The following is a 144,179-nucleotide window of genomic DNA, read 5'->3' as shown; positions in this document are numbered from 1 at the left end:
CAAGGTCACTGTGTGACTATGAGCAGGTTACTTGATACTGCTGTGCCTGTTTCCCCATTTGTAAACTGAAAGGATTAGAATACATGTTTTCTAAAATTTATACTGTACATGTGTTATTACTCTATGTATGTATTTTTGTGTGTGTATTATGTATATAGGGAAATTTGGGTAGTATACTCACTATATTTTAATATATCCTTCAACCTCATCTTTAAATGCTTTAGTATGATTTTTAGGCATCTGTCTCAGACCAACAAAATTTGTCTACATTTTTTCTTTTATTTTAAATAGAATCAAAGAAGAAAATATCAATATTTTTATTTTCAGCAGCATCAAGAATATAGCCCATTGAGAAATTTATAAAATACAAATTAGGTCTATTTTGTCTCTCTTTCATCCTTCACTCAACTGGCTCCTGAAACTACCTTTCATAACGGTGAATGTAACTAATATAAGTGACTAATGAGAAGATGCAATCATTTCCCCTTGGTCATCCTTATTGTACCAGGTACTTCCCATGACAATCTCTTGATTCACCAACCACAACAGATTTTGCATTTAGAGGATAGTAATGTACTATTATTGTTATTACTACTATTATTTGCCAAGAGTCTCCAGGGCTTGAGCTGTTATCTGATTCTCTTTGGTTATCTGTGCCAGACCCATTTGACTCCTATAGAATTTGAAGGAATCAGAGAATGTATGTGGACAATTCTCTTCAAAGTATCATGTGGAAATCATGATTTGACAAATGATTTTTCTTGATTGCTATGGTATGATTAATTTCATGTTTCATTTTAGGCACTTTTTTGTCTATCAGTTTTTATTAGAAAAGTATCAGGCACCTTTGCCTTCTTCTAATAATTTCCCCTATAATGTAGTCTATTATCAGAATTATCTTCCTAGTGTCAGGTTCTTGCTCTCTATTGCCCTTAATTAGTCTTCTGGAATTATAGTTGGTCATTTTATTGATTAAAGATCTTAAGTCTCTCAAAGTTGTTTTTAATAATGTTGCTATTATACAAATGGTTTTTCTGGCTTTGTTCAATTTACTCTGCATCAATTCATTGTTTCTTACGGAGCTATAACATTTTTACACCATCTCATCCATTCCTCAATTGATGGACACCCCAATAATTTCCAGTCACTTGCCACAACAAAAAAGAACTACTATAAAGATTTATTTTTTTACAAATGGATCCTTTCCCTCCCTTTTTTGATCTCTTTAGCGTATAGGTTTAATAGTGGCATCCCTCATTCAAAGAGTATATAAAGTTAAGTAATTTTTTGCTTTCCACAATATTTCTATCAATTTATACCTGCATCAAATAGTGTAGCTGTTTTAATTACTTTTTGGTCAACTCTCCAGTATTCTCTCATTTTATAATCTGTTTTCCTGCAATCCCTCCAACATTTGTCATTTTCCTTTTATATCAACTTTGCCAATATGAAAGGAATGAGATAAAACCTTAGAGTTACTTTAATTTGTATTTCTCTAATTATCAATTATTTAGAGCATTTTCTCACATGGATATTGATAGTATGGATTTTTCCTTTGAAAACTTTCTATTTATATTATTTGACCGTTTATCTATTAGGGAATGGTTTTTTCTCGATTATTTGCTCCTTTTCTAATTTTAACTGCATTGATTTTCTTTATGCAAAATCTTAGCTTTATATAATCAGAATTAACCATTTTAACTTCTGTAATTTCTATTCCTTGTTTGGTTAGAACTATTCCTCTTTCTGTAGATCTGAAAAGAAATTTATTCCTTTATGATGTCACCCTCTATCTAAGTACTTTTGATACTTGTCTTAGTATAAGGTGTAGGATGTTGGTCTATACCTAGTTTCTATAAAACTGTTTTTCAATTCCCCCCTGCTCCCCCCATATTTTATCTTGAATAGGGAATGCTTATATTAGTAACTGGAGTAGTAACACAAAGCATTGTGTTTCCTTTTTGCCTATGCCTATTCTTTCAATTTTTTTTTCTTTGTTTATTACTTTGGCTAGTATATCTAGTTCTCCATCAAATAGTAGTAATGATAATGGATATCTTTGCTTTACCCTTGATTTTATTGGAAAGGCTTTTAGTTTATTCCCATAATAATTCTCAAAGTAGCTAGGTGGTGCAATGGATAGAGTGCCAAACCTCTCAATGCATATGTGTTAATTATTGATTCATTGTCTGTAATACCTTTTAATATAATGAAGTTCTTCTTCATCTTGTATGCATTTTTTTTGCCTTTGCTTTGTCTGAGACTGTGATTTCTATTCCACCTTTTTAAAATTTCAGCTAAAACATAATAGATTTTGTTCTAGTCTCTTATTTTAACTCAATGTGGAATCTTTATGTTTCAAGCATGTTACTTGTAAACAACCTATTGCTGAATTGTGCTTTCTAATCCATTCTGCTATTTTCTCTCATTTTATGGGTGAATTCATCCCATTCACATTCACTGTTATATTGCTGATTGGATTCCCCTTTATTTTGTGTTGTTTTTCCCCCTCATCTCTTTCATGTAAGTTTTTCCAAGCCTCTCTGTATTCATTCTGCTGGTCATTTCTTACAGAACAATAATATTCCATAACATTCACGTACCAACAATTTACCCAACCATTCTCCAATTGATGGGCATACATTCATTTTCCAGTTTCTGACCACTACAAAGAGAGCTGCCACAAACATTTTGGCACATACAGGTCCCTTTCCCTTCTTTAAAATCTCTTTGGGATATAAGCCCAGTAGTAACACTGCTGGATCAAAGGGTATGCATAGTCTGAATTTACATTTGTAGATTAAAAAAAAAACTGTTAGAGAAAAATGTTCTCAGCACCAACTGTCAAGGCTTGAGAACTGCTTCAGCTTCTTTTCCCCTCTTCTCTTTCCCTTGTTATGACCCCAGTCACAAGTTCTTGACATTTTTTCATTTCCTTCTAAATACTTCTTATAACATTTCTTCCCTTAATTTATTCTCCTTTCTCCCTCTTCCAGTTCCCTTCTGTTTCTGTAAGTTGGATACAAGTCTACACCAAATCTCCATATGTGTATCATTTAACTAGTTCACATGACAATGAGGTTCAAATGTTAGTTTTCTTCCCCTTCTCTCCTTGTTTGCATAATCTTCTATATGTCTACACAGATTATGTGAATTTGTACTTACATTCTGATTTAAATTTTATCCCAAACTGAACTTCATTCTATGTGATTCAGTATGTTTGCTCTGGATAATTTGAGATTTCTATTTTATATGATGTTGGTTATTGTTATTGCTTTGGCATTTTAGTATTATTAGTTATAAACACCTGGTGATCACAATTTTCATTTTATCATCTTAATAATTTAACAATAATCAATGTCATCAATCAAAGCTTTTCCCAGTGGAATTCCATTTAATTATGGCAATCTTTCTGCCACTGAAAACTATCCAGGAAAGAGTATATTCACATAGTTACAGAATCATTTTCAAATCTATTCCATGTGCTATGAAAATAAATGGAGGTAAGCATCTCCTCTCGGTTTACTTTCCCAACCCCAATTCATACTGTCAGGTTAAGTTCCTAGACATCAATGAATATATCTCTCTTCAGGATACTGGGGATAATCTTGAGGGATTATTGATTTTTTAATACTATTGCCCTAATTCAATGTGTTTCCCCCCTATTATTTATATTATAACATTATCTAATTATATATACTATGTAATAAAAATATATAATAATAATTATATGATTAATTAATATGCACTAACTTCCTCAAAGGGCTATTTACTGAGATGGTATAGCAAAACAGAAGTTATAAAAGCATCCCCAAAACTATTTCCCCTCTGCACACATTGTCTTTGGAGAAAGTGGGCTCTTATGTAAAATATAAAAGTATTCAGGCACATATGTAGAGAACACATAATACCAGGATATGTAATGACTTTGAGCTCTGGAAATTCTTTTCTTTCTTTTGTGGAGTTATTGACAGATTTGCTTTTTGGTGTGGGATCACTAATGGATGAGTCACTTTTCATCCTTTTCTGGACTAGTTCTTTGTCAGACTTGGAGCCTTAGCTGATGATATAGGCCTTCAGGTTTGGTTCCAGCTCCTTTATCATCCAGAAAACTCCTCATCACCCCACTGCACCATCCTTCTAGTCACTGATAGTTGGAATGAGGATTGCCATGCCTCCACGTGTTATTTTGGAGCTCAGAGAGCAATATTGTAATATTGTAATTGTAATATTGTAAATACCTGTAATATTGGTGTCCCTGATCCACATAGAATGAGATGGCTCCACACTAAGTGGAAGGTAAAGCTGATCCACTTTAGAGAGCTGAGCCAGAAAAGACAGTGTATTGTCAACTTCAACCCACGTTTTTGGTTGTTCTCTAGCAATGGTCAATAGGAAATTGTCTTTTCTAGCTTCTTTATCTGTGCCTCTGCATTCTTCTAGCTTTCCTTCTAAGAAGGGCAGCATCTCTCAAGCAATGAATATTTTTCTCTCCTGTTAAATTGGGAAATGGAGTAGTGGAGGAATTCTTGACAAGTGAAAAATTGGCAAATAAATATATGTATATATATTTTTTATTTCACACTCTCTTAGACTTATAGGCAATTAGATCTGGAAGGGACCTGATGATCTAGTATATCACCTTCATTTTACAAGTAAAGAAACTGAAGTCCATACATAGACTTGTTCAAAGCCCCATTTTTATGGAGGACTACTTAACCAATATGAGAAGGGTTTCTTGTGCCATTTTTCTCTCCCCAAAGTGAATTCCATGCCTGCTTTAGGTTCTGATTATATTATTCCCTGTTTTCTAATAGTTCAAAATGAAAGTGGCCTAAGGGAAGTAAAAGAACATTGGGTATTAAGTTTCTTTGTTACCTTTACTATATCAAGAACTACCTTTTGCTTAAGGCTTTTCCTGATTTCTCTTAGCTACTAGCTAGCTTTGCTTTGTATTTTGTATATAGTTTGAATTAACTTATCTATGTACATTTCATTTCTCCATTGAGAATAGGGGCTGTTTCATTTTTGTCTTTGAAAGCTTAACATCCAGTTCAGGACTGGCTATATAATAGGTATTTAATAAATACTTATGAATTCACATGAATTCCTGACTTTAAGTAAAAGCCACTATGCCTTTCAAGCTACATACAATTGAGAAACTCAAATCTAGGTTAGTCCTGATATTTAATGATGTGCTGGTGAGTCTGTCTGCCTTCAGAACACAGTGTTATCAGAAAGATGCACTGCGACTGGAGGAAGTTCAGAGAAGAGCTATAAAAATAATTAAGTGTCTGCAAACTTTGATTTATAAGGTGATACCTAGAGAGAATTAAATACTTTAGTTTGGCTCAGTTACAGATCTACACATCTCTGAAACAGTACAGATTAGAAAACTGGGGGAGAGTCAAGGGTAAGGAGTAATGAAGGCAAGAGAAACTATAGATAAGTATCATAAACTTCTGGGTATCTACAAAGCCTTTTAGATTGTGAAAAGCTCTTCAGAGAAGTGCAAAATCCTGGACAACATTTGTTGGATTAAGTATGAGCCAGTCTGAAATCTCTTTCATTTATTGCAATTATATGCCCAATTGTACATCCCAAATATAGTACCTAAAACACAATAGATTTTTAATAAATGCTTGTTAATTGATTTATCCCCAATGCCTAGCTTATAGTAGGTGCTTCATAAATATTGGATTATTTGGGAATAGTGGTACAGCTGTCAAGTGCCCAGTGAGCTAGAAAACTGTCTATGATTTAAATGTAGAAATGGAGTTATAAGTAGTAGCAAGAGTTTAAGATCCTATAAAATTTTGATTTATTATTTAATCTGACTATTCAATCATTTTCTGGAGAACAATAACCATTGGCTATATCCAGAGCCCTAAGGATTCTCTTGAACTCCTGAAAAAAAGACTTCAGTAATATCATTATAACCATAGAACCATAGATCTAGCCTTGGAAGGAATTTCAGAGGCCATGTAGTTCAACCTTCAATTTACAATTAAGGAAAAGGGAAATTAAGTGACTTGTTCAGACTCAATCAGGCAATAATCATGGGAGATGGGATTTAAACCCACTCTTATCACATCAACACACAGAGAGATAAAACCATCAAGATGTAAAATTTTTATTTTCTCTCTTCCTGGCCACATTGGTTTTTAAATGTTTATAATGGCAAAACCTTGCCTTTCTTTTATCCTCTTCACACCTTCATCCCACAAAGTAGGCACACAATGAGTATTTGGTGAATAAATAAATGAATTAATGAATGAAAGAACACCCAAAGAGTAGGATTAATTGCAGCCATCTTTAAAAAGTGAACTTCTTTTTAGTAATGTGGGAATGTTTTTGTGTATCTTTCTTTTTCCTGTTTTATATGACACAATAAAAAGGGGATAAGTCGTTGAAGGATTTTTTTTAAAAGATGCTTCACATTGACTAAATTCCCCTGGAGACTACTTCCTCCTTAATTGCTCCTGGAGGTTACACAGCTAGCCCTGTATGAGGGGTTATTTTTTTCAAAACTCTGGCTGACTTCAAGGAGAAATAGTTAATCCTCTTGTAGCACTTTAAAATTGTTCTCTGTTTAATATGAAGGCCTGGAGGGGAGCTCCAATCCTAGGGATGCTACAAGGCATTTTGATGCTCTGCTTTTTATCTGTGATTTCTATTTCCTTGCAACTCAGGTGAGAAAAGAGGGTTACTTTCTTTAGTAGACAGCAGGATCTTCTTCTCAATGGACTGTGGACTCATTGATGGAGCAGCTCTATCCAACGGAACTTTTACCATCCCAACCATGTGCCTTCTCATCCCTGTCAGTTTTGTCTATGGCATTCCCTAAGGCACCAGCTTACATTCAAGGATCTTTCCTTTGTTTATTTTCTCTGGGTACTAGTGGTATACTTGGATCATTCACCTGCTGCCTCTTACTTTCATTACATGGTCAGTCTAGCTACTTTACCAGTTTTACATTTCATGGATGATAAAGTTTTTATTGCTTCTTGCTCGCAGGTCATTATTAGTAATACACTGTAATCTACTTCCATTTACAATATCTCTCTTTCTCTCTCTCTCTCTCTCTCTCTCTCTCTCTCTCTCTCTCTCTCTCTCTCTCTGTCTCTCTCTGTCTCTGTCTCTGTCTCTCTGTCTCTCTGTCTCTCTGTCTCTCTGTCTCTCTCTCTGTCTCTCTCTCTGTCTCTCTCTCTCTGTCTCTCTGTCTCTCTCTCTGTCTCTCTGTCTCTCTGTCTCTCTGTCTCTCTCTCTCTCTCTCTCTCTCTCTCTCTCTCTCTGTCTCTCTCTCTCTCTCCTTGGGTCAACCACAATTTTGATTCTTTAAATATTGTAGTATTCTAGATTGTATAGCCTTATACCTTCACCAAGAGAATGTGAGTAACAAAATGATGGAAATTTTTTGATTGCTGTAGTAAACAGGGAGAAGACTGGATTCATTGACTTTACAATTTCCCAAATGCATTCTAGTTCACTCTTTTCAACCTATTCAGTCCTAATTCTAGGACTGAATTATTTATCTTATTTTTTATTTGCTTATTATTATTTATCTGCAGTGCCTATCCAACACACACACACACACACACACACACACACACACACACACACACACACACACACTAAATCAATAGATTACTTATCCAACTGTGTGGATTGTTAAACCAATCTCTCTCTCTCTCTATTTCTCTCTGTCTCTTTCTCTCTCCCCCCTCACTCTGTCTCTCCCTCTTTCTCTCTCTCCCCCCTTCTCTCTGTTTTTCTGTCTCTCTGTTTCTCTCTCTGTCTCCCTGTTTCTGTCTCTCTGTTTCTCTTTGTCTCTGTCTCTGTTTCTTTCTCTCTGTCTGTCTGTCTGTCTGTCTGTCTCTCTCTCTCTCTCTCTCTCTCTCTCACACACACACACACACACACACACACACACACACACACACATCTCACTGAAAACACTCAAGAGTAACCCAAGGCTTGCTACAATCAGCATATTGTCCACAAACAGAGGCATTTGAATGGCCTCACTACCTTTAAGGAAGTTCTCTTTCATTTAAGGCATCCTTCTTTACAGTGGGAAGTATCATTAATAAACCATTTTTCTGTTTTACAACTTATTTGATGATAGCTAAAGAATAATTGATAATGGATTATTTTGTTTTTTAGTGTATAATAGAGAGACACCTAGTGTAGTGGATATAGGAAGATCTGAGTTGAATCTTGCCAAACATTTTCTATCTGTGTGACTTGGTCAATCATTTAACCTTTATGGGCTTCAGTTTCCTTAAATGAAAAATGAGGGAGTTGGACTCAATGACCCTTCAGGTCCCTTTCAACTCTAAATCAATGATACTATTGATGAGGTTAGTGGCAGTGCAGAGAGTTGTGGGAATCCCCTTCTGGTAGGCTTCGTGAAAGAATTCGTGAACCAAAAATATTGAATGGTATAAGGGAAGTTTATTGTTGGATGAGAAGTCAGCTTTGCTAGGAGACTGACTTCCAAGTGGCAAAGTCCTGTTAGGGAAATGGAGGCTGGCACTGAGAAGAGAATGTCTTCACAGCAGGCAAGAGTCCTGGCAGCTATGCCAAAGAGGCAAAGCAGGCTATTTTGGACATTCTGCAAAGAGATGAGTTTAGAAATATCCTTTATATAAATCTGAGGCTCAGGTTTCAGGTTGAGAAGAAAGCCAAAGTCACCAGGCCTAGATGTTTATCAATATAAGGCCCAGAAATCTAATTGAATGGAAATCACTTTTAAGGCTTCCTGAATGAGGATCTGGCTACCAGTGTGTGTGTGCGTGCGTGCGTGTGTGTGTGTGTGTGTGTGTGTGTGTGTGTGTGTGTGTGTGTGTGTGATTTGCCTTAGAAAAGGCCCAGCCAGGAGGATATGCTCTCTCTCTCTCAAAGACTCTTTGGAATCTGGGAGGCCAGGAATCAAAGGGTACAGAATTTCAGAGATTTAATTTTACAGATCAAAAGGGGCTAGTTTTTTTAGAGTATACCCACATCACTATGAACAATTTTAAACATATGTAGATAATTTTTAAAAATCAGTGCATTCTCATAATCTTCTCTTTTTCTCCCTGATCATCATGGCATGTTGGAGCTGGTATTTCTAAGAATAAATAAGATCTATATTCTGTTACTGGGACTGCCCAGGTTTTAACTAAATACCTTACAATCTCTAAATAAGAATCTGTTCCGATATTCCCATACAATAGTTATAGGATAGTCCTATGGACAATTGTTTTTCTTCAATGACTTATGCACATACAGGTTTCCTTGATGAATGGGGGCTATGCTTATTATGTATACACTCCACTCAGATGCATACTGCCTACTTTGAGATCATTGTTCGGAAATCAAAATGGAAATCTATGAAAATTACTTCTAGTGTAATGGATTCCCTTGGTAGTTTGTTAAGCCGATGATTTCTTTCTTAAAATAATGTTTTTAAATTCATAAAGTAAAATACATAGGATTACAAAGAAAATCAGGTATGTTGAAATAAGAGTTCACTGACCCAAAGCTAAGAATTTTTGCAATAATAAAATTTAGCTTTTATTAAACAGCCTTGAAAATACAGCCTATACTTTACTCTGTAGGAAGGGGTTAGACTCTACTTTTCTGAAAAAAGCTCAAGTTTTGAAGTTTTTGGGGGGCAGCTATATGGTAGAGTGGATAGGTTGCCAGCCCCGAAGTCAGGAGGATCTGAGTTCTTAGCTGTGTGATCTTGGGCAAGTCACTTAACCCCAATTACCTCAGGGTAAAAAGAAATTTTTGGACCTTCTTAAATATTAGCTGTAATATTACCTCATATTACTCTTTTGTTCCAACTAGAAACTGTGGTTATTTAGAAACTGTAGTTATTGAATTGATTATAAACAACATCAATACAACATTAATCCTATTTTGTAATTGTGGTAAAATAATAGTTACATTTAAGAATGGCATTTTGCCAATAATTATTTGTATCAAGTAAAGAAGAAAATTAAATTAATCCACATCCCAGAAAGTGGGAGGACAATGGAAACAATAAATGTGGGTGGGGGGGGGTGGAATCTTTCAAGACTTTCATTACAAAAAAATCAAAGGAGAGGCAGCTAGGTGGTGCAGTGGCATCTTGAATCCAGGAGGACCCGAGTTCAAATTTGATCGCAGACACTTACCACTTCCTAGCTGTGTGACCCTGGGCAAGTCACTTAACCCCCCAGCCTCCTCCCCCCAAAAAAAAATCAAAGGAGAAAAGAGCAGCTGTGGTCAATCAAGTATGCATAAAGGATATCTTGCTGGAAGCATCACAATTTTAATAGAATTGAGGGACAAATTCTTAAGATATCTGAAAGGAAAGAGAGTGGTGAATATTGGAGAAAAAAAATCTCAGCTGTGAGTGATCTGAGAGGAGATAGAATAGTCCAATGAAAAGGATTTGAAAACAGGGGACCTACGTTCAAATATTGTTTAGGTCACTACCACGTGCAAATTACTTAGTCTTCTTGGGATTGTTTTCTTATCTGTAAAATGAGATCTTATTATCTCTTTCATCATTATTCATCATGATATTCATCATCACTATTAGTAGTATTGCTGGATCAAAGGATATGCAGGAAACTCTTGGTTAGAATGTCTCTCCCATTGACGCTACATTCTTCTATTATTTATCAGGCATTGTGCTAAGCACAAAGGATACAACTATGAAAAAGAAATATAGTCCTAGTCTTCAAAGAGTATTTTCCTCCAATTACATGTCAAGATCATTTTTACATTTTTCCCCCCTGAGGCAATGGGGTTAAGTGACTTTCCCAGGGTCACACAGCTAGGAAGTGTTAAGTATCATATCACATTTGAACTCAGGTCCTCCTGATTCAGGGCTGGTGTTCTATCCACTGCACCAACTAGCTACTCCTTAGCATCCATTTTTACAAGATGTTGAGTTCCACATTTTTATTCCTTCCTCCCTCCCTTCCTCCCTTCATCCTCTCCTCTTCTAAAAATTGGAGGCAATTTGATAGAGATTATACATGTAAAACACACTTCCATATTAGTCACAGTTGTGAAAAGAGAAACAGAACAAAAGGAAAAAAACACAAAAGAGAACAAAGTAAATTATGCTCCCATCTGCAATGAGTCCATTAATTCTTTATCTGGATGTAGATAAAATTTTTTTTGTGAGTTCTTTGTACTTGTTTTGGATCATTGTGTTGCTGAAAAGAGCTGAGTTATTCAGTTGGTCATCACATAATGTTGCTGCTACTGTCTATGATGTTTTTCTAGTTCTGCTCATTTTACTTAGCATGAGTTCGTACAAATCTTTTCAGGTTTTTCTGAAATCTGCCTGTTTATCATTTCTTATTGCACAATAGTATTCCATTACATTCCACAGCTTGTTCAGTTTTCCCCCAATTGATGAGCATCCCCTTCAGTTTTCAATATTTTGCCACCCTAAAAAAGGGTCACTATAAATATTTTTGTACATGTAGATTCCTTTCCCCTTTTAAAATACAGACCTATTAGTAGTATTACTGGATCAAAGGATATGCAGTTTCATTGCCCTTTGGGCATAGTTCCCAGAATGATTGGGTCAGTTCACAGTTTCATGCATTAGTGTCCCAATTTTCCCCTATCCTCTCCAACATTTATAATTTTCCTTTTTTTAATATTAGCCAATCTGATAGAGTTAGATAGTATCTCAGAATTATTTTAATTTGCACTTTTTAATCAAAAGTGATTTAGATTTTCATATGCACTTTTTTCATATGCCTATAAATAGCTTTGATTTCTTCATCTAAAAACTATTTGTTCACATACTTTGACTATTAATCATTTAGGGAAATGGTTTATATTCTTTGACTCAGCTTTATTTGACTCAGTTCTCTATATATTTGAGAAATAAAACCTTTATCAGATATATTTGCTATAAAGATTGTTTTTCAGCTTTTTGCTTTCCTTCTAATCTTGGTTGCATTGGTTTTGTTTGTACAAAGGCTTTTTATGTTAATATAATCAAATTATCTATTTTACATTTTAGAATGCCTATAACTCACTTAGCTACTCCTTTAAGAATTTGGATCTGTATACCTTTTGCTATCTATAGGTACAATATTAATATTGTTTCTGTTTTATGGGAGAGTTTATCCCATTCACATTCAGTTATGATTACTATATATTCCCTCCATTCTATTTTTCCTCCTGTTTGTTCTTTCTCTCCTTCCACTTTTTCTCCCTTGATAATATTGCTTCTGTTTACCATCTCACCTGATCTTCCCTCTCTTCTTTTAATCCTCCCACCTTTTTTCTTAATCTCTTCCCCTCCTACTTTCCTGTTGGCTAAGATATTTCTACATTCAACTGATTGTATATATTATTCCTTTTTTGAGCCAATACAGATGAGAGTAAAGGTAAAGCAGTACTTATCACTTACCTTCCCATCTTCCCCTCTACTATAATAGGTCTTTATGAAAAACAAGTTATCCCATTCTACCTCTTCCTTCCTTCTGCATCTAGTGTACATCTTTTTCTCTTCTCTTAATTATTAAAATTATTAAAATAATTAAAAATTAATGTTATTTCCTCAAATTATACCTACCCTGTCTATGTATATTCCTTCTAACTGTACCTATTAGTGATACACTTTAAAAATATTTATCATTTTTATTTTTCCCAGTTACATATAAAACAACTTTTTAATGTTATTCATGTACATTAATTTTTTAAAAAATATCTTTCCAAGTTGGGAGAGAAAAATCAGAACAAAAGGAAAAATCATGAGAAAAAAAAAACAGAAGGAAAAAAAAAGTGAAAATAGTATGTGTTGATCTACATTCAGTCTCCATAGTTCTCTCTCTCTGGATGTGCATGGTGATTTCCATCCAAAGTTTATTGGGATTGCTTTGGATCATTGAACCACTGAGAAGAACCAAGTCTATCATAGTTGATCATTGCACAATCTTGCTATTGTGCTGTCTCTCTTTCTCTTTCTTTCTCTGTTTTCCTGAGTCTACTTGTTTCACTCAGCATCAGTTCATGTAAGTCTTTCCAAGCCTTTTTAAAACAGCCTGATCATTATTTTTTTTTCTTTTTTCTTTTTTTTTTTTAATTTTTTATTTTATTTTATAATTATAACATTTTTTGACAGTACATATGCATGGGTAATTTTTTACAACATTATCCCTTGCACTTATTTCTATTCAGATTTTTTCCCTTCCTCCCCCAAACCCCTCCCCCAGATGGCAAGCAGTCTTATATATGTTAAATATATTACAGTATAATTTAGATACAATATATGTGTGTAGAACCGAATTTTTTGTTGCACAGGAACAATTGGATTCAGAAGGTTTACATTCATTTCCCAGTGTTCCTTTTCTGGATGTAGCTGGTTCTGTCCATCATTAATCAATTGGAATTGGATTAGCTCTTCTCTATGTTGAAAATATCCACTTCCATCAGCATACATCATCGTACAGTATCATTGTTAAAGTGTATAATGATCTTCTGGTTCTGCTCGTTTCACTCAGCATCAGTTGATGTAAGTCTCTCCAAGCCTCTCTGTATTCCTCCTGTTGGTCATTTCTTACAGAACAATAATATTCCATAACATTCATATACCATAGTTTACCCAACCATTCTCCAATTGATGGACATCCATTCATCTTCCAGCTTCTAGCCACTATGAAAAGGGCTGCCACAAACATTTTGGCACATACAGGACCCTTTCCCTTCTCTAGTAGTTCCTTGGGGTATAAGCCCAGTAGTAGTATGGCTGGGTCAAAGGGTATGCACATTTTGATAACTTTTTGGGCATAATTCCAGATTGCTCTCCAGAATGGTTGGATTTTTTCACAACTCCACCAACAATGCATGTGTCCCAGTTTTCCCACAGCCCCTCCAACATTCATCGTTATTTGTTCCTGTCATCTTAGCCAATCTGACAGGTGTGTAATGATACCTCAGAGTTGTCTTAATTTGCATTTCTCTGATCAATAGTGATTTGGAACACTCTTTCATATGAGTGGAAATAGTTTTAATTTCATCATCTGAAAATTGTCTGTTCATATCCTTTGACCATTTATCAATTGGAGAATGGCTTGATTTCTTATAAATTAAAGTCAATTCTCTGTATATTTTGGAGATGAGGCCTTTATCAGAATCTTTAACTGTAAAAATTTTTTCCCAATTTGTTACTTCCCTTCTAATCTTGTTTGCATTAGTTTTGTTTGTGCAGAAACTTTTTAATTTGGTGTAATCAAAATGTTCTATTTTGTGATCAATAATGGTCTCTAGTTCTCCCTTGGACACAAACTCCTTCCTCCTCCACAAGTCTGAGAGGTAAACCATCCCATGTTCCTCCAATTTATTTATGATTTCGTTCTTTATGCCTAAATCTATGGACCCATTTTGATCTAATCTTAGTATGTGGTGTTAAATGTGGGTCCATGCCTATTTTCTGCCATACTAATTTCCAGTTTTCCCAGCAGTTTTTGTCAAATAATGAATTCTTATCCCAAAATTTGGGATCTTTGGGTTTGTCAAAGATTAGATTGCTATTTTTATTCACTATCTTGCCCTGTGAACCTAATCTATGCCACTGATCAACTAGTCTATTTCTTAGCCAATACCAAATGGTTTTGGTGACTGTTGCTTTATAATATAGCTTTAAATCAGGTACACTTAGACCACCTTCCTCTGACTTTTTTTTCATTAGTTCCCTTGCAATTCTCGACCTTTTATTCTTCCATATGAATTTTGTTGTTATTTTTCCTAGGTCATTAAAATAGTTTCTTGGGAGTCTGATTGGTATAGCACTAAATAAATAGATTAGTTTGGGGAGTATTGTCATCTTTATTATATTCGCTCGGCCTATCCAAGAACACTGAATGTCTTTCCAATTATTTAAATCTGACTTTATTTTTGTGGCAAGTGTTTTGTAATTTTGCTCATATAATTCCTGACTCTCCTTTGGTAGATATATTCCCAAATATTTGATACTATCGACTGTTATTTTAAATGGAATTTCTCTTTGTATCTCTTGCTATTGGATTGTGTTGGTAATGTATAAAAATCCTGAGGATTTATGTGGATTTATTTTGTATCCTGCGACTTTGCTAAAATTCTGAATTATTTCTAATGATCATTATTTTTTAATAGAATAATAATATTCCGTTACTTTCATATATCATAATTTATTCAGCTATTCCCCAATTAATGGGCATATACTTATTTTCCAATTCTTTGTCACCACAAAAAATGAGCTGCTACAAACAGTTTTTGCACATGTGGGTCCTTTTTCCTCTTTTATGATTTCTTTGGGATACAGATCCAATAATGGCAGAGCTGGATCAAAGGGTATGCACAGTTTTATAGTTTTATGGGTATAGTTTCAAATTACTCTTAAGAATGGTTGTATTAATTCACAAGTTCACCAATAATGCATTAGTGTCACAGTTTTCTCACATCTCCTTCAACATTTATTATTGACATACAATTTTAAAGAATTACAAGTATCATCTCCTCATGTAGGGATATATATTTCTTTTCCCTATTGTTTATGTTTCTCTTGAGTTTTGATATTGAACATCACATTTTTTGTTTAATTCTGTTTTTTTTTCCTTATGAAAACCTGAAGTCCTTCTATTTCATTGAGTGAGCATTCCCCCCCTCCTTGATGTATTATGCTCCTTTACATTTTGGAAAATTATGTTCCATGACTTTTGACCTTTTAACATAGTAGTTCCTCAGTTCTGTGTAATTCTGATTATGCTCCCCAATAATTTGAATTGTTTCTTTCTGGCCACTTGCAGTATTTTTTCCTTGACCTGAGAGTTCTGAAATTTAGCTATAATGTTCTTTAGAGTTTTTATTTTGGGATCTCTTTCCTGAAGTGATCAGTGGTTTCTTTCAATATCTGTTTTGCCTTCTGGTTCCAGGATATCAGGGCAGTTTTTCTTGATAATTTTCTGAAAGATGTCCTCCATATACTCCTTTTGATTATGGTCATCCAGTGATTCTGATATTGTCTCTTTTGAATCTATTTTTCAAGTCATTTGTTTTTCCAATGAAGTACTTTACATTTTTTCATTCTTTTGAATTTGTTTGATTGAGTCATAATGTCTTTTTTAAAATCAATTTTATAATTATAACATTTTTGACAGCACATATGCATAGGTACTTTTTTACAACATTATCCCTTGTACTTCCTTCTGTTCTGAAATTTCCCCTCCTTCCCTCCACCCCCTCCCCTAGATGGCAGGCATTCCCATACATATTAAATATGCTATAGTATATCCTAGATACCATATATATATATGTGTGTGCAGAACCGAATTTTGTTGTTGTTGTTGCAAAGGAAGAATTGGATTCAGAAGGTAAAAATAACTTGGGAAGAAAAATAAAAAATGCAAACAGTTTACACTCATTTCCCAGTGTTCCTTCTCTGGGTGTAGCTGATTCTTTCCATCATTGATCAATTGGAATTGGATTAGATCTTCTCTAAGTTGAAAACATCCACTTCCATCAGAATACATCCTCATACAGTATTGTTGTTGAAGTGTATAACGATCTCCTAATTCTGCTCATTTCACTCAGCATCAGTTGATGTAAGTCTCTCCAAGCCTCTCTGTATTCCTCCTGCTGGTCATTTCTTACAGAGCAATAATATTCCATAACATTCGTATACCATAACTTACCCAACCATTCTCCAATTGATGAGCATCCATTCATTTTCCAGTTTACAAACATTTTGGCACATACAAGTACCTTTCCCTTCTTTAGTATTTCCTTGGGATATAAGGCCAGTAGTAGCACTGCTGGATCAAAGGGTATGCACAGTTTGATAACTTTTTGGGCATAATTCCAGATTGCTCTCCAGAATGGTTGGATTCTTTCACAGCTCCACCAACAATGCATCAGTGTCCCAGTTTTCCCACATCCCCTCCAACATTCATCATTATTTGTTCCTGTCATCTTCGCCAATCTGACGGGTGGGTAGTGGTATCTCAGAGTTGTCTTAATTTGCATTTCTCTGGTCAATAGTGATTTGAAACATTTTCATATGAGTGGAAATAATTTCAATTTCATCATCTGAGAATTGTCTGTTCACATCCTTTGACCATTTATCAATTGGAGAATGGCTTGACTTCTTGTAAATTAGGGTCAGTTCTCTATATATTTTCGAGATGAGTCCTTTATCAGAACCTTTAACTGTAAAAATATTTTCCCAATTTGTTACTTCCCTTCTAATCTTGTTTGCATTAGTTTTGTTTGTACAAAAGCTTTTTAATTTGATGTAATCAAAATTTTCTATTTTGTGATCAATAAAGATCTCTAGTTCTCCTTTGGTCACAAATTCCTTCCTCCTCCACAAGTCTAAGAGGTAAACTATCCTATGTTCTTCTAATTTATTTATGATCTTTATGCCTAAATTATGGACCCATTTTGATCTTATCTTAGTATGTGGTGTTAAGTGTGGGTCCATGCCTAGTTTCTGCCATACTAATTTCCAGTTTTCCCAGCAGTTTTTGTCAAATAATGAATTCTTATCCCAAAAGTTGGGATCTTTGGGTTTGTCAAATACTAGATTGCTATTTTTATTCACTATCTTGTCCTGTGAACCTAACCTATTCCACTGATCAACTAGTCCATTTCTTAGCCAATACCAAATGTTTTTGGTGACTGCTGCTTTATAATATAGTTCTAGATCGGTACAGCTAGGCCACTTTCATTTAATTTTTTTTTTCATTAATTCCCTTGAAATTCTCGACCTTTTGTTCTTCCATATGAATTTTGTTGTAATTTTTTCCTAGATCATTAAAATAGTTTCTTGGGAGTCTGATTGGTATAGCACTAAATAAATAGATTAGTTTAGGGAGTATTGTCATCTTGATTATATTCGCTTGGCCTATCTAAGAGCACTTAATGTCTTTCCAATTATTTGAATCTGACTTTATTTTTGTGGCAAGTGTTTTTTTTTAATAATTTTTTATTATATATATTTTTATAATATTATCCATTGTATTCATTTTTCCAAATTATCTTCCCCCTCCCTCTACTCCCTCCCCCCGATTACAGGCAATCCCATTCATTTTACTTGTGTTACAATATAACCTAGATACAATACATGTGTGTAAATACCATTTTCTTGTTGCACAATAAGCATTAGATTTCGAAGGTACTTGTAACCTGGGCAGACAGATATTAGTGCTAACAATTTACATTCATTTCCCAGTGTTTCTTCTCTGGGTGTAGCTACCTCTGTCCATCATTGATCAACTGGAAGTGAGTTAGCTCTTCTTTATGTTGAAGATTTCCACTACCATCAGAATATATCCTCATACAGTATTGTTGTTGAAGTGTACAGTGATCTTCTGGTTCTGCTCATTTCACTCAGCATCAGTTGATGTAAGTCTCTCCAAGCCTCTCTGTATTCATCCTGCTGGTCATTTCTTACAGAGCAATAATATTCCATAACCTTCATATACCATAATTTACCCAACCATTCTCCAACTGATGGACATCCATTCATCTTCCAGTTTCTAGCTACAACAAAAAGAGCTGTGTGGCAAGTGTTTTGTAATTTTGCTTATATAATTCCTGACTTTCCTTTGGTAGATATATTCCTAAATATTTTATACTATCGACAGTTATTTTGAATGGAATGTCTCTTTGTATCTCTTGCTGTTGGATTGTGTTGGTAATGTATAAAAATGCTGAGGATTTATGTGGATTTATTTTGTATCCTGCAACTTTGCTAAAGTTATGAATTATTTCTAATAGCTTTTTAGCAGAGTATTTGGGGTTCTCTAAGTATACCATCATATCATCTGTAAAGGAGTCATAATGTCTTAATAGAGTCATGAGCTTCTATTTTCCCAGTTCTAATTTTTAAGGAGATGTTTTCCTTAATTAGCTTTTTACTTTCTTTTCTATTTGGCCAGTTACTTTTTTTAATCTCTTTTTTCATTTGGTCAATTCTACTTTTTAAGCAGTTGTTTTCTTTTTCCAATCTGTTGACTCCTTTTTCATAATTCCCCTGTATAACTCTTATGTATTTTCCCAAGTTTTTTTCTACCTTTCTTATATGATTTTTCCATGAGTTCATTCTGGGCTTGAGACCACTTCCCGTTTTTCTTTAGGGTTTTGCACATAGGTGTTTTGACATTGTTGCCCTTTTTTGTTTTGATATTGTTATCCTCTTCTGAATTTGTGTATTGATCTTCTCTGTCATTATAATAACTTTCTATGGTCAGATTCTTCTTTTTTTGTTTTTGCTCAGTTATTTTGATCTTTTTCCTTTCTTTTAAATTTGACCTTTGATCCTAGGATGGAAGGGGCACTGTCTCAGACTACTTGTGCAAACCCTGATTGCTTACCCACAAGGGAGTCTCATGTCTGGTGTTATGCTGAGGGGGCTGGGGTGGGAGTCTTTAGTGATGCTGGAGGCCTGAGACTGGTTGGATATTTCCATGTTTCCCCCAGTCTACACAAAAGCACATGGAGGTTGCCTATTTTCCAGGAGCTACACTGAAATTTGGCAACAATATAATATCAAGAGGTCTAAAACAGGGGTGGCCAAGCTTTTTTGCATCATGTACCTCCCTGGCAGTTTGAGGAAACCTATAAACTCCTTCTCAGAGTAATGTTCTTTAAATGTATGAAATGGAATACATAGAATTACAAAGAAAACAAAAAGTGTGTTAAAAGAAAGATACACTTCTTTTTCTATTTAAGTTAATAGACCTCTTGAAATCTATTGACAGACCCTTAAGATTCTGTCAAATTAATATTAAGACTCGAGGAAGGTTTGTAGAATATTAGGTAGTCTCCTTCTCCTGTGAGAAATATTGGAATGCATAGACAAGAAATGCATAGGATGAGAAAGCATGGATGGGTTGTAATATGCCCATTTGGAATGAATACCCACATGAATGAGATCACAAATTCCTTGAAATATCAAAATTCTAATTCTGAAGTTATGTATTAATCCCCCATTGCCTTTGAGGCTATCTCTTTTAAAGTAAAGAATTAAAAAAAATACCCCCCCAAAATAAGAATCTTGCCTGAAGAATCCATCTGAGCTTTAATCAAAAGAATCCAAGCATAGATTGCCACCTATTTAGTCATGGCAATGAGCCTTAAGAGGTCTTGGACACTACCCAAATACCATCCCCCCCCCCAAGAAGAAGATAAAGAATATGGTTCCATGGACATAGAAGAGGAATTCCATAGAAATGTTGGCTTTGTTTTAACCTGGTAAGAACAATATAGTATGCCTACCATTGCATTTGATATCCAATGCAGTATAGGGATTCTGCCAAGATTTGATTGTACAATGAGATTCTGCAAAAAATATTGCCCTATTCTGTGCCATGGCATCATTTATAAAATGAGACTATTTCCTGAAATCCTTATACCAGGTACACAATTATCTTTTAGGGTTCTCAAAGGCAAACAAGCTTATTCTGAAATCTGTTTTACAGTAAAAATGTTATGACTTCATTCTAGGATATGAACAGGACTCCAGATATTCAAGCAAGTACTACAGTACAAAAAACCTCCTGAGGTTACTAACATGTAGCATCCTATACACATTACCTATAATGACTTTTAGAAGTTGTGACTTTTCAGTTTTAATTCTGATGTTAGTGTTCATGTCTTGATCATAAAATAAATAACAGGCCATGTTATATATTATATTAGATTGAGAGTTCTTATCTTGAGGTCTATGAAATAAAAAATTTTTTTTCATCACTATATTTCAATATGATTGGTTTTCATTGTAGTTTTATGTATTTTATTTTATGCATTTAAAAGCATTCAAATAAAAGATTCATAGCTTTAAATAGATAGCCAAAAAGGGCCCATGGCACACAAAAATTAAGAACCCTATATCAGAAGAATGTTATAGAAAATGATGACCTACCTCAATAAGACATGTATATCTATATCTATATCTATATCTATATCTATATCTATATCTATATCTATATCTATATCTATATCTATCTATCTATCTATCTATCTATCTATATATATATAGAGAGAGAGAGACAGACAAACAGACACACACACACACATATAAACTTTCCATATGAAGAATATGCTTCTTCCCCAATGAATAACCTAAAAATGTAACAGGATTAATTCCTTTTATTCCAGAAATAATATGTGGCAGAAATCATCCAATGTAAATAACACATCCTATCTGTAATTTTTTTCTGAAACAAAATAAAAAAGAAGCAAAAAAAGAGAACATTCATCTGGAACCATCAGGGATTTTTGAGATGCTACAGAGAAAAATAGTAACATAAGAAAGATTTAGAACAGGTTTGTAAAATTTTTGCTTTTACCATATCTGTGAATTTACTGGCATAATAAACTCCCAATGGGAAAAACTTGCTAATCAAATGCAAATCTTATGTGCTTTATTATTAGTCTTAAAGAATTGCCTAGGGCATAAAAAACTTAAGTGAGATGTCCAGTGTCAAATAGGCAGTATATGTCAAAGAGAGACCTGGGCCCTGGCTTACTCTGATTGTAAGTCAAACTCACTATATCCCCATGCTATGGAATTCCTTTTTTTTTCTTTTAAAAAAAGTATTAAATTTTCTTCCCCCCTCTTTGTAGGGTCCAGAAACTGGAAACTAAGTGGACCCATCAATTGGAGAATGGCTGAATAAATTGTAGTATATTAATATTATGGAATATTATTGTTCTGTAAGAAATGACCAGCAGGATGATTTCAGAAAGGCCTGGAGAGACTTACATGAACTGATGCTTAGTGAAATGAGCAGGACCAGGAGATCGTTGTATACTTCAACAGCAATACTATATTATGATTAATTCTGAAGGATGTGGCCATCTTCAACAATGAGATGAACCAAATAAGTTCCAATAGAGCAGTAATGAACTGAACCAGCTACATCCAGTGAAAGAACTCTGGGAGATGACTATGAACCACTACATAGAATTCCCAATCCCTCTATTTTTGTCTGCCTGCATTTTGGATTTCCTTCACAGGCTAATTGTACACTATTTCAAAGTCTGATTCTTTTTGTACAGCAAAACAACTGTTTGGACATGTATACATATATTGTATTTAATTTATATTTTAACATATTTAACATGTATTGGTCAATCTGCCATCTGGGGGGGGGAGGAGGGGGAAATTGGAACAAAAGGTTTGGCAATTGTCAATGCTGTAAAATTACCCATGCATATATCTGGTAAATAAAAACTATAATTAATAAAAAAAAGAAGAAAAAAAATTTCTTCCCATTACACACACACACACACACACACACACACACACACACACACACACAAAACAATATACACAATACAATTTCAACATTCTTTTTTTTTCAGATTTGAATTTCAAACTCCCTCCCCTCTTCACTTCAATGACATAGTCATGCAAAACATATTTCCATGTAAGTCATGCTGTGGAAAAAATAAAGACCAAAAAAAAAAAACCTATCGAAATATTTTCAAGCAAATATTTTCAACTTTTCCATTCTTCTCCTTGTCTCATTGTTACCATAACAAGATATCAGATTTATGAGAAATTGAAGGTGCCAACCCAGAGATTCCTAACCTGTGCCTTTGGAAAGAGTTTTCTGAAAACTTTTTCAGTGTAATAAATTATTTAAAGACATTGGTAGATTTTCACAGAATTGTTCAATCTTTATGATGGAAGAAATTTTATAAGTTATCCAATCTTCGGCAACATCCTCATATATTTTTGTCATTATATTACAGAACCCTGTCTGGGATCACTGAACATCAGGAAGACCTATCAATCCTCCCCCTTTTTTTTCCTTTGTCCTCTCCCCTGGCCTAAGCCTCTCAGAGCTCATTCAGCTTATAGTAATAGGCTACTCACAAGGCTTGGATAAGTTGAGTTATTGACTATTCCATCCAGGAAAATGGAAAACCATCAGATCTTACTGTTGATTCTATGTTTCCCTGGCACTATCATTTGACCTATTAAGGCAACCTAAAGATCCTTGGACCTTGTCGTCTGTCCTGTTAGTACATCTTTAACATTTTTAGACCTTTCTATTTGACTTTTAAATTATTTTTTTCTTTTAGATATTGCCTTTCCTGATTAGGGTGTGAGTTCCCTGAGATCAAGGACTTTCTTCTTTCTGGTATTGCTTAGCCTAATGCTTGGTACATTGTGAGCACTAATAAATGTGCTTCCTCCCTTCTTGCCTCCTTTCCTCCCTCTTTCCCTTTCTCTTCTTCCTCCTCCTCCTCCTTCTTCTTTTTCTTCTCTCTCTCTCTCTCTCTCTCTCTCTCTCTCTCTCTCTCTCTCTCTCTCTCTCTCTCTCTCTCTCATCTCTGTCTCTATCTCTTTCTTCCCCCTCCCTCCCTTCTTTCTTCTCTTCCTTCCTTCCTTCCTGATTTCTTTCCTTCTTCCCTTTCTTCATCCAATCTTTGCTTAGAAATTTCTGCATGGTGCATCAGTGGAATAGATTAGGTACATAAGACCATAGTAGTAAATGACCATAATAATCTAGTGTTTGATAAATTCAAAGACCCCCAGATTCTGAAATAGGAACTCAATATTTGACAAAAACTGCTGGGAATACTGGAAAATAATGTGGCAAAATTAGGTGTAAACCAATATTTTACACTATATACCAAGATAAGGCCAAAATGGGTACATGCTTTAGACATAAAGGATAATGCTACAAGTAAATTTGAACAAGGAATAGTTTACCTGGCAGATCTAAGAAGGAGAAAATTTATGATCAAATAAGAGAATAGAGAGCATTACAAAATGTAAAATGGATTATTTTGATCATTTTAAACTAAGAAGGTTTTGCACAAACAAAACCAATACCAAGATTAAAAGGGAACCACAAAGCTAGGGGGAAAAAATTACATCCGTTGTTTCTGATAAAGGCCTCATTTCTCAAATATATAGAGAACTGAGTCAAATTTATAAGACTACCCATTGATAAATGCTCAAAGGATATGAAGAAGCAATTTTCAGACAAAGAAATCAAAGTTATTTATGTCATAAAAATGCTGTGAATCACTATGGATTAAAGAAATGCAAATTAAAATAACTGACAACTTCACACTTATCAGATTGGTTAATACAACAGAAAAGAAAATGACAAAAATTGGAGAGAATGTGGGAAAATTGAGACATTAATGCATTGTTGATGAAGTTGTGAACTGCTATAAATATTTTTGTATATGTAGATTCTTATCAAAGAGAATACACAAGGGGGCAGCTAGGTGGTGCAGTGGACAGAACACCAGCCCTGAAGTTAGGAGGACCTGAGTTCAAATGTGGTCTCAGACACTTACCACTTTCTAGTTGTGTGACCCTGGGCAAGTCACTTAACCCCAACTGCCTCAGCAAAAACAAACAAACAAACAAACAAATAAAGAGTATGCACAGTTTTATAGCTCCTTGGGCCTTTGTTTTCCTGAATAATTGGGCCCAAAGGGCTATAAAACTGTAAATATGCTCTTTGATCTAGCAATACCACTGTTAGGTCTATATCCCAAAGAAATCATAAAAAGAGGAAAAGCATCTACATATACAAAAATATTTATAGCAGTTTTTTTTGTATTGGCAAAAAATTGGAAATTGGAAGAATGCTCAGTCAATTTGGGAATGGCTGAACAAGTTGTGGTATATGAATGTAATGGACTATTACTGTGCTTTAAGAAATAATGAGCAGGAAGATTAAAAAAAAACTTGGAATGACTTGCATGAACTGATGCAAAATGAAGTAAGCAGAACTAGGAGAACATTGTGCAATGATCAACTATGAACAACTTAGTTCTTTCCAGCAATACAATGATTCAAGACAATTCCAAAAGACTCATAATGGAAAATGCAAATCCACATCTGGAGAAAGAACTCATGGAATTTGATTGCAGATAGATGTATACTATTTTCACTTTCTTGGTTTTTTCCCATGGTTCTTTTTCTTTGACCTCTTTCTTCTTTTACAATATGACTAATATGGAAATACATTTTACATGATTATACATACATAAGTTCCCCTTAGAGAGGGAGTAGTGAGGGAGGAGGATAATTCAGAACTCAAAATTAAAAAAAAAAAAGTTAAAAAAAATAAAAAGCAAATAAAAAGAAAAAAACCGAATGTTCAAAATTGTCTTTACATGTAATTGGAAGAAAAACCCTAATATTTAAAATATACTTTAAAAGCAACAACAACAAAACCAAGAAGGCCCACTCTGTTTTGGAAACTAGCCTTTTTTTTTTTTTTTTTTTTTTTTTGTAGGAACAGGAACTAGAATCGTGATTTCACTGTATAAGGAAATCCAATACCAATTAAAATGGGCATTTTCTCTGTAATATAGTTTTACGTAGGTATCTTGAGTACTTACAAGATTATGACTTGCCAGGGTTATCTCTAGCCAGAATGTGTCAGACGCAGAATTTGTACCCAGATCTTTTAGGATTTGAGACCAACTCTCTATCTACTAGACCCAAGATGTCTTTTTAAAGACAGCCGAAGAATTGTCAGTTTGCCTGCCTATGGTTCTCTCCCCCCCTCCCCCGCCTTATACTGAATTAAAAGCCTGTCTCTATCTTCTTTCTTTTGGGGGGGAAGGAGGTGAGAATGGAGAGGCAGTTAGGATTAAGTGACTTGCCCAAGGTCACACAGCTAGTAAATATTTGAGGTTGGATTTGAACTCAGATCCTTCTGTCTCCAAGGCTGGTGCTCCATCCATGTGCCACCTTGCTAACTGCTCCTCTTTCTTTCCACACCTGCCAAGGTTTCTGTTACAGGCAAAATAAGTTAATTCACTAGCAAACATGAGCAATGTCTTTAAAAATACCACTGGATGATTTCAGTTTTGAAATAGAACTCACCAAATCACTCAAACAAAAAATAGGTTTTGGATAAGAGAGTGGCCACACTCACAATCCCATACAGGTTTGCATTTGGGATGAGGTTATCCTTGTCCCGGGGGGAAAAGGCAGGGTAGGGTTCATTTGTTGGCTTTGGGAACCCTTTGACTAGGACATTTCACAAGTGGCTCAGTTCATTTTTCTTCCTATATAACCATTTGGAAATTCACCCTTGAATTCTCCCTAGAATTTCCACTGGGAAGCTGGCCCACTACTTGTTTTGCATTTTATAAATGTGATAAAATAAATCCAGCTGGAAAGTGTGCTGGTGACAGAGTTCTGCCCTGAAAGTTATATTGCCTTGTTATGTTTCACAATCCATTTCCAATCTACCCCCATAAGTCATGGCAACTTGGCAAAGGATGCACCACATGGTTGCCTCAATGATATTTCAATAACCCATTCTTTGGAGCAAATGACCCCCAAATAGTGAACTGAGAACAAATAACATTTGGTGCTCATAGCTCTACATTCAGAAGATCATAGATTTGGGGCTGCACTGTAGCCCCAGCAGGAGCTGAAGTTCAAACCCAGCTCTCCTGATTCCAGATCCACAGCTTTTCCCACCATACCATCCTGCCTCCCAGTATTCCATGCCTGAGAAGGATTTTTTTCATATTAAAAGAGACCATATTTAATGCTTTTTATTAGCTTATTTATGTATTTAGATTGTACAATATAATAAGTTATATATACAGAGTCAGACAAAATTATTAGCAATTAAGACTTCACGGACACAAGCATATCTTAGTTTGGTTTTCTCTCCTCTCTCTCTCTCTTTTTTTTGTCCAAAACTACAATTTCTTCAGTGTTGGGAGTTCCCAGTATGGAAACTCCTTGCACTAATACAGACTGGCAACTTCTATAATGTATAGTCTTCCAAGAATTGCCTGGGATTACTGAGAGGTTAAAGGATTTGCCCACAGCTAGGGTGTCAGAGGCAGGTCTTAAACCTAGTTCTTACTTCATCCACTCTTTCTCCACCATGCTGTGCTTCCTCTTCTGTATGTTTTAGCAATAATAAAATGATGGTTGTTTCCCTGGAAATTGACAAGGTTAGCCAAAGGTACACTCATCCTGGTAGCCCAGTGTATCCTTCAAAGCTTCATCAATATACACTATTTAAAGTGTTTCTACCTTCCCTCAAGTCAATGGTCTGTGGCCACAAGATGGAAGATGGCAAGACTCAGGCCATGCCTAATGTGATCAATGGATTTGGCCAAATGTCTGAAGACAGAAATAGCAGTTTTGCCTTCTCTTCTCTATTGAAATTAATTTTTAAAAGAAGCAAACAACAAACTGCTCTTGGAGAAGAGAGTGCTCATCACATATGGCATTTACCATCTAATTAAGGAAGAGGCTTTCATCATCATTAGCACAAAGCAGGGGGAAGAAGGTGAAGAGGGTGCAAGATAGGATTTCAAAGAGGAATTAAAAGGATAATTAAGCTTCACCTCAGAGTATGTAGCTCACAGGATATACAAAATAGGTTCTGAAAACAGCAGCAAACAGAGACTGTAAATGGTGATATTAAATATTCAGGACCTAATTATGATCCTATCACAGTATGTTCTACTTTTACAACAGTAGAAAATTAGTTGTGAGCTTCAAGCAGACAACTGATTTCCTTCCCCCCCCATGCCCAACCTCCCCCACCCCGAAGCAATTGCTCAGTCATGCAACTTGTAATTTAAAAAAATATTACTTTGTAAGCTATGGAATTTGTTTTAATTTAGGAATAGCTCTAGTGAAACCTGTCATTACAGCATCTCAGCAATGAATTGTAAATTAACCCACTGGGGTGATAACTGGGACTGGCTGCCACTCTCTTTGCAATTATAGTTTTGGGAAAATCACCCTGCCAAGAACAATGTCACTTTGCTAACTTTATCTTTAAATGTTATGGCAGACAGTTGCCGTGGAAAACTTCAAATCTAAGACTTTATGGCTTTGGTTCCTATTTTGTATTTCAAATCCATATGGTTTCCATGTGCAGCTTTTTCAATACTGTTGTTTTCCTAAATCTCCATTTTCATTGGATTCTACTTTGTTGATGATAGAATCACAGAATTCCAGAGCTGGAAGTGAGCACAACCCTGTTATGGAGGGGGAAATTGAGTCTCAGAGAGGTAACTATCACTAGACTGATGGATAGGCTCCTGATTCAGCACTTGGACTGGCTACCGTCCAATCTTTGCCTTTTCCTGATTGGTTCTAAAGAGATGGAGTACTGGAGAATGAAGGTCTCCAAACGTGATGTTCCTTCATGAAATATTCCATGGTCCTTATGTCTGACTGAACTCTCCTCAATCAGTAAACCATCATCTCTTCCCTATTAAAGAGAAACACCAGAGGCTTGCTGGCCCTTGGATATTTTTCTGCCCCAAGTAAAATTCAGCTGGAAAGAGATGGGCATGGAGGTACATGAAGAGGCTGGTGGAGGTCTAGTGGTGGGAACTTCCAAGCCATCAGCTGGGTGTGCCTAGGAAGCAGGGGGCAGCAGGTTCCCCAGTGAGGGCCAAACTGGACCAGATTGTAAAAAAAGCCAAAGACAGGAGCTCCTGCTCATCAGGTCTGTAAGTAACCTGCATTTGGGTAAAGAGACCTAGCCTTAGACTCTTAACTAGCTGTGTAACCTTGTAGATTACTTAACCTCTCTAGCCCTCAGTTTTCATATCTACGACATAAACTAGGTCACATTTAATGTCTCTTAATTTGGGCTACTAATGAAAATACTAAGTAATTAATCTGCGGTGAGATGCTCTGATAAATCAACAGATCTGTGATACAGGGGAGCAATGAGACTAGCGGCCGCTTACATCGGTTTTGTGTATCAGTTTTGCACGGTAAGTCACAGAGAGAACTGTTCAGTTATTGATGGGAGAGAGGCCCAAGTGGAATTACATTGTTTCCCTGCAAAACCAGATAGAATAGTAACTAACAGACCACTCTGAACTGACACTAGGAAAGATGAGAAGTGTGGATTCATTGTGACCATTTGGCGGAACTTCCCATAAGCAGCCCCTCTGCTGCGCAGCCTTCCTTGATGACTCCCATCAGAAGTACTTTCTCCTCTAGCTCCAGCAGCACAAATAACTGAACCTTGGGGGGCGGCTGATCCATGGATCTCACCTCTCCTACTAGACTGTGAGCTCGTGCAGAGCCAGCCACCTTCGCATCTTCCCCTAGTGCCCAGCGCAGTGCTGTACGAGACAGAGTGGGTGCTACATGGAAATGGCTGTTGAATGACTGTGTCCATTCTTCATGAGGTACGGTGTTTGGCGTGGTATTCTTCAGCCGGCACGTCGCCGGCTTTGACTTTGGCTTTCCTGGCTCCTCAGGTAAGACCTGGTGACGCGGGAGAAAAGCCTTAGTTTTTGGGAAGCCTGGGAGCAGGCCCGTTGCTGGTTCCGGGTTTCCCAGCTCAGTCACCCCCGCGGTGCGCTCAGGTGAAGGAAGGGAGGTCACATCCCGGGAGAGAGGGAGGCAGTTCCCCGGGGGCTCATCAGGTGGTGACGGGCGGCTGCGGCGCGGGCGGCATGACCTGGGCCCACTCCAAGATGTCGGCGCACAGAGACTCGACGGCATCCAGCCGCTCGATCTGCACGAGTTTTGTGAGCAGCTCTGGGATGCTGTAGCCCGCCGTGCTGATCCGGTCAAAGAGCTGCATGCCGTCCGTCATCCCCCCGATCTCGTCCCTCTTCAAGCCAAAGCTCTCGGCCAGGTGGCGCCAGGTCTTCACGATGGCCTTCTCCGTGTTGTAGGTGGAGCTGAGCATCCTGCTTGTCTTCTCCAGGCAGTCAAACGGTAATTCCGTGGGGCTCAGACCTGAAAGAGCCGAGAGTCCGGGTCAGAAATCACACATGTTTGGCAAAAGGAGCACAGAACAATTTTTTAAAAGTGTACTCCTTGGCTCTTCAATTCAGGCAATTATTCATTATTATTTTAATATTATTTTATATTTTCAAATACATGCAGAGACAGTTTTCAACATTCATCTTTGCAAAACCGTGTCTTCCAAATTTTCTCCCTTCCTCCTCCTCCCTCCCCCTGCCCAAGACAACAAATGATCCAATACGGGTTAAACATGTGAAATCTTCTAAACGTATTTCCATATTCATTATATTGCACAAGAAAAATCAGATCAATAGGGAAAAAAAAAAAAACCGAAAGAAAGAAAAAAAAAAAAAGCAAACAATAGCAACAAAAGATGAAAGTACTATGCTTTGATCCACGTTCATTGACACAATAATTACTAATAATGATAATGGTGCAATAACATTAACTAATAATCTCCCAGACCTGGGTCTGGGAAGTGGGGTAATTTCCAAAGCTAGCAGCTGTTTTGGGGGAAGGGAAGCCTTGTTCTGCCCTGTCACCATATTTGGAGTTGGGGGTGGGATCAAGGAAATGCTGCTGAGGCACAGTGGATTGAGTGTTAGGCACGAGGTCAGGAAGACTTATCTTCCTGAGTTCAACTTTGGCTTCAGACATTTACTATAGACACTAAACTCTATTGACTTCAGTTCCTCATCTGTAAATGAGTTGGAGAAGAAAATGGCTAATCACTCCAATATCTTTGCCCAGAAAACCCCAGATAGGATCATGAAGACTCAGACAGAACTCAATTAACTACAACTTATGGAATAAAGGGACCTGGGTTCAAATATCTCTGTCTGCTATTTACTGTAATTAAATGAAGATTATATGGGTAAATTTTTGTAAGTTGTAATGTACTCTATTACCATCATCTTTACTATCAGTACCAACTAGATACAGCTACACCCTTCCATGCCATTTCAAGTAGTCAAAAAGGCTGGTTTCCTTTAGTTATTGCTTTAGCTGCCACTGGCAGTTAACCTGGTCATTTAGTTGGACCCAGAATGATCCAATTTTGAAATTATGGTGTGGAAAAAACAAACTGAAAGTGTGTTTATAATGACCAAGACTGGCCCCAGAAAAGACTTGAGAAGATATATATACCTCTCTCCTTTCTTTGCAGAGGGAGGAATTCTAGGTGTGTAATATCGCATATACTGTCATTTGTAGTCTGTGTGTTCATTTGTTTTGTTGAACTGTTTTCCCCCTTTTTAATCTGTTCTCAAGAGGCACTGTGGTATATTGGGAAGAGCTTTGGACCTGTGTCTGAATCCTGACTGAGATGCTTACTGGCTATGTGATTTGGAACAAATCACTTAACCTCCTCTGGATCTTAGTTTCTCACCTGCAAAATGAGGGCTTATTTGTCCCTTCCATCTATGAAGGTATATTCATATCTGAAATGACTCATGGGATATAAGGAGAGGGCAGGAAAATGAAAGTAATATAAGAAGAAAAGATAGAAAAAATAAAATTAAAAAAATAAGAAAGTTTAAAAAAGAATTGGCATGTGAATTTCCATTGAAACTTTCATAGAAAGCTATTGGCAGCATTCCTCATACATCTGAATCCAGGAACCCCTTCACTTGTAGTGAGTAATAACTGTTACTTTCCATTAAGCCAAAGGTTCAATCTGTTGGTACTTTAGTCACATGGGAAAATAGATTTCTAAGCTAAATTTTAGATAGAAGGGAAAGAAGTCAGAAAAGGACAACCTGGAGACAGAAAAGGACAACCAACTTTAGTGGTGCATTTGCTCAAAATAATCAAGCCTATTCTCAAGCTTTTGGGTATGCAATGATATAAGGTAAAAGCTGCAGACAGGCAGCCAAGAGCAGCTGTGTCTAGCTGTATGGATCACAGGTGTTTCATTGAGCAACTTCCAAGTCAGCCAGCAGTAGCAGTCAACCTTCCAGTGGCCTGATCTGGAACAATTCGTTTCCAGGGATTTGATGGCAGCACAATTTCTGTCACAACAACTTTAGTTCTCTATCTAGCCTGTGCAATTGGTTTTCCCTTTGCCCAAGTACTCAGGCTTAACCAGACTCTCTGTTCAAGATAAATCCTCATTATCTCATGGGTCAGTAGCTGTCAATGAAGCGGTAGTCAGAGATAGTGGGAAGAAGAGATAGTGGGACCAGCTAGCTGGAGGTAAATAGAGGAAAGGATGGATCTTGAGCCCTGTTTCTGATTCACAGCATTGAAAAGGAAGCTACCCACAACTTTCTCTCTCTGCAAAAGGGATATGTCTCCAATCCTTGTTTGTTAAGTGCTAGCTCCCTAGATGAAAGAAGCAAGGGAAGGTAGAAGGACAAATAGCTGTGCAAACTGGGAAGAGGCTATAAAAGAAACAAAGCTGTCCTTAGAGGGTCTTTTGTAAAATAGATCCAGAAACATTGCTTTTACACAACTTGCTTTAAAAAACCCTCCATAGTTCTGGAGTTTGAGGATAAGACTTAAATACAAAAATCTCTGGTGAGTGAGTGAGTCTCCTAGACATACCTAGCTCCCTTATGGTTTTAGAAGGAAGAAGTATCATTTCTAGCAGCCTGAGGATCCCTAATTATTTTTCCTTTAGAAATATAAAAAAATGCTAGAAATAAGACATTGCTACTATTATTCCTTTCCTTAAGGGATTTAAAGTTTTATATTTTTTTCAACCCTTGGAGAAAAAATTCTAGAGTGATAGTGACCTCTGAAAATGGTTGCATTTATACCATAATAAAGTGAGGAATAAAAGATTTGGGACTACAACAAGATTCTGGAGCCATCTAGTCCAACCTCTCATTTTAAAATATGAGGGAAGTTAAATGATAGGTATCAAAGATCACACAGGAAGTCAGAGGCAGGAATAGGATTCAAATCTAAGACTTGACCTCAAGACTAGAAGCCATCTTTGGGGCAGCTAGGTGGTGCAGTGGATAGAGTATCATCCCTGCAGTCAAAAGGACTTGAGTTCAAATCTGATTTCAGACACTTAACACTTCCTGGCTGTGTGACCCTGGTCAAGCCACTTAACCCCGATTGCCTCAGCCAAAATAAATAAATAAACAAAAAGAAAAGACTAGCAGCCATCCAGTCAAGTAGCATGTATTTAGTATGTGACAGGCAGGGTGCTAAGTGCTAGGAGTACCTTGAAAGGGGAAAAAATGGGATTAAGAACTCACTGTTTTCTAATTGGCGGTCTTTGGATGAACAGAACAAAGTGAAGGCTGAATCAGTTCTCTATATTTTTCTGGTCTTGTTTAATCTTGTTTAAATTCAAGGCAAGTTTTTCCTGTGTCTGTTTGTCCATTTTCCATATAGGGAGAAGGGGATCTGTACGAGTTGGATGACTGTCATTTAAACTTTGGAAACTTTGAGAATGCTTTCATTAATTTACAGTTGGATGGAGGGTTTTTTGTTTAGTTTGATGATCAAATAGCTAGCTGGTGTTTAAGTGTTATGTCTGAGGTTGGATTTGAATCAGGTCATCCTGACTTCAGAGCCAGTGCTCTATCCACAGCAGTATCTAGCTGTCCCTGGATGGAGGTTTTTTTTTTTTTTTTAAAATTAATTTTTGGTCTTTTGTTAAGTCTAGATTTGCACTGTGAGCTAAGGTAAAGATGACAGATTAAATGGCTGTGGTAAGCCATACTCACCCATGTGTATAGGGTAGACACATAATAATAATAATAGCTAACACTTATATAGTACTTACTATACTTAGTATATGCCTGTGCCTCAGTTGATCTTTAACAACACTGGGAAGTAACTGTTACTATTATCCTCAATTTGCAGATGAGGAATTGAGGTAAACCAAGGCTAAATGACTTATCCAGGCTCACACAGTTAGGAAATAGCTGAAACTGGATTTAAACTCGGATCCTCCTGACTCCAAGCCTGATGGTATTGTCCAAGGGAAATGGAAAAATCTGGATTCAGGAGTCAGAGCTACCTCTTGCACTAAGAGCAGGGCTCAGAAGAACAGGTTGGACAGTCTTGCCGAACTGCTGTTGCAGAGAAAAATCAATCCATTTGATGGCATGATATTTTCGGGGGATTTCTGAGGAGTAAGGAGTGTGGTTTATTACTTATATACAAATCCTGACCTTTTCTCATCTGGCTTCCTTCTCACTGGGAGTTCCTAACCTGCGGCTGCCCATTAGAGAATAAAACCAAATTTGGTTATTAATATAGGATGCAGGCAGCAGAGTCCAGCTTCCTTTACCCATCCATTTATTTTACAAGTTTCTGGAGATCAGGAACCATGTTGTGATTTCATATATGGATTACTCCCAAACAAGGAAACTCCCTTTACTAATGAGGATCAATATGTTCTCAGCAACTTTTTGTCTTAGAAACTACCTAAAGCCCAGAGAGGTTGAACCAATATTTTTGATCACAATGATAGTGCCAACTTGGATTTAGTTACAAGGGCACTGCATCCCAAATAAAGCCCCTTTGCATTTATACATGGGCATTTGCTTGCCCATATATAAGTTAATAAATGGTTACTGAATTGACCCTCCCTACCTGTGCTGGTTATGGGATCATAGATTTAGGATTTAGACATAGATTGGATTGGTCACATTCAGTCCCTTGCCCTCCCCTTACTCCTGAGGTTGGTTGGGCTAGCTAATGTGATACTTTAGTGTAGCTATTTTGCTTAGCTTGCTTCCAAAGAACACTAGAAATCTTTTTTTCTTTTTTTGCTGAAGCAATTGGGGTTAAGTGACTTGCCCAGGGTCACACATCTAGGAAGTGTTAAGTGTCTGAGACCAGATTTGAACTCGGGTCCTCCTGACTTCAGGCTGGTGCGCTAACCACTACACCACCTAGCTGCCCTGAACACTGGAAATCTTGAGCCAAACTCCCTTGCTGTTGATATGAGGGTAAAAGAACCTAGGATACATCCAGATTTCCGATCCCAAAGTTAAGACTGACTTGACTTGTGTCGTTAGGGAGCTCTTGAGAAGCAAGATCCTTTTACCCAAGCAGACTAACAACTGCTTTACAACTTAAAATCTAGAGCATTTCCTGAAGCCCCCAAGAAATTTGTCAGATGTAGGATTTGAACTCTGTCTTCCTGACCTTGGAGTTTCTTTTTCTTCCTGCCATTTTGCTTCACAATTAGATGGAATATGTATGTATATCATGTGAGTGAGAATTGACATTTAATTTGGTTTTGATTCTACAAGCATTTTTAAGAGCCTGCTGTTTGCCAGCCACTCTGTCGGGACCTAGGGAAACAGACAAAAACAAACAAACAAAAAAAAAACCCAGTGCTTACTTACCTTCTGCCACCCCACACACATTAGCATACACGTCAAGGATCTTCTTTCTTCTACTCTGAATCTTCAAGTAAAAATGGAAACAGAAAAAAATATGATTTAATGCCATGGAGACAGCCTAAACAGTTCTTGCTGGGGACCTCTCCCAGAAGCCCCCTTGAGCCATTCCAGGCTTGCTTTTCCAAAGTGGAGCTGAATATGAGAAAATTATGTGTAGTAGATTTGGGAGTCACAGAAAGCTGAATTAGGCCTTCATCAAAAGTCTAGTCCACCATCCACTTAAAAACTTTATATCCCGCAAAATGGCCCATTGATGGCCCTATCACCAAAAGCAATTCAATACAGAGGAATTAGTTTTCAGAGTGCTCACCATCCATGGCTTCACGGAGGAACGTTTTGGCACCAGAAGGCATTGCTGAAAGTAAGTTTCTTGCCCATAAATCCCCATCAATCAGGGGAATCTCCATTATAGATGCAGAGCATCGTTTAGTGTGGCCATAAAATGTGGATATTTGTAAAAGAATGGGGTGTGTGTGTGTTGCAGACTCACCCCAGTTGATTTGTTGTTTGTGGAAGATTTATCCCTTGTCAAATGGACTAATGATAACAAGCACAGCTCTGGAGACCCTTGCTTGTCAACTGCGGCTTCTTCATCACTGTCCATGCTGCGACTGAGGAGCTGTTCATTCTCAGAGGAGGCATCATTCTCACTGGGGAAAGACCAAGGGAATGTTAATGGCGTCTTGCAAAGTGCACCCTAAAACTCAGCTCCTACCTGTTTATTGCCCAAGATTCTGATCAGAATGCAAATTAAAGTATGTTTGCAAATGGACTAAGAGAGTTCATTAAAGAGAACTCTTTTTTCCAACAGGTATATATTGGTTAGAATGTGTGTATCATGTAAGTAAGGATTGATATTGCATTTAATTTAATTTAACAAGCATTTATGAAGAGCCTTGAAGGTGCTCTTCAAGGAACTAGGGATACAAACCTTACTTTCTAGAGATAACATGTAAAATAGATGAATATAACAATAATTATAACTAAATATTTGTATAACATTCACTATATATGCCAGGCACTGTGTTAAGCACTTTACAATTATGATCTCATTTGATGCTCAATCCCAAAATGTAATTGTTATTATCATCTCCATTTTACAGATGAAGAAACCGAGGTAAAGCGAGATTAAATGACTTGCCCAGTCACATAGTGGCTGAGGCTGAATTTGAACGTTGAGTCCAGCACTCTGTCCACTATGTCAGAAAGCAATTTAAGGAGGAAGAAATGACTTAATATGACTTTTAAAAGATCACACTAATAGTAAATATCACTATCTAGATTTGAACATCTCACTGAAATCTTTCCATTGTGCCAAAAATCTTTAGAGGCAAGAATGAGGTGTCAGATCTTATAAAATGATCTTTAATAGGACTAAAGATAAAGTCTTATATTTGGGTTAAAAATAATCAACTATATCATGAAGATGATGAAAGGATGCAAAAGCTCTGAACTAGATAGCAGTCAATGTGATAAAAGACAGATTTTTGTTATTGTTTTAATGAACTCACAAAGTCAATAAGAATAAACAAGATAACACAGAGTAACCAAAAAGTCAATGCAATCTCTGTCTGCACTAAGAGAGAGAGAACAAGAGAGTGGGAATCACACTGTGTTCTTTCCGAAATAGACAAAATTTGTATTATATGTCAGTCAATAAGCACTTATTAAGCAGAGTATGCCAGATAATGGCAGTACAGTATTGTCCTAGGGATACAATGAAAACTTCTGTACTTGTCTTACAAAATGTGTATTTTAATGTAAACAACTAAATAGAACCAAAATATATTAGAAGAGGTGGTAATCTTAAAGGGGAAGGCATTAGGCATATTTGATGGACCAGGAAAGCTCTCTTGCAGGTAAACTTTGAACTGAGTCTTCAAGGAAGCCAAGGAAGCTAAGAGGCAGAAAAAACAATATCCTGGTCAATGTTTAACTACCAGCTCCCCAGAGGGAAAAAATCCAGTTACAACACACTCTCAAATTTGTTCTGCACTATTCGCATGTTGGCCATTTCTGAAGTCTAGACAGTCAATAAAACAATAAATCAAACTCTGATTTGTAGTATTTGCTGATTTCTGAGGAATAAGCTTAACAACTGAGTCACACCCCTGGGCAGAGGAGAGAATTCCAGTTCTTCCCCTCCGCAAAGTGCAAAGATGGCGAGAAGAGAGCCAAGAAGTCATATTCTAGGAAATGCATGTACAAGCTGGATGGGGAGAGTGTGTGGAGCTGAGTGAGATGTAGGAATGGAAAAAGGTTACAAAGAACCATAAATACCAAACAGAGGACTTTATATTTGACACTCAATGAACAAAGGGGGTTGAGGGTGGGGGAAGGATATGGTCAGACTTAATGCTTTAGATTTTCTAGATGCTACTTTTTAAAGAAGGACTCTAACAAACTAGAACCTGTCCAGAAAAAGGCAACTCACACAGTGAGAGAACTAGAAACGTCAGTTGGAGGAACTTGGGAGGTTTAATTAAGAGAACAGAAAATTCAGGACAGACATGGTAGCTTTCTCTTAGTATTTGAGGAATACAGGAAGAGGAGTTAAACTTTTTCTATTAACCTCAGGAGAAAGACTTAAAATAAATAAATCAAAAAATGGGTAGAAGTTACTGAAAGGAAGATTTTGTCTATTGGTAGATCAGAGATGTCCATTTTTTAAATTAATAGTTTTTATTTACCAGATATATGCCTGGGTAATTTTACGACATTGACAATTGCCAAACCTTTTGTTCTAATTTTCCCCTCCTCCCCCCCCCAGATGGCAGGTTGACCAATACATGTTAAATATGTATAAGAGATGTCCATTTTTTTTGATAAGTATCACTTCTACCTATCCAGCTCAAGAAATCCTTGCCACAGGGAAGGGAGAGATAGACCATATCTCCCATGAGGAAAGATTTGTCTTCTGCACCTAGGAGTCTCCCTGCCAGACTCCAAAGGAGTTACCTGAGTAGAATTTCTAAGCCCTAAGCACGTGTGCATGGGGCTTTAAGCTAGCAAGAGTCAATGTTCAGAAAAGGCTTTTCCACAGCTCATTAAAATCATTCAAAATATATGAAAACAATATTCTTTCATAAGGATTCTGTTCTTCTTTTGTGGTTTGGCTGAAGTCTTAAGAAAAGGATTATATTTGTGGGTAACTGGGTTATAGCAATAAAGCCCACACTCAAGAACAACCCTGGAGGCACAGCGATAAAAACAAAATAAAAGGAATGGATGATGTGCCCACTTTCTAATTTGATCTCAAACTCTCGTGGGGAGTCGGCTCAGATGCTCATCCATTGTCTGCCCTTGACAGAAGGCAATGGTGAAAGAAGTTAACAGGCAAGTCCGCTCCCGTGTCCTTTACTCAGATCCAATTACCTACGGACTTCAGAGCAGGCAGTAAAGGATGAAACCAGGGTTTTGGTGTAGCTTTTACAATCCTATTTCCAAATTTCTGCTTTTCCTAGAACATATGCTTTCAAAGGTTTCCCTGCACATTCATGTCCCACTAAGCTCCTTAATGGCCAGAATTATTTATTTAGTTATTTTCCCTCTCTTTTCTCCTCCCCTCCATCCTTTTCTCTCCCCATCCCTTTTCTATCTCTTCCTTCCCCTTTGCTTCCTCCTCTCTTCTCTCTCCTTTCTCCTCCTTCCTTTCCCCTCCTTTCCCTTTCCCCTCTTCTCTTCCCTCCTTTTCTCTCTCCTTTCTTTCTCTTTTCTCTCCCCTTCCCAACTCTCATCTCCTCTCCTTTCCCTTTCTCTCTTCCCTCTTCTTCTCTCTCCTCCCTTCCCCTCCCCTTTTTCTCTCCCCTTTCCTCCCTCTCCGTCTCTTCTTCACTAAGTTATCACTTTGTTTTCTAACTCTATAATGAACTCCAGGGCCTACAATCTCATGCATTATAGCTATTTATGCTCATGTTTTATTCCCCCATTAGACTGTAAGATCTTTCAGGGCCGGGGCCATCTGTAAATTTTGTGTCTCCCCTGACACCACGTACAGTGCTCTGCACACAGTAGTTGCCTAATAAATCTTTGTTATATGTCAATTCGGATTATGTCATACTACTTCAGAGCTACAGCACTGTCAGGTCCCCAAAGGGTAGAGAATTTGATTTATTATATCAGATAAAAATGTGTTCAATCAATTCATTCATTATCAGAATATTGAGCCAACCTTGTGGCTTTCCCCATTACAGACAACAAATGAATCTTCTCTTAGACTCTTCTCATTTCCACATAGAAATGGCATACCTGAGATTAGAAGATGTAGTTGATTGACAAGGAAATGGATCTCTGTCCTCCCTAATTCTGAGCCCTAAATCTTCCTTTATGCATTAGCATAACTTAAGTTTTTATGTAGGCTTGAATACTAAATTATGTAGGTTTGGCTACCCAAAACAAACAAGCAGAAATTAGTTTCCCCTGCCCTAAACCAGCCTGGAATAAAAAGCTAGAAGGAACAAAAAGGGAATCTAGGGAAGGCTAGAATTTGATGACTTAATCCACAGAAATCCCACCAAGCAGCCCTGTTCACTGTGTGTCCTTCCTCAGTCCAGGCCCAATCGTCTACAAACCATTCTCGTCCTCTGAGCCCCTCAGCAGACGCCTGGGGAAGTGAGCTGGATAGACAGCTTGGTGTGGTTAACGTGTGAGCTCTCTAAGTGGCTGGCTTCCTCGGCTGCCTCCTTTCTCCCCTGCCAGAAGCCGTCTGTAAGCCCTGACACTTAGCATCACTTGTAGCATCCCTACCACCCAGGCTGACCTTACCTCTTGGCAGCCTTTGCTGGCGTTGCCGTCAGCTTCTCGAACTCATCCTTCTCAGCAAAAATCACCACGTTCTCTGCAGGTGAATAAGAGGATTTATGGAGGGATGAATTGAAAGTGATGCTGGAGCTCTGGGAGAGTAAGCTACCTCTTTGACAGTGTGTTGCGCCAGGTAAATCCCCCTGAATGATGCTATTCTTTTAATTATACCCCAGGATTAAATAAAATTTGGGTGCTCCAGATACCACTTCCCCTAGTCTCTCTTCTAAATGGTATGAGAGCTTAAGCAATTAGGAGTAAAGGCTGTTCAAAGGGGGCTGATAAAAGGGAAATTTAATCTCTACTGGTCTCCAGGAGAAAACTAAAAAGAGCAGTAAAACGGTTGGTTTGTTCAGACCTTGCACTTCTTTTTTCTCTTCTTGCTTGCTGACTTGAGCTTCCACAGTTTTCACAGAGTGGCTGGTGCAGCAGGCTGGAACATGAATGAGAAGTTCATGAATGGACATCCTTATGGCCTGCATTGAGTGGACAGGTGTAGTTATTCATGAAGATGACATGAGTTGGGGATGGGGTATGCTACCTGGGGCAGAAGGCTTTGTCTTCATGATGTAAAACATGATGATGAGGACGATGGCAATAGCCATGATGAAGATGGTGGACATGGCGATAATCAAGGCAGTGGCTAGATGCCCTTGTCCTGAAAGATCTGCTAAAGTCAGAAAAATAAAGGAGGAAATAAATATCATCGCATGGCTATAAAGAAATCCTTGCTGAAAACTGAACTGTTGATTTAGTGAACCTGGAAAGCCAGGACTAAAATTGCATTGATTTCTCTATTTTTATTCATAAGAACTTAAGAAATTGATGTGCTCCTGAGACCAGCTTTGACCATGACTTCATATATTGCTATTGGGTTATTCTTCCCCAGTTGAATACAGCTTTTATAGGCTTTAACAGGAGACTCATGATTCATGCCCAGTTCCTGGCCCCTTTTCTTGGCTTGATTGCTTTGGGGACCTGGGACTGAGCACAGGAAAGTAGACACATGAAGCAGTAAACTAGCCAAAATTCAACCCAGGTTTCTGGGCTTCTAACAAGATGCTGTGTTTGAGTTCCTCTAAGAGTTTGAGTTCTTCTAAGACTTTGAGAATGTTCCTTCAGTTCTGCAAAGTAGGATAGAAATACAACCTTCACTACCATGAGGATTTAGAATTCCTGGACGGGAGAGGTCAAAAGACCATCATGGGAAACCTAAAATCAGTGTTTCTCAGTTGGTCCTAGCTGCTCTTGCTTATAATCTTGCATATGCTGTGGCTCATTAGTCTACACAATGAGATCAGTGTGGCAATAGTCGTCTCACAGAATGACTTATACTTCGGTTTTACCATATTTCTATGGCAACTGTACCTCCATAGGGTGTTCCCCTTCTCCCACCACCTCCTTAGGAAGTTATAGGACCAATGTATTGATGAGTTCCTTCCTTTGTTGGGGATACACATTTATTACAGGAGCTAGTTTTATAGCTTTCTATAGTTTTATAGAACTATAGTTTCTTAAATATTAATATTAATTATTACAGAAGTTAATTTTAATTTTGTGAAGGAAATCTTGGCAGAAGTCATCAAAAGCCAGGATGTTACTTATTCTGCCCACCAAGAGGCAAGTTCACCCAAGTGGACATACTGAAAACACATGTGGTTCAAGTTGATGGAAGAGCTCCAACCTTATGTCCAGAACTGGGTACCCCCTCTGGCAACCAAAGCTTATACTTTTGCCTTTGGATTAATGCACCATTGGGAGCAGTTCTGTCGATGAGAATACTTGCATGTGGGGTAATTGGTCTCAGTATGTGAGTTTAAGAGCATGTGTAACAGTTTTGGTTGCCAGGTATGGATGATATAATCTTTTTAATATTCTCAGCATTGTACATTACCTCCCCTGAGTCCTGATGAAAATGAGATTCATATATCTCCACAAGGTTTCCTGGCTTAAACCTCTACAAAAATCCATGGTGGGTCAGATTTTAAAGGCTGAGAAGGGGGTTGTCTAGTGAAAGACACTAAACTACTTAGATATTATGTTTTTAAAATGTTGAAATAATGGAATGTAGTAAGACTGAGTTCAGCAGCAAAGCAGCACCAGGGTCTTGCTTGAGAGAAATATTAGGCTTTAAGGTCCATGAGAATTTGTTCCTGCTCAACTATTTCAAACCTAAGTATTAGTGGTAGCAGCTCTTTTTATTTGATTGAATATTCAAGGACTAAGGTGAAGCAATTCACATGAAAGCATGCTGTAGAGTTAAGATAGTGGCAGAGCACAGAAATTCCCTCTATCCTTCCATACTAAATTAGGACAGAATTAGAAGTTTATGAAGACTTGAGTTCAAATTTCACTTCTGGTAGTTACTAGCTGGGTACTTATAATCAAGTTACTCAACCTTTCCAAATTCTAGCCTCCTCATCTGAAGAATGGGGAGCAGAATATTTTAAAATACTTAGCATAAGATAAACGTTAAGTATGCATTTTGCAAACATGAAAGCCCCACAAAGAGAGCAACTGTGCTCATTAATTCAAGACTTTTCTATCAGTCACATCACCTTTGTGCTGCAACCACACATTTCAAAGAGGAAGAGGAAGATGGAGAAGGAATGGCTTCCTGTTAATCAATATCTTTAGGAAACGGTTAAGACCCTGAAAAAAAATTTGTACTTTAGAATACAGGCTAATGGCCACAGGACACACACAGAGTGATCAATTCTTTGCTATGCTGGGATAATTATTAACTTCCAGCAACCCAGCCCAGCTTAGTGGATTAACTCATGTGAGAAAAGTGATTTGAGGTGGGGAAAACTCTTCAGGAGCATTACTAATAATTATTTCCTCTCTTCCTCTTAACTTTCATCCAACCTACCCCAGATTTCTGAGGATGTTAAATCCAGAAGATCAATACCTGAGCACTTTCCTTACCTTTATGGGCATGCTGGAAAGGAGAGCTGGTGCTGGTGCCAGAGGTACCTGGGAGACTGGCGGAAACTCCAGAGGTAGCTCCCACACCTGCCAGGGGAACAAAGGTGCCATGAGTTCTTCTGAAGTTCCTTGGGAATGATCCCACCCTTGAGTGATTAGTAAAGGAGAGACTGCAGTGTGGGGGTGCAGGGGAGCCTCGGTTTTTTGAAGTGTCATCTGCTTCTGAGGAAATTTCACAGTTCTAGATGCTTCTTTTTTTCCCTAAACTAACCAATCAACCAACCAACCAAACCAAAACCAAAACATTTAATTGCCCCCTCAAACCAAACCCCAGCTTTCACAAACAAATGAAAGAAAGGGACTTTTCTTGTAAATGGGAATAAAGCATTGTAAAATCTATAAACAATTGTAAAACCATGGAGCTAACAGGAGATATTGGCTTGATTCCCATGTAGTGACAAGTGACTAATTCTTTTGGTTGCTGAGAGCCAAAATGTATTTTGCAGTTGTACAGAAAAATGATTTATTGAACACCCTTGTAATGGAGGTGAAGAGGGTTGTGGTGAGGAGGAGAATGGAAACTGATACTGTAGTAAGATGGAACACTGGGAATTTTGTTCTTTGAAAAAATTAATAAGTACAGATCTACCAAGCAGAGGCAAGAACTGGACAAGCAATGTGGTTTGTTGGGGATTTTTTTTTGTTTGTTCTTTGGTTGTTATGATCAATAAAAATACTCATGTCTATAAATTTCTTTCTTCTTTCCCCTTTTGTCTTCCTAGATATACATTAATTCAGTTAGTGTGATGAGGCCATGGAAAAGCAAGTTACAGATTAAGGGTAAAACCACAACAATCTCTGACAAATCATTTTATCACAGAATTTGACATTTGGAAGGAAATTCAGGAGCCATCTAGTCCAACCTCTGCAGAAACAGAATCTCTATCATAACATTATCAACAAGAAGGGGGCTTCTGCTTGAAGAGTTCCAATGAGGGGAAGCCCACTGTCTCTCATGACATGGCATTTTACTTTTAAACAATTCCTAATTATTGGGAAATTTTTCCTGACATCAAACTTAAATACGCTTCTTTGTAACTTCCACCCATTGCTCTTGGGGGAGGGGGAAAAGAGGGTCCTCTGGGGCTAAACAGATCAAGTATGACCCCCTCTTCCACATGATGGCCTGTCAGATAATTTTCCTCCCTCCCTTCCTTCCTTCCTTCCTTCCTTCCTTCCTTCCTTCCTTCCTTCCTTCCTTCCTTCCTTCCTTCCTTCCTTCCTTCCTTCCTTCCTTCCTTCCTTCCTTCCTTCTTTCCTTCCTTCCTTCCGTTCCTCTAGCCCAGTTTAGGAAAGATACTAAGATAGTGTTGGTTCACTTTAGGTCAGTCATTTTCAGTGCCAGTTGAATTATAGACACTTAAGGAATGTTTCCTGATTGATTGACACTTAAAATGAACATTTTTCAAAGAAAAAAAAATCTGGAATAGGGAAGTTTCTTTAAATATTCAGTGTTTAAACATCTTAGTGAAAACGTAGAAATTGTCCTCTTTCCCCTTCTAAATTACCCTGAAAGCATCATTTTATTTAATTTTTTGAAAGCATCATTTTAAAAGCAACAAAGAAATCTTCAAGGGGGATATTAAAGGAAATAATACAATAACTTTCAGATAATTATCTTGGACACAGGTTTTTTCACCCTTCTTATGTTGTGGACCATTGTGGCTGGTAAAGTTTATATACCCCTTTTCAGAAAAATGTTTTTTAAAGATAGGGCTCAGTTCACCAGCACACATACTAGAATTGGAACAACACAGAGGAGATTAACATGGCCCCTGTGCAAGGACATGCAAATTCATAAAGCATTCTGCATTTTTCAAAAAAGTTGCTAAATAATTGAAGGAATTGCTAAATTTCAATTAGAGGTTAATGAAAACAAATATTTTTTCCCATCCAAATTCACAGATTTCCCCCACACACTCTGAAATCCATTCTTGGAATCCTAAGTGATTCAAGGGTGCAAGTTAAGAACCCCTATTTTGGACACTAATCACAGGAAACCACAGAGAAAAAAAGTCTGCTTAATTCACCTGTCTAGTAAGCATAAGGGAAGGCATGCCTGGGGAGGTGATGTCAGGACATTTTGAATAATAGCTGCTTTTAGCACAAATGCAAACTGTACAAAATGCTTTAAGAGGAGTAGGCAAAAGAGCGGCAAGCTGGCTTATTTGGGCAGGTCCATGTCACAACTGAAAAATGGCAAATGCTATAATATTCTGCTGTTCTGCTAAGTACCATAAAGTCTCTCAGGCCCCAGCCCATCACTCAGGTTGGACAGGAAATTAAACTGTCTGCTAGTATATGAAAAATGTCATACAGCTTGCTAAGAAGCAAAATATACATGCTCTTTAAATAACGAACCTTAATGTTATGAAACATTGCATAGCATGAAACAGTGCTCTATCAAGGAGATGATATATGCACTTTCAAGCTAATAACTTTGCAACCAAAATGAGTTTCAAAGGACGTTACTTCTAAAAATGGGGATTTTAAAAAGAGTCAGAGAATCAAACTTGCCCAGAATGTCAAGGGAAGGGATATGGTTTTCTACTTTGTCATCTGTTAAATCCAGACCCAGATTTGAATTTTATAAAAGTCTCAAACAGAGTAATTTATTAAAGCTGAGTCCTTTCAAAATCAAATGGAAAAGACCTTTTGAGAGATTTATATAGGCTTAAAACAAATCTTCAGGGTCTGTTCTTGAGTCCATAGATTCTTCATAGATTCCTGCTCTTTGCCCCTTTATCTCCTGATGGGAGACTTTCTTAAATATTCCACCTAGCTGTCCTATTCCTTGAAATCTTATTGAAACAAGGGATCCATCACGGAAACTTGCTCTACCTCAACTTTACCCATTTCTTTGAAAAGATTCTTTCAACCTGACATTAACAATCCTATTGTCATCCCGTATTGTTTCTAAATTTCTTATTAATTTTCCCCCTTTCCTTCCTTATTCTTGACTTTGAGAATTTTTATTGATTTTCTATCAGCAATGGGAATAAAAGGGTAATTTAAGCAGATTAAAAGTCAGACAGGCTTCCTTCCCTTCCCCCAAGGAAATCATAGCCAGAATGTAGGAGAAGATAATACAACTGGTTATAGGAGTAGAATTGGTTAATCCATCCATCCTCCCTTGGTTATCTTCCATTATGCCCAAAGAAAAATATTTTCAAAATGTCTGGCTGAGGTGAATAAAGGACTTAGCCTGGCCATGATAAAAAAAAATGAGTCTATCTATCCTAAAAATTCACTGAATCACAATAATAGTTTGACAAAAGGTTGAGTGAGGAGGAAAGCTAAAGCTCAAATGCAGTGTGTAGATTTCATTTATTTGTTTTTCTCCTTGGTCTCTATTTCCATAGGGTCACACATTTAGAGCTGGCAAGAATCTTAGAGGTTGCTGAATCCAACTTCAACATAACTTGAAGTAAGTGTTAGAGACAAGATTTGGTTCTGGTATTCCTGACTCCAAATCCTTTTCTTTATCCATTGTACTACGTAATTTATTTGGTGTTGAGGTTACTACTTTTGTCCCTATGGAGGAGGAGAGGGAACACTTTGTTGGAGAGCCACCTTTGGAGTGAAAAAAGAGAAAAGTGTTGTCTACTGCTTTCCACATTGATTATCCCTTTATCTTGAGTGTTCTTAGGAGTCTCTTTGGAAGAAAAGTGAATTTGTCAGTAACTGAGTTCCAAGCATACACCAACCTCCAACTCCCCTGCCAAGATGGGTCACGGATTTACTGTTGAGAAGCAAACACTAGTGGCTAGAATACTCAGCTCAATTATTTCAGGTTGACATGAGTCAGATCAGCTGACATTTATTAAATATCTACTATGTGCCAGGCATTGTGTTAAATACTAGAGATACAAGAAAAGCAAAAAAGACAAGTCCCTGATTTCAAAGAACTCATAAGTCTAACTGGAGACAATTTACAAACTAGGAAAAAACATAATATGTGCATGTGTGTGTGTGTGTGTGTGTGTGTGTGTGTGTGTGTATATATATATATATAGAGAGAGAGAGAGAGAGAGAGAAAAGACATTCACAAATATATATGTATATATATATGTATATGTCTCAGAATGAAGACATTAAGATTGAGAAAGGCTTTTTTCAGAAGAGAGCACTATAGCTGGAACTTGAAGGAAGCCTTGAAAGGCAGGAGGCAGAGAAAGGAAGAATAACATTCAAGGCCTGGGGGGGACAGTCAGTGAAAGTGCCTAAAGTTGGGAGATGTGTGCAAGCAAGAAGACCAGCTAAAATCCATGCTATTAAGACAACTGCCTAACTCCCAACAATTGCTTTATTCTTCAGAAAGTCTAAATACAAAGCAGTGACTGTGACTAATCAAGCAAAATTTCACTTTCAATTGAAAGTCCCCTCCCGTGATTAAGGAGATTTGTTCATATAAAACAGTTCAAAGGATCATTGCTAAATGGAACTTTGTGGTTGTTTAGTTGTGTTCAGTTCTTCATAACCTCATCTGGGTTCCTTGGCAAAGACACTGGAGCGAGTGCTTTACCACTTCCTTCTTTAGCTCATTTTACAGATGAGGAAACGGAGACCACTAAGTGACTTGCCCAGGACCCCACAGCTAGTAAATGTCTGAGGCTGGATGTGAACTCGGGAAGATGAATTTTCCTAATTCCAAACTCACTAGTCTGTCCACTGCACCCCCTAGCTTGCCTTTGGAAGAGACCTTAAAGTCTATCTAATTTAATTACCTCATCTGCAGATAGTAAACTGACAAATTTAACTACCTCATTTGCAGATAGTTAAACTTAGTATCAAGACTGAATGACTTGACTAACATTACACAAAATAATGAGTAACAGAATCTGGATTTGAACTCTCGTCCTCTGACTCCAAGTCCAAAGCCAGTGAATATGCTAACACGTGTTTTATGCAACATTTGTGTAGCATCAGGCCACACCCTATCCAAGTTTAACTGATATCACGCAGGAACAAAAGTGATCCTGAGAACTAGCTTCAGCCAAGCCCAAACTTCCTTTTCAAAGCAAACAAGTCATTAAAAAAAAAAAAAAAAAATCATCCACTAATGTTTTGGTAAGATAATCAATAAAGGCCCTCAGGATCCTGGGCAGCATAGGAAGGGGCTTCTCTCTGTGTCCTGTCCTTTCTTTCTGGCCAAGGGTTGTAGGCTGAGGGAGTATGGAAAGAGAACCGCTCAGAAGTCCAAGCCTGTAGTTCGGGGAGGGGGCTGAGACCTTGGCCCACTATGAACTTTCTTAGCGTCCTCTGGCAAAAGTTGATTAAACAATTATTGTGCCAAACAATTCTTGCAGGCTGCAACAAGTCAACAATAGTTTTTCTTAGCCTGAACCAAACAGTCATAGACTCTATGAAGCTTTGTCTGCCCTTTGGATTAAGTGACAGGTTGGGGCACGCCAGCTCCCTAGTTGAATCCACATTTTTCCCCCTTTTCCCCTTTCTACAGCTGAACTCTAGCTTATGTTAATTGAACAATTCTTGCTCTGTTCTTTTGGGCTCAGTCGAAGTTATCAGACACACTCCAGTGGCTCATTTATCCCTCAATTCTAATGAAGAAATGTTGCATTCTGAGTGGAAGACAGAAAGATGGGTGGGAGAGAGCAAATGGTCAGATTGTGGGAAGGAAAGGTCTCTTTCCTTATTAATCTAAATGGTATTTTTAAACTTCTGACCTTGAATTAAATAAGCAACTCTTCACCTCCTGATCATATATATCTTTGCTTTCCTCCTATATAAGAACCTTTCAGACTGTTTTCCATCCCTCCACCTGAAAAGTGTTACAGTCACGCAAAAATCTCCTAACAGCTCTTGGAATGGGGTTAGATGCTCCCCAATGCATTTTAACCAGCGTGATGCAGGTGTTGAGAATGGCTTCCCGGTCCAAAGGAGGGGAAACTGAATGGTACTAACATCCTTACCTCCTTCCATCGGCAACTGAGAAAAGGGCTGAGAGCTATTTCCACATAAATGGCCTCTTTTCATGATAGCTAAGTAGCCAAGAATGGAATTAACCTCACAGTGGAAGAGGTCAGGGATGGGGTGAAGAGGCAATTCTAAGGGAAAATATGTTACAGTTCCTCAAAAACTTGTGTATGTAGTTTATTAAAGTGCCTGATGTTCTGAAGAAGGGATTGAAGGACAGTGGGGAAAACGAAAAGCAAGGGATGGATTTTAGGCAATTTAGTATGTAGCAAAAATAAAAGTACAGGTAAAAGCAATGGTTTGGAAAGAACTGAGACTGGTGTCTGAGGATTTGAGTTCAAATTCTATCTCCAATGATTACTCCTTTGAAAGATATTGGGCAATTGCTGAACCTTCTTAGACCTCAGTTTCCTCATGTGTAAAATCAGGGGTTGGATTAAATGGCTTTTGAGGTCCTTTTCTGTGCGAGATGAGTCATAGGTCAAAATCACTGACTAGTTGTGAGACTTTAGATAAATCACTTAACCTCCCTTGCCCAGGGTTTTATAGCTAAAATATAGGTGGTAGGATTTGAAGCCAGATTTTCCTGACAAGGTCAAATGTCCTGTCTTCTGCATCACATTGCCTTTCCTCCAGGACATAACTAGGGACCTCAGAGAGTGTTCAGAGGCTAAATTTTGTGAAAAATCACCTTAGGATTGAGTCTGACGGAGCTCTGAGCAAGGTATAATGGTTTGACAAATAGCTAATTGTCCAAGGAGATGAATCATTCATGCCATGTACAGATGAATAAGTAATAGAGAATTAATTTATTTTAATACTTCATTTATTTTAATAACAACATACTTTTCTGAGAGGCCATTAAACTGGCAAAAATCAAAAGTCCCCAGTGGCAATTTTTGGATATTGTGCTTATTTTCAAACTTGCTGTGGAAAATTCTTTAAATAAACTTTGCTTTATTAGTTGACATTGAGAACTTGCCCCTATCTTTTTTTTTTTCTCTCCTTTGCTCCTTTTGTAATTAATAATATTACATTTTCTGGTGCCCTGTAAGCACTATTGGGTTTTCCCATCTGAACTGCCACTGAAACCTCCTCTATGTATGTTCCCCCCTCCATTAGAAAACATGAGCCTTAAGAGAAGGGATTGATTTGTTTTTTGATTCATATCTCCAACATTTTGCATAACATAAGCATTTAATAAATGTTTTCACATACATCCATTCATCCATCTATCCATTCATCCATTTATCCATTTATAGATAAAGCAACTGGACAGCCTGAATGTTTCACCAGCAGCCAAGAAATGTTAAAATACCCAGATGAAGAGCTCTAACAGGTGTTTGGAGCATCTATGGGAAGACAAGGATAGGAATCTCCTGGGAGGAGAAAGAATGATCAGAACCACTACAATATCTGTCCCCCAGCAGTAAGAACACCGAGCCAATGAGGTATTGAAGCCTGTTCTCTGCAACATTGATATCCACTAGTTCCCAAAAGACATATAATGCACCTACTTATTTCCCAAAACACGTGAATCTTATCTAAGGCCAGAGTTGGGGATGGGCAGAGTAAAGAGGGGTTAGAATCTCTTGCTATGAAAGGCTCAGAGAAACAGGTCATGTGACTGAGTGTTATTTCCTCTCAGAGGGCATATTTGTGTTGAAAGAACCCCAAAGAGGAGAATATGAAGGTTCTAAAACACCAGAGTGTGGGGCAGTATGTTTTAAAGGCATTTATTGCTATTCCCTCCCATTTGAACCTGGAAAAGTACATCCCCTCAGCCCTTAGCCCAACGTGATCCTCTGATGTGTGGGCCCTAGAGAAGGCCTGGATAACTTACAGTACAGAAGATGAGTTAATTTTGTAGAATTAGGGAGTTCACTTTTTTCTCCTTTTGCCAACTCTGTGACTTCAGACTGCCAGGTAAACCCAAGCTCTGTTCCTATCTGGTCCTTTGATTTTTAGCAACGGCACAGTTTGCAAAAATCAAGAACTAGACATTTTTGCTGGGCTAGAAAATGCATAAAAAAGGAAAAAAAGACTTTTTTGATGGCATTAGGAAGCTGTCCAGCTAGGACCTTCTCCCTACTTGCCCCTATTTACCAGTATAGGATGTCGATACTCTTGACGCCATGGATCTCCCTACCCCTAGAACACCAGCATCTTTCACCTTTTCATAAGTAGGTGTTACAGTTTTTACATGTGTGCTAAGCCTATTATCAATGAGAATAATTGGGCAGATTTTGTCAAAAAAGTGCCAACTTTGGGCCTTGGATGTGGTTTTAAAGAGCGTGCCAATGAATGCACCTGCAGTATAAGGTGAATCGAAAAGAGCCAGTTTCTCTAGATCTTTTGTTAATTATACGTGAAAGTTTTGGGGGAGCAGGGGAAAAATCCCCAAAGGAGGCAAGCACCTGCCCCTCCTGCTCCTCCTCCTCTTATTCCATGCACCGCTTTGGGGTTAAGAACACACTTCAATATTCCAAAGCACGCTTGACGTCCGACTCTTGTCCATGTACTCCTGGAAGTTTGACAGTGGGACTCCATCCGATGTGCTAATGGCCCTCCTTGACTTTTCTTGATATCACAAGGATATCAATAGAGCACAAGGATGTCCATAAGTTATCTCAGCACATATGAGCAGCCCATCTTTTTTATACTTAAATTTCTTTGATGACATCCTTTTTTTTCTCTGTAGTTCCTTATTTGTGAATTGGAATTTTAAAAGCACTTTAAAAAAATCTTGTAAGACTGCTCAGTTTAGATAAAAAAACCACAACTGGTAACAAGCATGGTGGCAGACACTGTAATACTTCTTTTGGGGGGGGGGCTAAACTGGTGGATTGTTTAAACCTAAGAATTCTGAGCTGCAGTTGGGCTAAAGTCAATCAGGTCTTCTCACTAAATCTAAAAGTTGATATGGTAAGCTCCAGGAACAGGCCTAGGGGCACCAAGCTGCCTCAGGAGAGGTAAACTGAAAATAGTGGGTCAATTTCTATGATGCTCAGTGGGGGGGGTAGGCCCCACTATATATATGTATATGTATATATACATTTATGTAATATATATGTTATATATATGTGTAAAACTTTAATAGCTAAAAATTACATTAATACTTTAGGACACCCTGTGTGTATGTATATGTGCATGCACACACGTGTGTTTGTGCATGTGTATGTGTATCTATATACTAACAAATAGAAAAATATGCAATGAGGGGGAAAGGACTGGATAATTACTATATACAGATTCTTCTATAATGTATCATGGAACAGAGACAATCCCTGAGGCAAGGGCATGATCTTGGAGGTTACCTAAGAGCTTCTAAGATTAGGCTGGCTTTGGCAGCTGGACAGCATCTTTCTGGACATGGAAAAGAGTAGTTGAGGTAACTGGAGAGAGGATCTGGAATCTACGCTGCTTTGTTTCAAGCCTCATGAAAATGACTATTTTTAAATAGAGATCTATAAGCCAACTTGGCTTCTCCATTTGATTTATGTGGCAGCTTTCCCTCACCTACTACCTACACATATCAGGGATGTACAATTATAATTCTTTGGAGACTGTAGTGTTCCAAGACTGGTAGCCATCAGTAACCCCTTGGTAATTTCCCTCAAATTTCCTGGTATTCTTAGGGTTCTTTTGGTAACTTTGATGGGTTTGAATTACAAAGAGTTAGTTTAAGGCTTTTCATATGATTGTACTTACAAAAGTTCTTGATCCTTCAGAAAAAGTCCTATTTAGGAGTATAGATTTATACCCAGATAGACAGAGAAGCTTATGAACCTCATTGATAGGCAGAGAACAGTAACTTCAGCTTCAGGTGCACATAACAAGTTTTCATTATGTCTTTGGAGGGGAGGAGGACTGAACTCAGGTTTCATGATTTAGTCTAGTGTTCTGTTCTATATGTTCTACTCTGAAATTCTATTTACTCCAAATCTCCTCATTTTAGGGATGAGTAGAGAAGTAAAATAACTTCCTCAAAGATCACTGCTGGTAGCAGAATGAGATTGAGTTCTGGGCGTCTGTATCCATGTCAGTATGAATCTCTAGCATAGTGTCTAGCACAATAGGTCCTTAATAAATGTTCACTGATTGATTTCCATCAGTCATGCTGCACTACTTTCTTTCTGTAACTTTAATAATAATATGTTATTGCATGTTTAACACATGTTTTAAAAGGTGCAAATGTTAAGGTTTTATTTCATTATTTTACTGAGGACATGCCTAACAAAATTAGTCATCAAATGAACAAGTCTAAATTCCCTGGAACTCAGTGAATTCAGTCTTCTTTTCCACTGTAACTTCTTACTGAAACTAAACCTTGTTTTCAGGGCTAATGTCAAACACTTATGACTTGCCTCAAAGATACACAAGTGCAGAAGTTGGGTAAACCTGAAAAGAATTCTCCCCAGGAAAAAAACAACCACAAAATATTTTTCTTATTTTCTAAATAGGAAGAAATGATTTTTAAATAGAGAGTGAGTTTGTACAACACTGTCAAATTATGAATTTATTGGTAACATATTTGGGTTTGAATTATATTGGCTTTCTCATTTGAGAACTAGTTGGTGGTGGTAGCCAGTTTCACTATTAGTCATTATGATAACCTGCTGGGAAGCCCACAAGTTTCCCTTAATTTGTGGAATCATTTACATATCGAGGTGTAGACAAACTCAGATTTAAAAAGCAAGCAAATCCATCATCACCATGTTTGTCTACTTTAATGCTTTTGAAGACCTGCCAACAGGGAGAGGGAGATTGCTCTATCCCACTCTTCAGATACTCCTGCCTCAATTCACAAGTCACTTTGAGCTGCTGAAAAATGCTGCCAATAGAGCTTCACAATATTGAAAGTAGAGGGAGAGAGGAGATATTTTTCTATATTCCCCCTTTTCTCTTCTTCCTTTTCTGAACTTTTCTACTATACCACTACTAAGTCAAAGTCACAAAAAAAGAAAGAGGAAAAGGATCTATATGTATAATATATTTATAATTTCTCTTTTCTTGGTATCTAAAGATCAGAAACTACAGGAGTGTTTTCTTCCTGGGAAACTGGTTAATAAATTTTTATATAAATGTAATGGAATATCATTGGACCATAAGAAATGATGAAATGGAGAATTTTAGAGGGAAAGTGGGAAAGTCTTTACAAAACACATGCAGAGCAAGGCGAACAGATTCATAAGTTTCTACAATGTAACTTTGCAAGAATTTTAGAATTTAGAAATCAGAATGTGAAATGATGAATACTAAGGAAGGAAGACAAAATATACCACTCACCTCCACACAGAGAGGTGATGGAATTAAAATAAGGAAAGAAACATAACATTTTAAGACAGGGCTAATATGGGAATTTTTTTCTTTTTTGCTAGACAAAGCAGCTCTGAATAATTTCTTTCAATTTACTCAATTGGTAGGGTTGTAGGAGGAACAGACTAAAATATTTTTTGCATAAAAATAAAAAATAATAGACTATTATCAAAAAAGTTGTTCATTATCTTATTCTCTATCTGTCATAAGGCAGTATCCTGTGAAAAAAGGAATGGTAAAAGGTTGTTTCATTCTTTTATGCACTAGAAGTCTTGCAGGTTTCTAAACACCTCAATTCCTAAAACTTCAGAAAGAGGACACATTGAATGTGCATCAGGCTCATTTCTCTTGGAAAGAATGCAAGTGATACTTACTTATATTATGATTATGATTATCATTGTAATATAATGATATAATTAATATTATTAGTTTTATTTATTTAAATATGCAAAATGAACCCAAAAGAGCAACTTACATTCTTTGGTGTTAGGGGGTGCCAGTAAGCAGGAGTAGCAAACCATTCCATAGATATTCCTTGGTCTGTTTTCCAGCATGTAGTAACTGCACCAAAGGCCAAAACAAGACAAAACAAATAATGTAGGTGAGAGAGCATAAAGACATAAATAGCTGAGCAGTGACCAATTACAGTAAGAGATAAAATCTCTATGATTTAGCAGGCTCTTTATTGCCATTTGATGACCCTATCAATTTTGACTGATTATTTCCAGCTTTGATCTTTCCAACCAGTTCCACGACAAAAGCAGTTAATCCCACATATGCAATACGAATCAGGAATGTTGCTTAACTAACCACTTTCTGGCCAAAGCGTTCCAACTGGGGCTTTTTGGCTTACCCTTAAGTGGAACTTCTCCTCATGAACAGGGCATATGTAATGTCCTTGAGATACTGGTTACTTCAAATTTGTTTTTGAATCCCCAGCTCCTAGTACTGCCCATCTGGGGGGGAACCAGACCCATGATTTCATTGGTTCAAGAATTACTTTTATTTTCTCCATACAGACTGGCACCTACTTTTTGACTTAATGAAGTAATCTTTGAGAGTCTTTTCAGCTCTGACAGAGCATGACATGCTCAGGTTCATATAGTCAGTATGTAGCAGAGCCAACATCCAGGGTTGGTTCTCTGTCCATTATATAAAGCTGCAGTGCACATAGTAGGTGCTTAATATAGATTCTCTGAACTGAAATGAACTTCCTCCAACTATGTATGAAAATCTTCTTTTTGAATTCTTCTTGCTGTTGATTTGTTTGGCATTGTGTATGTGGATCTGATGGGTTCACCCTAATTTTCCTCAGTTTCCTTATCTGCAAAATGAGCTGGAGAAGGAAATGGCAAACCACTCCAGATCTTTGACAAAAAAACCCCAAATGGCATCAAGAAGAGTCGGACATGATTGAAATGACTGAACACTATGTAGCTCTTATTATCACCATCAAAAATAAACACTTATTAAGTGCTTATTATGTTCAGAGTCCTTTGACTAGTGTTGCTTCAGTTCCAACCTGGGAAGAAAAACCCTTTGGAAGAAAGATAATCCAGTTTATCTGAGTTGTCAATAATGGTGGCAGGAATTAGAAACACTGCTATTTGATTGTTTCATGTACATCTCCGGGGGTCAGTTTTTTAAAGAAGCATGAAAATCAATCTAAATTTAGCCTTTCCTCCTCAGAGGGCAGTTTCTAGTCTTAAACAATTATATAATTATAAAACTTTAATTGGAATATGGAAAGGAGATGACATAGACCTCAACAATTTATCACAGTGCTAGGCTAAAACTTTTTGCATTCTATATCCCAAAGTGACATTTGCTCTGCCATACATCCATGGGACTTAATCTTAAAAGATGGACCCAATAATAAGAGTAAATGGCTAAAGGATCTATTCCTTCTAGTACAATCAGTGGTAAAACTATCCCTGCTGTTCTTGTTCCCCTCTGTAATGTTTAGTACATAGTAAGTGCTTAATAAATGCTTTTTTCATTCATTTATTCTTTGTCAAAGCAGGTGGTTTTCGTCTTTTAGAGCCTGAATTTGTTTCTAACCACTGGCTTTGGCTCCTGTCTCAGTGTGCGCAAGTTTTCCAGAAACATAAACATTCAGCAGAAGATCATGAATGTTATTTATCACAATCTGAAAAGTATATTAAATAAAGAGAATGAGTGCCAACATTTCCCTTTATTACAATTCAAGAAATGAAAAATCTTTCCCTGCTATTGGATTTTTCCATTGTTGTTGTTTAATCATTTCTTTTACTCCCCCTTTTTCCCTATCGGCTTTATAAAGAGACAGACATCCAGCTGACAGCAGTTATTACTGACAGCTTGATCTCTGCAGTGGTGGTTGTGTAGGAATCTAAACTCCAGACCTTAATAAATTTGGAACATTACCAGTAACATTATTATAATAATTGTTTTGCCTTTCTCCAATGGGTTTTTTTTTTTAAATCTTAGGATCCTTTTGTTTCTCATAAACATTAATTAATCAGTATGCAAAACATTTCTCTATGACACACAACTACTAGTCTTGTTGTCTGCATTTAACCCTTTCTGGAAAGAGACCAGCTAGGAGCTGTTCTCCAGTTCTCAAACACTCTACCCTAAAAGAATGTCCATCCTTTTTCCTATGAGGCAGGAAGCAATATAGACAAAATTATGAATATTCACACAGAATTACAGAATTGAGAATTGAAAGGCACTTCAGTAGCCACCCAGTCCAATCCATACCCAAAATGAAGCCATACAATTACAAATGTCTATCCAGATTCTGCTTGAAGGCCATAATGAAATAAATTATCTTTGGAAACAGTTCATTTTACTTTAGGATAGTACTGTTAGAAAGTTTTTCCAGATATCAACCCAATGCTCCTAATTAATCCCTCTGAGGTCAAAAAAGAAAAAGTTCAATTTTTGTTCCTCATGATAGTCCTTTAAATACACGAAGACAGCTGTCATGTCTTCCAATCATCTCTTTGTCAGGTTAACTAGGTCTAATTCCTCCAGCTAATCCATATTTGAAAACATTCAAGACCCTTAGTTATCTTTTTTTTAATTAAATTTTTTTCTTAGTCATTTTGATGAATTATCTACTTTGTTTTTGGAATAGATTTCCCTAATAGGAACAAGAAGTTTTGCCCTGTAGGAGAATGGTCATACTAGGTAAGTTTTAAATTTACTTAACAAGTACTGATCAACTACTGAATCACTGAGCTGAAAAAGGAGCTCACTTCTCATTTAGTGTACTTCATCTGCCCTTGGACAAAAACCACACCTAAAGCATCTTAAGCATATAAAGATCTATGCCATTTAAAAATAACTCCCAGGAAGGATAGTCTATATATCTCTTGTTTAACTATGTTAGTGTTTAAGTTTTTATTGTTGAGAATGCTTTACTATTTATATTTAATGGAACTAGTATTTCTATTTTTCTTGACCTGTTTTTGATGGAAATGGAAAAGTTTTAAATAATACTCTATAATAGTCCACCAAAGAATTTGACAGTTATTAATGAGGCTAGTCATATCTTCTTTATGCTAAACAATCTCAGCAATTATATAGTAGAGAGAGCTCTGGAATTAGGGTCAGAGAATCTAGGTTCAAATCTCAGCTCTATTTGCTCCCCTCTGTATGTTAGTTTCCTTATTTGTAAAATTAGGCATTTGGACTAGATGATTTTTCAGGAACCTTCCAAATTAAAATCTACAATCCTTTGAACCTCTCTGTATAGTCTAACTTCCAATTTATTATTATTAGGCTATGTCTAGAGAAGACATTCTCTAAGTTTTCTCTTTTTTGGGGGTGTAGAGGAATAAGAAAACATTTATTAAGCCTTTATTATGCACAAAGGGTTGTATGTAGGGGTGGAAAGAAATAGGGGCTACCTTTAGGCAGAATGGTGGCTGGTAAAGAGATGGCTAGAAAGTGAGGTTAAACTTGACTAAAGCTAGGTTTCTATATAATAAGTGACTGAGGCAACTATCAAAGGTGAGCTGAGTGGGGGAGATAGAACAGGAGTCCCAGATACAAAAGGGTTCTAAGGCTTGACATTTTGATCTGATGGCATGAGAGTTAAATTACTAAGTATTCAGACTCTCTCTTGAGGCATACAGCTCAGAAATGAATAGTTTAAATATGGTCCCTTGGCTCCCTTTTATTTAGGTGACCAATTTTCCCTTAAGTCAAAAAGGCACAGATAGGTTTTTCCTTTCACTTGACATACTTGGTTGGAAATATGACTTATAATGGGCACCCCTGGGGTCTTGCTACATCTCTCTAAAAATGTTGAAGCATAGAAATGACCAGTTGGTTCATTTCCATTTTTCTCATATTGATGCATTCAAGGGCAGAGGGGTAAAATATGTCAAATCAGAAAACTGAGCATCTTTAGTACATAAGCAGATGCCTGAGAAGTGGTTTTGAAATCTGACCTCTCCTCCTTTTCTTTTCTTTTCCTTTTTTCTTGTACTTTCAACCCCTGGTCCACCCACTGAGTCCTTCTAGGTAGGAAAGCCCCATATACTGGCTATTGTTCAAGAGAGAGCCACTGACACATATTGATGCACAGCAAAGCCTGTAGTGAATGAGGAAAGAGACTTTTGCCAAACCACAATCAAGAATGGAAGGCCAAAGATACTTCTGGAGTTATAAAAATAAATAAAAGGTAATATAGATCCATAGCTTAATGGCCACAGTGGATTGAGGAAAGATAAACATCCTTTCATAAATCTAATTAAACTAACCTGCCAATTCTTTTTCTCAATTCTTCCTAGTAAAATATCATGGAAGATTAAGTTTTGTTCTCTAAAGTGAGAGCACAAAATAAGGAAATGGGATGCCCTTATCATCTTTCATCATTATTTAGTTTAAACAGCATTTATTAAGTGTCTACTATGAACAAGGCACTATATTAGGTACTTGGAATGTTGATAAAAATCACCAAAGATGGAATTTCAAGAGGGGAGAGAAGGGAAGTAGTTATTTATAATGTGCCTTGAATTCAAAAGGATGGCTTAGGGAATATTGGAAAACATAAAGACATAAGACATAAAACTTAGTACTAAGGAAGAAGCTGGAACTAAATGACATTATTTTAGATTTGGGTTGCCATGGGTAGCAATGGCTCAGAACTAACCTGGAAACTGAATATTTTTTTCCTCTTCCTCCCTCCCCTATTTCCTTTAAGAGAGAAGAATGTAATCAGCTAGAAAAAATGAGAAAGAATGGGATTAGGTCCATATACAAAGGGATTAACTTTAGCAAAGAGAAGGGCCACTTTTCTGTCAGAGATTAAGGGAAATGAGGAAAGAGTGGGCAATGATGTCAAAAGGTTTTTAGATTAAGAGAATGGGAGAAGAGAGAAGTCATATTAAATGGCCACTTTTTATTGGGTCTACTTTTACAGGTAAGGGTATTTCTCTCACTGACATAGATTGCAGCCTTTCTTTGCCTTTACATCCTGTGTAATTTTCCCATAATTCTCCATAAAGGTACTCAATATACTGAAAGTCTCCTTTTTGATCTTCTTAAATGAGAATATTCCAAAATAAAACTCAGTTTGCCCAACTTTTGCAATGACATAATTCTTTTTCCTTGTTCTTTTTTTCCTTCTGAAGTGCAAACTGCTACTGGAAATGGATAGCAGTCTGCCCATACTTATGGCTTGAGCTTCTTCCCATTGATGTTAATTACTTGTAATGTTAATTTTTCTGAGACCTTGGTGCTTTATGATTTCAGCCACATAAAACTTGGCTGGAAATTTCTAGATAAACTTATGTCAGTACAAGTTTACCACTTTACTTATATGCTCATTGCACCATCTGTATTGCCTAGTTGCACCAGATGGTAGAATTATACGCTGGTAAAACAACCAGAAAAATGGATTGATATGATGGTCAGCATCTGGACCAACAATGTCTGAAAGAAAATCTATTTGTTGGTTGATGTGCATTTCTGGCTTATAAAGAAATCTTCTGGAATTTTGCCTCTGACTAGTTCTTATTCCTAATTTTCAGCCATGGAGAGGGGGGAAAGGGGCTGTCATAACTCATAAAGGGAAGTCTTTCATACACTATATAGTTATTATTTTCTTTCATATGCCCATTTGTGGCTGAGAGGGTCCTTTTTCTGTTGGCACGAATGCAATCAATCCATGATAGAAATATGGCTAAGTATATCTACCAGTAAAGGCAATGGAAAGAATATTCAAAAAATATCTTGGGAGAAAATATAAACACATTTAAAAATAATTAGAATAAAGTTTATTCCATTCCACTGCTCTCCAATTTCTTCTCATATTCTTATAAGGACATTATTTTGTCAAAGTGGCTTTTATTGTATCACATAGGCTAATGCTTGTATAATTTTTCCAGACACCTCCACACCTGCTTTTCAAAAGTAAATTTTTATTTAAAGAATGGTTCTCTATTGCCCAGGCTGGAAATGTAGGATCTACTCATGGACCAGCTCCCTTTATTGATTGGCATAGAACTTTGACTTGGACCATTTGGCCCTTCGTAAGCCACACTGCTCCCATGGGCTCACCATATCAATGCCAAATTTGCTGCAGACACCCTCTTGGCATAGCTAGCTGCAGCTCAAAACTCCCAAGTTTAAGAGATTTGCCAACATCAGCTTCCCTCATAGATTTACTTGCAGGAGTGTACCACCATGCCTGGTTTTTTTTTCCAATTTTCAAAAGCAGACTGAAGGACAGACTTTCTGCATCTCAGAAGCCAAACCAAACCAGGGCAATTTTCCAGTTTTATCATGTAGTAGTCACCCAGAAATGTTGAATTGAACTGAATTGAATTAATAATATGGATTGTATTATTTTTCTTATTGATCTTGTTGCTTTTGAAAGGTAATAGTCCAGAGTTCTGGTACAATTTTATTCTACTCATTCTCTTTTTTATTCTAATTTTCCTCTCCCCTTCTGTTAATGAAGTACCAAACTATGCTCCCTATTTCTAAGTGTAAGCACACATAGATATGTGTATAATACATATTTGTATATACACACGGATACATAAACATACATATCAATTGAATGATTTTATATATTTCTATTATAGAGATAGCAGAATTATTCACTTCTCTCTCTCTCTCTCTCTCTCTCTCTCTCTCTCTCTCTCTCTCTCTCTCTCTCTCTCTCTCTCTCTCTCTCTCTCTTTCTCTCTCTCTCTCTTTCTCTCTCTCTCTCTGTCTCTGTCTCTGTCTCTCTCTTTTTCTCTCTCTTTCTCTCTCTCTCTCTCTCTTTCTCTCTCTCTCTCTCTCTCTCTCTCTCTCTTTCTCTCTCTCTCTCTCCTTCTTTCGCTCTCTCTCTCCTATCTCATTTTTCTTTCTTTCTTTTTTTTTGAAGAGCAAACTTTTCAAGCATATTTATACCTTTTCCTTTAACCCATTCCACAGTAATGAATTACTGTGGAATGATAGCCCTTACTTTATTTTCAAACTGTTATCTGAACATTTCAGGATACATGATCTGGAGCTTTTAAAGGACTTTAGGGATCATTTAGTTTCGTTTCCTCATTTTTGCAGTGAAGAAACTGAGGCTTAAGGAGGCAGAGTGATAAGCATCAGAAGTAGAATTTGAAGCTAGATCCTTAAACTCCATAGTCAGAGTTTTTACAACTGTCTTCAATAAAATATGAATAATAATCTCTTGAATTCATATAATTATTTCATTTTCCAAATCATCCTCCAATGTGGTTCTCATGATAATTCTCTGAAGGGTTAACAGGGGCACGTAGCATTAGTTAAGTTTTACAAATAAGGAAACATACCCAGAATGATTAAGTTATTTGACTAGCTAAATGATTGTAGCAGAGTTGTCCTTTGTAGAATCCATATTTCCTAAATCCCAGATTGGAATGTTAATATTAGAATTGTCTCTCAAATAATACTCTAAATGACTGAATTATCCATTATAAAAATTGTATTTTCATCAGGGAAAGTCCACAGATGTCTCATCTCATTCTGGAGGGCTTCCCTTATATAGAATTCAAGATTTTCTCTGGAAAAAGAAAGTATATTCAACAATATTTGGTTCTTACCCAGGGAGGCAAGGTCCACATTCTGCATCATTCTCCATGTCACCAGGAGTTAAAACAGTGGCTCGAAAGAAGCCTTCACAGTCCCTGTGACGCCTACATATCTGGTAGCCTCCTTTGGAGAACTTTTCCGAAGGGCAGGGAACACAGCCATAGTCGTCATCTTTGGTACCATAGCCACAGGTCTGTAACAGAAAGAAAATCCAGGAATTCCTCAAGGTTCAATGCTTTATTTGTAACAGTACCAAAGAAGTCCTATTGTTTGCCTCTGTGGCTTTACTTCTGGCATCAATGGCAGGCCGCATACATCCCACCACTTAGTCTGCCTGCTGCCATGCTCTGGGGCATGACCTCAGGTTTTGCATTTCATGCATCCTTGCTTCCTTTGCCCCATCTACTTGTTCATGGATCTCTCCATCTTCTAGCCTTAGCCACAATCCCTCCAAAGAGCCCTAGAGATTTCTCTGGCTCCTAATTTCGGAGATAGATCCTTTTGTTCAAATCTCTACTTAAAGATTTATATACATGTTAGAAAACATCTTTTACTATTCTGAAGGATTTATGAAGAAAAATGCTATCCATACCCAGAGAAAGAACTGATTGTGTTTGAATACAATTTGAAGGATACCTCCCTCCTTTTTTAACTTTATTTTTCTTGAGGGTCTTTTTGGAAGGAGTATCTATATTTTCTTTTACAACATGATTTTTATAGAAATGTTTTGCATAATTTCGCATGTGCCTTCTTAATGTGGAGATGGGGAAGGAAGAAAGGAGAAAAATCTGGAACTCAAAGATTTAAAAATAAATGTAAAACATTGCTTTACATGTAGGTTGGAATAAATAAAACATTTTTCGAAAATAAAATGTCTTTTATAGATATAGGTTTTTTGGTTTTTTTGTTTGTACTGTGATTTCATTATATAGGGAATTGCTACTGTATAAACCCCCTCTCCCAATATGGGTAGGCAGTTACTTTATACCTTGTAGTCTTGGAGAGCTCCTTGTGTCACCAAAAGGTCAAGCCCCTGGTTCTATAGATGGATACATGCCTTAAAAGGACTAGGATCCAGGCCTTCCTGACTTCAAAACTGGCTTTCTTTCTACTTTGTCACAATACTTGTCATTGCTGTATAGTTTTTAGCTAAGTAAACTGGTGTTTTCTTGGTTATTTTTGTTATTTGCACTATTTTTTTCTATAGAAAGATCAGAGTGAGCTTGTATTATAGAATTTATATCACTTTTTCCATAAGCATTAATAAGTTTAAAGACTTCATATATTGTTTGTTTTTGGTCAAGTGAAGGAGGGGAGCAATGGGAAAAAACAAGGAACTGAATTAAACCTGACAATCTGGTTACCTTTATCACTGAATCTCTAGGTTAGCTCTGCTTTGGATTATTCATTACTAATAATTACACTATTAATTATTATTACCAATACCAACAACGTCAATTGTATTAATAACAATAACTAGCATTTATATAGTTTTAATAGTTTATTTATATAATGTTTTAAAATATTTTCCTCTTTAAGCCTTACAACAACCTTGAGTTCAAAAACCATGAAGCACTAATATTATTATCTTCATTTTACAAAATTTTGCTATTTTCAGTCCAAAATACAAATGAAGTCTATTTGAGTCTCTGAGCTATTCTTTGTGAATACGATTAACAGGTTGTTCCTCTAGGTTCACTATTGGCAGTCAGCATATTTGATTTGGCTATGGGACACTGATGTGGGCTGTTGGTTGCTCTCTCTCTTCATCATTGCCTTGGAACATTATTCCTCATAATGTCATATAATGCAACTTTTCAATAGCCAAATAATTAGGCTTAGCTAGCCTGTACATGTACCCAAGAATGGGTATATACCAAACACTTATATAGAAAGTTGTATGTGTTGTAAAATGTATGGGATTGCCTGTCATCGGGGGGAGGGAATGGAGGGAGGGGGAGGATAATTTGGAAAAATGAATACAAGGGATAATATTATAAAAAATTTACTCATGCATATATACTGTGAAAAAAATTCTAAATTAAGAAAAAAAGAAAGTTGTATGTGTGAGGAAAGAGGGAGGGGAGGTAGAAGGGGAATGTAGTAGTAATTGTTGTTATTATTATTATTTTTTGAGGCTGGGGTTAAGTGACTTGCCCAGGGTCACACAGCTAGGAAGTGTTAAGTGTCTGAGACCAGATTTGAACTCGGGTCCTCCTGAATTCAAGGCTGGTGCTCTATCCACTGCATCACCTAGCTGCCCCAGTAATTATTAATAAAGTTGAGTACTGGCACTTAACTTTTGACACCTGCCTAAGAGGGGAGGTAATCTGGTACAATGGAAAGAGAATTGAATTTGGGGTGAGAGGACTGAGTTTCAAATCCTATATCTGTTCTTAATCTTGTCACTTAGAACTTGTGTGACAAAGGGCAAGTCACTTAAATCTTTCAGGACCTCAGTTTTCTCAGCTGTAAAAGAAGAGAGAGACTTAGAGTAATTTCTCTGATTATCCCGCATGCCTGAAACATTCTTCCTCCTCATCTACACCTACTGACTTATTTTAATTTTTAAAATTTTAAAATAGTATTTTGCTTTTCCAAATACATGCAAATATAGTTTTCAACATTCACCTTTGCAAAACATTGGGTTCCAAAATTTTCTCCCTTTCTCCTTCCCTCCTACTTCTCCAAGATAGCAAGCAATCTGATATAGGGTAAACATGTGCAATTATTCTAAATATATTTTCATATTTGTCATAGGAAAATCAGATCAAAAGGGAAAAAACAATGAGAAAAGAAAAAACTACTCAAACAAACAACAACAAATTGAAAATACTGTTCTTTGATCCACATGCAGTCTCCATAATTCTCTCTCTTGATGTGGATGGCTCTTTCTATCACAAGTCTATTGGAATTTCCTTGAATCACCTCATTGTTGAAAAGAGCCAGTAGATCATCACATAATCTTACTATTACTGTGTACAATGTTCTCTTGGTTCTACTTGCTTCACTTAGCATCAGTTAATGTAAGTCTTTCTAAGCTTTTCTGAAATAAACCTGTTCAACATTTCTTATAAAACAATAATATTCCATTACATTCACATACCATAACTTATTAACTTACCCCCAAATTATGGGTATCCAGTTTCTTGGTGCTACAAAAAACATTTTTGGATATGTGGTCCTTTTCCCTCTTTAATAATCTCTTTTTTTGGATACAGATTCCCCACTGGTTCATTTCAAATTCTGATTAAAATGCCATCTTTTATAAGAATTCTTCTCTTAATTCTAGTACCTTCCCTCTGTTAATTATTTCCCATTTATTCTGTATATAGCTTGTTTGTAAAATACTTATTTGTTTGTCATATTTCCCATTAGATTGTGAGGGCAATGACTAAAAATAATGCTTATGTCTGGCACATAGTAGATACTTAATAAATGTTCATTGACTGAATGATCTCCAAGGTCACTTTCAGCTCTTAATCTTATGACATGGATCTTTGAATGATTTTATTTTATTTTATTTTTTTGAGTTTTCTATGAGGATTTAAGTTTCTAACAAGGTTACATGTGGTGGACTTTCTATTCAAAGAAAATAGATGTAGAACCTATGATCAGATTTTTTTTACATGAATTTGTGTTATACTTGATAAAGATTACTCAAAATATGTTTAATCAAGCTGTAACATATCATCTTATGAGTGTAGGGTCTATCACTGGAGATCATGCTATTCAACTTCAAAGACTACTTATTGACAAAGATCAAAGATATCTCTATATATTCTATGTGAATATAAAGCAGAGATGAATCCATATTTTGGAATCTTTACATCAAGCTATCACATTGTTCCTCTGTTACCCTTGCACTTGGTATTTTGTATTTACCCCAGAGAGATCTCGGGCTAGTCTGTTTTGAGAAACAACCTGGTTAAAATGATGAATTTAGGACTTACCATATATGGTTCTTCTCCAGGCTCACACTGGGGGCAGTCGTGGCACATCCCTGTAGTCTGATTATAATATTCATTCTCTCCACAGTTTGAATACTCGGCACTGGCTGGGTACATCAGAGACACCTATCACCAAGAATAGGAATTAACATTGGCCTTCTTTGACTCATTTTAAACACTGGATATTTTCCCAATGAGAAGTACTTGGAAAGCTGAGATTTCCTTTTGGAAGGAGAACAATCTTCCATATCTTCTGTTGTGATAATAGAACAGGAAGCAAGCATGGAGTGGCATGTATAAGTAATTTTATATTTAGAAAGGACCCATTCAGTGAAGTGTTTATTCTGGTTATGAGCTCACTTTCATCATTCTTCTTCCAACATGATTCTTAGCAGTCTAAGAGCTCTTAGTTACTTTTTGTTAGGAATAGTTTATTTTCCCAATGACTTTGGACCAATTCATCTGGGTATATAATAATAATAACAATAACAACAATAATGATAAAAATAATAATGATGATGATAAAGATCACTGGTATATTATGGCATTAACGTTTACAAAACTATTAATATATATTATCTCATTAGATCCAAAATATTTATTGAATTGAATTATCTATAAAAGGTGGATATAAACTCAGTGGAAAGAGCTTTGGATTTTAATATAAGGATTTGGATTCAAGTTTCAGATTGGCTATACATTACCTGTATAACTTTGGACAAATCATTTAAGTTCTCAGGGCCTCAGTTTCCTCACTAAACTGAGAGGAAGAAACTAGATGAGAAGGAGGACTAAAGTCCTTTCCAGCTCTAATGCCATGATCAGATGAAATAACAACATTAAAAAAAAACAACCTCTTTTTCTGATGAGGTAATTGGGGATAAGGGAATTACCTAGGTTCACAGGTAGTAAATATTAAGTGTCTGAGGTCAGATTTGAACTCAGGTAGGTCATTTTGACTGCAGAGTAGATGTTCTATCCACTGAACTATCTAGCTTCCCCAATAATAGCACTTTTTACAAAGGAAGTTCTTAAAAATAAACTAATTGTAATTTTTTTCTTTTCTTAAAATTAAGAATATTCTTTCCCTAACACTTTTTATACCCCCCTCTCTCTTTCTCTTTCTCCTCTCATCTTTGCCTATCTCTATCTCTTTTGCAGAATTTTTTCTTTTTTATTTCTTTTTGGCATGTTTAGGTAATATATAAGGATAAGATACACATAAACACAATGTGCAAACATAGTTCTAGGCACATGGCTGCATATTAGACTAATATTTGTAAACTTTGTAGTTATAAGAATCCTTCTGTCCTTTGCATATGGGAGGATATAAGTAGTAGAGCCCAATGTTCAGTTCTAGTCTTCTTCACTCTGTGAGTTGCTTTGATGTACAGCTATTTGATGGGAAATTCTCACTTTGGCTTCTTACTGCCCCAACCCCAACAGAGCTCAGATCTATTTATGTGAATGCTAGCCTGTATCCTGTGCACTTACAGCATAATAGGCTACAGCAAAGCAACCATATACCCTATACCTGCATACCTATGTAAAAGGATGCTTTTCACACCTCTCCTACCAACTGTTTCTTTTAGTGGTTTGGAAATGAATGGAGAGAAAAAGGCTAAAATCTATAGGCTCATAAAACTTATTTGTAATTAATGTTCTCTGAACTAAAATAGGAAGTTATTTAAAGTTAGCAGAGGAAGAAGTGAATTTAAATAGTCAAGAAAAAAATCTAATCTTAGAGATGAGACATACTCACCACCAGAAAGGGAAGAAAATGGGTCCATTTATAGTCCCTCACATGAGCCATATTTTCTGAGATATTCACCTGAAAAGGTACAAAATAGGGGAGGCATGAACACAAAATTGTTGGAAGCCCCTTCTTTGCCAGGATACTTTGCCTTTATTTTAAATACAAAGTTCAATGTTTTCCTTTCAGGAACCAACTTTGTTCCCCCTCAAGACCTAGCACAGTACCCTTGGTTGATTCTTGACAAATATTTGTTGAATGAATGAATGAATAAATAAATGAATGCTCTCTCCTCCTGCCAACCTGATGAACAAGCCAGACTTTAAGAAAAATGCAGGTTATTGTAGTGTATGGCTCATGAAGCTATTATGTAGCCCTAACTAAATAGAGAGATAAACAATGCACACCAAAAATGAAAAGCTGTATTCAAACTAAATCCTATCCCCTCCTACCTTGAGGCTGATTCTGTGGCCCTAACCCAGAAGTGCACCCACTCATGGGAGTAAATCCCAGAGAAAAAAAAGATCCTTAGAGAACACTGAAGAATCTATTATAAAACCCTATGTTAGTGACTAATTGTTTAATATGTGGAATGGGCTTTGAAGACTTCAGGTCTTTTCACAAGCTCTATTAGGCCCCATCCTGGCCTCTGGGCCCCTCAAGCAAGGCGAGGCTCTGACAAAACACCCAGGATAAGAACTTCACCCATTACCACTGTTTACCTGCATTATATGGCCACAGCAGCAGGAAGAGACCTGGTTTAACGTTTGTTTCATATAATATGTAAAGATTTGGAAGAGACTTTCTTGTTCACTTGGTCTAACCCCTTCCATTCCCTCTCTGAACTTCTATATGTCATGTCTTTGATCCTTCTCTCTAAAAGAGGCGGCCCACTGTTACTCAGTTCAGTAAAATAGCTGAAACACTAGGCTCTCAATTCTTGGTTTTTATAAGTCAATCACTACTAAAACAGGAGCAGAACTTTAAAAGAACATTCTTCCTTTAGCCTGGAATAAGAGCTAATGATGATTGACTAGGAAGAGATTACAGCTGCTAAGAAAGGTCACTCTCTCCTATCTCTAAGAGCTCCTGGGATAAAATAGTTTAAAAGAATAGATGCAAAGTTGAAGAATCACTCCAGGGATTTCACAAATTAAACATCCTGGCTGTGACATTTGATCCCAGCAGTCAGATGGTCCTATGAAGAGTCTCCTAGATCAGGGGGGTTTTAACCTTTTTTATGTCATGGACCCCTTTAGTGATACCCTCTCAGAGTAATGTTTTTAAATGCATAAAATAAAATAGAGAAAATAAAAAAAGATTAGTGAGAATAAATATGTATTTCTTTTTTCCACCTAAACTCATAAGACCTCATGGAAAACTATGGCTCTCTTGGTGGGGGGTAGAGGTGGTCCATGAACCCCAGGTTAAAAGCCCTTATCTTAAAACCTCCCAGAAAGATTCTAATTATTGGTTGCTGTTCCTTTCTAGAGCACAGTCTGCAACTCTTATTAAATTAACTTAGAGAGCCCCAAAGTTTACATTTCTAAACACTAAATAGATTGAGACAAGATTAAAGCATCCTGCCACCCCAGCAGTGAACTCACTTATGTTTGCCTTCCAGCAAAAGAGCAGGTCAGGGCAGGAAGCTCAGGGGAAAGGCTAGAGTGGTGCAGTACCTTTAGTTCTTTAGGAAATGACTCCTGGAGGTAGAGGGGAGTAGATCGGTTAGGGGTGGAGTGAAAGGAGTGAAGGGGTGGGGAAGAGGGAAATAGGAGAGATGAACACAGGAGCAATGGCAAAAAAGGAACCCAATGGAAAGGGGCAGAATCTCTCTTCCCTCAGAACAGTATCCCTAAATATCGTTCCTTTCCTTCAAAGATCTAGTATATAGCTCAGGTTTTCATTGAGCTGGTAGAGAAAGCAGAGAGACTCCCTCTCAGAGAGCCCAAGTGTGTTGGAGGATTTCCAAGCATAATATGAATGGTTTCTAATTTAATTGACTTCTAATTATAGCAGGGCCCTGGAGAGTCTCCCTATAAATAATGTGGAGGGCTGTACCTGCCTCAATTTGGTATAGGCCAGAAGCATTTATGGAGAGGCTTAAGAAACAGGTTCCTTGACTACATGAGGTGGGCTAGGGCCCGCTGTTCCCCTTTGCTACTTTTGAATAACAAATAATAGCTAAATTTTATGTATCACTTTAAAGTTTGCAAAATGCTCTAGATGTAATATCATTTGATCTTCTCAACAAGGTAGATACTGTTTCCCTTATTAAAGAAGCCCTATGGGGAAATGGAGGTTGAAAGATGGATTAACTGATTTTTCTGTGGTCATTCACCTAGGAAATGTCAAGAGGGAGGTTTGCCTCACTGAGTCCATAGCTTTATCCACTATGCCATGGAGACAGAGACAGAGAGGTAGAAGGAGAAAGAGAGAGTAGGTGATTTCATATCATTCCTGTAAAAGGGAGAAGATAAATGGCATATAGCATATTCCTCTAATTTAGACTCCATTTCTGAAGCCAGACTTGACTTTGCAAAATGAAATATCGCCTTGAGAACTTCAAGGGAGAAGGTGGACTGGAAATATCTTTTGGATTTCTACCTAAAAGAAATTGAAAGTAGTGTTAGGAGTTGCCTTCTGCTTTGACTTTGTCTGTTTTGACTCTGAGAATTTGATATGAAATGATCACAAATGACTTCTCCAGTGTAATAGACTCATACTATTAAATTCTCCCCCATTATCTGTTACCATCTCCTGTCGTGAAGGAAGAATCTTTTGCTCTTAAATCTACAAACTAATTCTGCAAATAGTTCCTGTGGTCTAGTGGGTGGTACTGGATCTCCTCACCCCACTCTAATCTTGTTTACTTAATTTGTGGGATTATTCAGCTACAAATCATTCATTCATCAGTTCATTCATTAATTCACTCACTTTTAAATCATGGATTGAGCAGTGATATAAAAAGCACTTTTTGTTGTTTAGTTATTTTCAATCTTTTCCAAGTCTTCATGAACCCTTTGGGAGTTTTCTTTGACAGAGATACTGGAGTGGTTTTCCATTTTCTTCCCTAGCTCTTTTAAAAATGCACTGAGGTTAAATGATTTGTCTAGGATCATACAGTTAGTAAGTGCCTGAGGCCAGATTGAACTCTGAGAAATGAGTCTTCCTGACTTCAGTTTGGTGCTCTATCTACCACATCATTTAGCTGCCTAAAGAGCATTTAATCTAGCCCTTCTCCATTTTTAAAAACTTTATTAACAATTTTGATTTAAAAAAAAAAACACCTCTGAGAGTAAGAGGCAATATATTTGGAGAGTTGGCTATATTGAAATGCTCTGTTGTTTTAGTGAGTTTACCTGAATAAGTTCCTTGCCCAGAATGGAAGAGTTAATAGTATCAGAATCAAGACTCAGTTAATTGGAAGTCCAACGGCAGTTTTTTACACTGTGCTGATTCTTGTTCTTGTTTGCTTTGGTCTTCCCTTCTCTCTGTATTTCTATATGTCTCTTCTTCTGTTTCTGTCTATCCCCTTTCATAAACTCCAGTGAATTTAATCATCATTTCTTTGTAGATAAATTCTAGCCCCACATCTATAACTGTCTCCTGGACATCTCCACAGAAGACTTACACGAACATCTCAGACTCAGCACGTCTGACATAAAACTCATTATCTTTCTCTTAAACCCCACCCCTTCTCTATTTGTCAAGGATACCATCATTCTTCCAGCACCTGGGTTTATAACCTTACTCACCCCTCCCAATCTACATCCAAGTTGTAGATTCCTCCTCAGCATCTCTCACATCCATCCCATTCTCTGTAACCATTCTAATCTAATTCTTTATCACTTCTTTCCTGGACTATTGCAAGAGTTTCCTAACTGATTTCCTTGATTCCAGCATCTCTCCTCTGTAAACCATCTTTCAGGCAATATCTACACAGATAATCCTAAAACACAGGTCTGTCTGTATCCCTTCTGTAATCAAAAAACTTCAGTGGTTCCCCATCAATTAAGGCTAAAATAAAAACTCTGGAGTTTCCTTCACAATCAACTACTGGTTTATTTTTCCAAGATAATTTTACTTTTTTTGCCCCTCATGTACTCTAGACTCAGTCAAATTGGCCTTTTTTTCTTCCCCATATGTCCTACTCCTGTCCTTTTTGTCTTATGAAATCCTCTGTTCCCTTACCTCTTGGAAATATTCCCTTCAAGATTCAGCTCAAATATTACCTCCTTCAAAAGACCTTTTCTAAGTCCTCTTGTGTTAATGATATTCTCCCCAGTGGTATACTGGAGCTAACTCCTAAGTGTTCTCAAGAGCCCACTGTTAAATTTTCATTGTGGGATTTTACATCTCAGAAATCTACACTAAAAACCAGGGCTTGATTAATGATTTTATTGGTTGTCTAGTTTTAGTCAGGAAAGTCTTTCTTTTGAATTTGTGTATTCAATGCCTAGTGAAGAGTAGATGTAGATGTTTCCTTCTCAGGTGCTTGGGAATTTAATTTAAATCCCCAGCTTGGGGATTTAGATCTATTTACCTCTCTGTCCATTTGTACTTCCATCTCTCTCTCTCTCTCTCTCTCTCTCTCTCTCTCTCTCTCTCTCTCTCTCTCTCTCTCTCTCTCTCTCTCTCTCTCTCTCTCTCTCTCTCTCTCTCTCTCTCTCTCCTTCTTTCTCTCCCTTCCCTCCTTCCCTCCCTTCAGCCCTCCCTCCTTCTCTCTCTCTGTTTCTTTCTCTTTTCCCTCCTTCTCTCTGTTTCTCTCTTTCTCTCTCTCCCCCTTCCTCATTTTGTCTCTGTCTCTGTCTCTCTGTCTGTCTCTCTCTTCATATCTGTCTGTCAATTTATATAATTACTTACAGGCATCATATATTCATACCTTCCTGACATTTCTTATCCTGTTTTCTGTTACCACAGAGAATATGAAGTAGGATCTGAAAAACAACTCACACCGTATCCAGAAAATCAGTGCTAGGCTAGTTCTAGTTCTAGACTAGATTCAACACAAAGGGAAAAAAGGAAGGGAGGTTCTAAAATACAAAAAATCTAGTTTTCCCTCCCCAGCACCTGAAATGCTTGTACCACTTTTGTGGCTGCTGTTTTTTCAGATATCAGATTTCCTTGGTAATTATCATTCTTTCTTAGCAAGTTGTAACTAACATCAAAAAGCTGTGAACTCCAGAAGTAGTGTAGGGAAAAGAGCAACCCAGGGACAGAAATCTCTTAGAGAATATATATGAACTGGGTTCTAAGTGAACAGCTTCCAGAGACCCCACTGAACTGATTCTTCAGTGGCAGTCATGTCATTAATACACCAAAACAGTTCTATAGCAGGTATTTAAACCTTTTTTTTTCGTGTTATAGACCCATTTGTCAGGCTATGGAAGCCGATGAATCCCATTCCTTCTAAGAATTATGGCTTTTTGGATTGCTTTGTTTTTGAGAGGCAATTGGGCTTAAGCAACTTTCCAGGATCACACAGTATAAGTGTTAAGTATCTGAGACTGCATTTGAACTCAGGTTCTTCTGACTCTTTATCCATTGTACCATCTAGCTGTCCCAGAATTATTATTCTTAATGAATTGGATTGGATTATAGAGGAAATCAATTATATTGAAATAAGGATAGAGTTTTTTCCTCTATATCTAAGTTTACAGATGTCCTGAAATCTATGCCTGGACACCCAGTGAAAAACTTTTTGTCTACAGTCTAACCTACATCAATAATATTTACTACTTGGGATCACTGAGAAGTGGGAAAAGGACTAGAGCTAGTTCCTCAGGCCTGAGACCTTTGAGGAAAAAAAAATCTGCTGACTGGTAATTCCATTCTGTGAGCTTTTGGGTCCTCTTCCCTTCGCCTCCCTGCCTTGAAGAAAGAAATGAAGCAGTTGGCAACTCAGTCCTCAAACCTGCAGCTGCTCAAGTAGTAAGTGAAAGCAGTTGTATTGCTTGTTTCCCCACTTCCTGCCTCCAACACCCCTCCCCAAATTCTTCACTCTACCCCTTCTACCTTCAGGCAATAAGAACCCTCAGGAGTTGGGTGGGGAGAAGCAAAGGAAGATTGTTGGTGGCCTTCCTATGTTGTTAATAAAATTCTCTATTCTCCAGACTTCCCTGGAAGCTTTCTCTGACTTTCCATTCCAGGAAAAGACCTCTTAATCACCCTCTAGGATGCTGTGGATCTCATTATCAGAACAACAGAAAATAATTTTATTTGACATGATTTATGTGACATGCAGCTTCCACATTCTCTACTGGAGAATGCTAACTAATGCTAGATTGTGAAGAGATTAATTTATTCTCTATTCAATGTTTTTGAATAGCAAGTTTATATTATCGAGGATCTGGAAAGAACACTGATGAGAGATCAGAGAAAAGTCAATGTCTCAGTCCTATACCATGAGCAGAGAGAGGCAACATGGGATACAGCAAGGGTTCTTAACTGGGGCTCATGAATTTGATTTTTAAAATATTTTAATAACTGTATTTCAATATAATAATGTTTTCTTTATAAATATTCTGAGAAAGGCTCAATAAATTTCATTAGGCTGCCAAAGGGGTCCAAGACAAAATAAAACAAAACAAAAACAAACAAAATTGGTGTAGTGGATAGAAACCTGAACCTGGAATCAGGAATAATTGGATTCAAATTCTACCTCAGACACCTACCAGCTGTGTGATTCTGGGCAAGTCACTTAACTTCCATGGGCTCAGTTTCTCCATTTATAAATTGAAGGGAAGTTTGGGCTGATAAAATCTTAGAATCATTCTGATTCTAAATCTATGATCCCATAATCCCCCCCAAACCCACAGACAGAACCCAACAAGTTACTACAACAACAGGAAGGGCCACCTAAGGGCTCTGAGTGAAGAGTGCAATAAACTCTTTCTTACTTGGAGTTCCTTGTCCATAACAAGACCTATGATGAGGAGGTGATGGGGCTGTGATTCAATGGCAAAATTATTACTAGGGAATCAAATATTTGAAAGGCCCCCCCTTTAAAAGGGATACGGCTTCTGGAACGTATCCCTTAGCTCTCAACCCTCCTGTAATGTCTGTAATTATGTCTGCCATAATTTGGGATGAAATAAAATGAAACAGCAACATAAAAATCCCCTTGATGATTTGTATTCTAAAAGCACTTGGGAACACTATAAAATCTTAGTTCTTGCCTAAAGCATAAGAGCAAAGTTTTAAAAAGATATTTCCCTAGACTTTGATCCTTTCTAGAACCATAACTAGGATAAGGGAAGCAGAGCTTTGTCCTAATATTCCAAATTCAGAGGATTTTCTCAGCTCCTGTAGTTTATCAGAAACAATGGAGTTTTGTAACTAATTATCAACAATAATGCATTGAAATCGGGAGCTAGCTGATAGTGAGTGTACTGCTTTCTGCTCCTACTTATGTTTGTCTGCATGTGGTGTAAGTAAGAAGAAGTATCAGAATAAGTGGTATCCTAAAATGAAAATCTTCTGATTCCCCCTTCTTCCCAGGTGCAAGTAGCACATGTTTTGTGCTACTTGTCCCAGGTACAGGTTGTAGTATTTGTTCCAGGCACAAAAATTTCTAATTATAGTAATTTTTTTTTTATGTTGGTCCATACCCAGTATATTAGGGGAATAAAAGGATGCCCAAATCTAAGACCATGACTTCAAAATAATTATTGAATGCCTATTTTATGCTTGAAACATACCAATATCATAGAACCACAGACTCTTATGAAAGACCTTTGAACTAGGCATTGAGAGGAATTTTGTACCTTGGTGGAGGTTCTCATCACATCTCACCTATCAAGATCATGATAGCCTCCTAATTTGTCTCCTGATCTCAAAGCTCTCAATACTCTGTTTCATTATAAGCATTGTTGTCCAAGTAATTTTTCTTAAGCCCTCTCTTCCAAACTACATAGTATAAACTATTTTGTATATAATTTTTTATTTAATATATGTACATATATAATTATGCATATTTGTTGTCTCCCCCATTAGAAATTGCTTCATTCTCTGTACTTGTATTTCCAGCCCTTAGCATAGTGGCTAGTACATAGTAGATGTTTAATGAATACTTGTCAATTGATTAGATAACATTTTTCCCTTAGGAGTCCATCCAAGTATTTACTACATGACATTCAGAATTTCATTGATGGCACAAGACATAGAAAGTGTGCTTTACTCAAACTATCTTTTATAAATTGCTTGCTCCTTCAGCTTCTTATCAAACCAAGTGTTCAACCAGCTCTTTTTCCTACCAGCTCTTAATGCATTTAAATAAAACAGGGACTAGGGTGAGGGAGGAAGATCCTAGTCATTTATTCAGAAAGTTCCAGTAGACCAACCCTACAACACATCACTATCAAAAAACCTGATTACATATTTAATAAGATAGAATAGAGAATTCAACCTTTTGTGAGGAAGTGATATTTATGTTGCCCCAAAGCATTGCTAAAGTCATTGAACACAAGAAGAAATCCCAGAAAACTAGAGGTAGTGGTAGTGGTGGCAGTTGCTTTGGAAGTCAAACAAATGAAGACTCAAGAAATATTTTATTCGGTAGAATTCAATCTGTAGTTTGGAGAACCTGGAATAGACTGTAGACATAGCTGTGTGGTCATATTTTGTGTCTAAGTAGAAGAGCCATTCGGTTGACGATTTATTATCTGGAATACTATAGAGCTAATGAAAAAGGCCAGGAGAAATCTAGAGTCTAGAACTTCCCTACTTTCATTGCCAGTTCCCTGATGGATCAGTAGAGTTTCGAGCTGCTCTGCAGCTTCCTCTTCTCCACATATAAACCAATGTTGACAGCTGTAATTGTTTCCGAAGTGCTGCAGACAGCTTTGGCTTAAAAGCACCTCTAAATGCCCAATGTGATTATTGGCATTGTCAGGGAAGGTTTGAATTGCCCAGAACACTAATTACATTATTATAGGAACAGGGATCCGTGAAATGACAGTATTGGGGATGAAGAATAAACAGTGAAGAGAAGCTTTCACCAGTATTTAGACTTGAATATAAACCAAATATCCAGGGGGGCTTGAGATTGGATAGACCTATTATTTGGAAGGCTTTCTTATGAAAAGAATACAGTTAGCAAACTTTCATCTTCAGAGGGCATAAAGAGGGCAGTTATTCTCCTACCCCAAGTCTTCTTTTAGGTACTATTGAGCCTTGAAATCAAAACAAACAACTCTTCTTTCATCATCTTCTTCAAATTAAGGCAAAGTATTCTCATGGTGAAGTTTGAAACAGAGACACAAATAAAATATAAGCCATCATCATCATCTATACATCTTTCCTCTTTTGCCTATTGTACTTACTCCCTTTAAAACAGCTGTTTGCTTCTTCTGGTGACCACAGGAATTCCCCCTTTTCTCCCCATGCATCATTTCAGACCTTTCCTCAGCTGTTCCTTTCTACAGTTGCTACCTGAAATTCCCTTTTATCCTCTCATATCCATTTCTACCTTTGAATCTCACCTCACACCAGAGCTAAATGTGAACGAGGTCTATAAGTCTAGGGACTTAGTGAAAAAGATGAAGGGTAACTTATTCTTACTGGTCCCCAATCCATATTTCTGAACATTCTGAGATGTTTCACTCCCTTCTCCTCTTCCCTCTACAGCCCCTATCCCTTTCCAACTCCTGGACAAAATACTAGACTTTGATTAACTTCTGAAATGTTAGTGAAGCTAACTTTTGAGAACAAAGACTCAGCACTGGTGCTTAGGGGTGATTGTTTTTGTTCCACTGGGAGAAAACCTGAAGGGAGGAGATTATGTGCTTAAAGTAGGAACAGGAACACAGGGAAGAAGCTTTGAGATTATATTCTCTTTCACAGTGGGCCAAAGCAGGAGAAAAATCCTTGTGTGAAGCTATACTAGAAACAGTGTAGAGCAAAATGGATGGGCTTATCTCTGGACCCTTTGGAAGGAGGTGAGAAAGGAGATTTCCAGAGAACTCTTTAGGAGACTGTCTTCTGCAGCTCCTATTCCTGCCTCTGCCCACTTCCCATGCAGTAAAATGGAAAAAAAAAATCAAATGATTTTAGGTTTTAAGGACTGCATTTAATCCCCAGCTTTGCTACTTTGTATCTATGTGATGTTCTAGATGACTTCTCAAGCCCCCTTTAAATGTTAAATGTCTATAAATGGTCATAATCCCCAGTTTCTACTTTAACTAGAGTTTCTGCTCCAGTCCGAGGGGCACCTCTAGCTGGGAAAGAATACTCCTGCCTGGCTTCTCAAGGCTTTTATACTTCTAATAGTCCTATACCTCTTGTATAATCTGAATTAAATAAGCTTCTTTGAGCTGCTGGGAGTTTAGCTATCATTGCTCACCTTGTGCCTGTGGGGAAATGATTGTGATTAGATTGTGAGCTGCTTGGGAGTAGGAGCTATCTTTTTATATTCTTAGCTCTTAACATAGTTTTTAACATGTGGTATTTGCTTAATAAATATTTATTGACTGACTGGATAAAGCATATTCTGAGTTTCAAAAATCAGATTACAAATGAATTTTCTGAACCCATCCTGTTTTTAAATCAAGGGCACCTGTGTAATTTATTCAATCACTTTATTTATTTATATATCCATTCATCATCCATTTATATATACATCTATTATTTTTTTGGTGAGGGCAGTTGAGGTTAATTGACTTGCCCAAGATCACTTGCTAGTAAGTATTAAGTTTTTGAGGCTTGAGTTGAACTCGGGTTCTCCTAACTCCAGGGCCAGTATTCCATCCATTGCACCATCTAGCTGCCTCCATCCATCCATCTATCTATCTATCTATCTATCTATCTATCTATCTATCTATCTATCTATCTATCTATCTATCTATCTATCTATCTATCTCACTTGCTATTCTCAAAGAATGAGTTGATTTGTTAGTCTTTTTTTTTTAATGATTTGATATTATTCATTCCCCAGTGCCCTATGATGTGTGACATTCAATATGGCCCTAGTGAATTCCTTTTCAGTAACAACTCTATGCTTTCCCATTTAGCAAGGAAGAGAATGTCACAATTTAATTGTCTCTGCAACTGCATTCAGATGAAATCAAGAATTGCTTTCTGATCCTTGCTAATCAGATAGTGCAGTGTCAATTCCCTGTCCCCACCCTCAAACTCATGCTGCATAATTTCTTTGTTATTATTTCTGATTACCAAAATGGTTACCCAGTGACCAGCCTATAGAATCCAAATATAGAAATTGATCCTGAATCCCTAGTCCACTGGATGGCAGCAAATTAGCACATAAATTAAAATATTTGTATGGGCTGATGAAATGAGGCTCGTGTGAATGCATTTCAATGAAGTCAATTTTGTTTAAAAGCAAAATCAAAACACATATATAATAAACAGCTTCTGTAAGACACAGCACTAGGATACTGAACCATGTTCGTCAAATAAAAGGCATTAATTTGACAGCAAATAAATCCCTTTAAGTCGACAATTTTAAGAGATAAACCATTTATTGGCACTAGGATCAATAGGTTCTAAATTAGATACAAAGCTGAAAGAACATAGAAGCAAGGAGGTTTTAAAAATTCTTTTTCTTATTATTTTTTAGCCCTGAAGGAACTCTTAGAGAGTTTGATGCTCATCTGAAGGATTATAAAAGTGCTGTAGTAATTTAGAAGGCTTCCATCATGGGTGGCAGGGGCCAAAGGACATTCCACAGGTGAAGGTGTGTTGTTTGAATCCCAAGATAGCTGTCAATCATACTGGATTTTGTAATGACTGTCTACATATATACCAAGCCCCAGCAAGAGCGGAAGACTTAGTTACTTGAGAACTAAGTGGTACTTAGAGCTCTCTCTGTCTCTCTGTCTTTCTCTCTGTCTCCACTGGGTCTCTTTCTGTCTCTCTCTCCCCCTACTCTCCTCTCTCCCTCCTTCTCGATCTCTTGCTGTCTTGCTCTCTCTCTCTCTCTGTGTCTCTGTCTTTGTCTGTCTCTGTCTCCTCTCAATCTCTTTCTGTCTCTGTCTCTCTCCCCCTACTTTCCTCTCTCCCTTGCTGTCTCTCTCTCTCTCCTCTAGCCATGTCTCTTTCCCCTCTCTGTCTCTGTCTCTCATTCTCTCTATCTGTCTGACTCTTTCTGTTTCTCTGTCTCTGTCTCTCTGTCTCTCTTTTCCTTCCCGCCTTCCCTCCCTCCCTCCCTCCTTTCTCCCCTCTTCCCTCCCTCTCTCTCCCATCTTTTCCCACCCTCCCACCCAATTCAGTTTCTTCTTTAGCCCACTGACTCCCTTTGAAGTCAACAGGAGTTCTTAACAGGAAAGAGATTCAGTGGGCGGAGAGGAAACCAAGTCTGGCCCGGAGCCAGTGCCTAGAGCTTCTCTGTTCTACAGTAACATGCACTCCCATAGCCTCCTGAGAAAAAAATCAGTTGGGTGGAGATTAAATAGTCTAGATAATGTGGCTACCTTCTATATGCAGCACCTATTCTGAAACACTCTTATCTCAGGGTTACTATATAGTGCTAATGTATAATTACTTATACAATTTGTAATATGATAAAATATGTCATAAGGCAAAAAAAAAATCTTTTTGTTACATTGTTCTGTGTGATATATGCCATGTCCTGGCCAGGAGGTAAGTTGCATTGCCTTTGGGAAATCCATAGTGCTTTTAATGACAAGGCTCTCTCTAAAACAAAGGTGCCAAGGTTTTTCCAGTGATCCCAAATGGCTTCCAGGTGTGGACTATATTACAGTCTCTGAAGAATTAAAATTTCAAAGGGAAATGAAGAGTTCCATCACGGAACAGCTTACCCGCTGGCTGTTACCATTGACAAATTCTGCTAAAATAATGGCTGAAAAGATGACACTAGAGAGAGATAGTGGGTCATAGAGCAAGAGAAAAGAGAAACTAATGGATGCAATCCAGGGAGTCCATTGGTCCACATACAATGTCAAGTGATCTAAAGCAGTGGTTCTTAACCTGCGGTCACTGAACTTATTTTTTCAATGGATAATCATTTCAATATGTTTGGTTTCTTCTGTAGTTCTTTGTAATGTGAGCACTGAAAAAATATTATTCTGAGAGGAGGTCCATGTACTTCACCTGACAGACAAAGAGATCCATGTTACACGTAAGGATTAGGGCCCCTAAATTCTAAAGTACACTGGGGTGGACCTCCTGCAGAGGTACTTAAGGGAGATGAAAGTGACTTGAGCTTAAAGACAGGAATAGGAGCTTTTGCCTCCAAAAGGTAAAGGTATCCTTAGGTTTTGACCTCTTTTGCCTATCTTCATATTCCCAAAATTTAGCCTAGTGACTGATACATAGTAGATGCTTAATAATTAGTTATTATATATAACTTACATCTTCTAGGAGTTCTTAAAAATTCCTCAAAACTAGTTAAATTTTCATATGGTCATCTGAACTAGGCCCGCCAATATGTCAATGGGACAGTTTTCATTTAAGAATACTTTTATATATGGATTTGTTTGCTCTTAGTGCTATGGAGACGCAGAGACATTTCTTTTGTTAGTTGTCTAAGTCTACCCCGACAAAAGAGTGATAGAAAACTTAATGGCTATAGCCACCTTTGCTTCTATTCACCTACAGCGACTTGGAAAGCACCAGAGTACCCTTCCTTTCCCCTCCAGGACAAACCGCTTTCCCCTGAATTGGTCTCTTTGAACAGCTTACTGGGACCTACATAAATAACACTTTTAGCTCAGCAGGTAGTTGCCATGGAAACCTTACACACTAGTTACCAGAGACTAGGAATTAAATATACAATACCTTTCTATACCAACCACAGTGTGGGGTCAAAGAATAGCATCAAGGAGGAAATAGAAATAATAAGTCTGGCCAAAGCCTCGTCAGGTAAATTTAATCATTTTAACCTTTGTTATGTTATGTGTGTTAAACACACAATATCCACTCTATATAACAGGTTATTGGAGTATATATTGAAATAGTTTCTTGGCCATTACAAATGATTTGATGCATCATGCAAGAAAGATTTATAATTTCATCAGTTTTGAGAACTCCCTGCATGGAAACAATAGATGGAACATTGTCTAGAGTGTTAGGCCAGAAGATGGAAAGATCTGAGTTCAAATCCACCCTCAGATTCATGCTAGCTAGGTGTCTTTGAGCAAGTTTCTCAGCCATCATCTGCTTCAATTTCTTCAATTGTAAAGTAAGGATGATAATAATAGCATCTATCTCTCAGGATTGTTGTGACATTCAAATGAAATATTTGCAAAGCATTTAGCACAATGTCTGATAATAGTAGATGCTATATAAATATAGTGATTATTACTATTAATTTCCTTGATCAGGACAGATTATAATCTCAGGAAGTCCTAGAGGTTAAGTAACTTGTCTAGTTTTATACTGTTGGTTAGTTTCAGAGGTAGAATCTGAATCAAGATAACAATCTTATTGTTTAGTAATTTTGAATCATGTCCGAGTCTTTGTGATCCCATTTGAGGGTTTTTTTTTTTTTTTTGGCAAAGTTATTAGAGTAGTTTTCTTCATTTTACAGGAGAGGGAACTGAGGCAAACAGAGTTAATCGACTTGTCCAGATCCACACAGCCAATAAGTATATGAGGCCAGATTTGAATTCAGGTCTTCCTGACTCCTGACCTATGCTCTATCCATTTATCTGCCTATTAGATAACAACAATAATAATAGCTATCATTTATATAATGTTTAGATTATAAATATGATTTTATTTGATCCTTATGACAACCCTGGAAAGAAGGTGCTATTTAATAATATTATTATTAATATACCAATTTTATAAATGCGTAAATTGATGTTGACAGAAGGTTAAGTGACTTGTTCAGGATCACACAGCTAGTCTGAGATCATATCTAAACTTAAGTTTTTCTGATTCTGAGCCCAGAGCTCCACCCTAACTGCCTGATATTCTAGACCAAATTTCTCTTACAAATGATTCCCACTAAGAATTGTACTCTCAGCATTATGCTCATGAATAAAATTGGACCAAAGAACTAGAAAGTGGCAAGCAATCTAAATTTTCCTCAGTGAAATATTTGACTCTTGGTTCCTGATGGCCCGTCAGCACACTAGCTGGCAGAGAAGTAATTTCTTATAGACACTGAAGAACAAGTGTAAGCAACAAGAGTAATAGCAGAGTGCACACAATTGCCTTTTTCTCATTACTCCTGGCAAAGGAATTTTGCTATCTTGAAACTCACTATGTTTAAGCCAGTGAGGCAAAGAAGCACCTTCTCATGGGTATTTTCTGGGCTTCACTTTCTATATCCACAAGATGAAGGAGGTAGACCAAATGCCTGCCAAGGTCCGTTGCCTGCCAACGACCTAGAATTCTACTAGAATTGAATGATGATTCTAGAGAAAATCAGGAGGAAAACTTCAGATTGTTTTGGAGGGGAGAAAGGGGACAGGGATGGGATGGCAGAGTGTATTTGCTATAGGCAGATGATTTCTTTATCTTGCTCTGGTAACATGAGGCAAAAGGAAGAGAAAATCCAAGGGAGAAAAGTGGAGAGAGGGAAAGAGCATGCAGTTGTTACATGTGGACATAATTCTGTCCTACTTAATGTAGACTTAATGATCTTCTGAAAATTCTTAGGAGGGTGAAGCAAATCACAACCAACTTTGTAGCTTGGCAGGCTTAGGGTTCTCTGCTATATATATATATATATATATATATATATATATATATATATTTTTTTTTTTTTTTTTTTTACTATAGAAAGGGAGGCAACTATTGAGGTAGTTTGATATTTTGGAAAGAACCCTGGAGTAGGACTTGGGATAAAGCTATGTTCGTGTCTTGGCTCTGATACTTACCAACTGTGTGAACTTGGGTGGCTCTAGCAGTCTTAGTTTCCTTATCTATAAAATGGGGATAATAATACCAGTACAGGGTTGTTGTGAGGAAAGCAATTTGTAAACCTCAAAGTGCTCTATCAACAGGAATTAATTACTGAAGAAAGCATCCTCAGAGGAAGATGGCCCAGATTCGAGTCTTTTCTCTCTTCCTCTGTTTCTGCTTTGTCTGTCTCACTGTTACATATATTCACACATGCACACACTCAACAAGCCAGTTCCACTGATCACAAGATATATCAAAATCACAGGGCACTAGAGTAGTAGGAATTTCTACTCCAACAGGATTTGAGAGTGATTCTTACTGGAAAGACTGAAGAACATCTCTCCTTTCTATTCACACAGGATAATTCCAAACTTTTAGATTGAATGGGCTGGATTTTTCCATTTGTTTGTTTGTTCACAAGCAGTTAAGTTTCTCCCCTTCCTAATCTCAGGATTAAGCCAATCCCTCCCTCACCTCCTCAGCTGGGACTGACAGGGAAATAACCCAGCCCCAGCTGGTGTTTGATCGCGCAGGTGACTGGGATGTTCCAGTGGTTATAAATAACCATTTACTGTCCCCCTTTGGAGAGGCTGTTTGAGAAAATTCGAGTCCTAGCACGAAGCAAGTAAACTCATAAATTTGGATCTTTCCTGTCAAATGCAGGGCCTTGTTCTACCGGTTTGAAAGAGAATTTGTTTTTCAGCGCTTTCTTTTCAAGTAATGCGAAGGCCTTGGGGGGAGGAAGCCAGATGAGCTAAGGCTGTTACTGAATTAACGTAGGCACCAGATATGAGGCTGGGCTACCGTCCACCACCGCAGTTCTGACTGGATGCCTCTTGTCTTCCAACCAGACTGGGAAATAGAAGGGGGTTTGCAACCCTCAAAGCCAGGGTATTTGGGAATTAGCAGGCTTGAGACAGAAACCTCCTATTAGTGGTTTAATTCGTTCCTTGTAATATAATTAGGTTACACCTTTATATAATATAGATTATATTGTAATGACACTTTATTCACATCACACTCCATGTCTTTCTTTCGAGGCATTCATGGGGCTGATGTCATGGCTGAACTTCTACATGCAAAGACTTTCTCAGGAGATTGAAAGCAGTGGTATCACCCCAGGTGAGGACAGGTAGGAACTAGTCAGAAATGAGCCTTTAATTTCTCCGCTAGCTGGGGGAAAGTTTGGGTAGAAGAACAAATTTCTGAATGAAAAACTGGAGGAAGGCTTGTGGAGCAAAGTGCATTTAGCACAGTACTTGATACATAATAGGCATTAATAAATGTTTACAGATGGAGTAGGGAGACTATCTGGCATTTCTGTTGGTCTGTGTCAAACAAAGGCAAAGTCTCTAGTCTAATTCTAAAACTGTGATCCTAATTTTTCCTTTGGATACTTTGGATAATTTGGTAGGAAGAATACTGCATGAGGGCAATTTTAACCATTAACTAATTGGATGGCTTTTGGACAAAACACTTGCTTATTTGCTCCACGTTCTTCACCTATAAAATAGAGTTGGTTTTTTTTTTTTTTTTAATTTGCACAGGACTTCTGATTTTAATGGTTTCAAAAAAAACCTCCCTTTACCAGTGTAGACAGGTACCTCTTCTAAGATGCACAAGGGTATGGTCAGGGTAAAGTGAGGATGTATGTATAATATTTTGCAAATTTTCAAATGCTATATTAATATCAACTCATTATTGCCTGGAGCACTCTAAAGTTGTGACTTACCTAAGATCACCCAACCCAATATATGTCAGAGCCATCACCTGAATCCCGGTTTTTCTGTCTGCAGCATTGATTTTTTCTCCACTGTGCCTCGATACTATCCATCCCTTTCTTATCTGCTATCTGTTGTGTTGTGAACATAAAATGTTAAAAGTCTTGGATGCTAGAGAGTCAGAGCACCGAATAAACACAGGTTGTTAATGTCATTCAGTAGCTCATGCATGTGATTTCTATTAAATCATGTGCTTGGAAGAGTTCTTTCATTTAAAAAGAATAGTGTTTTCTTTTTGAAAATGGAATTTGTACAGAGTCCTCCCTTAGCTATGGAAAGAATAGAAACTCCTGTATTGAAGATAGAGCTTGTCCTTCAAAGAGCAGATTTAGGTCTCTGGTTAGCATTATGCTAGGAAGTATTCCCAAGTTTTTTGAAGTGAGCAGGATTGCCAACTTATCACTTCAGGTTCTTAGATTTTATTTCTGTTAGTAGAAAATGGTCCTGGGTTTCAGGAGTATTCTATTAAAGGAGGTTGGTGATTTTAAAAAAGAAAAAGAAAAGTAGCTCTCTGGGTATCTGCTTTTGTTGGGAAGCTTTTTTGAAGCAATGAATTTGCTTGAGCTGGGGAGACAGGAAATGAAAGGATGGATGGTCAACAATTTCTTAGATTGAAAATTAACAGTAATAGCTGATAATATGTGGCATTTTATATTTTTCAAAGTGATTTACATATATTAACTCTTTTGTTCCCCACAATACCATTGAGTTATGTGTTATTTATTTATTCCATTTTGTAGATGAGGAAATGAGATAAGTGATTTGCTTAGTCACATAGCTAATAATTGAGGCAAGACTAAAATTCAGTTCTTGAGTCTAATTCATCACTTTATTCACTATTCTAGTGTGATGGCAACATTAGCATATAAAATCAATCTCTGTCCCTCTCAATATTTTTCTTCTTCTCTGATGTCTAGAGTTGGCCCTTAGAACTCATCTCATTCAAGGAAGAAACTGTGTGTCCAAGGCTACACAAATAGTAAGGAGTTTGAACTCAGGTCCTATGAAACTAAACTTTATGCTCTGATGACTATATTTATACCCATCCATGCTAGTTGGTGGTTCTATACTTCCAAGGTGACTTGGTAGTTCTGTTCTTGTCCTAGTGATCCAGGAAGAATTAAGCAGTTGCTCCATGGTGAGACTAAACAAAAGAGCTGACTTTTAGCTGACTTCTTGTGGCTTTTCCAATGTTCTCCAGTTCTGAAAGATAACTCTTGTTTATTCCGTGGCCTGTAGGGAGACTGCTTATGAATCAAAGGGTGTAGTATTTAAAGATGCCTTTTATGAGGTGTTTCATTATGAATCTTACATTCACCAGCACTCTGAATGCCATTGATTCCTGTGCCAAGCCCCATAAAGCAATGCCAAAATGTTTGGAGACTGAGGATGCCAGAGAGAAAATAACAAGACCCTCCCCCAATTAATTAGGGGCAAAATATTAAAATCTTAAAAGTGAAGAATGTCTGTGTCTTTAAGAAATTTCTGATTTCTTCAGGATGCCTTATTTGAACTGCCAAAAAAGTTGTTGACTTTGAGCAATATCAGACCGAAAATTTGAGAATGATTTGAGAGTAAAAATACAGCCATTAAAAATAAAAAGTTAGATCAGTTGAAAAGCACTCATTCTCTCTATTGTATACTACCTACTATGATACAAAGTAAAAAAACAAAAACAAAAACAAAACAAAAAAAAAAGTTCCTGCCCTCAAAGGGTTTACATTCTATTGAGGAAATATGTACACAAAATAAGTACAAATTACATATACATTGTGTGTGTGTGTATATATATATATATATATATATATATATATATATATATATATATATATATATATATATATATAGTATACATAAAATAATATGTAGATTAAGTACAAAGGCTCAAGGAAAAGTCCCACATAAGGAAGTGGAACTTCAGCTGAATTTCAATTTGAAGGAAGCTAGAGATTACAAAAGAGGGAAATGAAACATCATTCCACAATATCACAGATTTCTGATGTCTCTGAATGAACAGCAAATGGGTCCAAATTAGATGAGATTTCTGGCTCCCTCCAGGAATATCTTCCAATTCTTATTATTTGTCTCCTTTAAATCAACCATTCGGCATTTATTAAGCATCTGGTAGACCTGGTTCTGTGCTAGGTATTTGAGATACAGGTACAAAAGTAAAACAGGCCCTTCCCTCAAGAAACTTCCAGTCTAGTGGGAATACTTTATTGAACTAAAAGTCATTTTGTTGATATTTCCTGGAAACCCTTCTATTTCACTAGGAGTTTCATGTCTTGTGAATGTGTGCTAGGGTATGTAGTCTTATTTACTCAAACAAAAATTTTTAAACTTCTATGATAATGATAAGAACAACAACAATAGGTGAGATTTGTAAAGCATTGTAAAGTACTACAAAGTACTATATATACACACATATTCATTTTAGCCTCATACCAATCCTGTGAATATTTGCCCCATTTCATAAATAAGGAAACTGCTACTTTTGGAATTTAAGTGGCTTTTCCAGAGTCGAAAAACTAATAAGTATCTATGTATCTTGAATACCCTTCTCCACCCCAATCCCTTTCCAACGCCAGGTTCAGCAGCCTTCCTTATATAGTGACTTAGTTGTAACAATGAGCAAACCATTATGTTATGTATGCTCTACCTGAGCTATAATAACTAAGAATTGGTTTCTGTCCTTGTGGAACTTTAAGTCTTAGAGAGGAAGTATTACCCAATTCCTCTCTTGCTCTCTTTCTTTCTTCTGTTTCTATCTCTTTTTGTCTCTGTCTCTCCACACACACACACACACACACACACACACACACACACACACACACACACACAAATACGTATATATGTGTATATATACACATATAAAAAAAAAACAGAACTTGGTAAGAGTTAAAGAGAATCACAAAATGTTCTGATTCCCTTAGGAATTTTGCATGTCTCCTTTTCCTTATGCATATGACTTTCACCCTTGAGGAAACAACTTTTCTCCCTTCACTTTTCCCCAGCCATGCCCTTCCTCCTGGCAAAGCTTCTCAGCACTTTCCTTGAGGAAAAGTTTCACTGAGAAAATGACTGCCTGGACCTCAAAGGCTGGGTTGAATTACAACAGGTGAAGATGAAGGGGAGAGTGCTGTCACCAATTTGAAAGTTCTTAACTTTTTAAAGATAATTCCTTTCATCAAACACTTGTCTAAAGAGGGAGATGTTCTCCAAACTTGGATATTTGACGGGTCTAAAAAGCATATTTTAAAGACACGTGGTTTAACTAAATTACCATGTAATTTAAGTTGCAAGTTTATGCTGCTGGCAATATATGGTCTTTAAAAAACTCAAAAGGGAAGAAGACCAAAGCTTTTCATTGTGCTAGGAGAGTGAAGCTGGCAAAAGATCTTTCAGCAAAGGTTATCACAGGGACTAACTGCTCATTGACTCAGCAAGGACTTTTAAGGCAGTCTTAACTTAAAATAAACTCCAAAGGATCTGCCCAAATTAGGAAAACAAATACTACCTTCAGTTTATAGTAACAGCAGCAGTAAGTTGGGCACAGTGAATTAGCAGTCATGTACTGATCCTGATGAGGAGAGAGGTTGTTCCATGCTCCCAATTTCTGTCTGCTATATCTTTGCCTCTTTCTCCTTATGCCCTATAAGTGACCAATTCTGACTCACAACTTCTCCACTTGCGATTTTAACCTTTTCAGGAAAAGGGACTACACCAAACTTTATAGTGACCAATACAAAGGTGAGATACATGTGATATTATTAAATGTTTGCTGAACTGAATAGAGACCATTTAGTATAGAGTTTAGAGAGAAGGACTGAGAGTCTGGAATCAAATCCTGTTTTTAATATAAATTAGATGTGTGGCCATGGGCAAATCAGTTAGCTTTTCAATGCCTCAGATAAACTTCTAAAATTGTAAGTTGAATAGAGATAGAAGGAGTTTGAAGTCCCAATCACGAACCCGCACTCACTGAAAATCACTTTATATATGTATATATGTGTGTATATATGTATACACACATAGGTATATATTAATGTATATGTTAGAAAAAGTTTTTAAGTACCTATATTTTTCTAAGACCTATGACTTGAACAGAGATTTGCAGGAGAAAAGGAGCATGACTGGGAAAAAGGAAAAGGGGAAAAGTTATTTCCTCAAGGGTGCTTGAAGTTGGCAAGTGATATGGGAAAAAACAAAATTCCTAAAGAGATTAGAGAATATGAAACAAAATGTAATTGAGAAAAAAATGACTTTGGTATTAGGTTAAGGTTGATTTGCTCTGGAAGGAGAAGGCAGACTTGGAGAAGAACAGGAAGGAACAGGTATTTTATAAGTGCCTACTATGTGCTAGACATTGTGTCAAGGGCTTTATAAATATCTTATTTGAGCCATAAAACAACTTTGAGAGATAGAAACTATTATTATACCCATTTTACATATAAGGAAATTGAGGCATTCAGCCAGCAGGTGTCTGAGGCCATATTTGAATTCAAGTCTTTTTAATGCCAGGATCAGCACTCTTTTCCAGTGTGTCACTTAGCTGCAGTGTAAAGGATATTTTCAAATAAAGATATGACTGAAGAAGATGATGAGCCATTCATAGAAAAAGAGTGAGGAATAATCAGTTGAGGACTTTTGTACTTCATTGGGATTCTTCTTACGTCAAGAAAATTAGCTCTATGTATGCTGGGTGGACTTCTTGTTGGAAGCTTTTGGGAGAACTTGGTTGAGTCACATAATATAGGCACACATGAATAGTTCATGGGATAGTCAGAAAACGGAAAAGATCTTGAAGGCCATCTACCCCAAACTGCAAATTTTGCAAATAAGGAAACTGAAACTCAAAGAAGTTACTTGCCCATAATTATATAGTTTGTAATTGTCAGGAGTGGGATTAGAACAGGACCAATATCCTGTTTATCTCTGCCACAGTTCCTCTAACAGGTTCTGTATGCATCATGGAAGGGAATACTCATATCAATGATATCATAGATTCATTTAAATATTTGAGTATTGGCGCAGTGGATAGAGCACTACCCCTTAAGTCAGGAGGACCTGAGTTAAATCTGACCTCAGACACTTAACACTTCCTAGCTGTGTGACTCTGGGCAAGTCAATTAACCCCAATTGCCTCAGGCAAAAAGTGTGTGTGTGTGTGTGTGTGTGTGTGTGTGTGTGTGTGTGTGTGTGTGTGTTTGGGTATTGGCTCTGAGAAAAGGAATGAGAGGATCAAAAACCCATCAGAGGAAGACTATGTTTACTGAGCCATGGAAAAGAGATTAAAAGGAGGGGTTCTTTACCTGTGATTCATTGACCTACAACCCCCTCCAAAAAAACCCCTCTGCTTTCCCAAAAGGGTCTGTGCAAAGACAGACATTTGTGAACTTGGATGGGGAAAATTTTTTATCTTTATTTTGAACTAACCCTTAACTGAAATCTAACATTTCCTTCAATGATATAAAAACATTATTCTGAGAAAGGGTCCATAGGTTTTCCCAAGCTATTAATGGGGTTCATGACACAAAAGGGGTAAGAATTATTAGAACAGTGGGAGAAGGAATGGAAAGCAAGAAGTCCATGGGAATCTGAAAATCTAGATGCATAATGGACAAGAGAAAATGGAAAATATGAGTAGAGCTGTTGAGAGCCTGGATGTGAAAGCAAAGGAAAAAAATCAAAGATGACAAGACTAATGGAGGAGAAAAGAGTGCATACTCAATAAATACCAATGATGATGATGATGATGATGATAATTATATGGATATGATATGACTTGATATCTTAATTCTTGATAAATTTCTGAAAGTCAGAAGGGAGGGAAGGGGGAGAGGAGTTCAACTAGGTTAAATATTCTTACTCCAGTTTTCTACATTGTTATTTGAAGAATTAATCCTTAAGGCATAAAAAAAATCATAGTTAATTGTGAGGAATGTAAAATGATTCACAGTTATAAGGACACAAGCTTTCTCACTCCTGTTGGCAGTCCCCCATAACTGTACTGAAAAATCCTCTTGAATGAAATCCAGACTTAAGGTGCAGTCAGAGTTTAAAATTAACTTGGTTAAATCATGTCTGTCTTCTTCACTCTTTGTATCTATTTTTCTCTCTGTCTTTCTCTCTTTCCTCTCTGTCTTTTCCTTCTTCCTCTTCCTTTGACTTTCCCTCTCACTCTCTCTCTTTTTTTCTACTCTTTCTCCTTCTGGTCTGCTATTCAGGTGAATACCAAACTTATTTAGTACTCACAGAACTGAGCAGTTACAAAAGACTCTTTTCTCTCATGATACAATATAGTTTCTCCCAGGTATTTTTCAGAAGACTAAATCAACATAGACCTATTCGTGTTTGTATATGTACATATATATTACAATATATTTATATACACCATTCAACTGTGATCTCCTTAAAGGCAATGATTGTGTTTTGATGTTGTTTGAACCTTAGCATTTAGCACAGTGTCTGGCACAAAGTAGACACATTTAAATGCTTGTTGACTGACTACATAAACATTACATACAGTGTGGTGTAGACAGCTGATCTCAGAACCAGTAAGGTCAGGATGCAAATCCTTCCTCTTACACATATTAGCTATGTGAGCAATTCATTTAACATATTTGTCAGGTGACTCACTACAAGACTAAATTTAAGAGAAGGTGTTATCCTGCATTGCTGGAGGGAGTTTCCTCAATTTAGATTTCCCAGTACCAAAAAAAAAAAAAAAAAAAAAAAAAAATTACAAGTCCTGTCCCTATACTCCTACAGAACCATGATACAGAACCACACACAGTATTTTAGGGTAGGCAATCAGAGGCCATCTGATAAATGAGGAAACTGAGGTCCCAAGACATATGATTTGCCCAGGATCATATGGACAAGTAATAAATAGATGTTTCATCATTTAATACATGCTAAATATATTAACCATGAAGACAGTCTCCTAAAATCAGATACTTAATCTTTAACATGACCAACTAAGGATTTTTTTTAAAGTTAGATTTCTTGTCAAAGAGTCAATCCAAAATACTCCATTGTGAAATATTCTCCTGCAATGCTCTTGACCAAACTCCTTTGAAACATTACCCACTTCTTCTAACTTTTTACTGAAGACTCACAAATAATTTGGAAAAGTTGGTACTCTTGTTGATACCCATGCAATACCAGTTCCCCTCATTTACCCCCCACCCCCAAGTATGAGAATAGTTGGAAATCCTTCCTTTGTCAAAAGATATCTGTGGTCCTGGCCTTTGATGCTTTAATTCATTTATTCTGATCTAATCTAAATTGTTGTGTCCTAATACGATTCTCCCATTACTATATGGACATCAACACCAAAATATATAAAATTGTGATTAACATATGATGAACAGATTTTTTTATCCATTGTGATTACCTTCTTCCACTTGGCTATCACTATAAACTGTTCCCTGGGCAACACACACTGTCCCATGACTCAACTGAGCAGACTTGTAGAGACTTCACACATGTGGTGTTGACAAAATATATAATTGAAGATATACTTTTGTTATATTTTTATATATAAATGTCGAGTTTTATAACTATGAGGTTTGGATCTCTGATGGATAACACATCTGCTATGGATAAATCCTATGACCTTTGAATTTAGAATAATCATACTTATTATAACAACTACTTCACGGAGTCTTCATTAGACTCCATTGAAATCTGTCTTGGGAAACTATTTTATCCATATCACTTTTCTCTTGTTATAACAAGATAGGATGACCAATGATTTGGCACAAGAGTAGTCTTATAGCACTAGAACAAAGAACAATGTATCAATCAGTTAGACTTTTAGAGGGGAAAAGAACCTTAGAGATTATCTAGTCTCACTCAAGTATACTTTGGACATAGTAAGCACTTAATGCTTTTTTATTTATTCATTCACTCATCTAATTCATTCACTCATTCATTTACTCATTCAATCTCATAACACTTTAATGATGCCCACAGAGGTAAAATGACTTGCCCTAAATCATTAAGCTAGTAAGAAAAGAGTGATAAAAAAGCAGTTTACATACTTACTAGATATCATTTGATCTTCACAACAATTTATTGAGATAAAACCTGTAGGTTAAATAATGTGTATGTGTGTGTATTCTGTGCGCAAGATATTATACTAAGCATAATGAGGGATAAAATTAAAAACAGATTACATAATTCCTAGATCATGGAATTTACCATTTAAGAGGAGAGATATGATAAGAACAAAAATATAGATAATACAACATGTCTAGGATTGATAAAAGTAAAGTTCAAAGAGAGAAGCAAAAAAGGAGGAACTGCTGTCAGTTGGTGGGACTAGGCAATCTCTGTGCTAGTAATTCAAGCTTTTACAAGTTGCTTTCAAAAACATAAGGTTACTCAGGAACCAGGTATAAACTTAAGGTATATGCTATAGGACCTTCTCTTTTGTTGATAGGTTATGAAGGCACAATTTAATTTTATTTCAACTAGTTTTTGAAATCAACCTCATTTTTTTGAAAAATAATGACCAAAATTTTTATTTTCCTGCTGAATAAAATTTCATGGAACTTGGTAAACATATCTTTTAAAACAAAAGTTGTTGGAAATTTCAGATCTTGCTATCTATTTCTGAAATAAAATAGTATGGATTTGTCTGGTGAAAGATAAATTTATATGTTACTAAAAAAATATCATCTGTTCACGGAAGGGAAAATAGCTTTTCATTTTTGAAATTCTTCAGGGGTTGGTAAAATGGGATTTTTTTTTGCCTCCTCATTGGAAAAGCATGGAGTTAAGGAAAGAAATTGAAGTCCAGCTCTTACTTGTCATGATGGGGAGGGCCATGAGCCTGTTATGAAATTCCTGATTAAACCCAGCAAGAGCCCTGAATAAGCAAGGGATCAGAGGGATGCATATAGAAATAACTACAGCTCACATAATTTCTCCATTATTGTATATGTATGGGTGTATAAAACAATTCACAAGACATTTCATTCTCTCTCTTTATCCTGACCACCCTGTAAAATTGGTAGTATGGGTATTTTTATAGATATGGAAACTGAGGTTCATAGAAATGAAAATATTTGTCAATATTCATAAGAATAATAAAGAGCAAAACCAGGATTTCAACCACACTTATCAGTCTTCAAATGTAGTGTTCTTTCCATTACTCCTCTCTCCTTTCCCTTCTTTTTCCTTTGCCTCCCTCTCCTCTCTTACTGTGAAAATTTCCTTTGTTCCTTTATGATTCAATAGATAATTTGTTGAACTATAACTATTTACAAATTCTGGCTATGAGCCATAGCCAGAATAGATGTTGTAAAAGGTATGTTAATGTAAAAGACAAAGTCCTTGCTTTATGCTTATAATCTAGTTGAGGAAAGAACATATAATATAACCATACTATAGTAAGTTCCACATGAATGGATTTAAAATAAATGCTATAGCACTCAGAAGAGGAAGGGTGATGGGAATGATCATGGACGAGTTACTGTTTTGAGCTGGATCTTGAAAGATGATTACAATTTCTATTGAGATGATTGTTAGGAAGGAGAGCATTTTGGATGGAAGGAAAATCATGAACAAAAGCTTAGTGGTAGGAAGATGATGACCAAGATGGCACATGTTGTGTGCTATGTAAATGTTAGCTGTTATTTTTTTGGTTCAGGTGATTCATAGAATAAGTAATCCTATTTTTAGAATCTTGTGGCTCTGCTATAGGAGGACCGTGTCTATCCCAGACAAAGGGTTATTCATTATAACTCAATGTATCATGGATTGGGGCAAGGGGAAGAAAGGGGAAAAGAGAGGGGAGTGTTGTATTTTTTTAATCTCTTTATACTGTTACATTGTGACCAGTGATGGAAACTTCTATTTCAGCCTCAGTACCAAGTCTATGGTCTCTCCTGAAACACTGTAAATCTATAGACTATATTTTGACATTATCAAGTTAAAAGTCTGAATTATATTTGGAAAGAATGCTTCTCACAAAAACCAGTCTAAATCAATAAGGGCTTAATTGCTTGCTTCTTCATTCTACCTCTTAACTAGTTGTCTAATGCCCAACACCCAGTCTTGCACAATTGGCATAATACTTAGGATGATTGCCTTACCTTGACAATTCTCCAGAGACCAAAACTCTTTCTCTCCCCTCTCCAACCATTCCTTAGATATTTATCCCTCTGAGCTAGTTCCTAACTTAGTTAAAAACACAGTAACACTTGTGAGTTATTCTTTTTTTGAGTAGTCATATTCTAAAAGAAGATATTTAGAGGAATAATGAATTATTTAAACCAAAAGAATAAATCTCTAATAGTAGCCAATGGGGAATGGGAGACATTTTAGAAGACTGGTAGTTTCTTTTTTGTATTTTTCAAATAAACTATATAGCTGACAAACTACTCTCTCTATTATAAAGCCAGTTCAGAAGTTTATTAAGAGAATGCCAAAGGTTCATAGATTTGGAGCTCAAAGGGACCCTCAAGGTGATTTAATTTAAAATTTTCATTTTATAGATAAGAAAACCCATCATTTAATACATACCCAGAGAGGCCAACTGAGTCGCTCAAAGTCACATAGCCATAGATCTTTGTTATGAATGAACATTGGGATCATGAAAGAGATATTTGGATGTTTTAATAGAAGGGAAAACAAAAAAATTGAGTCAGACTTCCTTGTGACAATGCCAGACAATTTTGGATAGTGTAGTTACTTTATTTGTTTTCTTGGTGTGTCAATGTTTGTGTTCCCCTATTTTGTGGGTGTGTCTAAGGAACTCCTTTGCTTTGAACTATGCTATAAGAATAAGGGTTTGGATTATAATCAGTCAATAAATGCCTGCCACTTGCTAGACACTATGCTGGGCATTAGGGATAGAAGGATGAAAATGAAAGCCTTTTCCCTCAAAGACTTTTCATTCTATTGGATCTAGAATGATGACTCTGCATCAAAAGAGCCACTGCAACTTGACAATACTTTTTTGACATTGTTGATCATATATATTTCCTTTTCTCTAAAATGGATCTTTGTCACCGTTCATAGGACATTGTCAATCAGAGGTTAAAGGACTCTATAGTACATAACAGGTGCTCCATAAATTCTTTGGATTGATATTTGAAATTTTCTGACTTTGGGTAGCTCCTTCCACCTACCAGCCAATTAGTGGTTCCCTTAATGGTTTAAGCTTTTTTGGTTTTTCCTAGACTTTGAGTTTGTGGAATAGAAACAGATTTTAAACAGCCACCATGGAGGCTGCTTAAAACAAGATGTAAATTGGAGATCTTTCATTTGTAGGTAGCAGTAGTTCCTTTTACATTAACACTGTCTTAGGAAAGGCTGACTTTCCGCTTCATCTGATTAACTCCTGGGCTTCATTTTTAGTGAGAATTCTTTGGACAGGAAACTTTAAATAACCTAAACCAAAAGGATTGGGGGTAGATGGGAGAGGGAACACTGGACAGGTAGGGCAGTTATACAAAATTCCTACTGGCAAAGCCACCTGAGATTTCTTCATATGAAATATGGAGAGAAGAATCTCTTCCTTAGCCCTTGTCCCAGTTGCCTGGGCTTTCTGCCATTCTAATTTACACCCACACACCTGGATAACTTTGGGTTGCCTTCACACAGAGAAACTTTTACCGCCTCCAATCATGTATAAAATCCAATTGGTCTTTAGCACTAGAAGTTGGGAAATAACAATTTAATTGATGTCTGCCCCCAGTTTTTCACCAGAATTAATGGGAGGAGTTAAGGTTGAGAGAAACCTCCTGATCAGATACTTTTGCTAATATAACTGCGCTGTTCCAAAGGGCACAGGATATTTGTTTTTCTTTTGGATTCTCTAATTGGGGCAGATGTTGCACAGCCTCATCTGCATTAAGCCAAATATTATGTCTTTGTAACGTTTTTGATCTTTATTAATTATAGCTCAGGAAAGCTGACAAAGGCAACCTGTCTCTTTAATATAAACAAGATTAATTGCACGGTTCCTGCATAAAATGAACCACCAGCAGTTCAACAACAACAAAAAAAAATGTTTGTCTTTAAGCAGCTCTTGGATAAAAAAAAAAAAAAAATTTAAAACTGTTACAGGAAATGTCGAGGCTGCCAAATTACTGTGCCTGGGGCCCTCACCCTCATTATCAGACTAAAATAATGCACACACCCCTGCACTTTCATCCTCTTCCAGGCCCAAGGAAAAGAAAAGCAGAATTTAAAAAAAGAGAGAGAGAGAGGAAAAAAAAAAGAAAGAAAGACTTTACACAAAGAAGTGTCTCTGAAGTCTGGAATGCACCCTGGCTGTTTGAAGACAAGATTTATACCTGACACCTTACCTTAAGCTCATTGTTGAGACTCGTCTGTTTTCAAATCAACCGCAGACTGATTGCTTTGGGTACCTCATTTTATAACGACCACATAATCTAAGATAAATACACCAGGGATCGCTATCACTTTCATTAATAACCATGAAATAGTCCTTCCTTCAGCAGGTAATAAATAAATAAATAAAATCAAGCTAAAGCACTCAGTAGAAGGGGGAAATGTGGTCCCTGAGGGGTGGACTCCATGAATTTAGAATTATGGGGTGAGGAAAGTGGGGTTTGGACAAGAGGATTAAAAGGTGGTTGCTTGTATTTTACAATCAGATTTTAGGAGAAAAGGGTCTGCATATCAAGTCTGCCCTTATCCCTAGAGGAAGTAGAGGGAAAAGTCCACATCTGTCATCACACTCACTTTCTGAAGAAGATCCAATCCCCTGGTTTTTGCCCTTCCCACTTGGGTTCTGGAATACAATTACCAGGTAAATTAACCTGAATTCATATGTCCCAGAGCCAGTAATTTGTTACCAACAAGATTGGAATGCCTGAAAGTAAGGGTTCTGAATGCTGGGTGGCAGCTAACTTGGGGTGATAGGAGGATTTTTATCTTTAAGACAATCAGAAAATAGAGACTTTTTTTGAGGGCTCTGAAGACAGTGTGGAATAGTGGAAAGAGAAAGATTTGGAATTAAGGGACCTAATTTCAAATCCTTGCCCTGGTATTTATTTTTTATTTGACATTTGAACAAATCACTATTAACCTTCATAGTCTGAATTTCTTCAACTGTGAAAAACAAAGGGATTGAACCAAATGGCCTCTAAGATCTTTTCCAGTTCAAGATCTATGGTAGGGGTCCTTGGAGAAGTAGGTTATTGGGAATGAATATGCTTCAGGATCCCCTGGATACAGTGAAGGGCAGTGGAAAGATGATGAGATTTAGTTATTAGAAGACCTGGATTCAAATCCCAGCTTTTCTACTTTTTAGCTCTAGGTCCTTGAGGCAGCCCCTTTACTCTCTGAGTCTCAGTTTCCTTATTTCTAAGATGAGGTGAGATGTCATACTCTCTGAGGTCTCTTCCAACTCCTGCTCCTGGGATTCTTCTTCCCATAAATAGCATCCAAATTCTGTCAGGTTCCAATCAAGCACAAACCACTGTCAGCAATGAGGCAATTGGAACTGGCAAAATCCCACTAAAAAAATGGAACAGTGTGCTCTCTTCAGCTCGCTGTAAACATGGGCCAAAGCCAGAAAAAAAATCAGAAAAGAAAAAAGGAACACGTTTTGTGTCAACACCTTCCTGCTGCTTCTCATCAGTTTCTGACCCTGGGAAATATTACTGGAAAAATGTCTAAATAGAGTTAAAAGAACAGGGCAGCAAAAGACTCTAGCATCCAAAAAAGGCCATCCAAAGGTTATTTTGGACTAACACATCTGGGGAGGAGCACAGGTGCTATAACCCCAGGGTCCTGATGGTTAAATGACTTAACCAATCTTGGAGATGTTTGGGAGTAGGGAGGTTCATTTCAATCTGGAAATATGGCCTAGTGTCAATCTTCTTTCTTTTTTTTTTTCTTAATTTAATTTAATTCTGAATTTAACAAGCATTAAGTAAAAAAAAAGTCTATTTTCCAGAGAATAGTCCATGTGAAAAGAAATCATAGTTTCCTAGTATTTGTTGATGTTTTCTCAGTTTTTCTCAGGCTGAGAGCTAGGAGCTAGTTTATAATCCTAGTAGTGATTTTAAATGGAATATGTGTGTGTGTAAACAACAAATTGTCACTTTGTCATTGTTCAAAATTAATACTGAGAGTGATAGGTAAAATTTGTGCTATGAGGATGAGCCTCAGACATTTAAATTTGAGTGATATGGAGACCCACTTTCAAGAAACATTTTTTTTTCTTCTGTGGTCTTCCTGAATTTTGCATCAAAGAATATCTATTAATATTTTCATAAATTGGAATATCTTTGAGCAAATGCCAAAAAAATGTTTCTATGATGGTGATTGTTGGTCTATAGATGCCATACTAAGTGGAGCACATCCCATGACATGCAGAATAGACACACCCAGATGGGAGGCAGGGTAGGGGCTGCAAGATTAGCTCTTGACACCTAGCTAATGGTTGTTGAATCCAATGAAGCAGCCAACACAGGGAAATCAGTTCCACAATTGAGGTTGAAGAAAAGGCAGCCCCCAGGAGTAAGGTCACATGACTATATCCAAATGTTTGGAATATAGTCAGCTTCTTGGCTCAAAGGGCCATTTGAAAATTGTCAGGAAGGCAGCTTTCTTCTAAAACATCATATTTTCCATCCATTTATTATTGAGAGAAGCTGAGTCTATTTTTTGGACTGTTTTCTTAAAAAAGAAAACTATGGAAATAGAACTATCTGTACATCAAGCACTTTGACCATTTTCTAGAGAAGCTTGTGATTCCATATATCCAAGTACAGAACTAAGATAATATAATCTCTCAAAACCAAATTGCTATCTGAGAATATTATCTTAAACTCTTTGGAACAATGATGATCTAGATTGTGCATTTCAGGATTTTAGGCTATAAGTATATGAAAACCCTTTCCTAATCCTCACCAACTGCTTGCTTCCTTTTCTTCCCTTGTTTATTCCTATTTTACAAATTCCTGACCTTTCAGATAATGAACCTAGAAACCAGTATATGTATTTAATTTGACCATAGAAGGCAAAACTAGGAGCAGTGAAGAGCAGTGGTAAAAAAACAAATTTAGGCTTGATAAGAGAAAAAAAATCCCTAACAAATAGAGAATAAAAGTAGAATGGACTGTCTAGAGACATTGTATGCCTTTAAGCAGGGATTGAATGACCTCTTATTAGAATATAGGAATAGGGATTCTTTTCCAGGTATAGGTTAAACTAGTTGACATCGAACATCCTTTTTGACTGTAAACTTCTGGTTTTCTGTGAGCCTAAATTCCAAATAATATACACTGTGATATAAGTATAATTCAGAATCAAATTAAGAAGGTTAGTAGACCCAACATATATTCCTTCTAGCCCTGGTTAAGCCAATACAAGCTTTATCTCAATTGTTATACAAAAATTGGGGTTAAAGAGGTAACTTTTCTGTCCTGGCTGCTATATGGCATATAACCAGGTTAGCAGGGACAGAGTGGATCATAGTCAAGGAGCTCTATCAGTTTCTCGTAATGGAAAACCCAGTGACAAGGAGGGAATAATCATGAGCTTTGGAGGTAATGACAGAACAAATGAACAAATTTGGAGGAAGAAAATACTCCAAACCCCTTTCTTTCTTAAACAATTAGACATGACACAGGGGAATTCTTTTTAAAAGAAACTATGTAACCCAAGAAAAAGGCCTGCCTGCTTTTGCCAGCCTGGAACCACAAACTCTGGGCAAGATCTTTTACATCTGTCACATAGATGAGATTCCCAATGGATACAGTGTATGCTCAAGGTTACACTACCCAACTAGCTCAAAAGACAGATAGGGGATTGTGATTTTCTTGCTGCATTGTCCATTATCTTACTACTCTGGTCTCACTCTGGCTTCTCAGAACTTGACCCTCCAGTTTTCAGAGGCCAACAGTGAGGGTAGAGATGAAAAATCACAGGATTATACATTTATACCTAGAAGGGATCTCAGAGGCTATCTACTTTCCATCTTTCTCATTTTACAACTGAAGCAACTGAAATGCAGGTAGATTACATGATTTACCCAAAGTCACATAGGCAGTAAGCATTAGAGAATACAAGTTTTCTGCTCAAGATTAAATATTCTTTTACCCCCATCTCTCTTCATTGAGACAGTTAATGCCTTTATTTCCCTTGAAGAAGGCAATACATATTTACTCATGAGGTGTTCACCTTAGTTTCTTCATCTGTAAAGTGGGCTAGAGAAGGAAGTGGTAAACAATGCCAGTATCTTTGTCAAGAAAACCCCCAATTGGATCACAAAGAGTCAGACAATGACTGAAAAAACTGAACAAAAAACAGTGCTCTTTAACAGCTTAGATTTTTTTTTTGACTTGGAAGGGCTGATGTCTTCTTGCCTCTTAGGAAACTGGGTCACTTCAGACTTTTGTGAAGGGATCACTGACAAAATGTGAAAGATGGAATAGGAGATGACCCATGCATGTATTGGGGTGGAGTGGGAGAATACAGCAATGGAACAAGACAGAGCCAGCCAAACTTTCTGTGGTGAACCCTGCTTATCACCTGACCTGATGTTCAATGAATATTTCTAAGAAACATCTGATTCCTATCATTTTTCACAAGGCCAAGATAAAATTGTTTCCTTGGTTATGAATATTATGGAAAGTACCAAAGTATGTGTGAAACACACATTCAGTATACAGAGGCAGAGGGGCTATTTATGTCATAACTATGCTCCCTCCTCTAATGGCTTTAAATGCTGTCAGCTGGCCTCTGGACAGCCCCATGACAACCTGATGGAAAGAGTGATTTATCCCAGGGAACCAGTCATCAAGCTACTCAGGATTTAGGTTGAAAAGTTTGTGGGATCCTAGGATCATAAAACTAGAATTGAAGAGTACCTTAGAGGTTATCTAGTCTACCCTCCTCCTTTTGACAGAGGGAGGATTTTAGCCCAGATTCTTTGATTCCAAGTTTAATCATCTTTTCCTCACCAAACTACTTCAAAATAATGGGTTCCACACAAAATTAAGGAGGTGATTTAAGCACATAGTTTTTTCAAGTTGCTGTTCAGAAAACTGTGTGTGTGTGTGTGTGTGTGTGTGTGTAACAGTATTCACACAAATACATACATATCCATATTCAGGAAGGAAAAGATATCAAAAGGAAAATACAGGTGACGGATTGAACCTAGAATCTGGTTTACTCTAAAACATGCCCAAAATATGCCTGGGTTTTGGGAAATTGTTGGAGAAGGCATTTTCTAAGGTCAAATTTACTTGTTAAAATTCAGAAGTCATTTGTCAAAAATGTCTTATATTTATAAATGTCCTATAACCTATAAAAGATGTTTTTCAACGTCCTTAAAATTTTATCCACTAGCATTTTTATATCATCTTAATTTCTCTTAATCTCAATTTCTGTTTCTCCACCCAGAGAATCATCCCTTATAACAAATAACAGAAAAGAAAAAAGAAGCAGTTCATAAAACTAGCAGACAAGTCCACTGAGTATACTCATAGTCTCCCATTGTGTATCACACCCTTTAAAAAAATATCTGCAGTACCTTTACTGTATTTTAACTGCAAGATGATCACTCTTCAATGTGTGATCTTTTCTTGCCTTTGCCTGGTTTTAAGATTCTTCTTTAGAGCTCTGGGTCAAATATTCCAACCACAGAAAGTCTTCCTGATTCATTCAAGAGCAAAAGTATTTTTGACTTAATAAAGAGGAAGCTATCCTAGATATCTTTTTAGGAGTAAGAGCAAAAATCTATATGCCATCAGAAAGATATTGTTTGGTGGTGACTAATCTCCCCAAAGTCAGAAGTGCTGAGATGCTAAGGAAAAGGTTTGCTGCCTATTAAGTCATCCTTCCCGGTGCAAAGCCAGCTCTTTTTGTAGCTGCCCTAGAACTTCTTCCAGTTCTACTATGTGTCAGACAACATTAGATGCTGTCACTTCTAGATATTAGCACTGAATCTTCCTGAAATCTTTGTGCATTTAAAACATTAGTGGCAGTGTAGAGACCTGGCAGATTGAGGTTTATTTTGTAACCCTCACATATCATACTGGTTGTATTTAGACAAGTCACTTAACTTTTCAGGGGTACAATCATATAAACTACTAAGATGACTGCAACTTGAGAGGGTAGAGGAATTTCCTTAGTGAGAGTTCCTTATGCCAATGAGATCACAGGTTTGGATTAAAAAAAAAAATTAGGATGGAAACACTTTGGGAATAACCTACAAATAACATTTATAAAGCAGATTTCTTAAAATTAGGTCAATAAATTTCACAATGTAGTCGTAGTTCAGATTCTTCGATAAATAAACAAAAAACTGATAGAAGGTAAACAGTGTCCTATGGCTCACAAGACTGAAGACCATAACAGCCGTAGGAAGAAAATTCAATTTGCCTTTCAATATTACTATCCTAACCTAAATTCATAAAGTTAAATGTCTCAAAGTTTAAAAGCTGCCAAAAGGCTTTATGAAGATGCTATATTTGCTTCCTGAAGGTCAGCTTCTTAGAGTCTTGGATCCAACTTTAGTGGCTTGGTGTGGGTAAACTGCTTCAGCCAATGGAGGTACACCTGAAATTGCTCAAAGTGATGTGGCCCATTCTAGTTCCTCAGTTTGGCAGCAGGATATGGCTATTTCAAATGATGAAGTCCATTTCTATGATCAGTCTTTATAACTTTTGCATGAACAGAAATAGAGCTGAAAGTTAATACTTGTGTGCCCAAACATACTCAACTCAGAAAAGCAACAAGGGATCTTTGTAAACCTATGAGTATTTGCCATGCTTTCAAGTTATTCAATATGACATGGTGAATAATCTCATCTGAATAGGAAGAGATCTTGGGAAAGATAAAGCCAAACAGCTTTTGGATGACACAAAAAGAAATGGCTTTGTGTATATATATATATATATATATATATATATATATATGTCAATCTTTGAGCAAGACAGAACACAATCAAGATCAAGCCAAACTATGATATAATTCGGTTATTGAGTCACCACATATACTTCTCTAATCAAAGGTATTAGTTGCCTACTATGTGCCAACCACCCATATGCCAATGTGGTACAAAAATGAAAAAAAAAAAGAAATAGTTCCTGTCTATAAGGAGTATATTTTCTACCTGGGGATACAATATAGTTCAGAAATCAGAAATTATAAAAATAAAGCCAAACAATTTCATGAAGAGGTAGATGAAATAGAGGATTGATTATTGCTTAAAAAGAAGACAAGGTTCTAAAGTTACTACAGACAGTAAATAATTACAAAGAGCAAACCAATACCAAAGTTAGTGTTCTCATTGCTCATATAATAGGATTGAGCAGCCAAGTAATAAAGTGTTTGCCTCTCATTGGTGCTGTAGGGTGGGGGAAAAGCATTGAATGTAAGTCCATGGATGCTCATATATTGCAAGCTCTAACTCTTCTGTGCAAAATTGCACCAATCTTTATATTTAATTCTACCTCAAGCAGTATTTCCCAATTATAGAAAGCTGGAAATAATTTGCATGCAAACAATATCTCAGAAAAAACACTTTAAGGCAAAATCATATTATCTAATAGTGTATTTAAGGTTATGCAAATGACTCTCAATTTAGTTATATTCTATTAAACTGAAATTAGCAGTTACTGTGATTTTCTATCATCTCAACAAAATTGGAAAAAGTCCAACCTTAAGTGAATGTATCTTCCATTTTCCTAAGCTGTCCCATTGAAATTATAAAGTTTAGGGATTGTTTCTGACAGACCAAAATACTCCACTTATAATCCCTTTTAAAATTGACTTCTGGATAGAACCACACATTCCTAACTATTACCAGATGGACATCTACACAGTCTGAGATCTCTCAAAAATAGAAAGCTTCTCTAAAGAATTTTTAACCAGGAAGGATTTTCTCTTCCTAAGCTCTACAATTTTGGAGGGATTTGAATAGTCTTTTCTTACCTTTTCCTGGCTGTGCACTTCTTTGCGTCCCATTTTAGCAAATGAGAGTTGAAAGCTTTCTGCTCATTTTCCTAGTCTTTATATTAATTGAACCTTTGATGTTAGGGAGGTGGGGCTATCTCTGTATGGGCAGGTAGGTAGGGGGAAGTGAACAGCACCTCAAAGCAGACATGAAATTTGAATATGGAAACCTGAGGGGAGCCTCCTCCACCCCCCTTCCCATCTGGTGTATAGTCTCCTTCCCCTAAAAAACCACTTCCTAAAAACTGGAAAAACAGGGTATCAGCAACTTGAGAGAGATAACTTTCCATTGCATTAAAATTAATGACTATAATGACATATAGATCTCATGTCATGCTTTCTCCTTGTCTGTGAATGATTCCTTCCAACTCTTAACTTGGATTGTTGGTAACTATGATGAACAGCTCTTGACATTAGCATGACCCTGGACATAGTACAATTTATGGAATTGAACTTCTTGACCAGAAAGATACTTCCTCATCAAGGTCTTTGTTCATGTTAATTTTGAATCAGTCATTTCCCTGTAGTTTGGTGGGTTTCATTTTCTTTTAAGATAAGACAATGAGAACAGATTTTAAAGACTCCAAACTAAATCAGTCATACTGCTACCAAGATGATAGGATTTGTGATCTAGAGTTGAAAGAGACGTTAGAGGATCTGATTTTATAGATGAGGAAATTGATGCTCAGGGAAGTTAAGTAACGTACTCAAAATGACATAGTAGTAAAAGGCAGGATTTTAGCCCTCTGACTTGCAAAGTCAGTGTAATTTTCACCTCTACAGTTCCACTTCTCCCATCATGGTTTCTTTATTAATAGAACAAACTGATGTTTGCCACTTAAGTTGTTTCAGTGAAAAGTATTTGCTAATGTTAATAGTTCAACTACACAAGATTAAAAAAAATCAAGGTACACTTGCTTCAACACAATACTTATTAATTAGTATGGCTAAAACCCCAATATAATGCCCCTTAAGAACCACAGGTGTGCCCTATGCATCCCTCTTATTGTTATGTGATGAATCTATAATGAAATTCTTTGAATCATAGAATTACAGATTAGAATGAAACTCATGTATTCCAAACTGAAGCATGAATCCCCTCAAGAACATCTTTAATGAGAGTTCTGAAGCCTTCCAGACTTCATCCATTCTATTCCAATATGGGTTAGTTCTAATTGTTAGGAAAATTTTCTTTTTATTAAGCTGTACCCTGCCTCCCTTTAACATTTGCCATTACTTCTAGTTCTGCCTTCTGGGGCTTAATAAAACAAATTTAATCCCTCTTGGACCCAACAGAAACTAATTAAGCAATCAATCAACATTCACCCATTTGGTTCATGCTACATGCCAAACCTTACCAATATTGGAAGATCACTATCATGATATTCTGAAAGCTTAGGTGTGACCCTGCTATTCTCTTTTCCTAAAAGCTACCCTGGATAGCCTCTAGGACAAAATATAAACTCCCCTGTTTGGCTCTTAAAACCAAATCTGGTAATATTGATCATCTGGCCCCAGCCCATCTTTTTCAGGCTTGTTGCACATTAATCAGCTTCATGTATTCTGCATTCCTGGCAAACTGGCTTTCTTTTTCTTTCCCATTCATGACATTCCATCTAGTCTCTGTCTTTTCATGGGCTGTCCCTCATGCTAGGAATGTATTCCCTCCTCACCTTTGCTTCATCTAATACCTTAGCTCCCCTAAAGGCTCACAGCTCCAGCAGCACATCTATACAAGCCCTAGCCTGAACAAACCAGTCACTAATTCCTTCCCTCCTGGAAATGATGTGAATATTTTTTTGTATTTATTTATCTATGTTCATGTTGTTTTCTTCCAGTGGAATATAAAACTGAGAATTGGTGCTGTTTATTTTTTCCTTTTTATCTTTGAATCTCTAGTGCCTAGTATGTGTGTGGCATACAGCAGGTGCTTAATAAATGCTTATTAAATGAATGAAAGAATTGTATTATTTCTTGCCCCCAAATAAAAACTCTTCATTTTTTCAGGCTTAACACTCCTACTTCTTTCAAAAAATTCTTAAGCACTATGTTTGAGTTCCTTTATCCTACTACCATTCTCCTTGGATAAGGTCTAGCCCATCACTGTCTGTCCTTATTTGTGACACTCATACTGACCTATTACAATAGGACAACCACTTCCCTTATTTTGGATGTCATGTTTTTTTATTAATGAAGTCTAAAGTTGCATCAACTTTTCTGACTTCTGGGCCAACTTAGTATTGAACCTATTACCCACTAAAACTTCTGAGTTTTTTTTTTTCACATAATCTGTAATATAGTTGAGTTTCTTGGTTAATTTATGCCTATTAAATTTCATCTTTTCAAATTTAACCCATAAGTTAATCTGCTAAGATCTTTTGTGATCTTCTCTGATAACTTTCTCCAAAAAGTCTGTGTCTTGGAAGATGGCTCCTGTTTTGGAATTCACTTTTGGAAGTACAGTTATCCCTTCTACATTGTAATTTTTTCTATTGTGGTTTTGATATATCACGGGTTGGCATAAGAAATTAAAATGAAATTTTTAGAGTGTTTTGTGGAAATCACAAATGATACATGAAGATCAGCAGACAACACAGAAAAAGTTTAGAAATTCAGAAATGCACAAAATATATGTATAGTATTTATAATATCAACAAATTTTATCCTTTAATAGCATAGCAATTCAGACTTCTTTAGTACAAAGGGAGGATCAAAAATTTTATGTTGATTTTCCAGATCGGGGGGCCACTGCACCCCTAGCCCCTAAGATGTGGAAAGGATGATTGTACTCTATGATCCTCTGGCCCCTCTCTCTAATTGAATGTCTTCTCCCAGAATCTCCAATCAAGAAAAATACTCAGGTCAGTCATGTTTTTCAGTCTGCAGGTGGACTTCTCCATTTCTCCCTCTCCCTCACTCCAGTTTCCTTTTATGAGTTGTTGGTCTATCATTTTTTACTCTTTGTGACCCCATTTGCTGTTTTCTTGGCAAAGATAATGGAGTGGTTTGCCATTTTCTTTTCCAGTTCATTTTACAGATGAGGAAACTGAGACAAACAGGATTAAATAACTTCCCTAGGGTCATGCATCTAATAAGTGTCTGAGAATGGAATTAAATTCAAGAAGATGAATCTTTCTGACTCTAATCCACTGTGCCATCTAACTGCTCTTTATGAGTTGATTTGTCCCATTAGAATACAAGTTCCTTGAGGGTAGTGGCTGTCTTTGTTTTTATATCTATATTCCTAATATATGCTTAATAAATGCTTGTTGACAGACTGATACTGTCTTCTATTGGTGAGCTCTTCTTCCCAATTTCAAGGGAGATTTGAAAAATATGCCTTCAGTGCCTCCATTCAAGATATTGATAAAAATGTTAAACAGAACAGGCCCCTGGGATTCTGCACTCTGAACTCCCTCCATGTTGACAAAATTGACCTCATATATTAATCATCACTCTATGGGTTTGGTCCTTCAACCATTTCCAAATTTATTTATCTTTTCTGTGGTTTAGTCTCTGTTTCTCCACCTTGTCCACAAGGATAGTAAATGAAACATTGCCAGATGCTGTGCTGAAATCCCAGGCAGTATGGTATAGTAGAAAGCTTCTGTTCTAGATGGCTCAGTGAATAAAGTGCTGGACCTGGAATCAGTTCAAATCTGATCAGAAGCTTTATTAGCTGTGCAACGTTGGAAGTAACTTACCCCATTCACCTCAGTTTCCTCCTTTGTAAAACAAGTTGGAAAAGGCAATGGCAAACTACTCCAGTATCTTTGCCAAGAAAACCCCAAATGGGGTCAAAAAGAGTTAGACATGACTACAACAACAACCCAGGGTTGTTTTGAGATTAAAATGAAAAAAAAATATAAAGTACTTTGCAAATTTCAAAGCTGCTTTATAAGTACCATACTAGCTATTCCTAGATAGCTACTAGATTGATAGCTTTGTCAATGAGAAAATGAAATTAGTTTGTTAAAATTTGTTTTTGATAAACCCATGCTGGCTTATAGTGGTCAAATACTCACAAAGGACTCTTGTTATCTTATCAGTTATAATGAAAATTCTAGTCCACATAATTGAATGTAAACCATTAACAATGACCTAAACTTGTCTTAGATACAACTCCAATTTTGCATAGGGATCTTCTGAGTTTCAAATCATTTTTATGTCAGCCATTCTCACCAACTATGTGTAAGGACAAAGATCACTGAGTATAGAGTCAAAGGGACTGTTTATTTGTAAAGAAGAGACACAAGAATTGTACTTCAAATATATGGTGTGACTCAAAGATCAGTCTGGGAAAAAAAATCAATTACATCATAAAAATAAGAAAGAAAAGAAAAGTGAATTCAATTCTCTTTGCTAATCATTTCCTTATTAATACGTTAGGTGGCCTCGAATTTTTGGAGCATATTTCTGACAAGATCAAGAACTTGGAAGGACTATTATAATTCATGGAGGAAACCAGAAAAAGGAGTGAAAAACCAGAGGTTGGAATTTTCTTTGATTTTAATAATTCATACTCCCCTGAAGCTGCAGTGAATCTATTGTAGAAAAGATGATTTGATTTGTATAAAAAAAGAGAGCAGAATAATGAAGGTATGCTGCTCCACAAGGATTTAAAGTTAGTGTTTATGGGTCTTCTTACTTCTCTTTTAATCTGTGTTCCCCCCCCCCCCCGCCCCACACCCTCCACTATTTTTATGACCAAATAGGTTTACTACAATCTTGACTGAAGTAAGCAGTTTCTTCATTTTTCTGCCAAAATGAAGTGGCTATAAAACTTAAAACGATTTGGATGCTGTCATTGCAAGAAAAATTGCATCTTTGTAGGAAAATTAAATGTGAGTTTGATCCTTTAATTGCTTTAATCTTATTCCATAGGCCAACTTCTTCTCTCTCCCCCTTCCTTCTAACTCCCTCCTCACAGAGCTTCATATAGGAAGATCTATGGTTAAAAACTGGGTATATGTTTCTGTTTGAAGGTATGATACCTGTGTTTAGAGAGAGAGAAAAAAAAGAAAAAACTAAAACATTGCTTTTCAATTTCAAACCAACCCCAAACCCACCAAGATATAGTTTCTCTTTATGGAACAATGGTAGTGAGTGCAATGACTTTACAAAGACAAAAGGTGGAATATCCTTGAGATTAGAAGGTCTAAGAGCTGTCAGATACAGCTTTGTAGAAACATAGCCTATCATTCCAGCAGCCACCTTAATAGAAAATAGTTTATGCACACAAGAAGAACAAAGTCTACAGATTCCTTTTACACATGAGTTAAGCAATCCTTTAAGAAAGGTGCTCATGAAAAAAGGTATAACACCTGCCATTAAAAAATATATAAATGTAAAAATGTATATGTGTAATTGTATAAAGTAATCATTTTGAGAAACTGAATAGAAGAGACAATGGAATTTGAATTAAAAGAGAAAAAAAGCTTTTTCTTTTTAGATATAATTAGCAGGCAGGCCAACTTTATATGTCATTATATAGACTATGCTACAACATCCTCTCCTTTGAAAAGCATTTCTGAAAAATGAATCCTTTGATTAATTGCATCCTTTGGTCTTTAATTGCTTAATTCTCCCTGTGGCCCTGTAAATGCATGCTCTCTCTCTATTCCCTTCTGTCTTCCCCTGTTTGTCTCTGTCTCTGTAATTTTGTCTCCCTCTTTGTCTCTGTGTGTGTCTCTGGATCTCCCCCTCCTCTGTTTCTCTCTATATTTATCTCTGTTTCTTTCTTTGTTTTTCTGTTTCTCGATACATTTAACTTTCTCCTTTTTTACATTTTAGATGTATCAAATATTTAAACACGAGCATCACTCTTCAGAAAAGAGGAGAAAGGGTGATGAGTATATTCTCTGGCTGTTAAGATCTCAGCCAAGTTATTCCAATGAAATTCTGGTGTAGAAACTTGGTGAAAAAGTGAAGAAGATACCTGGTGGGGGAAGGGAGCCCATCAATGAAAGCACATCATATGTTTTGTGGATCAGTCAGTACCTATTTATTGTCTATTATGTGCTCAGCACTATGCCATGCTGTTCCAACTGTCTGCCTGTGGCTATAGCAGTCTGAACCTACAGATAAAGCCTGGGAAGTGTAAGCATCCGGCTAGCCTGAAATTCTTGGCACTCTTATGTTGTCCTCTCTGGCAATATAATGGGACTAGGTGTGTTATTCATGAATAGAGTCCTGTGTTGTTTTATTACCTACTGATAATGGACATTGTGTTTTCTACCTAAAGGGAAAGGCTTACATCTTCTGCCACACTGATTTGGAGAGAAAGGCTTGTTCCCCATGGTCTCTCTGGGTTGCCCCCTGTTAAATGCTTGATCCTTTGCCAAGTTAGCTTTGACATCTCATTTCTGTGAGGAAGCAGCAGCCTAGGCTATTTGACAGCCCCTCCTGTAACCCAGCATCTTCTGTTCTAAGGACCAGCCAGTTAGGAATTGCTTCCCTTGATTTAAGTATCACAGAAGACTTACATGAACCAAAAGTATTGTTAGTTCTCTCTTTCCTCATCTCCCTGAACTCCACTCACAATTTTGTGATTCTCGGGTTGTTTTTCTCTTTGACTTTAGAAAAAACCCTTTTATCCCTCATCTTGAATGACTGACTTGAAATTACAGGACTTTCCAGCACCTCCAGGCCTGTACACCCTGCTTTCTCTTGTAATCAATTTCTATGACCTGTGGATGTGATAATTAAAATAGCATAGCTATTCTGTGAGGAAAGTATAAGGAGCCACTCCTTGAGTTACGCTTCTGTTTAGCTTCCTATTGCTAAGGGCAATTAATCAAGCAAAGGTTTCTACCTTGACTAACTGAAAAGTTATTAAAGTTTATTAAATGACTGAATGTATATACTCCTTTCTCACTTTAGTAGTAAGTAAGCCTGACAATAAGTGCAGGGCCTGTGTCAGGTCCTAGAAATCCCCCTGACACTCAGAAAAGTGTCATGCACATAATAAGTCCTGAATAAATATTAGATAAGTGAAGAGCAGACTGAAGAATGACTCATAGACTGTTGGAGTTGGAAGGGGCTCTAGAGATTGTCTAATCCAATTCCTTCATTTTACATATGAGAAATTTCTAAGGCTTAGTGAGGTTAAGAAGCATGCCGCATTCAAGTTTCAGCTCTGCCAGTTATTGATCCATCACCCTAGGAAGCTCATGGACCTTCTCTTTGCCTCAGTTTTCTCATCTATGAAATGGGCACAATAATTCAGTGTTGTGCAAGAAAAAAATGATTCTATTCACATGGAATAACTTGAACTTCTCTATGGTAAAGCCAGAACTAGAATCTCTCATGCTCTTGGTACTATCCCATACTAGGTGCTCCTTCTCTACCATTTCAGGTATGGGAACGTAGCAAAAGAATAAAAATAAAAATTATGTCTGCTCTTTGGAAACTTATACTCTTAATAGAAAATAGCAAGAATCATAGAAAGAACCTTGGCTTTGGATTCAGAAGATATGGATTCAAGTCTAAATTCTCCTACTTACTAGCTATGTGATTAGACAATCAGAAAGCATTTATTACACACCTACTACATCCACCAGGCTCTGGGGTTAGAAAGATAAAAAATAAGACAATTCCAGCCTTCAAGGAGATATAATTATTCTGGAATAAAATAAGGGTCATTAGACTGGGGGAAAGAAGGAGATTTCTGGTAGTGGGGTGGTCTTTCAGCTGTGCCTCAAATCCCTCTACATTTCTGGGTCTTGGTTTCCTCATCTGTTACTAGATGACTTCCAAAATTCCTTCCAGCTCTAAAATATATGATATCATGGCCCTATTTGGACAAATGCATGCAAACGGGTCTGGTCAGGTAAGTTTATCAGGCACACGGTTACAATGCTTTTTGCAGTTCTTTCCTCAGATCCCCACCCCCCTTTCCTAGATCTACTTTTCATTACTTTATTAAAGATGAAACTGAGAGAAGGGTTGGGCTAACGTGGGCAAGAAAGGAAATGGCTCTATCCTTGGTACAGTCACAAAAATGATGTGTTTGTATGAGATGTTATTTGTTCCATATATTCTTTCTTTCCCTCCATCCCCTTGTTATGGTTGATTGATTGCTAAGGGATTTAATAAAATAAAATGGTTTGCTTTATTACGTAAAAAAAAGGGGGGGGAACACTTGAGATGTCATGGATAAGAGTACTGGATCTGGAGTCAGGAGAATCTGAGCTTAAATCTCATCTTAAACAGTTTGTTAATTGTAAAATCATGGGCTAGTGAACTGAACCTCAGTTTCTTCCCTTGTAAAGCAGGGATAATAACAGTACCTACCCATCTCAGGGGCGGCGGTGTGGCTCCAATGAGGTAATGGATGTAAAGTGCTTGGCAGACCTTAAAGTGAGCTATTATCATCATCATCATCAAATTCCTTTGCCAGGAGTGTCCTAGGGAATCAGGGAGAGTGGAAGCTGACATAAAGAGAGAGCAGAGGCTTCTCTGCAGGAACTGACTGTGAAATGAGATGGAGCCGCAGGCCAAGTCTGATTCACGCTGGTGACTCTTCCTCTCCGCTGTGCCCCCCCACCTGCTTCCTGCCCCCTCTCTGCCCTGGCTTTCCTCCAGTTCGCCTGGCACCTTCCCTCGCCTTCTTCTCTCTGTCCTTAGGATTAAATTGAATTGTCAGAGCTGGGCATGGCCCAGAGCCACAGCATTCAGCGGTTAAGTCTAGAACAATTCTTCCACAGAGCGCGCCTTCACTATTCATTCATTCAGCAAATGTTGCTTGGAGCACCTACTGTGTGCAAGACATTATAGTAGTTACCATTGTGGGAGGAAGACACCACAATGAATAAGCCATGGTGTATAATAGTGCTTCTCTTCGTTCCACATGAATGAACCATTTGAAGCTGAACACGTCCTTGAAGTGATTTGCTGGTGGGGTGGCCAGCATCTGCTGTTAAGAAAGCTTCTAGATCTGTTCTTTCATGTGACAAAGTGAATGATAGACAGGAGTAGATGATGGGGATTCACAATATTAAGGAATCAGAATCTAAAAGAGGAAAGGACCTTTAGAGGCTATTTAGTCCAACTGTTTTTTTATTTGTTTTTGCTAATGCAATTGGGGTTAAGTGACTTGTCCATGGTCACACAGTTAGAAAGTGTTAAGTGTCTGAGGTTAGATTTGAACTCAGGTCCTCCTGATTTCAGTGTCAGCACTCTATCCACTGCGCTAACTGTCCCCAAACTGTTATCTGAATAGGATTACCTTCTATAGCATCCTGACAAATGTTAATTAATTTTCCTTGAAAACTTTCAGAATGGAGAATTCACTCTCACCCAAGGGAGTTGTTCCATTTTTGGACAGTTCTAATGTTAGGAAGGCTTACAAAAATCCTAATATTAGTACAAACTTGACCTTTCTATAATTTTTATCCATGATTACTACTTCTGCCCAAGCAGAAGTTTAATCCCTTTTCTAAAATATAACCCAATAAATATATGAAGACTTGAACACATTCTTCCCAACTCTTATCTTTTGATTGATCCTCTTTTGTCTGGGTCCCCAATCCTCTAACCACTCTGATGTACCTTTCCTGGATGTGTTCCAGACTGTAAAATGTCTTTCCTACAATGCGACATCTGGAAACATGCTCATGCTCAGCTGTATATATTTGTGTTGTATGAAAGCAATATGAATTTGCCTTGCAAATCAATAAAGACATACTTGTTGGGAGTTATTGCTTACCAAATCAACTTCTCTAAATCATGAGGATGGTCTGGCTTTCTACAGAGTTTTTAATTTCAGGATGGTCTATGCTGTGTTTCAGTAACTTGGGTTTGAACCATGCCAGTGAGCAGTTCTGTTCAATTTCTGTTTTGGTCTTGGCAAAGGGACAGCCTGGTTTCAGCCACAGGAGATACTTAGAGAACTTGGACCATCACCACTTTCTCACCTCTGCCTGCCAACCAGATGACAATTTGTTCACTGTACTAAAAAGAAGAATTTTCTTTCTTAGTGTTGCTATGATTCAAAGCAACCTTTGGTTGGTGGACGTGGATGTCTACTCACAGAATGACTGCATTCCAAGTTTCAAGCTACCTTCAAAAAATGAACATTGTTTGGGAAAATTAGAACACTAATACATTGTTGGCGTAGTTGTGAACTAATTCACCTATTCCAGAGAGCAATTTGGAACTACTAGGTCTGATTCCCAAAGAAATCATAAAAAAAGAGAAAAGGACCCACATATACCAAAATGTTTATAGCAGCTCTTTTTGTGGTGACAAAGAATTGGAAACTGAGGGGGTGCCCATCAATTGGGGGATGGCTGAACAAGATGTGGTATATAAGTATAATGTTCTATAAGAAATGTGCTATAACAAATGATGAGAAGGAAGATTTCAGAAAAAACTGGAATGACTTGCATGAAATACAACATGAAATGAGAAGAAACAGGAGAACATTGTATAGAGTAACTGCAACATTATACAATGATTAAGTATAATAGACTTAACTCTTCTATAATGATCCATGACAATTTTCAAAGTCTCATGATGGAAAAAGCTATCCACATCCAGAGAAAGAATATAGAGTTTGAATACAGATTGAAACACACTATTTTTACTCCCCTCCCTTCTTGTGGTTTTCCCCTTTCATTCTGATTCTTCACAACATGGCCAATGTGGAAATACATTTAATATGATTGTACATGTATAACCTATATCAGATTGTTTGCTCAAGTCTTGGGCAGGGAGGGAGAAAAAATTTGGAACTCAAAATCTTATAAAAATGAATAATAAAAAAATTTTAAATAATAAATATTGAAAACTATCTTAACATACAATTTGAAAAAGTAAAATATTGTTAAGTATGCATGGGGGAATGGACGTTGTCTAAAAGAAGTATGTTATCTTCTCCAACTTAGGCATCAGCAGAGCTCCAGAAAGACTGGATTCTTTCCATCCTTCCCTGGGCATTTGATTTTTTAAAAAGTAAGTTAACATTTTAGTCAAGACACTTTAATTTTTCCCCCTTTTTTCCCCATATTCAAATCCAGAATCAATTAAACTTACAATTGATTACCAATAAAAGCCAACAACAGGGTAGAGAAAGCTAGACATGTCCTAATTGTAGCTGAATGTAGAGGGTGCTATATTGGCCATATTGGCATAGGAGGGTGGTAAAGGAGTTAAGGTAGGGGTAGGTCTTCTAACACTGTGAGTCCCTTTGTGAATAAAGTTCTTCTTTTACCACTTCTCCACCAGAGCTGAAGAAAGTGAAACAGGTATTTCTTCTCTAGCCCCCTCCTTAAAAAGAATAAGGATGGGAGGCAGGTGAGGTGATGGTCATAACCGTGGATCATTAAACCTTCAGACCCAGATAAACTAAATACTTGGGCACAGAGGGGAGGACAAGACAAGGAGGAGAGTGTCAGCACTGGCTGAAGAGACATTTATTCATTTTCTCTCCCTGTAACCTATCCATCCCTCAAGAATGAGAAGATCAGATAGAATGAGAAGGACATGAGAAGGAATTACCATGAGGATATTTTTCTCTCCTGATCACCAGTTGTCTAGAGGATATCTATACCTGGATGACTCACAGATATTTCAAATTTATCCACTCTAAACCAGAACTTATTATGTTCCCACCTCTAAACTTCCCTATTTATATTGAAGCTACCAACATTCTATCAGTTCCCAATTCTTCTCTCTCACTCTACATAGCAAATCAATTACTAAGTCTTACTAATTCGACATTTACCAGTATCTCACATTTCTCTGCTTCTCTCAACTCAATGACTCATCCTAGTTCAGACTATCCTCACTCCTTGTGTAGATAACTGGGCTCCTGGCTTTCAGTGCCTCCTTTATAAGCCACCTTCCATAAGATGACCAAGATAATTTCTCCTAAAGAAAGAGTTGGACCATATCACCCTACTTCTCTAAAATCTTCATTTATTGTTGTTCAGTTGTGTCCAACTCTCCGTGACCCCATTCTTGGCAAAGATAGTGGAATGGTTTGCCATTTCCTTCCCCAACTCACTCTGCAGATGAATAACTCAGGCAAACAGACTTGCCCAGTATCACAGCTAATAATTGTCTAAGACTAGCCTTAAACTCAGGAAGGAGTCTTCCTGCTCTATCCATTGCATCACTTGGTTTGAGATTTACAAATATCCTCAATCTGGTCCTATTTACTGTTATTACTCTTTCTGACTTCCATGTTTAACCAAACAGGCTTACTTGCTATTCTCTGAACTTTCTATTTGATCTGCCATCTTAGTGCAATGGCCTAAGCTCCAGGATCTGAAATCCAGGAACCCATCTTGCTTCTATCAGAATTCTTAGCTTCCATTAAGGGTTGATCAATATGCTATCTCCTAGAAGAAACCTTTCTTGACTCCTCTAATTGTTAGTGCTCTCGCTCTTTTCAAATGCACCCTTATATATTTGGTTGTTTCTGTTTTATCTACCTAGTAGACTATAAGATTCTTGAGGGCAGAAGCTATTTTAAATTTTATCTTAGTGTTTCCAGTGTCTGTCATAAACTAGGCTCTTTATAAATGCTTGTTGGATTAGACTGAATTGGAAACTACTCAGTTATTTTCAGGGGTGATCTCCGTTCTCCCTTCTTTTTCACCCCACCCTTCCTTGCCTAGTGCCACCCCTAACTGAGGGTGACTTTCCTGTCTATTAGCTCAGAAGCAAAAATAATTTTCCATTGTTATTGTATTTATGAAAGATTAAGGCCTTACTACTGGAATGCTCAGTATCTTCTCATTCACTCACTCATTTAACAACTATTTATTTAAAATCTACCATATGCATAGCACTTTGGGTCTTTGTGAAGTTGGAAAGGCTGACAGAATTTTGACATAATCATGTCTAATCATAATCATCTTCTTTGGTAAGGTCCCTGAAACAATATCAGTGGTCATTTATGGAATTGATTTAAATGCTTAGTATTAAAATATATGTTCCCTTTTTAAGAAGAGTTCTTAATCTTAAGTCTAAATATAGAAAGATTTTAGGGAGTAATGTGAATTTGGATGGAAAAAATACATTTTAATTTCACTAAACTCTATTGGAAAGTTATCATTTCCTTCAATTATAAAGTAAAAACAAAAAATTATTACTTTCAGGTCTTCACCAATTGCCAAAGGATACTATGCATAAAAATAATCAAGAAGTCCTAATAGGTCATTTCATTGCATGCTGGTGTAGAGTATGAAAGACCTGGGTTCAAATGCTTTCTCATACATATTAATGGTGTGATCCTGAGAAAATCATTTAACCTCTCAGATTGAGTTTCCTCATCGGTTAGATGAGGGAGATGGACTTGATAGCTTGCCAGCTTAAATCCATGATCCTATCAGAGTGTGAGATGAGCTTAGAGGGGATTTGGATAAATGCTCAGGTTTATTAGTTCCAGAGGTAGAGGGTGTGGCTACCCACTCAAACTCACTTTCTTCTCCAGCCTGGGTGATATCCCGCTGCATCAAGCCAGTAGGACCCATAGGAAGAACCCATTTGACACAGGAGGTGACAAAAGGGGGCATACCCTCACAGCCTCAGTAGCAGTCAGCAAAGGGAGGGTCCTGGGTGTCTAAGGACCCTCAGGCTCTGACTCCAAGTCTATCTTTTATACAAAATCATGGCCCCCTAGAATAACCAAATTCAGCATGATATCTTTAGTAACACTAATTATAATAGGTAACACTTATATGGCACTTAAAAGTTTGCTGATCCTCACAGCAACCTTTGGGGTAGTTATTATTATTTCCATTTAATAGATGAGGAAAATGAGAAAAATTAGAGATGAAGAGACTTGCCCAGGTTAAAACTGTCTGTGGTTAGATTTGAAATCAGGTCTTCCTGACTCCATATTAAGGGTCCTGTCTACTCTACTACCCAGCTAGCTCTATTTAAGAACAGTTCCAAATTTCTTTAAAAAATTTTTTGAGACTTGAAGCAACCAAGGTCTGGGACCATATCAGCAGTGTCAGAGGTATAGGAGTCAACAAGTAGCAAGCAGAGGGTATAAACTGTCCTGGTTCAATGGTACATGAAGCAAAGGGCCTGCGGCACCCACTTGTATTTCTGTGGTACTCCGTAATCACAAATGTTATTAGGTGGCCACATTTCCCATTAAATCTAATTATGTATAGAAGAGCTAATTAAAAATCACAGAAAGATTAAACTTGGCAGTTGTTGTGAGTCTGATAGCCCTTATAAGATTTTTTTTTTTTTAAAGATTCAAGTCCAAATTGAATTTCTAAAGAGCAGAGCTCCAAGGGATCTTAATGTTTATAGAATACAAATGTGATGTTAATAAACATGGAGGTTGAGAGTCATAAGAAGAGGCACATTTCATACTGATTAAAATATTAATTTGTACAATTAAAATCAAATAACAAGCTTTGGTCGGACCTGAGGAGCAACGGAGGCTGGTCAGAGAAGAAGCATTCAGGAGAAACAAGAATTAAAAATGATCCTGCCTAATTTCAGGGCCATTGCAATATGGAAACAGTATATTAGAAAAGCCGTAAAAAGGAATCATGAAAATCAATTCTGGAAGCAGGAAAGCGTCAATGAATTTGTCAGCACAGCTGCAGATCTGGTTAAATGAACCCAAGCAGAGAAATAATCCACAAATGGGGCAGAGGGAAGCAGATTATGTAAACCTGAACAGATACAATTTGAACAGCTTCCAAGAAGACCCTATTAAACTGCTAGCATGTTCACCAGGGGCACATAAGGAAGAGAAATTCCATTTGAAATGAAGGGCTCAAGTGTCTACTTTGTAAGCTGAGTTGTTGCAGCTTTGGAGATGTTTGGTTCAATAGGAAAGGAGATTCAGCTCAGCTCCGAGGTTGGACTGGCTGACAGTGCCAAGGTTCTTGATAGAATTATAAAGCTATGTATCACCAGGGAGTATTGGGACTCTGCAATTATAAGCAGGGGGAAAAAATACCCATAAATCAAGACCAGCAACAGATTAAGGATTGAGCCCAGCAAGACTCCACCAGTCTAATACTATGTAGACAATTAGACCATCCACAAGATTTAAAGGAGCTGGTTCTGTGAGCAATAACCCACAATTGGGTGTGTCTTTTATTAACTGACAAAGCAGACTCTGTTTGCTCTAATATGAATGAACAACTTCAACATAAAACACAAAGCTCTAGAACTGGGCAGACTTTAATTGGGCCAGGCACTCCTGGTTGAGTTTGGAAATATGGTTATTATTGTAACTTAATATTATATTATGTATAAAAATATTTATGATATTACATCAAAGATCTATGATTTCAATAGTTTGAGAACTGGCTTTCTTGAGACTTAAACCATAGAGATAGGAGAAACTAGGGAGCATGGTGAAGTCAGGAAGAATTCTCTGTATGACCCAAGGCAAATCATTTAATTGCTCTTTGCCTCAGTTTCCTCAATTGCAAAATGAAGATAATAACAGTACCTACCTGTCAGAATTGTGTTGAGGATTAAATGAGATAATAATTGTAAAGCACTTAGAACAGTTCCTAGGCACATAGCACGTGCTATATAAACATAAATTATTATTAGCTACTATTATTATTCAGTGCCTACTTTGTACCAGGTACTTTGTAAAGTGTTTTGTAAATAGTATCTCATTTGAGGCTTGTAACAACCTTAGAAGGTAACCCATTTTATAGTTGAGGAAATTGAGACAAATAGAAATTAAGTAACTAGCCCAGGTCACAAATATTTGAGACTGAATTTGAACTGAAGTCTTTCTGACTTCACCATGCTACCTAGCTGCCCCTGTCTCTATAGATTAAGCCTCATGAATATCATAAATATCTCAAATATTGTCTGAGGCTGGATTTGAATGCAAAACTTGTTTACTTCAGGCACAACACGTTAGACCACTGTACCACTTAGCTATTCTATTCCTATGTATTAAACCTCAAGAGATGATTGCCACTTAAATTTTCGTATCCTTTCACTCTCCCTTCCTCAATAGTTGTCTTAGCTGCCTGTAGATAAAAGAGATTAAGTGACTTTGCTCATGGTCACAGTTAGCAAAAGATGAGACAATCCATTTAAAACCCAAGGTTACTCCCTCCAATTTTATGTATGGGGGAACATAAATGCATGCATGCGAGCAGGGATTGTTTCATTTATGATATTCTTCCTGGTCCATAGTAGACTTACTGCTAAGTATGCTTAATAAATATAGATAGATTGATTTATGACACATAGCTCATAAGTGTCTGGGATAGGATTTGAACTTAGGTCTTCTTGATGTCAAGTCCAGTGCTCTATATACTACACCATACTAAGGTCCTTGAAGTACCATAATAGAAATATAAATACATTAAACTAAACAGGTTATGATGAGGGAGCCAACATAACTCTAGCAAAAAGACCAAGGGCCAGTGTCTTATTAGATATTCTTACTTCCATAATACATGTTTGCTATATTAATATATTTACATCCTCAGCTTGTGAGAGAATTATTCTGATGGACCTATATGGGTGAGATCGGTCCATAAGATAGGACAAGAAAATTTTGGAAGAGAGGCAGAGTAGAGCTCTCTAAATGTCAGTCACTTTGACTCTATTTCTGTCCAAGCTTCTTGTGTCATCTCAGTTTAATCACAAACTTCGGGATTGCAATGAACCCATCTAAGCAATGAAGACTTGAGTACAGCCCCCTATGCTTGAGTCTCTCTACTTTCTAGGATTACCCATGCCTTTCAACTCTAACTGGGCATTTCTTTCATGTGGCCAATCTGTTGGAGGTCCTTCTTAAGAGACAGACTGTGGGTTAGACATGTTAAGGAGATTTCTTGCTTCAGGACTCAAAACTAGATGCATGGGCTGTAGGAGAAAGCATCTGGATAGGGTTTAAGTTGTTTAACATAAAAAAAAGATGAGCTATAACAAAGTCAAGTGAAAATAATGAAAAGGGAAAAAATATAAAAAAACTTTTAAAGAATTCGGAATTCTGATCATTGCATCGACCAATTGTGATTTTAACTAGGATAGACACGGACACATAGAAGCTGAGACTTATGATTTCAATTTCATCCCTTTTTTCTCATGTACATGGCTTGTAACTCAGACATTCATCATCACTCATCTGAATAATAATTACTTTGTACAAGACTCCTAATTTCCAGTTTCTCTCTCCTTTGATTTGTCCTCCGCTTAACTGCTAAAATAATATTCCAAAGACCTAGGTCTGACCATTAAGTAAGCTATGCAGTCTTCACAATATAAAAATTAAGTTTCTATCTTTCTGTACAATTTTTAAAATGATGACTAGTTGAATTTAATGGAGTAACAAAATTTTTCAGTGGCTTCTTATTTTTTCTAGGATAAAATACAAATGGTTCATCTCGATATTAAAAACCTCCCTAATCCACCTCTCTCTGAGAAGCAACATGGTGTAATATATAAAGAAATTGACTTCTCTGTCAGGAAGTATGGGTTTCATGACTAGCTTTAGACACAAACTGATTATATGACTCTAGTCATTCTAACTTCTCATGCTTTAACCAACTCTCAGAGTGGGTACAGATTAGAGCAGCTAGGTGGTATAGTAGATACAGTGTTGGGCCTGGAGTGAGAAAGATCTTCAAATTTAGCCTCAGATACTAGCTGTGTGACTTTAGGCAAATTTGTCTCAGTTTTCTCATCTGTAAAATGAGCTGGAGAAGGGAATGGCAAATTTTTTCAGCATCTTTGCCGAGAAAACTCCGAATGGGGTCATGAAGAGTTAGACATGACCATACAACCCCAAGAGTTGATCTGCTGTGGTAAAAGTAGTTTTCTTATCATTTCCCTACACCAATAAAATCACAGTTTTGGGTAAAAAAACAAAACAAAAAAATAATCCCTATTTATCTTTCCAGTTATTTCATATTACTTCCCATCTTGTGCTGTTGTTCCAGCCAAAGTGGCAGAGTTGTTTCTCAGTCTTGGAATCTATCTCTTTTTTCCTGTCTTTGAACAGGCTCTCCTCTGTGCCTGAAATAGCCTGCAAAGACTCTCTAGTTTCTTTTAGATTCCACAGCCTATACAAAGCTTTTCCTGATCTCTCATCACTCCCCTACATCTCTCACTCCTTTTCCTCCTTCAATTACCTAGTATTTACTTAGCTATTTACATGTTCCCCAGTAGAATGTAAGTTTCTTGAGAGGCCAAACTGCTGCTTTTTTTCTAATCATTGAATACCCAGTATTCTGAAAAATACTTTGTCCTTAGCAGATCCTTAAAAAAATGTATGCTGAATTGAATTAAATTATAGATACTCATAAATACCTGTTGATCTGTGGTCTGGTGGGTATCTAAATATTTTTCATCTCAGATGCAGTTTCCCTGATCTACTTAATTTAAAGTTTTTTAAATTTAATTTTTATTTTCTCCAGTTACATGTAAAAATCAATTTATAAATTAAAGGTCACATTTAATACTTCCTGGCTGTGTGATCCTGGACAAGTCACTTAATCCTAATTGCCTCACCAAAAAAAAAAATAAAATGAAAATTAAAGGCCATCCAGTATAATTATCTCCAGTGACTATTTTGATTATAATTTTTTTTAATAACCCAAGCAAATGGATCTGGAATAGTTGCCTACATTTAGATAGCACTTTAAGAAGTTTGTATGTACAATCCCATCTGATTCTCATAATACTAGTAAGGTAGACACTATGATTATTCCAATTTGACAGAAGAAATTGAGACTCAGAAAAGTTAGCTGACTTCCTTGGAATCTAACAGATAGCAAAGAATTGCTGTTGGATTTGGATTTGAGCCAGGTCTTCTTCTGCCTCTATAGTTTTCTCTTTGGATTCGGATGGCAATTTCCATCAGAAGTCTTTTGGAATTATCTTTAATTACCTCATTGTTGAAAAGAGCCAAGTCCATCACATAATCTTCTTGCTATGTACAATGATCTGCTTCTGCTCACTTCACTTAGCATCAGTTCATGTAAGTCTCTCCAGGTCTCTCTGAAATCATCCTGCTGGTCATTTATTACAGAACAATAATATTCCATAACATTCATATGCCATAATTTATTCAGCCATTCTCCAACTGATGGGCATCCATTCAGTTTCCATTTTCTGGCCACTACAAAGAGGGCTGCCACCAACATTCTTGCACATACAGGTCCTTTCCCTCTTTTATGATTTCTTTGGGATATGGACCTAGTAGAGACCTATAGATCAAAAGCTAAACACAATTTTAAAATCCTTTGATCTGATTTACTTTTTATCACTGATTGGACATTGCCTCAGTCAAACTTCGACTTGTTAAAGAGCTTAGCTTACAAAGTCTCCTACTGCATCTCTAGTCATCTAGTCAAAGGGCCCAGAAAATGAGGCAGATGACATTGCCCAGCCCTCCCTCACTTAAATCCAATTCACCTGCATCTCATGGTATCACTGCTCTGATGTCACAGTCCTCTTTTAGGGATGATAGAAAAACAACAACTATTAGCTATTATCTTTTTGGGAGGACTTCATTGGAAGGTGGAGAGAGAGAGGGAGAGAGGGAGGGAGAGGGAGAGAGAAAGGGAGAGGGAAAGAAAGAAAGAGAAAAAGAGAAGGAGGGAGAGAGAGAAAGAGAGGGAGGGAGGGAGGGAGCCTGTGAGCACGGGCGCCCTAAGGCTGGGTAGGAGTATGAGCCCATGAATGAAGAACTCTAGCTGCTGGGCAGGGTTCCATATTCCGGCCCTGGCCTTTCAGCCCAGCAGCTTATGAAGACATCAGCTCGTCCTCAGTATCAGGAAGCTGCCCGCCTGCTTCTAAGGAGCTGGCTCAAGGCCACCTGTACATTTCACACAAGCCACCTGACCACCTTTAAAATGGGGGATAACTTTCACTCCCTGGCCCTGGACCTCGTTCAAACCCAGCAAAAACCCCTCTGTCTAGGCCAAGGGCGATGAATATTTTATTGAAACAAGAACACTTAGCTTGCATTTGTTAAAGGTGGAAATGTGATATGGCTGCATTTGGCAGCCTCTATTCAGAAGATATCCTGAATGGATTCAGCAGAGATATAATTACATTATAGGTCCTAAGGCCTTCTTACTTCTCAACAAAGAGCCGGGTTACCTGGGCCAATGCCTCTCTGTGACTGACAGCCACTAAATAGCTACATGTTCCAGGAGGCTTCAGTTTTTTTTTTTTTTTTTTTTTTTTTAAGGAAGAAAAAAATTGGTCGTTCATAACTATTTTCTCCTGGAACACAATAGTATAAGTACTTCTAATAGCATTTAGTTGTGCTGATAGTATTGAATAATCCTTAGCACTTTTTTATGAGAAAGCATTTTGCACAGAGAGAAACTGAGGCTAAGTGGCCTAAAAGTGCAAAGTACATGAATTTAAAGTGGCTCCCAGACAGGGTGGGGCGGTCTTCCTAAATCATGTCCAGAAAAGTCCTGCAACTTAAGCCACTAGGAAGAGAATCCAGAATAACAGACTATCTCTATGGCAACAACATTTTCCAAACCAAAAATTGAGCTTCATGAGCTGACAAAGGACATTCCTTTTGCAAAGCCTGATGATGAAATTAGGTTCTCTTGCACTGGATTTTCTCAAACTTGGAAATTTCTGGAGTATAAGGTTGCTACATTTAGAGTTTTTTTCCCATCTTCACCCCCAAAAGAAATCCTTGAGGCTTTCTTATGAGAGAATCCCATTTTTACTTGCCCAGAGAAAAACTGAGGCAGGGAGTGGGGAACTCATAGTGTGGAAACTGCTTTCACTGTTGCAGATTAGGAATTTATTTGAAACAGGCCTCAGGTATTCTAATCCTCAGGCCAGCCTTTTTTATTTGACTCCTCACAACTTAATCATAGGTTTAAAAAAAAAGCATGAGTCACATCTCATTGTAGGTCCATTGTAGACTTATACTATAGGTATGGTGAATAAGATGACACAAACTATTAGAAACATAAGAAAAGTTACAGAGCTATGATTATATTTCTTATTTTATCTATACCAATTTTCAGTAAGTCAAGGTCAAGGCTCATAAGACAGTGCATGATTAATCATCATTCAGTAATTAATGATGCTAATCTTAAGTGCTAAAAGAATTAAGAGTGATAAGATTTACCAAGAAAAACTTCATTAGACATGAGCTTTGAAGGATGGGTAGGATTTGGGAGGCACAAATAGGGAGTACATTCTGAGTGGGGGGAAATGAGATGAGCAAAGGCAGGGAGGTAGAATCAAAGGAGCATCATTTAAAGTTAGGGATTATCTAATATAATTTACTAATTTTATAGGTGAAGCCCAGAGCTGGTGACTTGCCCAAAGTCATCAGAAGTAGTAAATGTCAGAACTAAGATGTGAATCTACCCTTGACTCCAAACTTTTTTTTTTCTTAACATTTCCATTGTAGTGATTTAAATCATAGCTTTAACTAGGAATCCAATTTCTTGGGGCAAAATTCATTTGAACTGTATGTTGGTGAGGGGTAGAGGGTGAGTACCCCAAATTCTGACCATTCCTGAGTTTGTGGCAAAGATAATTTGATATTGCTGAGGAAGTTGAAGAGTTAGAACTTCAGGGTCTAAAGGTTAGGGTTTGAGGCAGAGAAGACTTTGCATCAGGCTCTGGAATGATGATAGCAACAAGCATATGGATAAGGAGTACAAGTTTGATCATTTATTTAGACAATAAACTAATGGTTCTCAATCCTAGAATTAGCATTTAATGTTCTTCATAATTCAGCCCTATACTGTTACCTTTTCCATGAGGTGGGGAGTGCAGGAATTAGGAGCCCTGCATCCCTCAATCTTGAAAATCTATGTAAATTTTTTTGGTCTTTCTTCAAAACAGAGGTCTGAATTATTATGGTATTAAGATAAAATATGTTGATATTATATAACAGTATACCTATATGCATTTCTGGATTTCTAAACTTTTCCTATGTTGTCTGCTGGTCTTTGCATATTATCAATTTGTTCTGCAAAATTTCCTCCAAAATTCCCATTTAATTTCTTATACGAATCTATGACATATTGAAACTTAGATGGGGAAGTCACAACGTGGAAGGGATAATTGTACTACTTTTCTAGCTTTATCATACATAATTCCTTTCACATTCCCTACAAAATGGCTTTATTATTTGTCACACACCTCTCTTTTTTCTGCCTTTTTATTGGCAATCCCCCCATTCTTGGAATACACTTCTTCCTCACTTTGGTCTCTTAGAATCTTTGATTCAGTTCAAACATCTCTTTGTAGACCAAGCCTGTCCTGATCTCCCACAGACTAATGCTCCCCCTCCTCATCTTATACTGATTTTTGTATCTCTTCTGTATAAACCTGTATATGTACAAGTTGATTCTACAAATAGAATATAAGTTTATTGAGAGTAGGGATTAACTTTTCATAGTTGCAGATGAGCAAATCATTTGAACTTTCTAGTCTTAGAGAGCTCACCATTACCCTTGAAGGACGGTTGCCTGGGTTATATAGCAGTGTGGGTCAGAAGTAATTCTTGGAACCCAAGTTCTCTAGCCTTCATTGCTGCCCATCTACCCATTATTCCATACTACTTTTCTTTTTTTGTTGTTGTTGTTGTTGTTGTGTTTTTTTTTTTTTTTGTTATAGCTTTTTATTTACAAAACATATACATGGGTAATTTTTCAACATTGATCCTTGCAAAATCTTCTGTTCCAACTTATCCCCTCCTTCCTCCCACCTCCTCCCCTAGATGGCAGGTAGTCCAATACATGTTAAATATGTTAAAGTATATGTTAAATACTATATATATATATATATATATATATATATATATATATATACACATATTTATACAGTTATCTTGCTGTACAAGAAAAATCGGGTCTAGAAAGAAGGTAAAAAAAACCTGATAAGGAAAACAAAAAATGCAAGCAAACAACAACAGAAAGATCCATACTACTTTTCACCTTACATACTATAGACTCTTAGTAAACATGTTTTTTGAATTGGATTGCAGTTTGAATTTGAGACATATCAGAACTTTCATATGAAAATGTTCCAATAGGAAGTGTAGGACTTTAAATTCTTTCTGAAGTTCTCAAAAAATTCTAGCAAGTGAAATATTTTTATATGATTTAATGTCTTATTTTCAAAAATACCTTCAAAAAGCTAGGGTCACCTTCTTACCATGATCCGGTAATAGAGGAGATTAGTGGAGGAATTAGGGGTTCCATGGATACCTATATGCCTGAACAGTAATATAGCATGCTGGGTAGGGTTTCTGTCTGGAAGTCAGGAAGATGGGGTTCAAATGGGGCCATTTAATATTGGGCAATCACTTAAATTCTCAAAGACATATGTGTACATATATAATATGTATATGTACATGTACATGTTTATATACACACACACACATACTGGTCTGAAGCCAGTTCTCTACCCACTATGCCATGTACCTCAATATTCTCAATATTAAGAACAGGGTTAAAATCCTGACTTTGAGTTTATTGGCTGTGAGACTCTATGTAAGTCACTGAACAGTGCTATGGTCAGATCTATAAGAATATAATTTACATAGAAGATGGAAATCTGTATGATTATAGGGAATTTTCTTATCTAAGAATCTCCTATAATTCCTATTATAGGGATTCTATAATTTCTATTATAGAATCCCTATAATAATTATATTCTTTATAAAGAATTCCTATAATAAAATAATAAGAATTCCTATAACCATGAAATTAAAGAGCTCTTCATCTGTTAAATATTTAAAAATCTATACTACAAACAGGAATAGGGACTTGATTTGTGATTTCATGAGGCATAACTCCAATTTAGTTTGATTTAGCTGAGGAGTCTAACTCAGTCTATCTCTTTTCTCTTCAAGCATCTATGAATGCAGGTTGGCATCTTCTCTGCAATTTGCAGACTTAGAGAAGAGCTCATATGTGTGTGTGTGTGTGTGTGTGTGTGTGTGTGTGTGTGTGTGTATGTATATATATATATATTTTTTTTTTTCCTGACAATTGGGATTAAGTGCCTTGCCCAGGGTCACACAGACAGGAAGTGTTAAGTGTCTGTGACCATATTTGAATTCTGGTCTTCATCCTGATTTCAGGACTGGTGCTCTATCCACTGCTTCTCCTAGCTGCCCTCCATATAAATGTTTAGTAGTTGTTCCCAGATCATACGTCTTCTTCAGAAGGAATGTGTGTTACTTTGCAAACAAGTTCTCATGTTTTGATGGCTGTATTTCTACGGAATGTTGATTGAGGAATGTTAGCTTCTCAGGACTTTGAAGAAGAATTATAAATGAGAGGATTCTGAACACTGTCCAACTCCAAGTTTGTGATTCAAATGGCTGCTCAGTCAATAGCATCGTCCACTTACCACTAAAGTGGATAATAAAGCCAGTGTTAACCTGGAAGTTTTCCTGAGAGCCAAGATCCTCAGTGCCAGGAAATACCACTGACAACACCCTGTCTGATACTTTGACTTGACTACACTTGATTCCCATTGTAGTCAGCATCCCACAATGGGGTAGCACACTCATTCTGGCTTAGGGCTTTTGGGAGGGAGAAGGAGAGGGAGGGAGAGATAGACAGACAGAGAGAAAGCGAACCCAAAGGAACCAATTCATAGCCCTTCCCAATTACACATCCAACCACAGTCATTCTAAAAGGACCACTGCACCAAGATATTTTTTCTTTCCAGTTGGAAGACTGCCCCAATTCTCCAGAATTTCAGGAAGGACAAGCTAATTCATGAAATATTCTCTGTCTCTGTCTCTGTCTCTCCCAATTCTGCCACTTAGCAGCTATTCAGTCTAGGTCTGAATATGAGTTTCTTCTTTCTATAAAAAGGGAAATAATAGGGGCAGCTAGATAGCTCAGTGGGTAGAGAACTGGTCCAACCTCAGACACTTAATACTTATTAGCTATGTGACCTTGGGCAAGTCACTTAACCCCAATTGCCTCAGGGGAAAAAGGGAAATAATAACTATACAACATACACGTCAGAATTATTATAAAGACAGTGATTTAAAATAATTGCTCTGTATAAAAGGGAGCTCCATATAAAAGAGAACTATTATTGGAGATGTTGCAGATAGAAGTCATAATTTAAATGGGAGATTCAACTAGATGACTTCTGCAATCCTTTCTAGTCTTAGTCTATGAACTGATGACTTTAGCCATGATCATCTCAAGGGCAGAGACTCACTCTTCAGATAGTGCTAGCCTTCATAAAGCCTTCATACTCAAGCGGAAAAGAGGGTTTTACAAAAAGTTAGAACATGGCATAATAACTAGAGGCAGGCTAGTCCATCCCTGTATCCAGAGTGAAGAATCACAAACTGTTTTCCTGACCTGACCATGCATATCCAGTACCTCCTACTCGTGCCCATCTCTGCCATGCCTTATTTGGGATTTCATTACTGATTTCAATAGTGGAGGCATATTTCTGGAGTTGAAAGTAATTAGTTATTCAAGAAATAGTCATATTCTTCTAATCTCCTGAAGTGGTTTTGCCATTGCTACTTAATTATTATCACATTTGCAAATAATATTAAAAGAGGAGTTAGATAAGTCCCTTCTTCCCTCCTCTTCCCTCATCCCTGGACAATTCCTCCCTCCACTCCAGCTCTTCATAGCTGCATCTAAAGCTAATGATTCTGGATGCTAGCCAGTATACATATTTATATTTATATCTATATCTATCTATCTATTGTACAACTTAGCCCTTTAGCAAGAAAATTTAGCAAACTGTTTATCAGTATCATTCTCCCTCCTTCCTGAAAGTAATCTTGACCTAAAATTTAGTTTGATTAGTTGAGGAGTCTAACTCAGCCCAGCTTTTCTCCCCAAATACCCACATCCCCTCAGCATTTCATACATAGCCAATGTTAATATTCATTTGTTCTTTTCTATCTTCTTATTTGTCTAATGGGCATTTCTTCTTCTTCCTTCGCTAGACTATGAACTCCTTGAGGACAGGGTCTATCTTTTGTCATCCTTCTGGATCTCCTCATAGTGCACAGGCCATGATGGATCAATATGTGCTGTTGACTAAGGAGGGAACCACCTTGGGAGGGCTGAGATAGTGCCAAGTCCCCAGATGAAAGGAGGCTTCAAACAAATGGTTCCCACCAAATTCAGGACCATCCTACTCTTGACTTTCTTGACAAGAAAACATCAATGGGGAACAAACACTGACATTTTCACAGACTGGAAAGATTGCCATCCTGATGCCCATCTCTCCAGAGGCCAGTGTTTCTACTTACTTGGTGTCTTTAGGAGGGAAATAGCCAGTCCTTAGGCAGGAGGGAAAGCATAATCTGTCAGTGCTTCCTCATTGTTTATTATGTAAACACACAGAAGATTTCATATTCTACTGTTCTTGGTTTTGCAATCTTTACAAAAATAAATATTTGCCTTCAAAAGCAACAACTATGATAATCATCAGTGTAGCCTTCTCCAGCTCTGCTGTTTTATACACACTCACATCAAATGAATAGAATCAGATAGATGTGTGTGGTCTGTTTGGATAATGATTTTCATGTGGAAACCTCTAGTTGAAAGCCCACTGGCACTAATTGAGAAGAAAGTTTGGTCTCACTACTCATTTTCAGAGATGATGAATGTCCTGAGATCCTAAATTTCCTTTATTTGCTATTTTTTTCTTATTTTATAGAAAGGAAATTATGTCATGCTGAGTAAGACACTAAACTTTCCTTTGCCTCAGTTTCCTTAGCAAATTAAGATGTAAGATGCATTTACTCAGTGATCCCTTGGAGAAAGGTACAAACGGAGAGCAAAATAATTGGAACATATACAATAAAGTATTAGGGGGAGAGTTTCTCTCTTTCAAATGACAAAAGATAGAGCATTAATCAAAGCAAAAAAAAATAACAAAAATATGTTACAAGTTAATTTCATTATAAGGGACTGAACTTAGGATTTCAAGGATACTGAGAACTCCCAAATGAAACTCCTCTTTGCGATTTTGAGCTTGACAAGTCCTAGAGTAGATAACCCCCCAAATTTGTCTGCAGTGTTCTGGAGTGTGGTCCAAATCAGATTAAAATATAGTTGAGAAAAAATTAACAACAATAATAAACAATAAAAATAACAATAAATTAAAATATGATAGAACATAAAGAGTATTAATATGCAGTTTTCTAAGTCAGCATGACTTTCCTGTTTCTGAGTTTGACTTTATTGGTCTAGAACACTAAGAGGCATAAGTGATTTATTTATCCAGAGACATACAATCGATCTGTGTCAGAGGCAGAATTCAAACTTAGGCTTTCAGCTCTCTATCTTCTATGTCACAGCTGCCTCTTTATGTCTTTCTTCTATTAAACTTTTTCAATGGGTAGAATACCTGGTCGGCCGTCAGGAGAACCTGCATTCAAATATGACCTCAGATACTTATTTGGGCAAGTCCTTAAACCCTGTTTGCCTCAGTTTCTTCAAATGTAAAATTGTCAGGAGAAGGAGATGGCAAACTACTCTAGTATCTACACAAATATTGCATTTTTGGTCCTCGTACTTTTGGTTGGCTGTCCCCTGTGCCTGGACTGCACTCATATCTTATCTTTCTCTCTTAGAATCTCCCATTTCTTTCAGGATCCAGCTCAAATACCCTCTCCTATATGAATGCTTCCCTGATTTCTCCTTGCCTATCTCAACTTTTAGTGTTTTCTCTCCCCACATTCTGCACATGGCTCATACTCTGTAACTTTGTATAGTTTGCTATCTTTTAATTTAATTTAATTTAATTTTTGCTGAGGCAATTGGGGCTAAGTAACTTGCCTAGGATCACACAGCTAGCTGAGGGCAGATTTCAACTCATCCTGACTTCAGGGCCAATACTCTAGCCACTGTACCATTTTAGCTGCTCTTTTGCAGGTAAGCTTTTACCAAGGAAAGGACCCTCATGTTATTGTATCTTGAGTACCCTCATATTGTCTGTCATATATTAGGTTTAACAAATGGTTATTGATTAATTGTTTAGACCGAGGAACTATTGCATTTAACTTACTATCTGTGATTTTTATTAAATATGCAAAGAACCCCTTCAGGAGAAAACCATATTTTTTGTAAGTCTAACAGTGCAGTGATGATTTGCTTTCATTACAAATTCAACTTTTAGAAAAAGCTGCTATTGCCAGATTCTATTGGCTATCCTTCTTTAAGAAAGGCTTCAGTTCTGTGGAAAACAATGTCTAAAGAACTACATCCCTAATGTGTACTTTCTGATTTATTTTTTTCATTATGGTCAGGAAATGTAAGCAATAGCTATTACAAGTGCAACTCAAAAACAATATTAAGGACTAAATCTTAAGAAAATACATTTTAAGAGCCCTCCAAGGTGCCCTTAAAAAGGCCCCACGCCTTTCTGGTTTTTTTTTTTTTAAAGAATTAAAAATCAAAGTTAGTATTATACATGGACAGAGAAGCTCAATGGAAGCAGTAAAGTACACATTTCACCTTTCTAGGTGTATAAAATAGTTTGTCCATAAAACTTGACTAGCCATCCTGTACAATGTCAGTAGCACTATCATGAACTTTGGATCAAAGAATCCAAAATCCTAATTCTTCTCTGATGATGACCTATCTTTCCAATAACAAGACAGAGTCATTTGCTTTCATAGTCTTCATGATCACCCATTTCTATGAGTTATCTGCAGAACCTAGGGATTCTGCACCCAGTTTTGTTGTGCATAAGGAAATCAGAGGAACCAAAGCCTAGGAGAGAGAGATTCTCTGCTAACTGCATAAAACACCTACTGCACTTGAGAACAGGTTGACATGCCAAATTGGGTGCTAAATTGAACTCTAAATTAGTTCCATGATGGCACACACAGTGAAGGAGGCTTTTGAAAACATTTAGGGAAATACACTGCCTGCTCTTGGATGAATGCTTCTTTGCTCATCAAAATGTAGCTTCCTCCCAATTAGGAAGAGGAAGCTGCTGCTTCTGATGCTGACTTTTTCTCTCTTCTTCATTTTTTTTTTTATTGCCAGTTAAGCTCTTAATCAAGTGGAAATGAATAGCATTCCAAGCCTCCACCCAGTGCTACAAGAGGCAGATGGTGGTGCAATGAATGAAGCCCTGGGACTCTAGTTAGGAAGAGTCCAATCTGAGTTGAGACACTAGCTATGTGATCTTGGGCAAAACAGTTAACCTGTTTGCTTCGGCTTCAACTCAAAAATGGGAATAAGAGGAACGCCTATTTCCCAAGGTTGGCAAAAGGATCCAGTGAGATAATAACATTTGTTAAAAAAAAAAAGTATTTAAACACAATACCTGGCACATAGCAGACACAATATAAATGCTTTATTCCTCCCCAGTGACATTCATTCTTGTAAACTCTTGACTGTTTTTCTTTTGTGCGTGTTATTCTACTGACTCAGAATTCAATTTAACAAGACTTTACTAAACTAAGAATGAGAACATTGGGCTAGGTGCTAAAGCCATCTTAAGTTTGAAAATAAACCTAAAATGTGTTGACAAGTTTCAGTTCTGGGTTTACAAATAAAATCTTCAAAACCACTACCTCATGATTCATCAGTTAGTGACCATCTTTCTCTTAATGGACCTCTCTGAACTTGGTTAGGCTGGTCTTTGGTTGACAGATGAGCTGGACTCAAGCTCAAGACCCTGATAGAATTGGGGCTCCAGTATCATTAGTTTGAGAACTCACGATCTTATCTGTACCACTGTACAATGGAGGAGGACTTAGTCATACAGGATCACTGCATCATAGGTGTAAAGCCGATAAAAACCATGGAGATACAGAAGTCTTGGAATTTCAGAGTTGAAAGGGACCTCATTGGTAATTTAATACAAAGCAAACATCACAAGAATGGCCACACACCTTACAAATGCTAGTTCACCCCTTGTTTGAAGACCTCTGACAAAGGCCAAACCCCTTCATTTCACAGATGAGGAAACAGAGGTCTAGAGACATTAAACACTTTGCTCCAGAATCACATAGGTAGTTAAGTAGTACAGCTGGGGGTTGAATCTTTTTTTTTAACAGAAAGTCTGTGATGTCTTCCTTCTCTCCCTTGTCCTTCATGCAATTGAGTGATACCTAAGAGATTGCTGGAGGTTTTACAAGATTTGGCAATGAATGATCTTATTTATTTCACCTGTCATTTTCCATTTAGTGTTTAGGCTTTCTTATGTTTGTCAAGAAGAGGCCATTGGATTAGGTGACTTCTGAGATCCATGATCCTATTGCTATGATGCTAATTTTTTAAATAGATTTTATTTTCCAGATATATGCAGGGGTAATTTTACAACATTGACAATTGCCAAAACTTTTGTTCCAATTTTTCCCCTCCTTCCCTCCTCCCCCAGATGTCAGGTTGACCAATACATGTTAAATATGCTAAAGTATAAATTAAGTACAATATATGTATACATGTCCAAACAGTTATTTTGCTGTACAAAAAGAATCGGACTTTGAAATAGTGTACCATTAGCCTGTGAAGGAAATCAAAAATGCAGATGGACAAAAATAGAGGGATTGGGAATTCTATGTAGAGGTTCATAATCATCTTCCAGAGTTCTTTTGCTGGGTGTAGCTGCTTCAGTTCATTACTGCTCTATTGGAACTGATTTGGTTCATCTCATTGTTGAAGAGGGCCACGTCCATCAGAATTGATCATCGCTATGATGCTAATTTTAAAATTTATTAACATTATACTATCATTTATTTTACAGTTAAATTGACTATTGCTATTGGGGAAGAAAGAGAAAAGGAGAGGAGCAGGATTATATTTCTAGTATAAAGAGCATAGGATTTTGACCAGAATTTGAATCCCAATTCTGTATTTTAACTGCCTGTGTGAGCTTATTCTATTAATTTCAAATTTGTGGGCCATGATTTTAATCTGTAAAATGAGAGGTTTGGACTGATGAGAGCTAGGATCCCTTCTAAGTCTGATGATCTTCCATGCATTTATACAGGATTTTTTAGCTTTGCATACTTGGTGGCATGTTGTAATTTTTATACTACAATATGTAAATATATGTGCAAGAAATCTTAGAAACTCCACTTGGATTTAAGACTACTGACTTGGATTCCTCTTAGTATTAATGGGTAGCTTTGTTATTGTTGTTATACTTATAGCTGATTTCGTCAATGACTCACTGGAAAAAATAACAACAATCTGCAAGACAGAGATGGAATTTATTAGCTTGTAAAGTTGATGAAATACTGAATGTCTATCCTAGCTGTGGTATCTCTCCACCTATGCAACACTGTCACGCCCTCCCTCGGGATCTTTATCATTGTTACCTATTCTGGAGTAATTTGATTTGTAGGAAATAGAGAACAAAGGCATCCCTGGTTAGCTACATATGCAAATCTTCCCATAAAACTAAGAGCTATCAGAAGAGGGGAAGCAGGCTTGCAGGCAGTAGCTGCTGGAATAGATGACGGTGGCCTCAGGCTCTGATAATACTGAGGCAGCTGGGCCTCTCAGAAGCCAGGGAGATTTTGCATCCTCAGGCATATGACTGTTGAGAAATATTAAAAGCCTGGAATTGCGACTGCAAAAGCCCAAGAGGTACACAGCTGCTAGCTGGAATGGGGATATCTGTTTATCCGGGGACCTTGGTGGTCTGGTACCCACTCTCAGCTGTTCTAGGAAAGAGTAAGGGACCCTACTTCAATCCTGAGAGCTGAGTCAGAGGCTTTTTCACATTCATGGTCCTGGAGAGGTTTAGCCAATCCTTGGCGTTGTTTTGAAATCCCAGAGAGCAATACTGATGAGGGGTAAGAAGGTTAGCTTTTCCCTCCTTTTTTTTCCCTTAACAAAAGACGGGTTGCTTGGACTATAGTGCACAAGTCATCCAAAAATCTTATTTTGCTTCCTAACTTTAACCTCTTCCTTACCAGACCTTTCATCAAGAGGGCTTACATGGGTTAAAAACCTACCTTTTTTTGTATCTTTATTTCGAAATTTCATTTGAATACTATGCATGTCATTTGATCCAGCTGTGTCTCTACTGGGCTTATATCCCAAAGAGATAATAAAGAAGGGAAAGGGACCACATGTGCAAAAATGTTTGTGGCAGCCCTCTTTATAGTGGCTAGAAACTGGAAGCTGAGTGGATGCCCATCAATTGGAGAATAGCTGAATAAATTGTGGTATATGAATATTATGGAATATTATTGTTCTGTAAGAAACAACCAGCAGGATGATTTTAGAGAGCCCTGGAGAGACTTACATGAACTGATGCTAAATGAAATGAGCAGAACCAGAAGCTCCTTGTACACAGCAACAAGATTATGTGATGATCAATTCTGATTGTCATGGCTCTTTTCAACAATGAGATGATTCAGGCCAGTCCCAATAGTTTTATGATGAAGAGAGCCATCTGCACTTAGAGAGAGGACTTTGGGAACTGAATGGGAATCACAATATAGTATTTTCACTCTTTTTTGTTGTTGTTTGCTTGCATTTTGTTTTCTTTCTCATTTTTTTTTTTGATTTGATTTTTCTTGTGAAGCATGATAATTGTGGAAATATATAAAGAATAATTGCACGTTTAACCTATATTAGTTTACTCTAGGGGAGGGCATGGGAGGAGAAGGAAGGGGGGAAATTAGAACACAAGGTTTTGTAAGGGTGAATGTTGAAAATAACCTATGCATATGCTTTGAAAATAAAAATCTTTAATAATGAAAAAAAGAAATTTCCTCTGACTATAGAGCATTAGAAGGGGCCTTAGCAACCATATAGTCCAACTAATTTTAAAGAAATGATTAAAGCCTTCTCAGAAGGGTGAGCCTATCACCTCTCAAGAGAAATTCATTTCACATTCTATTTTTCCTTGCTCTACTCTTTTAAAGAAAGACTCAATAGGAAAAGTTTTAAACTAGACTGAAGGTAACCAACTAGAGAGGATGAGATCTAACACTGAACCTCTAACTTAAAATTGGAAATTGGCGCTGTTCTTCCCTACACCTATTAGTCTAATGAAGTATGCTTATTACATATAAATTAACTATGATATTGGAGAGGATAAAACGCTTAGATAGATCATACAACAGCTGCCAAGATAGAGAATGGGATAGGTGCCCTCTGTGATATTGGAAGAGAAAAGGGCCCAAGGGTAGAGGTGGTGTGCAAGGTATGTTCCTTGAAGTCAGGAAGAGAACAGCAAAAAAACAGAATGGGAGGTGAATGAGCCACTTAGCAGTGGGGCTGGGTTCCAAAAATCAATCATGTTTATGTCTGCAGTGTTTGAATTTCAGATTTGGTTGACTCTTTGAAGTTATGAGCCTGTGCATTTTCCTTAGCACGAATTCCATTCTTTGTTAACCACAGGACTTACCTAGACCTGGTACTGGGAGTCAGGTGACCAAGGTTCCATTTGCCCATTCAAGAAAGTATCTGTCTAAGGTCTCTTCCTTTAACACTAAGTCCCTTGACCAGGTGAACAGCAGAACATTTTACTACAAGGCTCACTGGTGGCCTGTGAGCAATTTGGTTATCCTCAGGCCACCACTGATCCTTACAGATGCCATTTGTGAAATGGGGCCTGACCCACAACATTCTGGTGGCCTGAAGGACAAGCTAAGTCTGATTCTCAGGCTTTTACTGCTGGGGAAACTACCAGTGGTACTTGACTTTTATCTACAGATTAAAATTTTGCCCTCCCCCTTCTCTTTAACTTTTATGTTGAGTTAACTAGTATTCCTAAAGAAATATGAGGGTGAGTCACTGGTGGGTTTCCCCAGATATGTTGGTGCCAAAAAGTTTTCTCTACAAAGCAAGCTTAAAGGAGCCAGTGGCAAGGGCAGAGGTCTGTGAAGGGCAAGATGGTTCGTGCTCTAGGAAGTAAGGCAGATGGTTGTCAAAGTTCTCAAAAATTCTCACTGCCTCATTGCTGGAAAGGAGTATAAGCACTCGTGAGAATCATGACAAGCTGTGATTTTCCACACTCAGTGACAATTTCTCTTCTTGCTGGACTTAGTAAATTGTATATTCAAGTGCTCAAGTTGTTATGGTTTGACATTCTTAGACAATGACAGGCAAGAAACCCAAACTAAATATTCCTGACCTTAATCATCTGAATTGGCTTCATCCCTAAAATTCACTACCTTTTTTTTTTTTTTTTTTTTTTCATATTTTACTATTTGCTACCATTTGTTTGATTCTTAGATTACTTCTCGAAGAAAGACTATAAGAGGTCTAATTTAATTTTTCTTTTGCTATATTGTCCTGTCCTCCACACTATTCATGTCAACAATGCATTTCTCTGCCTAATTTAAATCCAGATGATTTCATCATTCTTCAGCTGACCAGGTGTTTATTACATCTTTTTCACTGTCTCTTCATCTCTCTCTCTCTCTCTCTCTCTCTCTCTCTCTCTCTCTCTCTCTCTCTCTCTCTCTCTCTCTCTCTCTCTCTCTCTCTCTCTCTCTCTCTCTCTCTCTCTCCTATTTTTCTATTTTTCATCTATTTTGATGTTTTTTTCTGCCCAGTTGCCATTTTCTTCTCAAGTCTCCCTCATCTTTAATAGTTGGGTCCTTTAATCTGAACTATTGAAAAATACTTAAGACACTTGATAGAAAGAGAATGGCTATCCCTCTGAGTACAAATCTGACTCCTCTTCAGGGGACATGAGCTGCTGTGTTTTGAGGTTCTAGAAAGGAATAGCTGGGCTAGAAATATCAAGTCTTTGCTCAAAACTAGTTCTCACTTCCAGGTCCAGCTAGATAGAGACACAGGATCACCATAATTTAGAGCTACAAGATACCTTAGAAAACTTAGTTGTACCTTAGTCCAATACTGTCTTTTTACAAAAGTGGAAATCAAGATCCAGGGAAGGGATTGTCTCAAAATCACATAGTTAAGAAAGCATCAGCGTTTATGTGCAAAGCTAGGTTTCAAAGAACCCTAAATTTAAAGCTCAATTTAGACCTTGGAGGTCATTCAGTCTGGACTCATCATTTTACTTATTAAGCCCAAAGATGTGAAATGATTTGTTTAATGAGACATACCTAGTAATAAAAGGCAGAACCAGGATTAAAAATTAGCTTCAAGGGGTCCAGTGTCTTACCTGCTTATATCAAATGAGATAACATATGTAAAATGGTTTGCAAACTTCAAAGCACTATATAAAATGTTACCTTACTACTACTACTACTACTACTACTACTACTACTACTACCACCATCACCATCACTAGCACCACTATAACTTTTTACTACTACTACCACCACTACTACTACTACTACTACTACTACTACCACTACTACCACTATTACTACTTCTACTCCTACTATTACTACTAGTACTAGTACTAGTACTACTACTAGCACCACCACTACCACTTTTACTACTATTACTATTTGTACTACTACTACCACCACCACCACCACCACCACCACCACCACCACTACTACTACTACTACTACTACTACTACTACTACTACTACTACTACTACTACTACTACTACTACTACTACTACTGCTACCACCATCCTATGACTTTAGAGCACACTGGTAACATCTCCAATTAGCTTTTTTTCAAAACCTCACCTAGAAGAGACCTTTAGGCACCAGGGATGTTTGTTGATTGGTTTTTAGAACGGAACAGACCAGCTGTCCTAACTACTTTCCTCTTAAAAGAAGTCATCTTTTTTTCTAAGTGCTGGAAGACACACTTTCCGGGGCTCTTGGGAGGCACCCTTTGTTTTTAGTAACCGAAGTGTTTGAAGCCAGTTAAGCACATGCAAAGTTTGGCTAACCCTTTAAACCTGCACCCAGAGAGAATTTGGGTTTCCAGTATTTCCCCCCAAACAAAGGCGGCACCGTGGGTCTTAAAGACCCGAGCCCAGACGCACAGTGCTAGGTACAGCTTGTTCAAACATAACGAAAAAATGAGATGCATTTAAAAAATGTGCACTTGGGTTCTTTCTTCTCCCCCGACAGACAGCCCCGTCTTTCCCGGGTGGAGGATGTGGGGCAAACTGCAGCCCAAGCAGAGACCCAGACTTACCTGGCACTGACGGCCGGTCCCGAGCAGGCGTTCCGCAGATGGGTCGGACTGGAAGGAGAGCGCCGGCGAAGGTCCCGCTTCTCCGGGAGTCCCAGGTTCCGGCAGTCCCGAGCAGCGAACGCTCCCCTCCCGGAACCTGTCGCCACACTGTCACTCCTTGCAGGGTCCCTCCGCTCCCCCAGGGACCAGGGGCACAGCGAACCGAGGCCTTTGGGGTCAGCTCGGCGCTGGCGCTCTTGAGAGTTTCAAAAGATATCCCGGGAACTCTTCCCTTCACTGCCTCCTGTCCTGTTGGAGAGTTTGGAAAAGTCGTGCGCGAGCGAGGGGCTTTCCTTCACGGCAAACTCACCTGCACCACCTAGAGGACTCTCCCCGCAACGGAGAAGGAATCAGAGCCCTCTCTTTCCCGGGCCATCTGCAAGCTCACTAGCCGCGGCTTCTCCAGTTTGCCCTTAACACGTCCAGGGCACTGGATTGCCTGCCCTCTCCAAGAGGCTGCACCCAGCTAAAAAAGCCAGATTTTCTTTTGTGGGGCGGGGGCGTCCTTCCTTCTATGGGTAACAGGACCAAGGTTCCTGGGGCTCGGAGCGCTCAAAAGGGGGAATCAACTTTAAAGCATCATTACTCAAAACCTCATTTACTGAAGGGACCTACCACCGAGACACCCACAGGCAAGGGTGCTGCTGGATTCATTTAGCTTCCAAACACGTGTGTGCATGTTTTTCCAGATCTTCACTTACTACACTGCACCTCGGGCTTTTGAGTCAGCAGGAGACTGTAACTGGTGAGACCGCGGGAGACCCCCCACCCCTTCCCTTCTAACCTCAAACAAGTTTTCAAAGACTGAGCCTTTCATGGTGGAGAGGCACAAGATCTGGCCTTTCGCTTGCTACAGAAGTGATCTCTTTAGTTTCAGATAATCTTCAGATAGATAGATTTCTTTAGATAATTATATAAAAAGATAGATTAGATAATATTTATTATATAAAAAGATAGATTAGATAATATTTATCATTAACTATAAGTATCTATATCTATCTAGATAAATATCAATATTTATATACAAATGGTAATATATCCTTAAATGGTCATATGAGATCTATACATAGATAATACATATCTTTAAAAAGACATGTTATCTATATCTACTATAGACTACATTTTTTAGTCATTTTTCAGTTGTCTTATTTTTCTTAATTTATTCTTCATAGTTCATTTGGAGTTTTCTTGGCAAAGTTCCTAGAATGGTGTGCTTTTTCCTTCTGCAACTCATTTTACAAATGAGGACACTGAGGCAAACAGGATCAAGTGATTTACCCAGGATCACCCAGCTAGTAAGAGTCTGAGGCTGGATTTGATTTCAGGAAGATTAATTTTCTTGATTACAGACCTAACACTATCCATTTTACTACTTATCTGCTCAAGAAGATAATTTAAATGAGTGGTGTGTATATCTATAGATAGATAGATGATTTAGTAAAAATAATGGCTAATAGTTATATAACACTATGCTAAGTGTTTTATAATCATCCTAATTGATTCTTACAACTGTAGAAAGCATTATTATTATCTCATTTTACAGATGAGGAAACTGAGGCAGAGTTAAGTGACTTGTTCAAGTTCATACAGCTAATAAGTGAAGCTTTAGCTTTTACATAGCCTTACTCAGTATGATTTGATTCTAGGCCTATTTAAGTGATATACTTGTGTGTAAACACACACACGCACACATATATATACATATCATATGTATACATATACACATATGTATATATCCATATCTTTAGGTAGATAATATATAGATAAGTAGATAGATAATATGCATCTTTAGAGACATAAATAACATTTACTTAATGTATAGTACTGGGAATACAAATACAACAAAACAATCCATTCCCTATTCTCAAGGAAGTTCCAATATAATTTAATTTTTTTTAATTTTAATATTTTTATTTTCCCAGTTACATGTAAAATAATTTTTTACACTTTTTAAAAACTTTGAGTTCCAGATTCTCTTCCTTCCTCCACATTGAGAATATACATGAGAACTTGTGTAAAATATCTCCATGAAAGTCATGTTGTAAAAGAAAACAATTTCCCCCTCCTCCCAAAAAAACCCTTAAGAAAAAAAAAGTTAAAAAAAATTATGTTTCAGTCTATATTCAGCACAATCAATTTTTTCTCTGGGTATGGATAGTATTTTTCATCGTAAGTCCTTCAGAGTAGTCTTGGATCATTATATTTATGAGAATAGCAAGGTCATTCATAGCTGATCATCTCACAACTTTGCTATTGCTATGTATACAGAACATTTCACTTTGCTTGAGCTCATGGAGGACTTTCCAGGTTTTTCTAAGAGTATCGTGCTCATAATTTTTTATATAACAATAATATTCCATCATAATCACTATTCAGCCATTCCCCAATTGATGGGCATCCCCTCAGTTTCCAATTCTTTGTCCTGGGAAAAGAGCTGCTATAAATATCTTTGTACATATAGGTCCTTTTCCTTTTTAGAAAAAAAATCTCTTTTGGGATTCACACTTAGTAATATTGTTAAGTCAAAGGATATGAATGATTTTCTAGCTCCTTGGGTAGAGATCTTATCTTCTGATCATTTATCAATTGAGGAATAGCTTTTCACTTATTTATTTATTTTACAAATTTGACTCAATTCCCTATACATTTGAGAACTGAAGCCTTCATCAGAGAAACTTGCTTCAT

General features: G+C 37.2%; 1 protein-coding gene and 1 non-coding gene across 3 annotated transcripts; one reads left to right on the top strand and one right to left on the bottom strand.

The window, feature by feature from the left end:
- Positions 1-26,541: 26,541 nt before the first annotated feature.
- On the bottom strand, positions 26,542-141,744 carry EDAR (ectodysplasin A receptor). Of its 2 annotated transcripts, none has more exons than XM_074299633.1 (12): positions 141,456-141,744; positions 67,927-67,995; positions 66,168-66,290; positions 62,226-62,407; positions 54,635-54,720; positions 42,844-42,930; positions 40,457-40,585; positions 40,274-40,348; positions 39,880-39,952; positions 35,606-35,765; positions 35,059-35,119; positions 26,542-29,731 (listed from the first exon to the last, which is right to left on the bottom strand). In XM_074299633.1, the coding sequence occupies exons 2-12, from the start codon at positions 67,975-67,977 to the stop codon at positions 29,409-29,411; spliced, it is 1,350 nt and encodes a 449-aa protein (XP_074155734.1). In that variant the 5' UTR covers positions 67,978-67,995; positions 141,456-141,744; the 3' UTR covers positions 26,542-29,408. The 2 variants fall into 2 exon arrangements, with proteins under 2 accessions (XP_074155734.1, XP_074155735.1); XM_074299634.1 differs by having other exon boundaries at positions 40,457-40,582.
- Positions 44,617-44,720, top strand: LOC141565180 (U6 spliceosomal RNA). The gene has a single exon (XR_012488874.1). It is a non-coding gene; the product is annotated as a U6 spliceosomal RNA (small nuclear RNA).
- Positions 141,745-144,179: the final 2,435 nt, after the last annotated feature.

The sequence above is a fragment of the Sminthopsis crassicaudata genome, chromosome 3 (genome assembly GCF_048593235.1).
Source record: "Sminthopsis crassicaudata isolate SCR6 chromosome 3, ASM4859323v1, whole genome shotgun sequence".
NCBI classification, from domain to species: Eukaryota; Metazoa; Chordata; class Mammalia; order Dasyuromorphia; family Dasyuridae; genus Sminthopsis; species Sminthopsis crassicaudata.
The sequence above is the reverse complement of the archived record's forward strand: the minus strand, read 5'-3'. Positions and strand labels throughout refer to the sequence as shown.

Coding starts and splice junctions, on each gene's coding strand:
- EDAR (XM_074299633.1), bottom strand. CDS start 67,977: ATGGCTCATGTGAGGGACTATAAATGGACCCATTTTCTTCCCTTTCTG. Junction 54,721..62,225: donor TGTGGACCTTGCCTCCCTGG/GTAAGAACCAAA, acceptor CCTTTGGTGCAG/TTACTACATGCTGGAAAACA. Junction 40,349..40,456: donor GACAAAGCCTTCTGCCCCAG/GTAGCATACCCC, acceptor TTCATGTTCCAG/CCTGCTGCACCAGCCACTCT.